Source organism: Bacillus rossius, chromosome 12 (genome assembly GCF_032445375.1).
Source record: "Bacillus rossius redtenbacheri isolate Brsri chromosome 12, Brsri_v3, whole genome shotgun sequence".
Lineage (NCBI taxonomy): Eukaryota > Metazoa > Arthropoda > Insecta > Phasmatodea > Bacillidae > Bacillus > Bacillus rossius.
In genome coordinates, this window is record NC_086339.1 from 16286920 (window position 1) to 16431098 (window position 144179).

Consider the following 144179-nt stretch of genomic DNA (forward strand, 5'->3'; position numbering starts at 1 on the left):
TATTTATGCTGAACTAATACCATAGATAGTTTCTGAAATATTACCTTCACTCAGGGTAGCAATGTGATTGCTTGTTCATTAATCAGCACAGTTGAAAAAATTTTGCAGTCACCGGCAGTCAATTTAGGAACTCTTCCAGTGTATTTCTAGGAGACTTTGCTCAAATTCTTTTTTGTATTTGTAAATGCTAGCAGTGTTTGTCAGCCTTAATTTATCTGCAGCTATAAAAGCCTCAAACACACCCATTATTGTTTATAAAATATCTTAGGTTATTATACAAAAAACTATATATAGTTAACGAAATATTTATTATAATAATTTGTACAGAATTTATGTTAAACTTGCGTTGTAGATGAGTGTAGATATGTTTTGTGTGTTTGTAGCCTGAAATATCCAGATGGTACTTCAGTTTTAACTCTTAATCATTTCATTTGCTCAAAGTTGTATCGTGAGATTGTCTGACCTTGGTTTATGTTGTGTGTGTGTTAATATCTTGAAAGACTTATTGTGCTTGCTTTATCTTCCTTTACTTGCTATCATATACATTATGTTACATATTTTGTACTTGTAAAGCTTCACCTTAGTTTTTGAAAACACAACATAATTCTTGACTCGTGTATTATAGCCACTCTGTAGGTGAAAGATTTCACCCCAAGTTTGTGGTTGCAACTGCTACCCTGCTACCAAAACATTAGTGATCTTTATTATTTCTTGCCCAATAGTTGAACCCATAAGCCAAGGCCAAGCTATTCAATACAGTGGCTGCGAAAGCGTGCAGACATATATTCAAAAACTTGACTTTCAGTTTTGATAAAGTCGCCGAGACAGGAACACACTATTATTATTTGTCAAATACCAACCTTATATTTCTAGATCATTCTCGAGTTATTTTACATAAATTTTATAAAACCCAAATTTTTTATATATATATATTTTGCCTGCATTTTTTTTATGTACTAAAAATTGTTCATCTAAGTAATTTCTTTTCTGACATTATAAAATATTAAATAAAAAAAATCTTTGGAGAATAAGTCAAAGTACGTGTTTATAGAAAAAAAATCTTGTGTGAAGTTAAAGAATATAATTAATATTTATAATGTAGTGAAAATACAAAAAAAAAACAAAAAAAAAAAACAACCATTTTCTTAAATTAAGGCCTTAATGGTCTTCAAGATTAAAAATATCCTTGATAAGTAACACGGTTTCATAAGCTAAGAGGAAACAGGTGCTTTTTATTTTCATCCATTATTGTGGTTTTCCCCGAACTCAATGCAGTCTATGTTACTAAAGCAGGTTGGTACTATCATACATACACATATACACCTGTAAGCAGATTGTTTTTGCAATAAAAATTGTTATAATTTCTGACTATTTTTGTAGGTTTAGCTTATTATCTAAACAGACAGTTATTAACAGGCCTGTTTCGCAGAACACTTGTGTAAATTAAGTATAACCTGTTTTCTCAACAAATTTGTTTCAGTTATTCCATTCTTTTTAGTTATATTTGTTAATAATTTTGATGAATTTATTTTAAAATCTGTAATAATATACCCGGTGAGTTCAATTTCAGAGAGAATTTGTTAATTAAAAATCAGCAAACAACATTATCATATGGAGGCCATTTTGCAATTGTTTGTATTGTTTTCTGTTTTTAATAAAACCATTATAATAGTACATAGTGCAGTTTTTATTTCAATTTTGAAATGTAATGTGATTCCTAATTTAACCTTAAGTGTATACACATATTAAACAGTTCTATTGAGATGTACGAGTAAGTATAAGCTAGTATTATTGCAACCACCTAAGACCATTGAATATGTATATGTTTATTTATTACATATTCATTGCTAGGATGCACCATTAGTGAGTACAAAGCTTGCAAAGAAATATTTCAGCGGCAATGAAACAATGCCTGAAACCTGTCAATACTTCAAAAACATGAAGAAATAATTACAAAAATATCTTCACAGGTTTAAGTTTTAATCATTTAACACTGTAAAAAAAGAAATGTGATAAATGTCATAATTTTGCTAAAACGTATTCAGAAGTAAAAACCCCAGCCGAGAGCATGACAGGATCTCCGAGTCAGCAGGACCGTTACGGGGGATCATCTCTTTCCCCTAGGAATCTCCAAGTTGCCTTGAGAAGACATTAATGCTCCTTCCCCACTGTTTACAATATGAGACTAATTTGACCAAGTAGAAAGTTTGGTTGAGCTAACATGCCAAGCTGCCACATTAAAAAAAATTATACACTAACCATGGTTATTGGGCTTCTTTTTTCATAATTTTGATGCTTTCAATATTTTCCTTAAGTTTGGTAATATTATTTCGAACTGAGTTTTTAACTTGTAGGGTACATGAAAAAGTAACTGCATAAAGGCTTATGAAGAAAGGTTAAAAAAAAAGATGAAAAATTTTATTTTCAAAATTACTGTAATTTTTTTTAGCACCACTATCAACCTTAGTGTGAAAAGATACGAGACAATACACTTTGAGATGTGTGCAAAAGTTTTCCTAGTTAATATTGAGAAAACTTAAGAAAAAACGTTTCAGTTCCGCAGAAGCACCACATGATGTAATGTGTCACGAGAAAGTTCAATTCTTCAAGCCTTTGAAGTCTTGCGCCAGCAGGAAGGTTTCGGCAGAGTCGGACCGACTGGCGCCCGGCTTGACCGTCCGCACCCGCGCGTAAAATGCGGCTAGGTCGCGCGCAAGGCTCCGGGTGTTGCAGCCGTCCCACATCTTCACCAGGAAGAACGCCCCTGAGCCGGACGCCTGCGCTGCGAAGCGCAGCGCAGTGTATGCCAGGTGCGTGATGTTCTCGTGGTCCATTTCCCGCACGCCCGACGCGTTGGGGGCCATGTCGCTCACAACGCCATCCGCCCCACGTCCGTTCAGCGCCTCCCGGACTCTCTCTCGAGTCTCCGGCACCGTGAAGTCCATGTTGCCGATGATCGTTGCACCCTCGATGGGGTGGATGGGTTGTCTGTCAACCGCTACAACACTACCGACTGCTTGCCGTGTGTCTGGAATAAAAAAAAGTCAAATTTCTGAACACCATGAACGAGGCACTACTATTAAATAAACATGAGACTCAGTAGTAAGAATGAATGAATGAATGAATGAATTAGTGTTCAAGGCCCCCGCCTACCCGGGCACACACACGGTGTGCAGAGCTTCAAAAGAAACTGTGTGATTTGAAAACTTCTCAGGCTATCCAAGTGGTGTCTGTTTACGAAAATATTTTTTGAATATACTAAGAGCGGATGAGTAATTCACTTTCCTTATTCAGCTTTCAAACTTTTTTTTTTAATGTGAAAATGGTTAAAATGCATGTTTTGAGAATAATTTTTTTACATGGAACACCCGGTACACATTCTTAAAACCATTCAAGGGACTTCCATTACACCTTTATCTTTATTTCTCCACCATATAAATTTATGGTTACTACTCACATCTCATAGCTGTCTATGCAGATTTTACCTGGGCCCAACTAACTAGTAGTAGTCTAGATTTAAGATAGGGGAGTTAGTCATGGCATGGCAGCAATTGATGCCATGACTAACTCCCCTATCTTAGATCTAGATTATAACTAATCAAGTTGGGCCCAGGTAAAACCTGCATAGACACAGAGAAAACCCTGAGCTCATTCATATGGGGTTAAATAGTCCAAGCTTTAAGCATGTAGGTATAATACAGGACAAAAGGAATGGTCCAGGAAGAAGAGTTACTTAGGGGCAGAAAGTTTCGACCGTGCTGGGGTTGGGAGCTTGCAACTTTCGGTCTGAATTGGTGTTTGAGCGCGTCTGGATTGGTAGCAGTGAAGCATGCATCCCTGGCAATGAGCGACTTCATTCGTCTTTCTGTTTGTTACCTCAACTATTTGTCATTCGCATAACGATAATCTGGTTTCCCTTCATTTAATTCTATGCCACCAAGATATAAACAAAATTAAATAATAAACAAAATTAAAGATAATGGTAAGGCTTCCATGGCATGGCATGGCTATGCAAAGAAAGGTTTTGAATGACACCCCAAGACAACAGTGAACTCTGTCACCATCCTGGCTACAAACTCCTTGTTCATAAGTTTGTATTAGTTAAGACTGAAAATAGGTGCAAAACTTCTCCAGGCTGGCATGGCCACTTTACACCTTAGCTTTCATGGTCACGAACATAACGTGTGTTGGTATTGGTGTGGCAAATTACATCAGGATATGAGAAGTTTCTCTGGGAAGTCCCATTTATTTCCTCAAGGTCACGTCACTAGTAATTATTCACTACTATCTTTCCATTCTTCAGTTTAAACTTGAGCACAATTCAAACAAACAAAAAAAATATTTTTTACTGTCAGTAAATACAAAATACAAATGTGTTGCAGGGTATCAATAAATAAATAAAAATGTTCATTTCCATACCACGAAGCTTAGAGCACTTACAAGAAGCACATGACCACCCTACATTGCCAATGGCTAGAGAAAAGATTTTATGGCTTTATTTTTCGACAAACATTGGTTTTTAAAACAGATAAATGTGTTATTGTTTTTATTTTTATAAATTCTGTTAATTTTTAGTAATAGTGTTCAATTCAACAAACATGACACTAAAATGTTTCACAGTATTTACAATTCACCAAAACACACAGTGTAATTCTAATTGTGATACATAATGCCTTTTTGCAATAATTTGTAGTATGCATGTCTAGGGCAGAACTATTCTGAACAATAAAAATAAATCAGCAAGCATTTCTGTATTTGAAAAATGTTCCAACGTTAGTAATTTAATACTAAATAAGTAAAACAAAATAAATTTTTTATAATAAATTATGTTACAAACTTTATGCCAAAAAAATTATGTTCATTGACATGCTGCTTTACTATGCTGTTTTGGTTTTATCACAAATAATCATAAAATCTTGTCCTTAGCAATGACAACCAAATTTTCAGCGGAGTACTAGCTACGGCATGGGTGTCGAAAGGATATATTTTTTGGGAAGGACTTCAATTGATTTAGTTGTTGAGGAATATCCATCCCCTGGAAAAAAAAAAAAAAAGCGGGTCCCCTGGGAAAATTTGGGGTTTGAAGGTGCAAAAAGGTGGTTTTTACGCATTTTTCTTTCCTAAATATTCTAATTATAGTTGGTTGCAATATATAATTTATTTTTTATAAAAAATATTTTCAGAGAACACATTTGTAAAAACACAGTTAACATATCTGCTGGTGCTGTATCCACACAAAATCATTAATTTGAACATCAGGAGAAACCTGAATGTTACACTTCAATGCCGCAGCAGTATTAAGAATATTTCGCACATGTACACAAACCTAAGTAATAAAGTGATTATATTCACTATTATTATAGGAGGGGACGAATTTGAAGACTTTTATCATTGGGGGGGACGTGGCTACGGAACACACGGCATCCCGAGGTACACACGTGACCACGCGGAGACGGGACGTCACCTCTGCCACACGCGTTTGTCCGCTGCACGAGCACTTGCGTCCAGCTGCCGGGGGCCGCCCCACAGTCCACGACACACCGGCCGGGCGCCAGCAGGTGGAACCTGTCGTCTATCTCCAGCAGCTTGAACGCACTGCGACACCTGCGCTCAACACCCACACACATCTACAACACTGCAGCTTCAAGGGTTATACCTAGAGTCCAGGAAATTTCGCGGATTCCCTTGGCCTCGGGATAGAATTCAAAGTTATAGGTGTGCTCGACCCATGTTTACTTCCCCATTGGTTGATTTCTTAGCGAGAACATTTTTATCCTTGTTATTTGGCACTACCTGATTCACTCACTTCTCTCCTAGCTGGACGTCATTGGCTCACGGTCGTAGAGGGGCGTGTCCAGATAACTGCGGTCCAACCATGAACACAGTGCGACAGTGTGGAGGTTTGCATTCTAGCTTGCGACTAAATTAATGCGCGAAAATTCCGTGGCTCTAGTTATACCACACCATCTTGGATTTTTTGTCTTTTTTGCCATATTTATAATTTTGTAATATTCAGCCCAATTTTTTTTTTGGCATTTCAAGGCATATATCACATCTCCCAGACCTTTTATATTTTGTTGCAACCACACATTTACCAACAGGCTCTAGTCTCTAAGTGCTGATTCAATATTTTAATTATATTAAATTTCATGTATTAACTTTTTTAAATAACACCGAGCATGATAAATATAAAAAATATTGTGTTTTAAACTACGTTTCTTGATGCGAATTACACATAGTTTCCTCACCACCCGCCACTAGATTTCACTGCCGGAGCAGCTACGTCGACTATAGAATCATTCCATTTGCAGTTAACTTACTGTTTGTTAATAAATATATTGCCAATCTCCCTGTGTTATTTCCAATTGCGAAGTCGCTCTTTAAATTCTGAGTCTGCTCTGTTTGAAGAGACTGTACATAAAGCCAGGCTGGGTCATATCTCAATACCACGTGTGCCAAAGAAACAAAAATGTAGAGGAAATGTACGAAGTCATGAAAGTTGGCGCAGATGGAATATTGCTAGTTGTGTGTTGTTGAGGTGGTTCCTTTCGGAGCAGAAACGAGCATGCTCAATTTGATTTGGTGTTTACAACCTGCAAATGTGCTTCAATATGGTGGTGAGCAGGAGTTAAAAGCATCTGTGGTTATGTGTGGTTGACGATGTAAGACACAGTGTTTAAAATTTGAGGTAATTTATTAGAATGAATAGTAGTAGGAAAAAAAAGGAAGCATCATTATTAAAATCTGTATTGTCAACCCAGTGATGGAATAAATGTGTCTACATACTAGAATGTTATCTTTTTTTTTTCACTGCAACAGTAGTAAATAGAGGTTTTGGATAGATTGAAGTGAAATTTTGTGTGATAAGTTGGTGTCGCAATAGGATAACAATATAGATGAAGTTGTCAACGAAGTGTGGCATAAGCAATCAATGTCCTTCAATTTTTATCGGACAGGCATGTAAATATGAGTGTTTAGGGCAGGGTACATTCACATGCCTGTCTGGCACAAAATCTATTTTTTTTTTAAGGAAATTACATTACGGTAACTTAAGTAAATAAATTTCAGTATTGTGTTCCATACTAAATTAGGTAGGGTTATATAGCATACTATATGATATCCAGGTTAATAATTTGATAAAAAAAATAAGATGTGAAAAAATAAATTTTAAATAAATGATATTGTAAAATACACTAGAATGGTTGGGATCATAGTGAATGCCACAACACCATAAGTAGACACCCGGAAATTTCGCGAGTTCAACTAGCGTCAAGCTAACCAAAGCTTTATGTTTCTTCCAACCAACGTTTGCTTCTACATTGGCTGATTTCTTAGCGAAAAAAATATAACACTTTTTTATCTTGTTAATTGGCTCTCTCTGATTCGCTTACTTCTCTCATAACTGGACGTCGTTGGCCCAAGGTCGCAGAGGGGCGTGTCCAAATAACTGCTGTCCAATCATGAATAGCGCATGAATATGAATGTTTGCATTCTAGCTTGCAACCAAATGAATCTGCGAAATTTCCGTACCTCTAACCATAAGTAAGTAAGTAAATAATGTATAGTTTGTATATGTTACACAAAATATAACATCCAGAATAAAATAATTTGGTGAAAAACAAGCATGTAGAATGTTTTGTGCCCAAAACCCCCACATTCCCGTGACTTTCGCGTAAGAACGTGGGTGTGTGGTAAGGACTAAAGCGACGCCACGTTGGTGATACTACGGAATTGTGATCCACATTGGTCTGGCCAGACCTCACCTATAGTTCAGCATCTTGGCCTTCTCGACGTACGGGTCAGTCAGCTGCCTGGCGAGCCACAACTGCGAGCTACCGCTGCGGCCTTTCAAGTCCGAGGGGACCTTCCTCCGCGAACTGCAGCACGTGCTGAAACACTTGCTGCCGGTCTTCGCAGCAGCAGTCCCGGCGCATCTCGCGAAACAGCACTGCGCCGATGAGTGCACCAACATTTTAAGCAACAGTCAACCTGCAGAGGAGAAACATCTGCTGTTTCAACATACGCAAAACCTACGTTTTGTGACACTGTTCTCAAAACTGCTACACCGTGTATGATTTCCTTAAGATCCATATAATAACGATGGGATGATGAACCTGAAGACATCATAGGATTTTCTGTTGTTACTATGGAGTGATCACCTGGTAATAGTGTTAAAATAAGTAAAAAATTACAAAATTTTTAAATTTATATTCTTTCGAAAGTGCAGCTTAACATCATTAGTTTTATATTTTATATATAATTTTTTTGTCATTAAAAATATGATAATACAGAGGGCAACTTTTATCCCTGGTTAAGTAACTGTTTAAACAGCTATAGAGCTATAATTACAACATTTAAGTTGAGAAGAGTTCTTCAGCTTAAATAGTAGTTATGTAACTCTCGTTATGACTACGCAACACAGATTAAGGGGCCCGCCCAGTCAGGGGTGTATCTATGTCAGTGAGGCAGAATGATAAGCGCGACGCTCGCTGGTGCTTCTAATGCAGTATGGCCTATAAGCGCACGGCTCTGAACTGACGTGCAGTCAGTTCAAGTTCAATACATGATGCAGTGCTTTACTATTGGTTGGAAAGAAATTAGTGGAAATGTATGACATCATGGCAGCTGGCCCATGACAACAAAATTAAATGACAGAATGAAGGAAAATATAGCATGTAATATTGGTAATGGTTAATGACTAAATGGCATCACAAAAAGAAATACGAAGGTAAATATGTAGTTGGGCGGTATTTGCGAAAAAAAAATGTTTAAAATCCGAAAATACTTTTATTTTATGCTCTTTAACTTCCTCTTTTCAATAAAAGCGGCGGAGGTAATAAATTCCAAATACTTTAGGAGATATCGAATTTTTAAATTTCATCATATGTAGTTGAGCGGTATTTGCGAAAAAAATGTTAAAAATCCGAAAATACCTTTATTAGATGCTCTTCAACTTCCTCTTTTCATTAAAAGCGGCGGTGATAAGAAATTCCAAATACTTTAGGAGATATCGAATTTTTAAATTTCATCACAATTATAGCAGTGCGTTCATGTGGCTTTCGACATTGTTTCTTGTTTACGAGCATCTATTTTTTTATTGGATAATGATGTCACGTGATTGTTCGTGATAGGCCAGAATTCAAATTAACCAATACGTGATTATTTACTTCATTTATTGTTTAAAACTGTGTTTAATTACCGCCTCCAACTTAGGCAAATTTTTAACGTTTCTAATTTTCAAGTATTTTTTTTTTATTGTTGCACAAGTAATAAGTAACAAAAAAATTTTACGTGAGTTGTTTCTGTTCATCCTTTGTCCCGGTTTGTTAGGTCAGGTCAGTTACATTATAAATACTTTAAAACTAAAGAACCATTGAAATAATTTAATATTATTTCTAATGTACGCTTAGTTTCAAAGTATTTATAATGTAACTGACCTGACCTAATCAACCATTTTCATTAATTAGGCATTCACAAACACACGGCAAAATAAAAAAAAATGGCGACGGTCGAATGATAAACACAGGTCTTGTATGCAAAATAAGAACGGCGATATCTCCTAAAGTATTTGGAATTTATTATCTCCGCCGCTTTTAATGAAAAGAGGAAGTTGAAGAGCATCTAATAAAGGTATTTTCGGATTTTAAACATTTTTTTTCGCAAATACCGCTCAACTACATATTTACCCCATAAATTCAAGAAAGGAATGTGGTTTTTTACGGTGTTTAAATGTTTGTGATTGGTAGTAGTTTTTAAGCATTTTGTTTGCTGTGTTTGGTAACCATAACATTAAGCTTAGATGGCGGAGAAATTAAGATAAAAGTGTAACACAAGGTCCTTAGGTGCTTTCAAGAATCTTCATCGAGCGTTTCATGTCTAATCATGTCTATTCTTAAAATATGCATTTTAGCCCTTTTCAGTCTCCTAATAAATACAGTTCAAAAGGTAAATAAGAAAACTGAACTACTCATCCATCCTCAGTGTAATCTAAAAAGATTTATCGTAAACAAATACCACATTTGGAAATCTCGAGTAGTTTTCAAAACGCGTGGTTTCTTCTGAAGCTCTGTACACCGTATGTGTGTCCACTCTTTGTGTGCAGAAGTAGGTGGGCCCCTTAAGGGCAAGCTCGAAAAGAAAAATAAGCTTAAATATTTTTTCGAAACCTTACCTGTTTAATCTATTGGGATTCACACAAAATGCGATACAATAACTTATATAGTATGATATTACTACAAATGCGAACCATTAATGTTTACAATGATGAACAAGTGTTGATAAACAATAAGAGAGCAATCACAACTTAACGGCCATAAATATACGTTATAAAATAGCCTAACTTTTGAGGCATTGATGTGATGACGAGCAAGAGATTATACTCAATCAAGGAAAATTAAATTTAAAAAAAAAGTGTTCCCACTACTGAAATGAATATTTCGGTTTATTTTAATAAATATTAGGCATTACGTAAAAACCATTAGCAATTCTAAAATTTATCGTGTATAAAAATTGAATACAATATACAACGTTTTTGGTACATAATTTGATAGATATTTTTACTTTATTATAGAAAAGCATATTAATAGATTTAATTCATCAGGTTAAAAGTGATTACATACAAAAGAAAAACCTTTAAGTTGTGAAAATCACGAGGAGTTTCAAAAATGACTAGAACTGTATTAAAATCGTCAATTGTAATTTTTTTAGCAAAAACATTAATTTTTTTTTCAAGTATGCTCTCTGTCTTGATGTTGAAAATCTAAAAAATAAAATATTAGCATATTAATTTTGTCTGACCCAAAAACGCATAGAACGCAAAAACGGCTGTATCCAAAACGGTGTCCAGGTTTTCCCCTTGAAATTTTAAGTACGATTTTGTAGAAATAATTGGATTGGTAAGTTTGAAAAAGTAAAACAGAAAAATGACATGTTTTTCTTTAAATATTTATTTTCACGTTTTTATTAAAAAAAATAATTGTCGCAATTTCCATTACTGAAATATTATTAGTCAATAATGCCAACTATTTTTGTTTACAGGTCAGTCACTTTTGGCTTTGGAATTTGTTGCGTTTTTGCAACTTGTCAATAAAAATGGTGTTTGTCAGTTAAAGGAAAACTCCCACTATCTTGTGTTTTAAATTTAGTAATTTGTTGGAGAAATGAATTTGGGCGAAGCAAACGTTCATGGCAATGGGCTGTTATACGCCGGTTTCAACCAGGATCAAGGTGGGTGGTGAGCAACAGCCGCATGTGTTTGGCAATTGCTGTCGGGGGACATTGTTTTTAAAATCAATAGTTTTAATTCTGATGTTAACATTGCAGGTTGTTTTGCGTGCGGCATGGAGAATGGTTTCCGAGTTTACAATTGTGATCCATTGAAGGAGAAAGAGCGGCAGGATTTTACTGAAGGAGGACTGGCTTATGTCGAGATGTTGTTTCGTTGCAACTACCTAGCGTTGGTGGGAGGTGGATCGAAACCTTTATATCCACCAAATAGAGGTCAGTTTCCCTAATAATATATTATTTTATCCTATTCATGGTTTGGGTTTATATGGAGTTAATTCCTTTTCTAAAAGAAAAAAAAACAAACGAAAATGTGGTTTCTGGGTCTTAACTAAAAATCGTAGGTACCTTTCTAAATTCGACTTTCAGCGTTTTATCCTTTATCAAACATAGTGGGAGATAAATGAGTGTTCCGTCTGTGCTGGCTCCAGTCGCATTCGGGAACATAATTGTAAAGATTTTTTTTAATCAGAACATTAAAAAAAATGTTTTGAATTTAAATTCACACTGCTGTAGTAGGGTTAAGAATTGTTAAGAAAGTACAAACATCTAATACAATATTAAGAACCCAGCTTGATAAATTGTAAGGGTTGCTGATTTTCTGTAAATGAAAATTATAAAATTCAAAATGTTGTGTTATTGATCACTCCTTGACTTACCCTGAAAACAGCATTTCAGAATTATTGGTTTTTTAAAATTATTGTTTAGAGGTTACATTAGGTAGCTTGTGCAGTGACTCAGCCGTTGCCGTAATGGTGACTTGATACTAGCCAGTGTTGCGGCTGACGCCACAGTGTGCTTTATTAGCGTAGCCAAGACTTGTTTTCCACAAGAGGTATCCCTGATCCTGTTGTCACTGCCCTACTGTGTACTTGATTTTAGCCCAACTTGATCTTTAATTCTCCAGATATCTTTAGTAATACATCCAATCAGAGATATTTTTGTAAAAGACAGGGATGTTTAATTTCAGTACGTTATGGCCAGGGCCTAGATTGTTTTCGACCCAAATTGGTTTTCCAGCCTAATTAAGCATAATTTCCACCCTATTTGTGCCTTATTACGGTGGAAAACAGTTTTGTACCCAGCTATAAAGTACTGACATTAAACATCCCTGACTTTTAGAAAACATTCTTGGCTATCTGTCGTTGAAAACAGTCTCTTCTACACTAATAAAGCACATCATGGCGTAGCATCTCACAGCTCTGCAACTCACTGTACTGCCACAGCACAAAAAAAAGCGGAACAAAATCAAACGGCATAATCACAAAGCATGTCCTCGACCTACCTGCTCGTACCCTGCCATCGCACCGTCAACCACTACCATTTGAATCCTCAATAGATTATTTTTTACTGAAAATTAGTTGAAACCGAATCCAAGCAGAGTAGATTATAGAGAAGCAACAATCAGGTTTTTTTTTATTTTAAAAATTAATTAAATAAATAAATTTAGGTATTTTATCAGTAGAGCTCTACAAATGACTACTACCATATTTTTTAGATTTACATTTTTTTCTCTCCCTAATTAGCCTTTATTTTTAATATTTATGTTTAATTTGTGAATAAAATATTTTTATTTTACTATTTTTATTTATTGCCTGAAAATTCCATGTAGTTACAGAGAAAAAATCATGTTGTGGCTCTCTATAAAATTTGGAGAATCTGTGTACTTAATATTTGGCTCATCTCACTGGAAAGTCTGTTGACCCCTGGCCTAAACAAACCTTACTAGCAGCCTTTCCTCCCTTGCAACGTTCGACTCAGCTCCGAGGGCCTGTGCGTCTCCCCTCTTGCCCTTCCCTTCTCCTCCACATACCCTGCCCTGCATCTTCTCCAGCTCTTGCTCCTCCGTCGCCACGTGTGGACCCCAGGCCCCACCGCATACTTCGTCACTGTCCGGGTCAACCTTTACCTTCCTTCCCATACCCTTCCATGTCCTGCCAGGCAGACCGACTGCCCCTCTCCCCTTCTTGTGCACTTTCTGAACCTGCTTCTCGCATCCCGGCTTGTTCTGTAGAGTTACCCCTCCCGGTACTTGTATTCATCTTCCTCCCTTATCTCCGGCCCCTTCTAGCAAAACAATTTCCTTACTACCTAAATTAAAATGGTAAATAAATGGTGAACTACTGAAGTATCACAATGCCCTCTTAGCTAGTGTCAAGAAATAATATAATAATTTTGAAATTTTTTTTCTGGAAATGAAGCTCTACAAAATAACAAAAAAAAAAAAAAAGTTAAAATTAATAATATTGCAAATACAAATAAATTTTTATGTTCGCTAATCAGTGAAGGCATACATGAGTAGTCACTTCTTGAAAATACCTAAGTGGAATTATTATTAAGTGAAAGGTTGGTTTACATATTATCAATGTAGCTGACCACCCTAACCAACCATTCACTTAGGGCGCGGTTACACGGGAGTCTGAACTACTTCAGGTGAACATGTTCAGCTATTGAGTGCGGTTACACACAGTCTGAACATGTTTCGTTGGAGGCCATTTCCCATTTAACTTAAACAGGTTGGCAAAGTAGTTCAGATCGACATATCTTCTACATTAGCCTCTGATTGGCTGGTTAGAATATAAACAGTCCTTTGCGGAAATTCTAGATGGAATGTGTTTCTGGCACAAGTTCGAGGAATATTTTACCGAATGCAACAAAAAAATTCAACAGATAATTATATATATATATATATTTTTTAATTGATCCTGAACTTAATTTTCTTAAAACTGAGATAGGTACTCTCGCTCAAAAAATAATAAAAAATAATTTTAAAGATTTACTGTGCATGTTGTTTGAATTCCCGATTTGTAAAAAAATATTGAGCAATATGTAAACACATTTCATTTCTGCTGATAATGCTATATAAACAAGTGAGAAAATCCCGCGTTTTCTGGATACAATTACAAAATAGAGATCAACAACACAGTCATTCGTTGACAGTAGACAATCGGTTTTAGAGCTAAACACACTTTTCAGCAACTACCGTGTAACCGTACACTTTCGCGTTTGCAAACATGTTTACTTAAACATGTTCACCTGAAGTTGTTCAGGGTCCCGTGTAACCGCGCCCTTAGTTACTGTTTGTCTTGTTTCCTAGAAGCAGTGAGACTATGAAGGTATAATGTATGTAGGTTCTCCAGTCATTCTCTCACCTCTCTCCCCCCACCGTCCTCTCCCGCCCGACACAGTGGGTGGTGGGTTGCACCGTGTGTGGTGGCTGCCCGCCAGTGATGGTGTGGGACGACCTGAAGAAGGCGCCGGTGATCGCGCTGGAGTTCAGCGCGCCTGTGCGCGGCGTGCGGCTGCGCAGGGACCGGATCGTGGTGGTGCTGGAGGGCGTCATCAAGGTGTACACATTCACGCAGACGCCGCAGCAGCTGCACGTCTTTGAGACCAACCCCAACCCCAAAGGTGAGCGCGCTTCGTCTGGCGGCCCTCGCTTGCGTGCCCCATGAGGCTGACTCTCTGTATGGCTGCCCTCGCTTGCGTGCCCCTGTGGCTGACTCTCTGTCTGGCGGCCCTCGCTTGCGTGCCCCTGTAGCTGACTCTCTGTCTGGCGGCCCTCGCTTGCGTGCCCCTGTAGCTGACTCTCTGTCTGGTGGCCCTCGCTTGCGTGCCCCATGTGGCTGACTCTCTGTCTGGCGGCCCTCGCTTGCGTGCCCCATGTGGCTGACTCTCTGTCTGGCGGCCTTCGCTTGCGTGCCCCTGTGGCTGACTCTGTCTGGCGGCCCTCGCTTGCGTGCCCCTGTAGCTGACTCTCTGTCTGGCGGCCTTCGCTTGCGTGCCCCATGTGGCTGACACTCTGTCTGGCGGCCTTCGCTTGCGTGCCCCTGTAGCTGACTCTCTGTCTGGCGGCCCTCGTTTGCGTGCCCCTGTAGCTGACTCTCTGTCTGGCGGCCCTCGCTTGCGTGCCCCTGTAGCTGACTCTCTGTCTGGCGGCCCTCGCTTGCGTGCCCCTGTAGCTGACTCTCTGTCTGGCGGCCCTCGCTTGCGTGCCCCATGTGGCTGACACTCTGTCTGGCGGCCCTCGCTTGCGTGCCCCTGTAGCTGACTCTCTGTCTGGCGGCCCTCGCTTGCGTGCCCCTGTAGCTGACTCTCTGTCTGGCGGCCCTCGCTTGCGTGCCCCTGTAGCTGACTCTCTGTCTGGCGGCCCTCGCTTGCGTGCCCCTGTAGCTGACTCTCTGTCTGGCGGCCCTCGCTTGCGTGCCCCTGTAGCTGACTCTCTGTCTGGCGGCCCTCGCTTGCGTGCCCCATGTGGCTGACTCTCTGTCTGGCGGCCCTCGCTTGCGTGCCCCATGTGGCTGACTCTCTGTCTGGCGGCCCTCGTTTGCGTGCCCCATGTGGCTAACTCTCTGTCTGGCGGCCCTCGCTTGCGTGCCCCATGTGGCTGACACTCTGTCTGGCGGCCTTCGCTTGCGTGCCCCATTTGGCTGACTCTCTGTCTGGCGGCCCTCGCTTGCGTGCCCCTGTAGCTGACTCTCTGTCTGGCGGCCCTCGCTTGCATGCCCCTGTAGCTGACTCTCTGTCTGGCGGCCCTCGCTTGCGTGCCCCATGTGGCTGACACTCTGTCTGGCGGCCCTCGCTTGCGTGCCCCTGTAGCTGACTCTCTGTCTGGCGGCCCTCGTTTGCGTGCCCCATGTGGCTGACTCTCTGTCTGGCGGCCTTCGCTTGCATGCCCCTGTGGCTGACTCTCTCCAGATATATTCTATTGCCACATCGACAAGTGAAATTAACATTGTCGCAAGTCTGACAGCTCGGTAAGGTTATTTTTTTATTTTTGCACTCAGACACGTGTATTTGTGCAAACATGTACACAGGTTTTGAACATGCTATCAATGCAATTAAAATACCACGGTAAATGGTCTTTTAATTCGGCATCATGCAATCCGGCACCAATGAAGTCACCCTGGATCAGATTTTTTTTCAAGTGGATTCCAGTGGTTTTACCTTTGCCCACCGCTGCTGGTGGTTTTAGTAGTTTGCTCAGAGTGAAAGTGTTTCCCTGTTTCACAGAAGGTTACATGACACATTTGTTACATGTGTTTTTTCCTGTTTAAACTAAGTTGATGTTCAATAATCTCGTAAAATTGTTAATTGAACATAGATTAAAGACCTTTTGACAGTAATATAAAAAATTCTTAAATCTAAAAATCTGTATATATGTGTGTATTGTTTTGGTTTCCTTCGATAGCCAAGCAGTATTTCCTTATTTTAGTAGTAATAACACTAATCATATTATTAGGCTATTGTTTCTACTGTTTACAGACTGTGATTGAGTAGATACTTCTCTATGTTTGAAATTTTTTTTGTTAGTTTTAACTGTTTTAATCTCTTTTTCCCATTAAATATGCATTTGTAGGTGTTACTTTAGTTATGTGAAAGCATGTCGGGCTTGCGTGTGGGAGGTATGGTACTGATTCCAGCTGCCTGCACTGGGGTTAGTTTTCTTCCAGTGTTTACCATCCACGCTCCAGGCGGGCGAAAGCCTTCAATATGTTCCTTGTCATCCACACCCTGATCCAGACTTGGCTAAGAGCTATGTGCAAGCACCTCGATAGCTAAAATATAAAAATTATGTAGGGTGGCATCATGAAGTCATTTGTGAATATTGTTGTACTTCACATTCTTGTTAAAAAAAAAAACAGTGTATTGATAAAATCCTATGATTGCTCTGTGAAACCACTTACCTAAACTTACCATTGTTGTGTATACACAGTGCCGTAATATTTCTAGACATGTTCTAGGTATGTATTTTATTTTAAGAAGGTAAAACTGTTTGTAATTTTTTTTCTTTAATTTATGTAAATAGTAACAATACATGTGTATGTACTTTACATTGTTATGACTTGACATACTCTATATCCCAAAGCCTTGACTCCCATGTGGGATCCATTGAAAAAATAAATAAATAAATAAAAGTTGGCAGTTGTAGTCTGTATGCCAGTGTTTGTATGCAATTCTTTTAAAAATGTAAAGTGTCCAAATGTATGCTTGGCAATGAGTGTAGTGTTGTTGTTGTGTGTGCGGTGACACTGCTGTGTGAAGTAAGGCGCGGTTTTTGCCCTGGTGTGACAGGGCTGTGCGTGCTTTGCCCGAACAGCAACAACTCGTTGTTGGCTTTCCCCGGCCGCAAGGCGGGGCACGTGCAGGTGGTGGACCTGGCCAACACGGAGAAGGCCCCCCTCGACATTGTGGCCCACGAGGCGGGGCTCAGCTGCATCGCTCTCAACCTGCAGGGCACCCGCCTCGCCACCGCCTCCGACAAGGTACTGTCTGCACGCCGAGTACTACCTTTGAATATATATATATACTGTATAGAAGTCGCGAGTGGATAGGATTTACTCTACGTTTTTCAGGAGCGTATGATGAGCAGCTTGGGAACTTCACCCCTGCAGTGCGCTGCCGTAACGCCCTGTATGGTTGTTATTTACACGTTAGAGCGCAGTACTGTCGCCCGCTGTCATTCCCCGCACCCCCCACCTACCATTCACTGCAGCTCAAGGTCGTTCGACGGGAGGGGGAAGGGGTGTTTGAAGAGTTCGACACTTGTCCGCTAGGGACCACCACAAGTTGATGCCCTAGAGATGGTGGCGATTGCGGCGGTGAATTAACCAACTACCTCAAAACCGTATTAGAAATTTTAACCTGGGCTGGCGACTTCTATACAGTATATATATATTCAAAGGTACTACTAGCTCGCTGTAGGAAAGGTTTCGGTGGTGCTATATGGAATAAGATTTTTAATGTTAGCAAGTCTCGTAGTGTTGGTCTTTCAACGGTGAGCACCATTGACTGTACTGCAAACTAAGAGTGACACACACTATAAAAGTGGTCAGAATACGTAGGTGTCAAACAGGGGCACAACAACTAAATTTCCAAAGGGGGGGCAATATACCTATTTATAAAGAATCATCGATCCCCCCTCTATTGAAGCAGGGGCTTGGGGGTCCTCCCCCAGGAAAATTTGTATTTCAAGGTGGAAAATGGTGCTATTTAAGCAGTTTTACTATCTAAAAATTGATTACACCGCACTTTCTTTGCCCCTGTTTGCCCCCACTTCAAGGTTTCAGAGGGGGGGAAAAATACTCTTGCCCCCCCCCCCCCCCCTCCTTTGTTGTTGCGCCCCTGGTATCAAACTTAACACCTTTCATGGCTCAAATTTGTAACCAGTTAGTCTATACTCAACTGTTATAAGGCCCACTATAATTATGAAGGTCTTTTTGTGCCAAACCGTTGTTGTTACCTTAAATTAAAGGGTTGTTTAATGGAAGGTCTTAATTCAGCACATTCAGGATGATGGTTTTGCCAGATTATCAAACAAAGTATAGTTATAATAAGAATACCCAATGTGAAAATGTGCAATATAACCCTCCATAAAAGAGGAAACACTACTGAAATGAAAACCAACAGTAACGATAAACTCGGAGAGAATTGAAATTGCTGGCAGCGCAGTATTGCAACCTGTAGGCCAAGGTTAAAGCTGGTAATCCACCCAAAAAATTACTGAGCGTGGGAGGCAGAATATGCCGAACCGTAGAACGCTGGATTAAATACCTTCATTCGTCTACCTGGTGTGTGTGCTACCTTCGTACAAGAAGTCACAATGTCTGTTGTTACTTTTTTTTTTTAGTTGAGCTTAACGTTTTGTCAAGGAGGTTGCTAGCGATGGTAACACACATCTTGGGGCAGGGATATTGGGGAAGGAATTGGCCTAGGCATGTTGTAATGAACCAACACAGCTTTTGTCCGAGTGATTTGGGAAACCTTTGAGAAATTAAATCAGGATTTTTTGACCTGTATTCAATCCGGATGCTCTGTAATTTCTTAGTAATTATTTTTGCTACATTAGATATCTTTTTTCGTATAGATTTGTCTTTCCTTGAATTTATTTTTATATAGTTTTTGGGATTGTCAGCCCATGTTATTTCATATTTAAAAATTTTTGTTTGACATTATGCTTTTTTTTTCCCTTAAGTTGATATATATTTGTGTTATAAGCATTTGAACCAAACAATTAGTCAATTGTACAGTTTGTAATTAAATTTAAAAAAAAAACTTAGAACTTAGAAGTGCCGTTTGATTTTGTTGTTTTAATACCCATATTTAAAAAAATAAAATAAAACTGATAGGTAACCTTCCATGTTATTGAATGAATAAATTATGTTTTGATGAAATGCACGAGGGATGATATTAGAATTCTTTAAAGTAATGACGGAATGCATCAAAGGGTGTGAACGGGAGTACTCTGAAAACACACCAGCCCATGGCAATTTCCCCATCATTTCCTGCTTGCCAAAAATCAGAGTTTGCCACAGCTGAGAATCAAATTCAGTTTGCCCTACTGGTGAACAGGATATTCTCGGCCTCCTACTTTTGAATGTTTTGTGTGAGCGACATGCATTCGGTGCCTAGTGAGTGTCACTTTGTTATTGTCTTGAGAACTCCCCAGGAGATGGCAATGGCTCAGGGCTGAACTAGCTGGTGAAAATTTAGATGTTTTGGTGTACAGGGGACGCTGATTCGAGTGTTTGACACTGCGACAGGATCCAAGCTGAGTGAGCTGAGACGCGGAGCTAACACGGCCAACATCTACTGGTGAGTGTCATTGGTGCTTCTGTGCTGTCTTCACCTCGTTCTCTCTGTAATAGGTCATCAATGTTATATTTAGTGATGGGTCGATTCCGATTCCGGAATCGGTCGGTTCCACCGATTCCACTATAATAGTGGGATTCAGAATACAATGGTTTTGGAATCGACCATGACCGATTCTTGCATTGTTTTTAAGTTTGCAAAATAAATATCCTACGCAACGTAAGAAAATATTAAAATGCATGCAAATATAATTTTTAAACTACATAATACAATCTTTTTTTTACGGAACTGATTTACGAATTACGGTGATTAACGTATTTATTTACTTGCACCGCCATTTTCTCGACAGTACAAATGCAATATCTATTTTCCCGCTTTAAGCGAAAGCATTTTTCGGAAATTACGTTGCAGCAGCACTGCATTTAATAGTAAACCTTCAAAAATAATTGGACAAAACCATAAATGTTTAAAGAAAATTATGTAAATGTAAACGGCAAGTAAAATAATGTAAACGTTAACTATTTGATCATTGCATCTACATTTGCCATTGTAAACAACCTAATTTTTTTTTGTGCTACCTGCCATGGTAAACCATGCGGCCATGAACCAAATATTTGGTGACGTGAACGTGAAAATATAAGATGTTTCACATCTCTGCACTTTAAAGAATTAAAATGAACTAATTTTTGAATGAGATTTTACCCAAATTCACAGTGGATTACTGCGACCATATTAAAATAAGTTTAAAAGCAACATAACCAAATTGCTGTAAATCGGCGTTCTTGTGCGTGTTCAGCGATGCTCGTTTTACATTTTAGATATATTTTGGAAAGGCAGTTGGCTAATCTGAATTTCCAAACATTGCTGCTGAAACGTTCGTAAATTTTTATTACCAAACATAAACAATCTTTTGAAAGTAGTTGTGTTAATTTAACAGAATTGTTTCCGATAAATTTCTGAAATGAATTAAATGTTAACACGCGATTATTTGAAGAGTTTAAATATTTTGTGTAAGAAAATCTCACCATAAAATGTGGAAATTTTGAGATGCTAAAACATGCACAGAATTTCTTACTCAAGAACCGAAAATTTATTTTCTCTTTACGGTTGTGAAGAACTGCAAGACTGGATGGATTTATTCTTTTCACCAAGTGAGATACGGTAATTCAGTTCTAGGTAATATATTAAAACGTAAGCATATCTGACATTTTATTTTAGTGTGGTGCATATTTGTTTCTGGTCATTTCCATCATAATGAGATAATAAAGTTTTATTTTTACATTTCCCTCTTTTTATTTTTTTTAACCCTGGTCCCTTGAAATATGTCTAAACGTGGTTATATTGTTATTTTATTTGGATCATTATTTAGTTGTGCTAGAAAATAAAATGATTAACCTAACCGTACAAACCTCTTTTTTTACAATTAATTAATTGAGTTTATAATGTAAGGTATCTAAAGTTTGTTAAGTTATAACATTACTTACAATTTATGTTATAAGACATCTTTGATTATTGGCAGTGTTTGAACACGTGTTTTGTCTAACTATATGCAAGGTTAAAAGGCCAAATTGTGCTAGAAATTCAAGGTAGCGTAACTTGATGGTAATGAACATACTTTTTAACATTATATAAGCTGTATATAATGTTAATTTCTGCACAGAAACTGAAACACAACGCAATTACATTTTTAAAATCATAAACAACCTTTTTTTCCTGAGTATATTACTCTGTTAAACATTGTCAGATAAAAATTAAGGAATCGGAATCGGATTCAAAGAATCGACCCTTTAATTTAATAATCGAAAATGGAATCTGAATCGGTATATTTTAGGAATCGGCCCAACACTAGTTATATTTAATGGCCATTTCAATTTGGCACTGTTTGTCATGGAAAAAATTTAAAAAAATAAAAAATACGAAGATAACATATTCACAGAAAACAAGACTGAATCAGCTGATGTCGGACAAACGGAACCAATGATGAAGCTAAACAAGTATTATTGACAACACGACGGCGACAGCTCCATACAGCATGTCTCATCCTTGGTTTGAAGTGTGCATTTTAATGGACTTTAATTTTTTTCTTTCCACTACACAATTTTTACCATTAGCAGTATGCTCAGTTGCCAGGTATACACATTTAAAAAAAAAAAAAACAGTTTTAGGCAGACTTTTATAATGTATTGAAAAGAATTTTCAAATATCACAAATTTGTATTATTTAAAGGTAAATTTTGAATGAGAGATTTGGAAAATTTATTTAATTTTTGTATTTCATCAAGCACATCATTTGATGATACAATTTTACTTTTAAGGAGACATAACTGAAAGATGCTATCATGGTTTCAACCATTTTTGTGAACAAATTTTTTTTTATAAAATTTAATATTAAAAATGTTGGCTCTGTTTGAGAATAGTACATATTAATGGAGTGCCTCGTCATTAGTAGTACTGACTGCTGCAAATAGTTTCTCCTGTGAACTAATGATAGGTGGGTGATTTTGAATTTTTTCTTTCTTTCAAATGACTACAAATAATATTAATATTGTCAATAGATACTATTTTATGGTGTTCGAAAAATAAACCATTTCTGATTAAAAAAATTATATATATATATATATATAAACTTATTATAACTGACGAATGTATACAAAATAATATTCGTAATGTTAACATGGCGGGTAGTATCACTCTGACAACAGTGGGTGCTGTACTCTGTCCTATAGTGTGAGACCCACCATAGCTCTGTGTGTAATGTCCTAACTCTCATGGTTGCAGCATTAATTTCAACAATGACTCGTCGTGGCTGTGCGTGTCTAGCGACCACGGAACGGTGCACGTGTTCGCGGTGGAAGACCAAAAACTTAACAAACAATCCAGGTGGCGTAATCATTGAGATTGAATGTGTATTTTGCATGTGCTATACTAAAAAAAAACAATCAGGGTGTCTAGCCTCAGGAATAAACAAGTAAAACTGATCATTGTAGGAAATAAAATTATATTTTAAAAAACTAAAAAAACATGCTTTCTGTGTTGTATGAACTAAAAAGTAAAAAAAAAAAAATCATTAAATTTAAGTAATTTGTTCAAAAGCGAAAGAATGAACTACAACTATGTAGAACTTTTTTTTTTTTTTTAGTTAGCTTAAAATAAGAATAAAGTAATAAACAAAACAATTTTAATGAAAAAAAGTATGGGGTGTTCACTTCTTTCATTTTCATAGTGACTTATTCCTAAAGAATAGCCATTTGTGGTAGAAAATTAAAGACATCTTTATTGAAGCATGCATTTCTCTCTTCTTTCATTTTCTTAATGACTATCCTAATAAATAGACATTAGTGTTAGAAAATTTAAGACAACTGATATCAAGCACAATTACGGGCGCAATGTTTTTCAAATCCCTTCCAAACTGATACATAAAATCTAGTAGTGGAAAATCTCGGTCGATTTCATTAATGGGTCATATCCGACTAAAGAAGTAGAAATGGGTAAGGTTTATTGAAAAACTTATAACTCCGATAATATAATGAATATCACATCAGTTTGAACGTATTATAACTCATAGCAGTAATTCCAAAAAAGGGGTTGAAAAAACTAGGATTGGAGAATAAAAAAAATAAAAAAATCATAACTCCCTTCGTAGGCATAACATCGATTTCGTACAAATTGTTTATTAATTTTTATTTGAATGACAAAATTTTTCGTAAAAATTATAAGATTTACAAACAATTTGGACAAATTCGATGGTGTGTCTAAGAACAGAGTTATGGTTTTTTTTGGTCCTCCGACTCTTGTTTTTTAAACTCCTTGCAGTTATGGTTTGTGTTATAAAAAACTTATTCGCTCCTGAGATTTTTGTATTACTCTTACGAGTCATAGTACTTTAAAACGGATGTGATATTTTTCACATAATGGGAGTTAGCGATTTTTCTGTTGTTTTTTTTTCCAAAAACCTTCACCATTTCTACCGTTTTAGTCGGATATTGCCCATTAAATAATTTGACCAAGATTTTACAAGTTTATATTTTATGTATCAGTCAAATGAAAAACTATATAAAAATTTTCCAGAAGTGGCACAATCTACCTAAAAATAAACTTTGAATTAAAAACTAAACCATAAAATTTGTCTCTACTTATTGAGCATTGAGGAAAGTGGATGGATATCCCACTATGGTCTGCAGTACTTATTCGTTACGTGCAGGGTATTGGTGAGGAATACCTGCTGATTGCACGTGTGTGCTTGCAGTCTGGCCTCTGCCACATTCCTGCCAAAGTACTTCAGCTCTAGTTGGAGCTTCTGCAAGTTCCAAGTGCCTGGCGGACCCCAGTGCATGTGTGCCTTTGGAGCGGATAACAACTCTGTCATTGGTGAGTCCCGTCGTTTCTCACGTGCGCACTAGGCCACATTTGTAAGTAAATTATGTAATCATGTGGAAGTGGAAAAACTAGTGAATTTTAACGTATGAACGCTTAAATGCAAAAAAAAATATTACTGTGATGATTTGCACATTATACCTGTTGTTTTCCACGAACTCGTGTTTACATTTAGTCTCCTTTGCGAAAAATTAGACTTTTAATGATTGACTATTATTTTATTGAATAGGAAAATAAAGCAACTGGATGGAATAATCAGTCTAACATTGGTGCTTGATGAAAAAGTTGCTTAGTATTGGAACATATGTAAATGAAAATGAAAATGAATCAGTATCCCAGAGGATCAAATGTATTACAGTTTGGCAAAACATACAGTGCTGGACAAAGGCTACTATTTCAAGTATATGTCGCATTGTTTAATATATAAAATAGGGATGGGACGAATCCACATTTTGGTCGAATCCGAATCCTTGTTCGAATCCTCAGTGTTTATCATCGAATCTCGAATCCCAGTCCCACACTAAACTTCACCACATGTTATTAAAAAAAATCACACATTTATTTTAAAAAATTACATAGGCCTATGTATTAAAAAAAATCAAATATGTATTTATAAAATTATAAAATAGGTGCATAGTGTATACACCTGATATAAAATAGAGACAAATAACCTCAAAAACCACACACGTAAGTTTGCATCTGTCCAATTCTCTGTTAAATTAATCCTTCCTATGTTTTCAATAAAATACGTTTGTATAACAGACACCATTTAAAAAAAGTTACATTTTTTCTGCAATGTTATATTATTGAAGGTTGGAAATGATCAAGTAGTTATACTAATTGACAAAATGCAGCGTAGTTTATCTTATGTTTGTGCTATTTCCGTTACCTTTATAATATAGTTTAGGTATACAATTTTCTAGAGCTGGACGAACCTCAGTTCTTTGGTTTCGAACCGAGCCGAACCGAACCTCATACAGAAATAATTGTTTTGAATTAAAATGAACCAATGACCAGCATTTTGGCCTTTAACTGAGTGGTGAGAAAGAAAGGTTCTCCAGCCATATGTAAAATTAAAACATTATATAGCTTAGCTTATATATATACCAACTTTTAATTCATGAAGAAGTTACATCTAAATTTCAAAGACTATCTTCCTTTTTCAGTGTACACTAACCTTCATTTAAAAAAAATATTATAAAGATGACGAACATTCAGCATAAGGCCACATAACATATTTTTGTGGTAGACATAACCTAACATTTTTAATAAGTAAAACTTTTTAATAGGACATCAAAAAAAAAGGCGAATGTGAATTAAGTTACCTATCTACATTACAAAACCCGCTGACTGCAGTTGCTGTTTTCTTGGAAGAATGTTGCTCGTCAGAAGAAACTTTAGACTTTTTTTTGGGGTGGTTCTGGGTCATCCGGGTCGTCATTATCTTTTCTCCATTTGGAAAACTTAAACGACGTTAGCCTGCTCATCGCAAATCACCTCTAGAACAATAATATTGTAAACGTAACGCAAAAAGTGTGGTTATAGAAATTTGCGTCAGAAAAGAGAAAACACGAGAAATAATGATGGCTGCCGCGACTACGCTAGTCAACTTAGTACCGTATTGTAAAATTTACTGGACCAGTACTTTTAATACACAAGATTAAATTAATACTTTCACTACCTGACTGTTATAACCAAAAAGGCCAAAGAAAATAAATACATCCCAGTAATTTAAAATACGTAATTTACGTAATCATTTCCTACCGCATTTGTCTTGTGTTAACTTGATCACGTTAGTTTTGCCGAAATACGAGAGTTCTCGTACATGCGCTTTAGTTTAACGCATGGGGTACGCAATCTTTGGTGATTTTACAACGCTTCTCGTACACGCACTATAGTTAAAGGTATAATATACAATACCTTTGGCATTTGTATGATAGTTTATTTTACGTAGTACGACAAATGCATACAAAATTCTCTAAAGTAAACAAAAAACAAAGCGCGCCTATATGAAAAAATGCTATGCGAGTTATGCGACAATTAATAAAATTTTTTTTTAAATTTTGTCTGCGCTTGAAACTGTTTTGGCGACGATTATGCGATAAAAGTCGGAATATTACAAGTAATAGAATTTTGTTGAGCTGTTTTGTGAATGGTCTCAAATGGGGGTTAGAAAATTAGAAAAACGTATTTTTTTTTTAAACGAACGTTCGGTTTTTCGAATATATTTTAAGAGGTTTTGAACTGAACCGAACTTAAGGGTTCGGTTCGGTTCGAAATTTTCAAACTTCGCCCAGCACTACAATTTTCAATTACTACCTAAAACTCTTAAAAACCCACCTCGAATCCCACCTCGAATCCCACCTCGGATCCTACGAATCCTCGAATCCATAGGATTCGGTATATTTGACGAATCCAAGATTCAAAAATCCCATCCCTAATATAAAACATTTATTTTTTAATAGGCTGTCGTGCACCTGTTAAAAATGAATTAGTCACTGAATATACAAGTAAACATAAAATCCAAATCCAAATGAAGAGAAAAAACTAGAAAAAGAGAGAGGGCACCAGCACCACGCCTAGGCCCGGAAGCGTGCGTAATGTGAAATAATTTTTTTATGTTAAAAAATGACAATTTGTTAAATGGTAAGACTTTAATTTTTTTACATGATGTGTTACACTTAAAATCAGGGCTCGATTTTAGCGCCTGTCCGCCTGCCCGGGACAGGCAAAATCTCGTCCGGGCAGGCAAAATAATAAAGGCAACTGTCCGGTGGACAGGTGCAACTTGTGATGCCGAGGTTATTCGCACGTACTAATGCAGCAGAGGTGATTAATAACATTTATGCGACCGCGACCGCAAATAAAACGTCTTTGACAATATATATAAATAAACAATAATGGCTGCTCTTTTGTGACGGACGACTCTGGCTATTGTATACCGCGGGGAAAAAAAGTAGGTTATGTACAAACCGTGCTGAAATCTTCTGAATCATAATTCTTAAAATCTTACGTTCACATCATGATTCACGTAACATAGTCGTATTCGTATGCTAGAGATGAAAAACGTCTCACACCGATGATGTTTGTTTTTGTTGCCATGTTTTAATATTAATTTCGTTGCAGTGCAGCCAACAATTACGTAATTTACCGTTGTATACTTTCAAAATATAATTTTTTAAATTTATTGTCTTTATAAATCGCGACATTACTAATTCCTTGCTCTACTTTAACATAGTTTGTTAACAGAAAAGCGTTTTCGCGTGGTTAACATTTCACGGCGTACTCCAGATGCAGCTGACAGTGGCCGCAGTAACTGCGACTGCTTGAAAATTTGCCTGTCAACTGTTGCATCAAAAAATAAACATTACTTGTTTACAGAGGACACTGTAATCTTTTACAGTTTATCTTGTCACTGCGATTGTTTAAGTATTTAATTAACTGCGTTACACAATGTAGAAATTCATTACTGGTGCTTCAAAACCACCAGAAAAGAAAAGAAAAACGGACGAGGACAAGTCAGAATATAATGTTAAATATGACAAAATCGCCCGGTCCCGTACCTTTTTAACGTCTTGGTGTTCCGAGTTTCTTTGGCTTCGTTACGACATAGAAACAAAACAAATGTTTTGCAAAGTCTGCGAAACACATTCAAAATCATCTGGATCAGTTTTTGTTACGGGCTGCTCAAGTTTTCGCAAGGAAAACCTAACGTCGCATGCTACAAGCAGTGCCCACAACAAGTCTCAAGATATGGAAGATGCAATACTGACAAAACCTGGACAATCCAAAGCAGAGATGACCTTACAAAGTATTCAAAAGGATGTTTTTACTAAACTGGAAATACTGTTTCGTACGTCTCATGCCCTGGCTAAACATGGGCGACCTTTCACAGACTTTGTTTGGCAGTGTATACTTGTCACAAAGAAAGGCCTGGATGTTGGTAATACTTACCGCACTGACAAGAAGTGCAAAGAATTTTTGGGTTCCATTGCAGAAATAGAACGCCAGGAATTGGAAAATAACTTAAGAAGTGCACCATATATTTCAGTAATGTGTGATGAGTCTACAGACAGTGCTGTACAAGAACAGGTCATTGTTTATATAAGGTTTGCTGTTAAAGGGGTAATACATTGTAAGTTTGTAGGTGTTAAACATGTAGAAAGGCCTAATGCAGCCCTTATTTATGACTGCATATTGTGTGTTTTAAATGAGTATTGTGGGTTCACCATTTCAGATTTAAAGCTGCATTTGGTAGGCTTTGCAAGTGATGGTGCAGCAGTGATGCGAGGATTGCATAATGGAGTTAGTACCAAATTGAAGCAATCAATTCAGCCCAATTTGGTTGCTATACATTGTCTAGCACACCGTCTTGAGTATGAAAATGTACTCTCTCTCATTGATCTTGTGCTATCCCTGCCAGCTCACACTGCAGATTATGAGCGAGGGTTCTCGCTCATGAAGTCTATGAAGACAGACTGGCGAAACTGTCTAAATGATGATACACTGTCTGCCGTCATGCGTGTTCAAATACAGTCACCTTCTGAAAGTGAGTTTGATCCAGCACCAGCAATAAATCTCTGGTATCATAATGTTCAGAGAAAACGTCGACCCTTTCAGCCTCCTTATCGAAGATGTTCAAGACAGAATCAGCCAAGTAATTCATGCATTGACTCAGACAGTGACTCGTCTGAAAATGATGATTAAATAAGGATGTTAAGTGTGTGATAAAAATAGGTGCAAAATATAGCAAAAATCCTTTTTTCTCACTTTTTCAGCGACTTTGAAATTTTTTTTATTTGGGTAAAACAGCGGACAGGCAAATTGGATGGCGGACAGGCAAATTTTCGATTACACCTGTCCGTTGGACAGGTTATAATAGTCCTTAAAATCTAGCCCTGCTTAAAATATAGTTTTACAAAAATGCAGACATAAGTACTCATTAGTGTAAAAATCTGTGAAAACTTGCCAAATTGAAAACACTTAGCAAGGATTTCAACGTGGTCAGAATAGACTGAGAGCACATAAATTTTCCAGGTGATTGTGTTTGAAACTTATTTTAAAATTTAAAAAAAAAAGTATGGTGGTGTTATATTCATTGATGTTAAAAGTTTTGTGAAGCAAAAAGGCATAGTGTGCTCGAGATATAATTCCAAAACTTGTGTGGTTTTTTTTTTTTTTTTACAGTGATCTGCGCAGATGGGAGCTACTACAAATTTGTGTTCAACAACAAAGGCGAGTGTTCGCGTGATGTGTACGCCCAGTTCCTGGAGGTGACAGACGACAAGGTGTAGTGGTTGTGTCGCCAGTGTGTTTCGTTACTGCTTGCTTCTTCGGAGAACTTATAGTACAAGCTGCGGCTAGGCTTGCCATCATCGTGACACGCAAGTCTAAATGCCCATGTAGCTTATTGTATACAGAATTCCCAGCATTTTGCTGCGTTTTGCAACATCTGGTGTTCTTGTTATTTGAGAGATTGCACTTCTTTGGATGTTCAGTGCTTAAGAACTTTAAAATTTAAATTATTTGTAATTATAGGTTATTCAGGGGTGCCCACAAGGGGGGGGGTAACGACGCAGACTGCGTCATCAAAATTTCAGGGGGGGGGGGGGGGGTGGTAGAAAGACGAGAAAAATGTATATATATATTATTTACATAATTATAGCTTCTAATGTGAAAATACGTTTCTGGTGCTTTGATAAATGAAAGGGATCTTGTAAATCAAATTGGCAACCCCGCACTTTTCTCAACAAAAGCAGTTTGGCATCTGTCGGTTCAGGATGGAAATATTACCTGATATGACCAAAATTATTATTAGAAAATCAGTTTCAATTAATGCAAAATGTGATAAAATATAATACTAAAAAAGTATAATATTATAAAATAATTGAGTAAATCATTGAGAAAATGGCATAAAAGATTTCGCGGGGGGGGGGAGGGGCACCTCTGGGTTGTTGCTGTCGCTCATTAGCGACACAAACATATGATGTGGTTTTTAGCATACTTAAGAAACTTGTGTATATGTGAATTATGTGAATAATGTTGTTACATAAATTATATTTATATATTTCTCAGCTTTTGGAGCCAGACCATAGAACTGGTTACTTCCCTCAAGCTACAAAGGTAAAGCCTTTCTTCTAAAAGACTGCATATAAATGTGTACTTGTTGAATTTGAACTCCTCATTTTCTTTGTAGAATATATTTTATTTGTTACATTATTTTAGTATTTTTATTTCTTGTCACGTATATGGTTTTTAAGTTACTTCTTGGTACACACTGTTATGGTGCACATTTATAAATTGATTGGATTTATTCAACCAGGAAAAAATAAATTATTAATTGATTTTACACCTACTTTTGGAAAATTATTTTATTGCAATTCTCGTTAGTTGTCTTAAGAGTGTATTTTTGTTTCCCGAATAATATTTTTTTGGAATGCATTGAAATCATTTATATTGGTGTAAATTGTGATGCTGGCTTTGTGTTTACTTAAGTTTGGCAACTTTGGAGGTAAAAACTTAAAGAAATCAATACTACGTATTTTAAGATGAGGGTGTTCGTTGACACTTCGGGTATCTCAAAGTAAACATAAGCTTCGTCACGACACAGACTCACTCACACAATGGTTCCATTATCACTCACCATGACTATTAGGTCTTTACCCTTATCTTTCAATTCACATGATGCAGCTGTTTCGTGCAACATCCTGAATTATTATAATTTCCTTAAGTTGCTTATTGAAACATGAATTTACTAATGGAGGATGGGAAATTTAATTTTTTAATACAGATGTATATAAATAAGATAATTTAATACGTAATAGGTAACTGTGAACATATGGTGTCATTGAACTTTTATGACGACTTGCTGATATTTGAACCATTGTGGCAGCCACATGTCAGAGTAAAATTAATAATAGTCGATTAAAAATTGCGACTAACTGTTCAGCTCAGAAAAAAACTTATGATCCTCAAGATTGCTTTTTCTCCCCCTTATTGATCAAGGATACAAAAAAAAAAGATAGTGGGGGTGTGCTGTCTCAGCAGCAAAATTTTGTACGATTCATCAACACAATATTTTTTCTTCTATATATCTCTTCCTTTATCAGCCTTATAGTGCTTGCCTGTAATGATAATTTTAACTTGAAGTGTTCCTTTTGTTTTTTTCTTAGCATAACACAGACATAATATAATATCATTCAAACAAAATTGTAACAATCCAAATTATAATAATACTATTTATCATAATTTATTTTAGTAAAATAATAAAAAAATTAAAATCAATGAATTAAAAAAAAATTTTAAAATCTGAAAATGTTAAACCTCTCAAGTGAAATAATATGTGAAATTATACCAAATCCAGGTAATATTAGAATTAGTGGTGCACCGATGCGGATACCGATGCATCGTAATCAGCGATTATGGGTACTTACCGATTAATCGTAATCGGCGATTATCTTAACGATTACTTTGCCGATTATCTACGTCCCGGCGTAATTAAGAAGTTTTTACCGTGTAATATTTTGTTACACATTTTAGGACGAAATACGGTAATATTTGTATATATTACAAAATTCATCTAACTCCGTCAAGATTACAGATATTTCGTTAAGTTTAATAAATCTCATTGCCTCCAACAATAAAAAATACATTTTTCCTACATGTTTATTTACGTTTTGTCTTTTGTTTAGTGGCCTTGTACATTACCTGTAGCCAGAGACATAAAATAGATGGCACGCAATCAAAATACCACAAGCAGTTGCAGTGAATTCTATGAGAATCAATCTTTTCGAGTCGTAGTAGCGGTTCAAAATCGTGGTCCCGATACCTTTCAGAGTTTATCACTGCGTTTTACAACTCGTTATGGGCGTCTTTGGTAACATTATCCGTTGTTGTGTTATTTGTATGTGACGTGAAAAGTGAAAAAAGTATTTATAATTTTATACATTCAGTCAACATTAATAAAATCACATGTGCTAGAATTGGTTTTGAGTCATTTTTATATCATTATAGTGAGATGGCGAGTAGGGAGAAAAAAAGTGAAGTGTGGAAACATTTTTCTATAAACTCAAGTGAACAAAATATAGCATGTTTACATTGTTAAACGGTGATTTCTCAATGCAACCTTATGTGATAGTCGATAATAATGCTAGTTTCCCGCAACAAAAACTTACCCACTGTAAATTACAATTATTAGACTGTAGTTCAAGTTGTTTACAATAACAAATATAAATAGAAGTTAATTTAATTTACACTTTGCAATGACTTAATAGTGTATTTTATATATTTTTTATACTGTTATTATAACTGTATTCTCAATTTTACATAATCTTGTTATTAAATTCACATGGGAATAAAAATTTTTATGTGCATTATTACACTTTAAAAAATTTGTTCATTATAATCGGTAACTGAATCGGTATCTTCCGATTATTGCTCTCATAATCGGTAATCGAATCGGTAATCGGTAAAGTCATATCGGTGCACCACTAATTAGAATATAGACTTCAGATTGTCAGTTTAGCCATTATTTCATGAAATTTATTTACTACCTTGTGTTTATGACTTTTGTTTTAATTTTAACTAATAATTTTTTAATAGTTTTGGTTGCAATGTGCTAGTTTGATGAAAATGGATGTTCCTGAAAAAGTGAAAAAGATTTTATTTTCCCTTCAATATATTGAAACTTTATTGGCTTGTCATTATTACATATATTGTGCATACATTGGAAGTATTAATTTCACAATAGTATTAACAATGAATTATAATTATAAAGCTATTCTAAAAATCTTCTATTTTAAAAATATAAAAATTTCTTAACATACATAACAGTACTGTTTAAATATTTAAGACATTCAATACTTCAATGTTAACATGTGCCCAGGCAAAATGCCCTGCAAGTATTCTTTTAAATTTTTTTGATTATTTATTACCAATAAATCAGTAAGTGGGACTTAAATGAAGCCAACAAGATTTATTGAGAAATTGGGATTTGTTTTCTACAAAACAGTACATACATGTTCTATTATGTAACGAATAATTTTTTCGTGATTAAAAAATTATATTTCAATGTGCATACTTATTTGATTGACTTAATAGTTTTCAAACCACTTAAAAATGATCTTGGTTTAAGAAAATGCATGGCCAGTTTTTATTTTAATTTTTATTGCATTTCACATCACTCCATTTTGTCTTCATATATATGTTAACTTTATTTTTGCACTCCTAGAGTGTGAAATAAAAAAAGGCCCACATATTTTTTAAATTGAATTTGTAAAATATTTGATATCCTCAAATATTTTTATATTTGATTAAAAAGAAAAATAAATGGGATTCCCAGAAGCCTAGCCAGTGGATGAAACTTGAAGTGTGCATGTTACAAACTAGATATGTAATCAAAATTATGCATACAACTGGCTGCAGTGATGGATACACATTGCTTACCTGTTTGCGACTCATTGGGGAAACACATTCGTTTGGAGTTTCAACATGAGAAGGAATGTTTTAGTGGTCCTACTTCTGCCTAGGGAGAGAAAAAAAAAATTGTTTCTACACATTAATTTCTGGTTTAACAAGAAGCATTTTGAAATTTTAAACAGTGATGAGTCAAGTAAACTTGGTTTTTCTCAAATCCGAGTCTCGAAATTCAATTTCTAAGCCTCTTTCTAATTTGAATTTAGATCTATATAGTCAGAGTTTTAAAAAATGTCAGAGTAAAACACTGAAATTAAGTTTTGAAGAAGCATTCAACCTATTATATTTTTGATTTTTTGAAATTAAAGAAAGGATATTTACAGTAGAAACCTGGTAAAATGTTTTCCTGCTTATAACATATTTTTTTTTTAAGTCCCCAACATTTTCCCCATAAAGAAAACGTATTTATTTCCTGCTTATAATGTTTGCTTTCTAAAATTCAATAAATTAAAAAAGAATAAAGGATTTAAAAACCTGACTATTCCAGCACTTATCCCATCTGTGAAGTTTAATATGTAAAAAGTTTTACTTTACACTTTGCGTAGGTTTTTGTTTACAATCACTGTTATACACACACTTCTCTTGCATTTGGTGGTTTTGTCATAAATATTTCCAACAGATTTTTGCTGTGTGTAATAAGATGGGCGTCAATACGTTAACACTTGCATGCACACTTTTTAACAGCAGTTATATTATTACATTTAGTGAATATCTGTTGAAACTATTTCTAACACAATAGCAAATGTAAATTTGGTATCGGGTTAAATTTACAGAGATAGCTCTTAACTAATTTAATGAGGAGAAATTGTGGGTGGGAAAAAGAGGGGGGGGGGGGACGATAATAGCATGTGAGACTGAGCTTTAAATAATTTTCTTCAAATCTTTTGAAAACAAAAAAAAAAACTTGGTGGTATTTGAGTATTTGATTAGCCTATACATATCTAATTTTAAAGTTTTTTTTGTTATGCTAGTGGTATACACTGAAGTGAGTTGAGACGTTAGTGTTTTCAACCAGAAGCAAATGAGAAATGTGATACTGTGTTCAATGTAAGGTGAGGCCATTTTGACGTATGCCTCGGTGAACATGTATGACGGCTATGTATTGTCACTGTAACAAAACAAAAAACACGCATTCACGTAGCATCAAATACTTATATTTAAAATAATATTGTTTTTGAAATTTACAAGATTTTTTTGAGCCTTCAAAATCTTATTGTTTCATTCAACACTTATCTCACTATAACTTGAACAGTGTGTGCCTATGTTCCCATGTGTAATGTGTAAGTTAACTCATTATAATATGCACAGTATTTGCATTTACACTTCATAAAGGGACTCTCAAAATGATATGTTATTTCCAAGTTGGGGGTCTTAACATTTTCATGTCATTATCACTATGTTAGTACTACAAATTAGGTACATACCTCTGTTCATTTTGGTGCCAGATATACTGTGCACATTATTTGCTGGATTGTAACAATTTAGGCAAACATTCAAAGTTAAATTTTTTGTCTGACTACTTGCATCATTGTCACGTACTAGAAGTTAATTATCTGTGATTCTATAACTGGTTAATGCATGTAATTTTATTTACCTAAGTTCAATTTAAAAAATATTTAAATATTTCTTCGCAAAAGTCTTGAATTAAAAAAAAAAAAACTAACATGATGGGTTAAGCCAAACCTTCAGGCTTATCAGTTTAGCCATTATTTCATGAAATTTATTCACTACATTGTGTTTATGACTTTTGTTTTAATTTTCACTGTTTTAGAGCCAACTTCATTTTTCATATATTTTTTTAATAGTTTTGTTGTAATGTACTAGTTTCATGAAAGTGGATGTTCCTGAAAAATGTTTGTGTTCTGAGACTGCACACAAAAACAATTAAAATAGTACTTTTAAATCATATTTGTTCATGTAATAGTTAAATAATTTATGTTTTAAGTATTTAAATAGGAAATTATTTAGTTTACTACCAGGGGCGTAGGAACCGGGGGGGGACAGGGGGGACGTGTCCCCCTGAACTTTTTGGGTGGAGGGTCTGTCCCACCCAACTTTCTAGACAGTGATATTTTTATTTTATAATATTATTCTGCCCAACTTTATTTGTAATTTCTTCTCTCATCAAATTTTATCTTAAGGAAACAATACTAATTTTAACATTGATGTATCCAATGGTTAGATACAAAAACTGCTTAAAAAGCGCTATTTTGCACTTTTAAAATCAAAATTTTCCGATGGAGGGGAATGGGTTTACATGACATCAAAATCATTATTTGTCCCCCCCCCCCCCCCCCCCAAATTTATGAACACAGCTACGCCAATGTTTACTACAGATATCGAACAAATGATGTGGCACTGTGTCTTGAAACACAAAGATCCTGTCATTTTTTTTTAGTTTGTAATGTTCCTTGAAGTCTAAACCTAAAAAATATATATAAATAATTTTTTTTGGAATTCACTTAGCTGTTTAAATGAAATGAAAACATTTAAAATTCTCAGGTTTTGCTCGAAAGTTCAAAAGGCCGGGGAGAATCTAAATTAATTGCTTACAAATTTTATACTTGTTAGTGAGAACATGCTGATAATATACGTAGCAGTTAATTATTTTCTGGTATAGTTCCTATGTACACAAGTAAATGATTATCAACTTCTGGTAAATACTAATGTTTATCTGAAGAATATATCACAAGACAGTTCAGTTTATTGCTAATATACCAATATCAGCATATATAAGATGTTTTCCCGCTGATTTGTAGAGAAAGTACCTATTGTGCTTACAAATTATTAATGGTGATGGGTAAATGTTGTTTAAATAAATTTAATGTTTGTAAGTGCACTTTTCAGTGAATAAAATTTTTTTTATTTTTATTGCTGCTTTAAAATTTTCATTTTTAATTTATATTTGCTTTAGCTATATGGTAAATGGATGCATGGTTCACTTGGAGATTCGGGTCGGATATACACACCAGTTTACTTGTGAAAGTAAGTGAAATAGGAATGTGTCTTGTATCTTTTCTAACAGCCATCTGAAAAGCATATTGGAAGCAAGTAGGTATCCATAGGAAAAATCATAGCTTGTACTTAAAATTGAATGTAATTTTTCATGACTACATTTTTCTGGAGAAAGGCAACTAGGGGTGTATTTTGTTAAAGTAGGTATAGCATTTAATTTCTTGCCTAACATCAATACAACTATCTTCACCACGTAATAACTGCAAGCAGTAAGATATATATGTATATATTACTATGGTGCAAGGCTTCATGAATAATTTAGGGGCGTCCACAACCCCAAAATACTTAACATCCTGTCAGTTCGACTAACTTATATGAAAATATATTACTTAAGTCTTTATGAATAACTAAAGACTCAAGTTTTTTTTTTTGACAACTGAAACCGTGCAGTTGTGCCCTGACGTACTCTTCTACGGAAATGTGGATGCATATCACTTGGGATACGACTACGGGCCGATTCCCAAGAAACGACGCAGTTGGTGGGGATGTTACTGCGTACAGCATCCCATCATCATCAGCACACTCGGTTCTTTGCGACCCCCCAGCGCTGCAACGGCAACGGCAGTCTTGGGACCTGCCGCCGACCCAGCGCCCTCCTAGACCTCGGCCGGCTTGTAGTAGTGGGGGAAGTTCATGTAGCCGTTGCCGACGGCCTTGGCGTCCTGCTGGACCATCATGGCGCACGAGGTGCTCTGGGCCTCGTACAGGTGCCGGTAGTAACTGTACACCACCAGCCACGAGAACAGCCCTGCCACAAAAATATACATACTTCTGTACGACTGCTCAGGGGTGAGGTGGTTCTTTCTCGACAGCTATTGCTGCCTGCGTGACTTGTGTCTGCCGTATTTAGTGTAGAGTGTCAAATATGTACGTAAATCCCTATTAGGTGTTCAAACCCCCCCACCCTTAGCACCAAATCTTTAATTAATTTCTTATTCATCACTCAAACAAATTTCATATTAAAATTAATAAAAAAAATTACCATAACAATATTTAAATTTAAGTACCGAAAACTGCTAAAATAGCACTATTTTACACCTTATAATCCAAATTTTCCCGGGGGAGGACCACCCCGGACCCCCCGCTTTAATACGGGATGGGGGGGGGATGCTTCTTAACACCCCCCCCCCCCATACACAAATCCTGGCTACGCCACTGGTGGGCTGGCGGTGGTAAGGGGCAGGGCCAGGGAAGGAGGGGCGGACTCACGTATCTGCATGCCGAGGGCGGTGACCAGCAGCAGGGGGACGGTGCCCCGCCGCAGCAGCATGGACACCAGGAGGCCCGTCAGCGAGAACGCCAGGCTGATGAGCACGATGCTGATCCACGGCAGCAGGAACTGCCGCACTCGCTGCGGACCAGTCACACTCGATTGAACATTTCCGAGAGCCCTGCTTTAGGCTCTACCTCACTAACACAGCTGGTAGGATTAGTCACAAGTGTAAGCAAGAAATCCTAAAAACAATATAATTTCCATCAAAAAAAAATATAATTTGAAAGAAAACATCAGGCAAATAAGTTTTATACCTCCTGCCAGCCAATGATATTTTGCATACGCTCCTGGGATTAGTAGAGTAGTGATTCATTAGAGCATAACACTTGGGAGTGAGGTGCTCAATGGAGGAGAATAAGAGGGAGTTTACAGACAAGTGCCAGCTAACAAGAAAGTCTGTTATATTTTTCACAAGTATTAAACTGCGCTGGTTCTTGGTGTGTCCTGGGGGTTCGAACCCCATCACTGTGGTGGAACGCAGACATGCTACATAATCGCACAGAGACAGCCAGGACTATTGGGAACGAGAAGGGAGGGGGGCAAAATCCCCTGAGCCCTGAGAACAAAAGGGGCACTGGTTGAGTTTCGTGATTCTTTGTAACGCCTGGATTTACCTATATAAGACAAAAATGAGCAATTCTATTTTTAATAGAATGCATAGGAAACCTTATAAGAAATACGTACGTGTCTTAATTTTTTTTTTAATTTTTGAAAAGTTGTATATTAAATATTGAGAGGCTGCGATAAATTTATTTATCCCTTTCCCCCTCCCGGGTCATTAGTTTCTCTTGACACTTATTGAAACTGTGGGCACAAATCTTTGATAATGTTGTTACAATTGTCTGCCAAATTACAGATCAGGGGCGAATATTCTACGTAAGCATTGTAAGCAGTGCTTACAGTTTGAAAATGTCCTACCTATGTGGTAATGCATTCTGAAGTGGCATCTATCAATGATAAACGCTTGAATAGCTAACACACAGTCTTTTATCATACCGCCGCATTGACGACTCGTTGTTTGTAATTGTTAGACAGTGGACACCCCTCCCTAACCGCACGTCATCCCTACAAGCTGGCTGAAGCCGGCCGAGCTGCCTACTTGCCCTCTACCCTCTGCGGCAGCGCGAAAAATGGCTAGTTTCCCCGTCGTGGACACCCCTCTGTAAGCACTTCTCCTCTTGAATACAGGCAGCTGTGAGCTCTTATTGGCCAGACCGTCACCCCCTCCTACGAATGTGCGTGCCAGAGGGAGGGCGGAGGTCCGCTCAGCTGGGCATCCCGTTACCATCCGCCTGTAAGTTGACAACCCAGCCGTGCACGCTGTAAGCAGATAGCTTCCTGCTTGCAGCCACTATCAGCCGACTGGAAATTCAGACACCACTTCGCTTATCGAAGCGGGGAAACTCTCCTCTACGACGATCTTAGTGCCATGATTGGCCTGTCAACAGCTTTCTTGTTTTAATCATGTAACGTACAGCGATTATCAATAATTGAAACGTGGTTAGTGCGAGATATTATAAACGCATAAGGAACAAGGTTTAGAATTTATTTTATTTTATGTGGTGTTAAAAATGCATTGAAAGGGTAGAACAATTTCAGCAATATCTTGAGAAACTACGTGACAGTTTCGATAATTTCTGGTGCAAAATTTAGTATAATTTGGTAGCTTGACAGAAGATAGTCAGCCCAAAAAAAGAAGGGATAGATAACATTTCGGATGACAAGAATACTTGTTACAGACGATTATATTTTGAAATCATAGACACAATTAAAGAAAAAATAAGTCAAATATATGGTGATATTGGCAGTCTCTTCTTCATTGGTTTGCTCAATTTCATTGAGTTTTCTGTTTATTCACGATCATTTCCCGAAAAACTATTCCAGTCCTTAAAATTTTCTTATGGACAATTCTTCGATTTTGCCAAACTGAGAAGTGAACTTTCCGTGGTTTATTCTTCAAAAGAATTTCACAAGAACAGCGTGGCCGAGTTACATAAATATTTGTACTTGAATGATTTGCACGAAACTCTTCCCGAAGCATAGAAACTTATTTGTTTGGTTTTGACGATTCCGACCACTAGTTCATCTGCAGGAAGATCCTTCTGTCCTGAAGAGAATAAAATATTGTTACGATTTACCTGCGGGGGTTCGTAAAGGATAGCCCAATTAATAGATTTTATTTCACACACACAGTTTTATTTATTACCACTACTTGTCACTTACAAATAATCTTCTAAATTGGCAAATAATTAACTACACTTAAAGAAATGCCAATTCCCCAGTCACTCGTTTCACACACCTCGCTGGGCCGCACTTCCGGCGCAACTCTGACCGCAGCACCCCTCGTGGGTCTCCGCCGCGGGACTCCGTCGCCGCACTCCGCCGCCGCCGTCACACCCTTCGCCGAGATCCCACACGACGCCTCACTCGGAACTTCACTCGGCTCCGCCGCGCCCGCGACTCTATCGCCCGGAAACTCCGCCGCGGGAAAACTACCGACTCCACTGAACTTACTCACTCCCTGCCCTGGAACCTTCGTCCAAGGACTTCGCCACTCTGCCGCACCTGCGGCACTATCGCCCGGAAACTCCCGACTCCACTGAACTCACTCACTCCCTGCCCTGGAACCTTCATCCAAGGACTTCGCCACTCTGCCGCACCCGCGGCACTATCGCCCGGAAACTCCGCCGCGGGAGAACTCACTCAGTCACCGACTGACTGACTCGAAGGTCGGCCCAACCTCCTTAAATAGCCCTTGGGTTCCCATCCAGAACAATCGGGCATGTCTCCGAGATATCTCGCGACCTTCGCCGTCGAAATGCCCAGAAACGCGTCGTGAGTCCTCGAAGGACGCGGTGGCTGCTCTAAGAACGCCGATAAAGGCGTCTGAGTCCTTTTATTCCGCAGTGCGGCCTCTTTTAAGTAACCCGATCTGAGGCAGGTGCGCGCTGCGACGGTCAGGATGTCGCGCGATAGTATGACACGAGATACCAGGGAGAGGATGCGGGTGGAAGGGGGCGCAGACAGGCCGAACGAGCGTGGCGACGCCAGCACTGCAGCCAAGCGCGATCGTAACATTATACAGGTATTTCCGTAACTCTCAAGGGCAATCGCGGGTCTCAGCATTGTCTTTGTTATCAATTGAAAAAAAAAAGGTATTGCAAGACCTAACAAAAAATAATACGTTTTACGACGATGTGATCAACATGTTTGCGAAGCAGGGCCGTCAAAATCAGCTTATGTATAAGTAGTGACTGAACACTTGGGTTACGTTTGGTATTTTTAGAACTAAAAACATTAGTGCATAGCTTTCCTTTCATGACACAGAGAATTAAGTTCATGATCGTCGTCCATCTTGGCGGAGCGAGTCACCACCAGTACCAGGCTCATCAAATCTGAGGGTGAGTTTACATCTACTAAGGCAGGGATTTACATCCACTCGTGATAAATTAGTAAATAAACATTATAAACATTTTACTAAAACAAAATTATCTATTCCTTAGGCATGTTAGTTTTCTGAACTGTCTCCTAGTAGTAAGTTCGTAATGATTTAGTAATTTAAGTAAATGGTTTAATGAATTGCTTACACATGCAATCAACCCACGCCTCGCCACTGTTACAGATGTATGTATTTGGGGTGTCCCTACCATGATGGCTCCGTACAGCAGAAGAACACAGCTGATGAGGTGGATGGTCACCAGCGCGATACCCGTGTACAGCCCGACGATCATTACTGAAACAAACAAAGTTTATGAGTCTCTCATGGACACAAGATGTGCTCCAATGATGTTCATTCAGAAGGTGGTGGTGGTGGTTGTGATGATAGGTTGTTCGGCCAATCACCGCGTAGAGGTGGCCATGGTATGTCTGAGGCCACATACAATGCAAGATGATTTTGCAATGGTACACCATTGCCCTTCTGCAGAGTGGAGGTGAATGGACAACGCAACACCCAATACTATTAAACCCAGGAAGGAAATTGTTCACATGTGATAAAACCTTGCCTCAGTGGAATTTAACTTGACACTTTTGGCTCACCAGCCAGAAGTTTTAGCCAAGGGCGTACGCAAAGGGAGGGGATGGGAGGTGATATATCCCCATTCCCACCCCCACCACCGGAAATCCTAAAAAAATATATATATATATCACTGCCACCAACAACTGGAAATAATTTGAAAGCAAATACTGAGCGAAGTGTTTCTATCCCCCCCTCCCTCCCACCCCAACAAAAATGAAATTCTGCATACGCTCTTGGCTTTAGCCCTTTCAGCCAACAGTACGCCAGACATTGAGATAAAAGACAGTTTTTTTTTATCTCATTCCAAAATAAAATAAAACAATATAAACATGTAATGCATTTTGAGAAGGAGCAGGCGAAGGAGAAGGTATTTGTTGGATTAGATATGAAAAATAATAAACATGAGAGGAATGATTATTTAGAGGTGTAATTTGTCTGTCAACCAACTAACCTAGTTATATATTATGAAAAAGCATGTTTATTAAAACAAAATATCATTATCTATTCTAGCAATAGAGTTAAAACTACTTGCATTTAAGACATTAAGTCATTAGGACTATCTGCTAAGTGAATCAGCCTAGTACCGTTCCAATAATTTAGATAAATAGTTCTATAATTCTAAACCGAAATTATAACATGAAAATTAAACTTCGGGATGACGGCAGTGGCGTAGCTAAAGTGACTGGCACCCCTCGCCCAGTGGCTGATTCAGAGGTTCACCTCGGAGGGGGCACTCTAGGGTTTCAGAGAAGCCAGAGAAAAAATGTCTTAAAATTACTAACATTGTATTCAATCTACTCACACTACACATAACATCCAAATACCAGATTTTATAATTCTACAAGAAATTCATTAATTATATTAAAATATTTTATTGGTTTCAGAAACAATCATTTTTGTCGGCAATATTAATGTAGCAGACAACTGGTTTTTCGAGAAGGGGGGGGGGGGGCACTTGCCCCTGGTCAGTGGCGTAGCCAGGATTTGTGTATGGGGGGTGTTAAGAAGCATGCCCCCCCCCTCCCCCGTATTAAAGCGGGGGGTCCGGGGTGGTCCTCCCCCGGGAAAATTTGGATTTTAAGGTGTAAAATAGTGCTATTTTAGCAGTTTTCGGTACTTAAATTAAAATATTGTAATGGTAAAAATTTTATTAATTTTAATATGAAATTTGTTTGAGTGATGAATAAGAAATTAACTAAAGATTTGGTGCTAGGGGGGGGGGGGTTTGAACCCTTAACCCCCCCCCCCCCTGGCTACGCCCCTGCCCCTGGTACCCGCCCTTGGATCTGCCACTGACCTGGCCAGACTTGGAAATGGCGCCCCCTCACGGATTAAAAGAGAGGGGGGAGAGGGTTCAGTAACCGCGAAACCGTCGTGGTGGCGGCCCGTTCCCTTGCTCAGGCGCAGGGGCGTAGCTAAAGGGGGGGGGGGGTTAGGGGTTCAAACCCCTCCCCCTTAGCACCAGATCTTTAATTAATTTCTTATTCATCACTCAAACAAATTTCATATTAAAATTAATAAAAAAAATTTACCATTATAATATTTAAATTTAAGAACCGAAAACTGCTAAAATAGCACTATTTTACACCTTAAAATCCAAATTTTCCCGGGGGAGGACCACCCCGGACCCCCCGCTTTAATACGGGGGAGGGGGGGGGGCATGCTTCTTAACACCCCCCATACACAAATCCTGGCTACGCCACTGAGAGACGCAGGGTGGACAGTCACCCAGGGCGAGGTGCTGCGCCTTCTGCAGACGCATCTGGTTGTTGAAGTGGTGCGGCTGCAGCCACAGCAGCGACTCGCGGCGGTCCGGCACCACGAGCATGCGCTCGTCGCGCTCGCTGTCCTCCATGTCCGCCTCCAGCATGGCCGCCACCTCCTGCGCGTGCGCAGACCCCAGCAGCAGCAGGAACAGCGCGATGGCCGACAGCAGCTGCGCACAGAGGGCCCCGTCTCCCGTCTGCTCCCCTCTGCCTTTGAACATATATACTGTATAGAAGTCGCGAGAGGATAGGATTTACTCTACGTTTTTCAGGAGCGCATGATGAGCAGCTTGGGAACTTCACCGCTGCAGTGCGCTGCCGCAACGCCCTGCATCGTCTTAGTTGTTATTTACACGTTAGAGCGCAGCTCTGTCGCCCGCTGTCATTCCTCCGCACCCCCCCACCCATCATTCACTGCAGCTCAAGGTCGTTCAACGGGAGGGGGAAGGGGTGTTTGAAGAGTTCGACACTTGTCCGCTAGGGACCACCACAAGTCGATGCCCTAGAGATGGTGGCGATTGCGGCGGTGAATTAACCAACTACCTCAAAACCGTATTAGAAATTTTAACGTGGGCTGGCGACTTCTATACAGTATATATATTCAAAGCCTCTGCTGACAGGGGATGTCATCGTCGCCAGTAGCGGACCCGGGGGGCCGAGCACCCGAACTCGGCATCGAGGAGTCCCAGGCCGCTGTATGCGGTCCCCAACCTCCTGGTTTTGCGCCTATTTAAAGGCCCGTCTACAACAGCAATGTCCTAAACTGTGTCCGAAGGACACTCGCTGATTGGTCCACGTGACCCTCTGACGTCATGCGTCAAGTGGGCGAAGGTCCGAACCTACCTGGGTCCGAAGACATTCGTCAATTTGAACTTTTTGTCCCAACCTGTGTACTTCGGACACAGAAAAAGAACATAACATTCACGATATTTGAATTTCCTGTTCCCGTTTGAAAACGTGGTGTTTGTTTTTTGTTATTGAAGGAAATTGAATATATAATATTGAACTCCCACAACTTTCATAAGTTCAATCTCAAACTACAAAGCATCAAAACAATAAACAAAACATTTTGTTTGGCACATTTACTGCGCTCTGGTGACAACTTTAGAAATCAATACATTCGGACATCGGACATCACAATTGTGGACAGGGCAGTTTTCGGTGAGACAATGTGACGTCACTCACATTCGGGTAAGGACACGGACCACGCACAGGTTCGGACTAGTGTAGACGGGCCTTAACGGGGATTGTGAAGTAACCGACTTTTGAAGATTCGCTGCGAAGCTTGGTGACTACAAATGGCATGAGTTAAATTTATGTTTAATTTCGAGGGAAATGAAATCATTTTTACGTTAAACTCGTGTGTTGTCCAACCATCCTTGGTTTGGAGGGGGGAAAAAAAAAGGGGGGGGGGTTCTCCCGTCTGCAATTGCAGTGTCCCAGATCGTGTCCGACGGACACCGATCGCTGATTGGCCCTAGTGACCCTCTGACGTCATGGGTGGCGTGGGCGATGGTTCAAATACGTTAGTCAACTTGAACGTTTTGTTCCAACATGTATCCTTTGTAAGCGTAGAAGAAGAACACGTCTCATAAAGTAAACAGAAAATAACAAACACACACGCATTAATTATTGCAGTGTGCTTAGAAATTCATTTGTTAGCATTTACTTTTGTCTTTGCAGGATAAATAAATTATACTGAACATTTAGATGCGTACTCATTTACAAATGCATGAAAACAATGAACAAAAACAATCGAGAAAAAAAAACTTTTATTTTAGCGCTTTATTTTTATTGCGCTCTTGTGACTACTTTATAAATCAGTATATATTTGAACATCGGACATCGCAATTGTAGACAGGGCCGTTTTTCCGTGTGACAATTTGACGTCATTCACATTAAGATAAGGACACGGACCCGCCCACAGATACGCAATGTTGTAGACGGGCCTTGTGTGTCTCAATAAATAAATAAGACTGGAACATTTAGCAGTTCCCGTGACCTGTAGTCTAGTCTTCGCATGCTCTAGCACACTGGTGCCGATATCATGTATTCATTGGCTGTATACCAGTGCTAATTATTAAGCTTCATTTACCAGATAGGTAACTGAAAGGTTGTCATTCAACCTGCGGTTCAATGGAGGATGAAAACAAACGTACATGCAACCATACCAAAAAAAATTTACAACAAAAACCATAACCCAACTGAAATTTCAGTAGTTAGGCCTAGTTCCTGTTGGGTGCCAGATGCCAGATAAGATTTCAGAGTAATATAATACATCTGGTTGTTTTATGAGGTATAAAACAATGACTGTATTGGGTTTCAGTTGTTTGTGTTGGGTAAAACCATTGAATATATATATATATTCAATGGTAAAACTGAACCACAAAAAAAATTCTTTTGGTTTCTGTTGTCAAAGGCCATATTGGATTCTGTTGTAAATCATATTTGAGCAAAGTGTATTGGGTTCTGTTTGTTCCTGCTGCAATAAGTGTGTTGGTTTCTGTTGTATATATTCTATTTTTCTAGTATTTCCCATTGGATTCTGTTTACTAATGGTTTTATTGGATTCTGTTTGTTTTTGTTGTTCTATTGTTTAATGGATGTATTCCTTTGTATTCTGTTGGTTATTTTTAGTTTCCATTGTATTACACTTTGTTTTCTATTAAATTATGTTGGTTTTTGTCGTTGTCTATTATAGGGCATTCTGTTAGCCCCTTAGAATTAAGAACGACTAATCTCAAAAAAGCTAAATGGTGAGAGTGAACTTAGCGGGAGATCCAGATCTCCAGAGCTAACTTGGCAGATCCGAACAATGCGTGAAGTAGCCACAATTAGATAGCTTGAACACATTAAAAAATAAAATGTTTTATTTCAGTCAAAATGCCATGTGCATCACTAGTCTTAACATTAAATATGATAGGATATCATAGCCCGCTACTTGCGATTCAAACGCAACCAAACTACAAAAGTAGCTGTGCCAGACTAGATGACTTGCTTTAGACCTAGTTAACAAATGCGAAATACGGACATACCAGTTCGATGACTGCTATCAGCATGGAACCTTGCCTCAGGTTGAAGAAGAAACAGCAGCTTCTTACAGGTACGGCCATGCTGCTAGTTTACTGCTTCACTTGGGGGTCTGGGAAAAAAAAAAGAGCGATTACAAGAACGCATTTAGAAATAAAGGTGCATTAACACGACAGTTCTCTAGGTTAACATATTTCACCTAAACCAAAGTCAAGCTTAACAAATAAAATAAAAATTCAAGATAGTAAAACTGATGTTCCTCACTATTTATGCCGGCGATTTACGTTTTTAAGATCGCGTCACAGTCTATTAGGATCCGATCAAAATCAAATCGTGAACATTTAATACCCGTGCATAAAAACCAGGGGCGCAACAACTAAATTTCCAAAGGGGGGTAATATACCTTTTTATAAAGAATCATCGATCCCCCCTATTGAAGCGGGGGGTCCGGGGGTCCTCCCCGGGGAAAATTTGTATTTCAAGGTGGAAAATGGTGCTATTTAAGCAGTTTTATTATCTAAAAATTGATTACACAGCACTTTCTTTGCCCCCGTTTGCCCCCACTTCAAGGTTTCAGAGGGGGGGAGGGGGGGCAAAATACCCTTTCCCCCCCCCCCTGTCGTTGCGCCCCTGATAAAAACCAAAACAATGTCGAAATCCTTCCCGGTTACTGCATCTCGTCCCTGGAACAGCCTAGACTAGGATGCTGGACACCAACGGCCTACCAATATGTTTAAAAATAATCCCATATTGGCTCTCTAAATTCACAGACACGTAACAAGGGAATACTGAATGAGTGTGTGTGAGTGTGCGAGGCTGACAGTATCATAATAATAATTTTTAATTATATCTTAATATTTTTTCTACAAACAATACATAATATGTTTTAGGTTAGTTTTTAATTATATTTTTGTATTTAATTAAAAAAACATTTTACATGGCTTATGTTAGTACTAAACGTGGATGTTAAATTGTTAGATAATTCATTGGTAATTGCTGTAATTTGTTAGTATTTAATTTCACGTATGATTCCTAGATGTAACTCACCATGCGTTTTTCATGTATCATGGTTCAGTGTAAGAGAAGGCGTACACGCCTTAACTGGGCAAAAACGTTAAGTCGAATTTAAGTGCTCTGATCAAGAAGTTATTTTATTTTAATTTTTTTTAATCAGACCATGGAGTTTTTGCGGGAAACTGCGTGGAGAGCGCAGAAGAGTTTCTTCCCCCGCGCACAGATCAATGCTGTTCCGACGACCCTTGCTTCGATTCGACATCGGGAGTTAACCATTAAACCAGCCGCCTGGTGTAGACGTGCGGTTCACAAACTGTTCAAGCTTTTATCACAGGTGTCTGATGTCGAATGGCGTTCAAGAGCCATTGCTAGAGACCTGCAAAATTCGCGGTTTCGATGGCCTTCAGGATAGACTGCACATACCCCTGTACACTCGGGCAAATAACGTAAGTTCATTGGCTGCCGACTTGTAAGTCGTCTCAGCTGGTTTGTCTGTGATTCGATCCTTCTTTGGTTGAGGGTTTACAACTGGTTGAGATTCGTCCAGATGAACAGTAAGCCAACAGCAAAATTATCTAAGAGTGTATGAATTCTAGCCTATCACCGAATGAATCCGCGAATTTTGCAGGTCTCTGGCCATTGCACTTTCCTGTGGCAAATTCGTTTATTATATATACACATATTTTTTTAAAAACAATGGTCGACGAGGATTTTCAAAGCGAATCACTGTTTACCCGACATATATGCCACACCAGGGGCCCGTTTCACAATGTTTACAAGTCTTGTAAATTGTAAAATTTCCTTGTAGCATCTTAATTCTGGTTTCACAAAGAAACTTGTAAACTAAAACTTTACAAGGCTTGTAAATTGTAAGGTTTTGTTGTTGCATCTAAATTTTGGTTTCACAATGAAAATAGTAAAGTAAAATGTTACAAGGGAAATTTAAACAGTTTACAAGTGATTTTAGGATGATTCACAAGTGTTTTGTTTCACAATATAGACACAGCTTTACAAATTTGTAAAATTAACTTGTAAAGTTAGTTAATTGGCTACAAGTCTTTCAGAATGGGTAAACTTTAAATAATGTTTAGCAGCAGTTCCAGTGATTCAGATGAAGAAAATTATGATATAATTCAACGCAGGCGTAAGATATTTCGGATCAGATGCAATTATACATTTTCATCAATCTATGAATATAATGAAAGATTTAGAATGACTTCTCAAGCTATGGAATCTCTTTTAGAAGATATTGGACATCAACTGCAACATCCTACAGGCAAAAGTGGAGCTCTAACAGCAAAACAGCAACTTTGTATTGCTTTGCATTGGTTTGGTAGTGGGTGTCAGTTCCATGCTGTCGGTGATATGCATGGAGTTTCAAAATCATCCGTGTTCAGGAGTGTTCATAGTGTTGTTGATGCAGTTAACTTGATTAAATTCAGGCAAATAGTAAATTGGCCGATGAATATGGTTCGAGTAGCACAAGATTTTTATGCTGTTGCTGGTTTTCCCAACGTTTGTGGAATAGTAGATGGAACATTGATATGCATTGATGCACCAATGAAAAATGAAGCAGATTTTGTTGACAGGCATGGAAAACATTCTATTAATTGCATGTTTGTGTGTGGACCAGATTACACATTTTACTATGTAAGCGCAAATTGGCCTGGCAGTGTACATGATGCCCGCGTCTTAAGAAACAGCATGTTGGCTACAAGAATGGAAAATGGATGGAGACCATTTCCTCAAGCAATCATACTGGGTGACAGTGCATATCCACTGAAAAACTGGTTGATTCCCCCTTATCGTGGAAATGCATTTGATGACGTACAGGCAGAGTTCAACAGAAGGCATAAGAGTACTAGAAGAATTATTGAAAATGCCCTTGGCATAATGAAAGAAAAATTCCCCTGTTTAAATTATCTACGGTTGAATCCAGTTTTTGCAGCAAATGTCATAAAATGCTGTGCCACTTTGTGCAATATATCTCGAAACCCTGATGACTTGCATCGTGAATTACACCATGAAGAAGAAGTGGAGCCCGAGGCTGAACATGGAGATGAGGAAGGATACATAGAAAATGATATGGTGCATGCACAACTGGAAATAATGAATTTTTTTGAGCAAAGAAGAGCTAGGCGTAACTAAACAGACACACGATTTTTTTTACTTGAAAGTGTATTTATTACTTTAATAAAAGAGAAAACTAACATTCATATTGCTCCATCCCATAATTATCTCAAATACCACAATACATTAATTACATTATTCATTGACTGCACTAAAATCATCTTCTACTACTAACATTTGTGATGGTTGTCCTACATTGTTAACAATGTATTGAATGTGTCCACTTTTCAGATTTTCTAACTCTAATCTGGTTTTTTCATTGAGAAGCTCAAGGTATTCGATTTGCAAATGTAGTTTACGTTTCTTGAGTGCGGCAATTTCAGTAGCATCTTCACACAATGGAATTTGGTTACCTGAAAATATACAATAAAGTTTTTAACTTACACTTTTTCTTGTTGAAAATATAAGCCTATATTTGTTTCATTATGTTTATATTCAGCAGATCACATTGTAATAAATAATTGTTATTTTTTGAAATTATATATAAGTTTCTAAAAATTATATAAAAGCATGAAATGTTATGTTTTGTAATAATTTCCTATGGAACAGACTACAACTGTAAACTTGTATTACAAAATCTGTCAAAATATATGTTGTTGTTGTAGTGCATTTATATGTCATAGACCAGGCCTATCATGTTTAATGTGGGAATTAGACATAAAACTATTAATAGGTACTCTTTAATAATCTGGTAGAAGTTTGGATACAAAATAAATGTCAAATTATGTGGTTATGCTATACAATTACCTTGTTTTACTTTTCGTTTTGGCATCTTTCCTTTATAACATATTGATGGTGATGGAGTATTTTCTGTGGCATTGTGATCCTGTTCATTTGACTGTGCAACATTTGGTTCATTTAACAGTGTGCCATTCGTGACTGGCTCTTCAACCGCGTCACTACAGCTACATACTTCTACTTCAGGTGCCCATGTTTCTGACACTCCTAGTCCACTAACTACTTCTGAATCACGTCCAATTATATCCAAGATCATTGCATCCACTTCGTTTTGTTTAAATTTCAATCCTCCTGCAGTACCAGTTCGTTTTGAATTGTCCACTTTTGTCTGGAACAAAATATATACAGTAAGGGTACTAGTATTGAATTCGTTGTGCAAAATAAATTAATACTATTAGGGAACTTATTCAGCGGTGTTTTCTTTACACAAATTTTGTTTCTTTTTATTAATAATAAAATTAATTATTAACTCAGTTATGCGACATCACAAACATAACCTAAACTATTCTCATAAGGTTCATTAGATTTCGAGGTACGTAATTAAAGCTAACTTCCAATACATGTTAAATGTATACTTTGTATACTTACCATTGTACCCTTTCTCATGTTGGGCCACACCACATCCCGTGTGTAGGACCATTCCTTGTCACCTTTAACTAAGCCAATAGACTGTGCCAAATTATGAATTTCCTTCCATTTCTCTATTTTCATGGTTTTATCAAGTTTCTTGGAAAAGGCACCAAATATGATTTCTTTTTCATCCCTTATTTTCTGCAATAATATGAGCTTTTTCTCATTAACTACTACAATTGGCGCCATTTACATAACAAATTAAAATAAACAGAACTTTCGACAACTTTAGCCAAAACAGCTACTAGTAAACTTTTATCAGCTTACTTGTAAAACTCCCCAAAACCTACAAGTAAATATGATTTTATTGTGAAACGAAATTTACAAGCACTTGTGAGCTTTTTCTTGTAGCTTGTGAACTTTCTCTTGTAGCTTGTAATTTGTACACATTGTGAAACGGCTACTAGTAAACTTTCATCAGCTGACTTGTAAAACTCCCCAAAACCTACAAGCAAATATGATTTTATTGTGAAACGAAATCTACAAGTACTTGTGAACTTTTTCTTGTAGCTTGTCATTTGTAAACTTGTAGATTGTAAACATTGTGAAACGGGCCCCAGGTGGTAAGGTTAAATTGGTCTTGCTTGTGTAAGCACAAACAGCGCATAGGGCTGAGCACCGAAATTTACTAAAGCACTGATCCCTATAAATGCTGTAAATACTCGTTCTCAAACAAATTCACGTAAAAAAAATATATATTTATTCTCAATCGGCCTTCTTTACATAAATATGTTGCTTTTTTTCCCTCCACGAAATGTTGTGAACTACGTATTAATCTGATTATAATCGTCATTTGCTTTCACTGTGTTATCGCTTAAAATGAAAACGCGATTCTTGTGTTAAAAAATTTTAAAAAATAAATTTATTGCCTCCAATACGCATTACGATCGGAGATTTAAAAGTTTCCGGAACAATTCACATGAATTGTAGAATGCTAGATAGAACGCAAGCCAAAACACGGGAGATTGAAAATTGGACGATCCTTGCGTAGTTTATAAACGGTTGTTTGAAAACATCGTAATTTAAATTTTTGCGACTCGCGTCTCTGCACAGTTGATAAGCCCGGCCTAAGGCAACTACTCAAAAGGCAAAACGACGCAGAAGTGCAACATGCAACCAATGCTAGGAAATCACGGTCGTTTACACAGCACCAGACGTCAACAACAGTACATAACAACTTAAATTTGTACAACAGTATAAAAAATAATTTATTCTTCGGGATTATTTTGTTAGATCGTGTTTATCACGAAAATAGTACATGAAAATGTAAATAAATACCATGCGAAAGTTTAACACGTGAAAACGTAATGCATACAATAAAAACAACAATGCGGCCTTCTATGCACGTAACGTAAACGTCGTTTAGGCCCATTCTACAATGGCACGTATACGGAGACGGATCTCAGGAAACAATTCACTGACACGTCCACTGCTTCCACAATGCACGGAAACGTATAAAAAAAAATGATACTGCATTTCAAGGTTACGAAATATTAATTAATTATAAAACATATTATGATTCGAGGTCATATCACGGGTATAATTTACGTAAATAATAAAAATAAACAACATAGTTATAATAAAAAAATTCTTATACTTTCTCTTGAAACAATTTTTAACGTATTTATAACATAAACAAACATGGCTACCAGCGCAACCAAGTACTGGGCTTCTATTGGTCGCACGGAGTAACGAGCATTGCCGAGATAATCCGTACGGGTTCCATCACCGTCTGCGCGTGACATTGTAAAAAAAATCTTTCCGTGGGATCAGTCTCCGTTTCCCGTGTTATCGTATGACGGGCATTAAAAAGTTTTCGAAACATTCCAATTCAAAATGTGGGAAGGTGTGGACGCAGGAAGTTAAAGGGGGTTGCGTAATTCTCAAAACGAATATTTGAAATGTCGTTGTTGAGATTTTTCGCGTGTGTTGCGTTGGGCGTCGCCAGGTGCAGCCGCCGGGGTCGGAGGCAGCGCCGACTGGTGACGGAGATCGATACTGACCTGAGCCCGGCGGCGCGACGTGAGACAGCTGACACCCTCCAGGCGGCGGCGACGCGGCAACTGCGCGCGACCATCCCTGCCGCAGGAGCGACGCTCGCGCCCCAGCGCGCAATCAATAACCACCCCTCCTGGCCGCTGTACTACCCGTCGCGCGAACATCCGGCCTTCTCCTCAGCTACAGCAGGGGTCGGACACTCTACAGCAGGAGGGATGCATGGCCCGAATTGTGCCTTTGAGGACAACTGTTGGTGGGGGATTTCAAACACTTAGTGTAAATAAAAAAAAAAATAAAAAAATTGGTTGTCTGTAAAGTCGGTTTACGGACGATAGTTTAACGTGACAACGTCATAACAAAACATTGATGAAATGATTGCATACTTTTATGAATAAAATTGAATCGTTTTTATTGAATTATCACTATTTTGTATGGATACAAAGGAGTGAAATTAAATCTACAATTTAATTGAAAAAAATTACTTCTATTTGCACTCATTAATTCAAATATGTTTATTACTTTAAAGAAGAGATTATTTTAACTGTAACTTTTAAACATGTTTGCTATTTAACTACTTCCAATCTGTGTTATTCTGTTAAGGACAGGACGATGATAGGAAAAGTAGGAAACGAATGGGAGTGTTTCCAGTTTAATGTGCCTCGAAAAATTCAAATCGATGGTTGTTCCAATCGAGTGTAAGAGAGATAGATGCGGCGCAAGCGTACAATGAGCGTAACGAGACACAGCGTAACGGGACTCTTTTTCGTGCGTGCAGCCGACTTTTTATCAGTTTACATTAATAATTAAGCCGAATGTGCAATATTCCGCTTCGTATTTTAGTGTCATATTTTCATTAATACAGAATTTTGATGAACTTATTTTCAAAAATTTCTGGGTTAGGACTCCTGTACCATCTGGTTGGCAACTATTAAATTCAGTGCCCTAGGTAAGTATTTTTTTTTTTTTTTCGGCACCACTCTCCCACATCACGCCGCCACACCGTCCCGAACCGTCGCTCGCTGCACCCGACTCGCAACCGTAGAGGCTCTCTCTTGGGTCTCCCTCGCTGGTATCGCTACCAGAGAGAGAGAGAGAGACTCTTCCTCGGTTACCAGTAGTTCCTTTCCACTGGCTCAGAGGCTGGCATCGCCGCTTTTGATACCCCTCAGCACCCCTTCTGGAATGGTCTCGCACCCCTTTTGACGTGTCGCGTCATCAGGTGTCGACCCGACGCCCGAAGCTCCCAGAACAATGGCGTACTAGCTACGCCACTCCGTGCTGCGGCCTCCGGGAGCCCGTAGAACCTTCCAGACGGACGGCTCAGGGTAGGCCAGACCGCTAATACTCCGAGGAATGGGCTGTGCCTTTTTTTTTAGTGTTGGTGTCACTGGTAGAAAGCCAATCACGACGAGGAAAGGAGAGTTTCTCATGTCCATTATATTGATGTTTAAAGCATGATCAACCTTTGCAACGCATTAAAAAAAAATCCTCCCCTATTCATCTCCAACTCCTTACCTCCTTGTCTGTTAATTAAAGCCCGGGTTCCAGCCCTGTCTGCAGCACGCCGCGGCAGTGTTCATGACGTCGTGACGTTCCAGTGTCTTGGTCTCCACTTACGCCTAGGCAAGACACGGTCGTGAGGCAAGCCGCCGTCTACTGTCTCTTTGTTTTTCTTATCATGGAGCTGACATGGGGCAAGCAACCATCTCAGCAGCAGCAGAGCGACCGACGCGACGTCCGTCACGTCTCCACCACCCTGTCCGATTCTCTTGTTGATGTTCGTGAAGATTGTATGCTTAAATGCATAAGTAATAAATGAAAATTAGTTGTTAAGTTGGACCTGAGAAATATAAAATTTTATTGTCTTTTACGAAGAAAAAAAAATTGTTTAATTGCAGAGAAAATGTTATCCTCTAATGCAAATGTCCAATTTGTTTCTTGTTGAAATTATTATGAAAACATTAAATTTACGATAATGTTTAGAGATTCACTTGTTTCAGTATTTAATAACACGCATCGCTTAAAAAAGAAAAAAAAACTTTTTTTTGTCTATAGATTTTGCTTATTTGGCTTCAACCCTAAACATGTTTTAATGTTTGGTAATAGGTAGTTCATTATTGCATGTTCAGTTATATACAATTTAAACTTTTCATATTTTAAATTAAATTAATTTTGGTTATGGTATGGTTTCGCATCACAAAAATATTCAACTTCTTACTTTATTTTAATATTTTACGTTAAAATATAATTGTATAAATGTTACACGGAACAATTACTCTCGGGAACAATGTACTGACGTCGTCCCAAGTGCTCCTCCGGCTCGCTGAGGCCATTATTGCCCGTTGCTGCTTCAGGCTTGCGTGTGCGCCGGCGCCCGTGCGCAAAAGTGTAACAAAGGTTTTGTTTATGTAATTATGTGAGGGTGTGAATATCTTTTGTCTTGTTGTGTTCCTGTAGATGTGTTTCCCGGGCGACTGAGTCGCGTCTCCCCGCCTGTGACCATGTGGCTCCACGCACTCGCACACGAAGAGAAGAGGGGAGATTCATGTGCACGCGGCAAGGGGGGAGGCCGCTGAGACGTCGCGGAGCGTGGGTCGAGTCAGTCGCCTAAGTGGCATGAGAGCGCGCGGTCGCGAAGGTCACGTCACCGTCGTTCGCGTCGGCAGTTACGTCATAGTCTTTCGTGTCATCGTCATTCGCGTCACTGTCAGTCGCGTCACTGTCAGTCACGTCACCGTCAGTCACGTCACAGTCGTTCGCGTCGTCAGTTACGTCAGTCTTTCGTGTCATCGTCATTCGCGCCACTGTCAGTCGCGTCACTGTCGTGTCACCGCCAGTCAGGTCACTGGTGGTGTCGTGTCGCGCTCAAGGTGCGTGGAGCCGGGCCTCGCCCTGATGGACTGTCACAGAGGGGAGCCGTGACAGCCCATGTACAGTGTGTGACGTGTGCATTAAACACACCTTAATGTCAAAAACTCTTTTATTTCACCTAAGTTAGGGTAGTTCCCTTGCCACGTGCACGTACCCTCTCTACCGGAGCAGCTGGGCAGCGACTCCGAACCACGGGAACGGCCCTAACGTCGTCAGTACCTCAAACATTATATATATATATATATATATACATGTACACATATATAATATAACTTATACACACACACACACACACACACACACACACACACATATATATATATATATATATATATATATATGACACACAAAATCAAATTATTTTGTATTTTTATAGCTTTGCATCACAGACACAATCAATTTCTTTCTTTATTTTAATATTTATTTTAAAATAAAACTGGATACACAACAAGGAACAATTGCCGATTTTAAAAATCACTACAAGTCATTACAAAAAGATAACTTTTATGGAAAATCTGTTGCCAATTATTGCGGGAGAAAATTGGCACTTAACGAATTCCTGGACTGAAGCCATACCTAATCGATAAGTGTGAAGGTACAGCATCCAGCCCAAGAAAATCCTGACCTCTCCCCCCCCCCCCCCTATCTCATACCCACTCCTTACCATCCTTTTCCCTGCCAGTGTTTACTGTGGTGTCAGAAATAACGTCATTAACATTCCCAACCACCCAAAATATGACCATTACACTTCTAAACTTTAAGGAGATTTCTATAAACTACAGACAACTCTGCAATCACTCGAGGAAAAAAAAACACACACACGTTTGACTAAAAAAATATCACTTTATACACCAAAAAGACAACAATGTATAATAACCCATGTTAAAAATATAATATTTTGTATATAGTCATTCATCTTGAGTTATGACAATTTTAATGTGTTGTTGGCTTATTCCTAGGTGCCAGGCCGAGCCAGAATCCTCCCTTAACTTGCATAGCGTCGGTGAGTTTAATAGGCAGTGGAGTCTTGTCGATAACTTGGAAGTCGAATCTGGACAGCAAGTGAACGAGGGCCACCTTCGCCTCCATCAGAGCGAACCTGTTAGCTGGAAAAAAGAACGAATATTTAAGTTAAAGAAAATCATTACATATGATTTCCACACAGAAAATATACGATACACTGCAGCTAATTTTAACCGCAATAAAAAATATAGATAAGAGATGTTTGTCTACAATGAATTTTATGCTATAATTTAATAGTATAAATCCATTTGTTGCATTATAAGATATTTGTTCATTATATTACGAAGAAATATTTCGAGAATAGATCCATGTTATATGAGTTACACTACTGTAAAAACATAGAAAATGAACTGTTATTGTGCATATCATGACCCAATCAGTCAAGCACAAAGTTCAACTATGTATGCATGTCTCACTTATACAAATAGAATATTGTATAACACTTGTCATTAATTGCATCAGTTATTTTTGCAAATAAAAAAAACATAATATTAAATGAATATAAAACAAAAATAAACAAGGTTGCAAGACCAACACGCTTAAAACTTTACGAATGAGAGAGACAGAGAGAGAGAGAGAGAGAGAGAGAGGCAACTTCCCCGGCCGACCCGACGCCCGAAACGTCCAGAAAGGCGGTGTTTATTCATGCCACTGCGCGCGGCGGCCTTGGGAAACCCGCAGAATTCCCAAGCCGCTAAAAGGGTCATTGACAACGTCCAGAGGTGGGGTGATGCGTTGGGGCTGGAAGGGGGGTGGGGGAATAGCGAGGACCCTTGTAATCCGGCCAGGCACGCGTGGCATGCCTTACGTCAGCGGATGGCGCATGACGTCAGTGACCGTGCGGGGCCGCCAGCCAGCTCCGAACCTGGCGCGCATCGCGGTCCTGCCTGCATTCGTAACACTGCCCCCTCCTTAAACCTGTTCGTCCCGAACAGGTAACGTACCCCTTCCGGCATATTTCCTCAATTGGTCCAAATAAACCACTTTCATCAGTCCCCTCTTTCCTCACTCGCTGAAGTCCCGAATGTACCGGATTAATGACCTTTCGCTGTTTGGTCCCGCTGGTCCGCTCCGAGCGACGCTTCTCCATAGAGCTATGGAGCCCGGCTCGCAAGACTTCTGGCCTGCACTATACACGGGTGGCTCCGCGCCGGTGATTTTTTTTACCCCCTTGTTTTCCCTTTTTTTTTTCTGTGAAAAATTTATGGACATCAACGGGAAAACGAAAAATTGAAAACTTATTAGCATCTAATTCAAAGTGCTGCCTTCCGATTTCAATCGAGTTTTCATGTCTTCTTATAATAAAAACATTCAAAGATTTTAATGATACAAATAACCGAAGTTTGATCTTTAATATCAAAATATCAAAGTTCTTTAAGACAATATGAAATTTATGGTTTGATTTTAAGTTCAAGGTTGGGTTAAAAACATTCTAGAGTTTATTTTAGAAAAAATTCTCAGACTTTTTCATTAGGGAGCTACCTATTCTATACACACACACCCCGGGATGGCCTCTCTACATAAAAGTAAAATGGGCCAGGTCCCAGCAAAGCCTGGAGCCCAGACACCACTGCCGCCGGTTGCCTCACCGATGCAGCTGCGAGGTCCCACGCCGAAGGGCAGGTACGTGAAGGGCTTGATGTCGTGCTTGTTCTCCTCGCTGAACCTCTCCGGCCGGAAGCTGCTAGGGTCGGGGAAGTACTCGGGGTCCATGTGCAGACCGATGACGGGGATCATGACGATCTCGCCTTTCTCTATCGTCAGCTGGGGCCTGCCCTCTGCCGCCGGGACCGTGTACCTCTTCACGCACACGCGGTCGGTCGCGACGGCCGGGGTGTACAGACGCAGCGTTTCTGTCAACACACAGTGGCATGTACAAGATTGAAAAGTCAATTGAATGGCCAACCAAATCATCTAAAATCAGTAAAAGCCTGTCCCAGACATTATATTCAGAGACACTATGAACTATAATTGTACACATCGTAAACACAAGACACAAATTTAAATGTATTATAACTCTTCAAAGAGCAGATTAAACAATATATATATAAAATATTTTTGTAAGTGTGACTAAAACACCACTTTATGTATAAATAACGTAGAATACATTATGTGGTCGGTGTGAATGAGCACCACTCTGGTGTCGAATGAGAAGAATAATTTAATGTGGAGTGTATAAATCACCCAACTAGCTGTCTAGCAGATCTCTAGCTGAGCAAACGCAGAGTTGGCCTATACATAAAAATACGCGCAAGGAGTTAAAAAAAATTTTTTTAGACAGTTGATTTAACGTCTTCGCGACCATTGTTGTTAATGTAGTCTAGGCTTGTGTGCTGGAGCCACGTATCTGTGTTTGCTGTAACCGACACATTTTCTGTTTCCGAATAGTATGTAGGCTATGTAGCCTTCACCGATGCAGACTCAACCAAGGATACTTTAATTTTTATATTGCATTCAGCGATAAACAAATCTTAAAACTGGTATCCTAATTCTTTCAACGCTAATTCAAATAAATATTTTTTCGGCAGTAATTTGCATGCATTCACATTTTTTTAAATATTTTATTTTCAAATAGTTTTAAAGATTTACATGTTCAATTTAACAATTTTACAGTACTAGATAGACGTAAAAGGGTGTAAACAAGAGTTAGCTGGCCATGCAACAAAATATTGTTACTTTTTTACTAAAAGATAGCGCCACATACTCCTCAAGGCCATCAGGATGCATGGAAGGACATAAGCTACTCGTCCTTTCACGAAAGGATACATAAGCGATTCTGTAAGGATTCTTGCAAGGATTCGAAAGGTCAAAAATATGGCTGACATCCTTTAGTATGCACTTCTCATGAATGCTTTAGGCTAAATGGTCCTCTAATATAGTATTTGAAAACAAATAATGTTGCCACTATTTAGACGCGAAGGTCAATACACCATTAAATCGTCTAGCAGTTAACAATCCACAAAAACGTTTGGTAAAATTTTTATATTCTGAATAAAAATTTACTTCATTTGAACTATATCACTTTCTGTTTTCTGTCTTTAAGGTTTCTTCACTTGCTTCCTGTATCTTGAAATAATTGTTCTAAACAATACAAATAAAAAACTTCAGCCGTGATCCACCGAAGATGCACCCGCATCATGATATTGTCCGTTCCAACATAATAATATTTTCCCATAAATGAAAATACCGAAGCATCATCAATGAGAAGATTTTTCGCAGGGCAAAAAGCTCATACAAAACTGTAGAGTCAGCATTCTCGTCATGCGCAACTGCGTGCTGGTCGCCATCTTGGTTGCAGACTTTATCAGATAAGGTTTCGACAGTCGACTGGTCAGCACAATCGATTAATCGAAACCCGACAATGTTTGTTTACATTGTGAATGTAGTTTTAACACACACACAAAACACAGTTTAACCGAAAAATCGGCCACGTCGGCACTCACCAACACTTGTGCTGGTGCCCAATAGTGTTTCGCACTGTTTCACAACGGACTGCACTGAAATAACAGGAGCGAAATCGCGACAAACCGATAGCAGTGATCGGACGAAAACCTTTTTTATTTGCTATGGAGAAACGAGTTTTTTTTTTTTTTTATTAAATACATCATTATTCTTTCCTCCATAAATTACCTATCAAGTTTTTAACATATATTAAAAAATATCTTTGTGCTTGAATTTGTATTACAACGAGTGTAGATTTTGTATTGAACTAAAATTTCGAAACAATTGAATGCGAAATCGTTATAATTTAATATTTCAAACAATGTTTATAAAAAAATTAAATTAGTTGTGTATTTTTCAGAATGTAGAACAAGTTTCCATGATGGGGACTCGGGTTTACAGAACAACTGTTACTTTACGATCTAACTTGGTCCAAGGGCACATTCTTGTACACGCGCTTTAAAATATTCGTTAATTATTTTTGTTATACTTTTAAAATGATTCTGGTGTAGGTATTTCCATTTTTTATTGGGATAGTCCTGTTTGTCTGAACAATGAAGTAGGTATTGAAATGTTTTCGACAAACAGTGCTAACGCATTATTTAGTGTGCAGGAACTTAAAAATTACGACACAGTGATGTGTAACCTACATAACTATAAGAGAACAGAAGTATAATAATATATGGTCACTCGAAGGACCAACAGTTTGTTCATTCCCAACCATTTGGGGGGGCGGGGGGGGGGGGAACGGCCATGGAGTCGGGCTGTGACACACAACTCAAGGCCGCTTGGTAAATGAACACTCATCTCAAGAGCTGTCATGGAACGAAGGCCTCGCAACATAAAAAAAGAGTAAAATAAAAGAGCTAGTCAGCCAACTAACACGCAAGCCAAAGCCAGGCTGAATTCTCGAATGTGGTGTCAACACAAGCGAAACACAACACAGGTCGTCAATTCTGAGGAACCATTCAAAGTGAAAATATCCATAAGTTAAGAATGAATTTGGTTTTGAATTTTGGTGTTGTGTTGTATCGTTCACAATAATTAGAAGAGATAAGTGTGGCGGATGTCAAGGTGGTAAAGGGGGGGGGGGGGGTTAGGATGTATATCTTTCTCACCAAAATAGTAGTGAGGCAGTCTGTTATTTTGGGTGATTCAAAATGAGCTGTTAGAACACCTGCAGTTTCACCTGTGTGAGAAGCCGCGTCGTCTACTGCTACTACTTTGGGTTCATATTGGCATGGCAGTGTTAATGTTAGTTTTTGAATGCATGTGTTCAAATTTTATTAATATTTTTATTTTATTTTTCAAGTTCTCTCTCTCCCCCAACCACCTTTTATCCCACTCGAAATATTTTGAGGCAGGATTCAAAAAAATTGATATTTCCCAATGAATTGTTTAATGAAGGTACTTAAATAATTTACCTTTTAGTTATAAGACTGTCTTTGACTCCCGTACCTTCGCAAGGCCTCTAAAAGCTAAAACAATATAGCTCTAGGCGAATAATTTTTTCACAATATGATATAACGTTCATTAATAAATTCATGTGGTGATTAACTAAACAGCGTCACTGTGTCTTTAGAGAACAAGAGCAACGTAAAAAAAAAGAAAAATTGGTTGTCTGTAAAGTCGATTTACGGACGATAGAACGTGACAACTTCAGAACAAAACATTGATGAAATGATTGCATACTTTTATGAATAAAATTGAATCATTTTTATTTTAATAAGAAAAGAATAAATACTTGAAATTATACTAGTAATCAGATTTTTTAAATGCAAGAATAATTTACATTTATTGCCGAAATTGTTGTTGTAATAAGCAATGAAAACCACATTAACTTTTCACTTCACTTTATAAACAGTCGACGAAACAGTTCACGTGTAGACGACTTGTAATTAATTTTAAAAACTGGCGTTTGGCTATAAAGTTTAAATATAATTATGAACAAGTTTTCATATAAATAAATTTTAATCAAATATCTATAATAAATTATATGAATCACCATAATTCTTTAGTCAATTGTAACATAATGTATTATTACTGCACTCGCCGTGTCTGGTTCCCGCGATTATGGATAGATATCGCGTTTCATTCGGATCGCGTCCGTCACCGTAGATAGCAGCACGGTATAGAAATAATATTATTTCGTTTTTATAACACGATTTAATAACAAATACGCATCCCAAATACACCAAACTTATTTATAATGTGTTACAATATTTTTTAAAACATTGTGCAAAAGATCCCGGGTGTAATTTGAATTATTATGTGTAACTGTAAAACACCATTGTTCGTTAAAAACGTATTTGAATATTCAACATTACTTTTAAATAACCGTACCTGAAAATCGGTGGACGATCGTTAAATTACATAATATTAATAATTCAAATGACGAAAATATGATTGAAAAGTCAAATCGATGGTTGTTCCAATCTAGTGGAAGAGAGATGCCACGCATGCGTACAATAAGCATAACAGGACATATCCGTAGTGGGACATCCGTAGTGGGACAATGTGCATTACGGGACACTTTTTCGTGCGTGAAGCCGGCGTTCATCGAAATATTAGACGTTGTCACGTCAATAAAGCGACTCACCCGAAATGACCATGTCCAGGTAGGCCAGTTCATGCAGGGCCTCATACGTGATGGTCTGCTCCTCGTCGTCGAATACTTCATCAATGTGGCCTTGAAGCTTCTTTTGCACTTCAGGGTGCATGGCTAGCAGCAGCGTTGAGAAACACAACAACGTTGAAGTTGTCTCAAATCCGGCAAAAAAGAAAATAAACGCCTGGGCAGCAATGTCGTCATTAGTGAGATCTGTGCGAAGGAAATAACATCACAAAACAACCAACAAGATAACAAAATCATCTAAAGAACTACCAACTCAAAATGCTCACTTGAATTTTCATACACTTGTATTATCTCATGATATTTAAAAAAAAATGTATAGGCCTAATTGCAAATTAAAGAGCAACGGCTGTAAAGTAGCACACGTTGTTTATGAAATATAAATACTTTTTCAATCGCTGCTTGATTATCGTAGAAAACCTTTGCAACCCAAGTTTACAATATGGTAAATCAAAATTATTAAAAGACAATTTTACACGAAAAAAGGCCGTCGTTTAAATAATGTAATTGGATGTTACCTACCAGCTATATATTATTTTCTATACTAGTAATTCATAATCTACACCATAATAGCATTGTCAATAAAATTCTACTACATTACCATACATAATATTCTCCTCTACAGTTAAAAGTGGGTTTGTCGAAACTTAAAAAAAGTAATTATTATGTACCACTTTTGAGGGATTTAAGGCTTAGCTCGACACGCTCAATTGATTATTACATTTTCTTGTTATTTCTATAAATGAAGGGATTTTCCTGCAAAAATTACTCAAACAGCTCTTCTTGAGTTTGCTTAGCAAATATTTTTTTTACGAAATATTTATTAGTTAAACGTTATGTGTGAGATGTAAACTAACACGCAAGTGAGCATAGTTATGAACTCTTGCGTGAATTTTACTGCTGTTAGATTAATATTTAGTAAATATCTGTTGAGAAAATTTGACGAAAAATGAAGAGCAAGAATGCTGGTAAAGACCTTAAATAATAGTGATGACAAGAAAATTAGACTACCAACATGTGTGCGACCGAGGCTTATGTACAAAGATTTTGGGATTGACAACGTTTAAAAATTATTAGATATAAAGACACCGTTTTATTAATTTGACGATCGCAGCAAAAAGTATTAAATTTAAATAACATGGCCAGAATAGAAACCAACAAGAAAACACTATTGTTACTGACATTTTTATATTATTACTTTTTGTTGATAGATTTATTTGAGAATCTTGGCTCCTTCAGTTGAACAGCCCTGACTTTTCTATATTTATATTTTTTATTCTCCTCCTTTAACTGGTTACTTGAACAGGTTTGTTTTTAAAATATAGGCATATACATCGTGTATTAAATACATCATTATTCTTACTTCAGTCCAAGTAATAACCTGCATAAATTAGCTATCAAGTTATTAAACACAAAAATAGCTGCTTAACAAAATACATGCCTAATTGAAAACATTTAATACTATGAGCTACCATTAGGCAATGAGAGAGGATGATGATGTGTGAGAGAGACGGATGATGGGAGAAAGGGATGAAAATAGAATCAATAAAAAGCACCTGCCTTTCTGCACTTTCTTGGCTTCCATCAATAAGTGGATCATATCCGGGCGTATTATGTTCTTATTTTCTCTGGTTTCGATCGTATCGTATATCAGATGCTTGAAGAAACTCGTGGCGTCCTTTGGGAATACTTTAATTTTGAGCAGCTGCAAATTTAGAACACCACATCATCTAAGTTGCTTGTCCTTCAATTTATGAATGTGTGTATCCCGAAATATTAAATAAAATATTACAGGATGACATACAAAATGTATATAACTCACCTTCAATAAATTGGGAAACGACATACACGCAAAGAAAAGAAATAACGTTTTTCCACTTAAGCGTGTCACTTTCCGTCCCATTTTGTAGAAAGTGTTGTCTTTTTCTTCGAGGGAGTTGCAGCTGATGCCGAACGCGGTAGTGGCGATGACGTCATTTGTGAACCGTGTGTAGAAATCCTTCATGTCCACCTTCAGAACACCACTTTCTGGAAATTACATAAACATTTACGTTAAAAATACCGAAATGTTGTTGAGTATACAATTTAATAGGTCAAAATGTGAGAATACTATAAATAACGGAATAATAGAATAATATAAATCAAAATGTGAGAATACTTGAAATGTTAATATATATTTTTTTTTGGGTGTATTGCTACAAGAAAAATTGTCAAAATAAAAATGTAAAATGTTCTTAAAAATTTCATGTTTACCGCATATAAAATGTTTGCATGGAGTCCACGCACGACAGAAATGAAACTTCTTGCTTATTAGGTATAGGTAGAGATAACTTCTTAGTATTTTTTCATCGAACAAAATATAATAATAGATGCGAGTATGATCTAAAATAATTAATTTACGAGTTGGTGAATTAACTACCATAATATCTTTAACAGAGAAGTTTTCTGATGGAGCTGTAGTTCGATTCTATCTCACCGTGAAACAAGAGGACTCTTACAATGATACCATGACAGCAGCAAATGCAAAAACACATAGAGTTTACACCATAAACGCTGTAGCGAGTCTCGTGAAATTGACACTTATGGAAAGACGCCACCAAACATTGCCTTTCCAAAAATATGTCAATAACTGCCTATATTTATTATCAACGCTGAAGTTAGCTGAAGAATTCCGGGTCATGCTAAGGCGAAGTAAACCTGTCTCAGACCGGCTTTTAAATGTAGCAATAGGGATTGTCACGATATTAAAGTGTCACGCTCTTCGGAGAGAACAAATCGAAGAAGGCGAATTACCTAAACGTGAATTAATGAAATTTGATGATGATACCATTGGAAGCAGGATGAAGATAAAGATGGCTTGAATGCGATAATTCTTGTTGTTACAACATTTCAGGCGACTAAAGGATACGGAGACGTCGAACGCCGAATGTTACCTTTGATCCTAAGCTGTGCAGTTACGGTGCACAATTTACAGGGCACTACGCTTGATCAAGCTGTTATAGGCCTAGAAAACCAAAATTTCGCTAAAGGCCAGGTGTATATAGCTCTCAGTCGTGTGAAAACCTTGGAAGAAATAGCATTGTCTGATTTAGAATCAAATAAATTATTGAATAGGCCACACGACGAAAGAGCACTGTCAGAAATGATACGATTGCTAAGTCTAAATTCGTCCTGTAATTTACATTATAAACTAACAAATTATCCTTTTTACTTTAAACATATATGTATTAAAATTGCACAATTCACACACTTATAGTGTATCATCGAAGTACACGGTCCAATGACAATGAAATTAAAATGAAACCATTTTGTAGCTATATTGAACCCAATGCAAAAAAATAATAATAATTTATATCAGTTCATAAACAAAGAAGTTATTTTCGAACATACATAAAAAAACATATACAAATGAATCGAGAACCTCCTACTTTTTTTAAAGTCTGTTCAAAATAATTGCTCACACAGCTACATTGTATGTAAACATACCTTCTTGCTGAAGCTGCTTGGCAATGTGACTCGTCAATTGTTTACCGCATTCCGATACAAGCTGGAACATGTTCTTCATCTTGCTGGAAGTGAAGGCAGGCGACAGTGTAGTTCTTGCAGTTTTCCATTTTTGGCCTGCAGAATATGGGCACTCTTTTTTAACATCGGAACAAATAATTAGATTTTTTAATGATAACAATTTTTTATCGCAGTTTCAAATAGTTGTGCCAAAATAAAATATTTGCTCTGACGAATTATTGTTTCAATTCGAAAAATAAATTAGAGCCGAACTCTGGATATTAAAAACTTATAACCATGCCCTGAAAGCTAACAACAAAATGTGAGGCCTCCTGATAATTGCTAGCTACGATCCATTTATTTACCAAGTGCTCACAATTTTTGAGCATTTATTCTATAACCTTTCTCTAAGAATAAATATCACTGGTGGAAGAATATTTATTTAGAATACATTATAGGTTGATAAAAATAGTAATTTGGGATAGACATGCATCTGAATAATATTTTATCATCAAATGTGTATGAAGAGCCATCCATAGTCTCCCTTTAAGTCTTCACAAAATTTTAATGTTTTCAAAAGTTTAAATTAATCTTTAAATACTTGCGGTAAAAGAGACTCAAAACAAAGAAAATAATGCTTGACATAGAAATGTTTAAAGTATTGGGAAGCTTAACAATTAATAACAAATTATGAACTTATTAAGGTACTTCAAAATGACAAGTGTGTGTATCTGAGTAATAAAATGTAACTATATACTAGACTTATTGTTTGCTAAAATAATTTATGAATTTATACCTTCTGAAAATCCACGATCTACATCTTTTTAGAAGCCATAGTTCAACCCTACCATCACACTTTCAAATTTTTCAAAAAAACTAAAACAAACGTGTTCAATTTTCGTACATAGGCTATGAATGATACAAGACAACAATATTTTGATAATGATTTTAATAACAAACCTTCACAAATATTTTATTAATGGCCCAGTAGGTAACTCAACATTTAATAAAATAGGTTTAATTTCGTAAAGGTACGACACTGTCTACTGTATGTAGTGTGTCTGTGTATGAAAATTTGGTACTTTATACATATGAAATAGGCATACAGATTTCAGTCTACATAAATAAAATTACTTTTATGTTTGTAATGATATACACAAACACAAAGAGAAAGAAAAGAAACAAAGACAAGAAATTAACTATGTAAATTTGATACTATACAATACTATGCAACATACAAGAGTTGTTTAAGAAATACCGGAAGAATATCTGACACATAAGATTTATTTTATATAACAAGAGAGAGAAAATAGCCTATACCCATAAGTAGAAAACATATTAAAACATAGCTAAGCAAGGCATTGTTTATTGGAACTGGTGAAAGCACATAATACAAGATCAGAGAAGGGAAAGATAACTACACAATAAATTGTTACTAGGAATTTAATTAAACCCAGTCTTTAATCTATAGCTTAACATCGCCAAAGACACTACAACATCGTGCATACACACAGGAGCATAAAAGGACCATATTGCCCAATGTTTACTATTAAATTATTTTCCTGTTTTAGTGGACATGGCATATATTTTAGGATTTTAGGGGATGGGATGGGGTATATTTCCTTCTTCCACCCCTGTCACACGTACGCTCCTAAATTCACCATACCTTTTAAACCAAACACGTTTTTGGCCATCATGGGTTCAATTTCCTCTGGGATTGCAGTTCGATGATCAGTGAAATGGTCGAAGTCCTTCACTGTGATGTTCTTGATGACTTCCGGATCTCTTATCATAACAATTCGAGAAGTAAACTCGAATACGCCGTAGTATGGGTGTCCTTTGAAATCATTGTACATTTTCAGAATCTGTTCAGGAAACGTATTCCGACGGATCAAGGTACCGAGATTGTTCCCCACCACGGGTAGTGGCCAGGAGAAAGGCAGGTTCCTCTTGGAGAACTGCCAGATGCTCCACCAGTAGTGCAACAGCAGCGGTATCAGGAGCGCAGCGATAACGAGGAGGTACATCTTGCTGCAGTAAGCGCGACTACGAAGGCCACTCTGGGAACACAAATCCAAAAGAAAAAATATATATTACCGTCAGAGGCGAAGCGTCCATGGAAGCTGTGTAAGTGGTGCTTCCCTACCCTTGATCAGTGCACAATATTTCATTTTTATATTAGCTGGAAAATGTAATCAGCAACAAAAATGGCTTCGGCAGTGTAGATGCGTGTCACACTCTAATCCTACAAGCAGTCCACCCAAACAAAGCCACTGGAAGCAGCTGCCAGCTAAGCCTCCGCCATTTACTACGCGCATGGCTGGACTGGTGTGTCTCCATCTAGGTGGAAGTAGAGGAACTACGAACAAGACTTGTGCGGTGCCGGTGGCCTGGAAGCAGTTTCGTCTGCAGCATCCAGTTGTGCAAAAACAGTGTAAGAACTGCGGTGAAATCTGGAGTGTAAAACATTATACAAATTAATGTTGGAAGGTTAAATAATAAACACTATGTGTTTTATAACGTCACAGATTTTTTGGTTAAAGTGAAAAGTGGTGTTCTATAAAATCTTAAATTTTTATTTTAATGGACAAACAATGCCTTGCATAGTGTAGCAGAAATACTGAGGGCAGGACGCTGCTGTGATGAACGCTTCCATGCCAGAATAATGGCAAGTGGACAGGTTTCTCAACATAGATCTTCAGGCAATGCTGTTTCATTGGACTCGGAGGACTCATGCGACAGTAATTGTAACTCGATTATAGAGAAACAATACAAAAAAGTGGTTGTATCACACTTTCACACAGTGGGTATATAATAGCAGAATCTTCTTTTATCAAAATAATGGAAATCAGTGGCGAAGCCAGGAGGGTTGTGAGTTAGAACTCTCTCCTTTTTCACCGAATTAGTATTAAAATAAATAGTATTAAAATAAAATTCTTCTTTTATCAAAATAATGGAAATCAATGGCGAATCCAAGGTGTTGTGGGTTAGAACTCTCTCCTTTTTCACAAAATTAGTATTAAAATTAATTAATATTTATACAAGCGGTATATTCAATGTCCAGATCTGAAAACTAATTTAAATGCACCATTAGGCAATTTTACAGCCTTATTTTCCAGGGAAGAACCCCCTCTCCCTAACTTTATTGTAGAGATCAGTGTTTTGCTTCCCTTCCTGAAAACCTCATGCCATGCCACTACCTACTGTGTATTGGCGATCGTATTATATCGAGTAGAATGTTCGTTTACATGTACGTCATGTTCGTTAAATGTACGTAGATAAGTCTGTAGTCAGGACTGAATATTTAATGGATCAAACCTCTTGATCTTGTAGTAAACGTAAAGCATTTTTCACGGATTCTTGGTGCTGTAGTAAGAATAAAACACGCTTAGTTAGTTGGTCTATTTGCTAGTAATAGATTATATCCATAATATATGCCCGACAGTTTGGAGTCTCTTGTCTTGTCTGCTTGAAATATGACAAACTTGTTGTAAATATATAACAGGTATCGTCGAAGAAAGTCTTGTGGTTCGGATACATTTGGTCTATATGCACAACATTGTACATGATCTGGTTGAAAGGTATGTCAGTATCGAAATAGACGAAAAAGACTTCTTGGTTCGGATACACTTGGCCTATATGCCTGACATTGTACATGACCTCGTTGAAATGAAATACAACTATTGAAAAGCAAGGCCTCTTGGTTCGAAGATGCTTAGCTTATATGTTTACATTTGGCACTCTAGTAGTCATAAGGAGCAGGGCCGCCACTAGGTAGGGGGGGGGGGCAAGCGGGGCATACGCCGCGGGCGCAAAGCTGTGGGGGCGCCGAAATCGCTTGCATTGTAATTCCTACTACAACTGGTACTTAGTAAAAAGTTTTTTAACTTGCATTCCAGGAATGTCTAATCTGATTTACAATACAACGTCTCAACATATTTATTTTAAAATACTAAAAGAGAAAAATGTTAAGTTCATCATTAACATAAAAAATTGTAAAGGGAAAAGTTAGAAATTTTTAATGCGTCCTCTATACGAATACAGTACAATGTTGTCAGAAAGGGTGGTACCACTGGCTGTGAGGAAGAGAATCCTCTATTTGAAGAGAATCCTCTATTTGCTATGATGATATCATCAAAATCTTTGCTGCAAAAAGGTCTCGCAAGTTGAATTTGAATCTTTAAAAAACATTTATGACGACAATTTAATGAACAAGTCTAGTGATTATACGGACTACTTTATGGACATATTGGGTTCATGCATGGAAGTTACAGTAGCACAGAAACTGTTACATGTAGGTACGGAAAATGCTTAAATTGCACCATTTTTCCGTGATTTTGGTGTGGTAGGCTATGTACATAAAAAAGGGGGGGGGGGGGGGCGCACAAATCCATTCATGCCCCGGGTGCCAGAGACTCTAGTTGCGGCCCTGATAAGGAGCACCGAATTTGTCCTTTAAGTAGGCATAGTGATAATAACATATTTATTCAGTCGAAAAGCTGCTTTGAATAGAGTCGTTGCTCGTAGTGAGGATTATTAATATGCCCATAAAAACTGAAATGAAAAAAATTATATATTTGCATAAAATTAACATGTGTTTTCGCTTAATTTTAACACCTGAGATTTTAATGTCTAATGCTGGAATCGAGATAAGTACTGTAATTTTTTTTTGTTAAATTTTTGATAACTAACTGCCATAAGGACTAACATAAAGCGACTTTTACGATAGTAGGATCCAATACTGAATATATATGTATATATGTGTATATATATAATATGCCTATCCACGACAATAGAGCGGCTCGCAGACAACGTTAGCATACTCTGATTTAGACATTTTTACATAGAGTAGCTTAAAAAAAACACAATAAAAGAAATTTTTTTATAGAAATATTGTGTGGAGTTTATTAATTGTTTATCTGAGAGATCTTATGAAAAACGGAAAGTTTTACTTCAAATGAGTACTCAGATACCTACAATTAAATAAATACTATCAAAATTTAAACAGACAAACAATTAGACAAGGATGCACTTTTATTGGAATTTATGTTGCTAAGTCCTAAGTCTTAAAGCTGTTTGGTTCTATCATTTATACATATGTGATTGATAATCTTTAATTTGTGAAATAAATATAGGTTGTGTTACATTAGTAAACATTTTGAATTAAACTATTTTTAATTATTTTCTTTGCGGACTTTTTTTTTTTTTTTTTGCTATTTTTCTGTACTGTTTATAGTCCACGTCAAAAAACATTCGCTTCCCATTTCACTAGGGAGTATTCCACACCGAGCCAAAGAACTGCCCAGAACTCGAAGCTTGTTCCGCCACTGAAACGAGGATGGTAATATGTACCCGTTGTCGCATGACGCCCGAAAGCTGGCGGCTGGAAAGACTCACCGCGCAGAAGAAGCAGCAGGATCACGTCAGCGGAGACTGGGCGGGGACGACAGACTGGCTCCGGCGCCGAAGTGCGTCTCAGACATCGCTACTCGCTCAAGGTCGTGGCGGGACGGAGCTTCCTGCGTTGCACCACCGCACGCGATCAGCGTTCAAATGCTGCCGCCCTTCTAAACCCAAAAATCGCTCTCCTCTTTGCCGTCATATCTGATAGTTTTCAACCAGATGGTCCTGGGGTCCTATCCCATGAAAAGTAGTTTATCATAATCGTGTTTGAATACAAATATAACACTAAAATATTATGCAATAAATATTTCACTTTTGTAGCAATTTTTATTTACAGTTGACATTTTTTTTGTTTTTATTTTTAGTTGTAAATTCGCCCCCCCCCCCCCCCCCCCAAATTCCATATTTTTATAAATGGCGCAACTTGTGCCATACACCCCCCACGTTGTATGCTGAGACCAGTTTAGTGAACTAGTGAGCATAACTGTAGGTGAAATCATAGGCGTGCGCACGGTAGGTGCCACAGGTGCCTTGGCACCACCATTAGGGTTAACGTTATTTTGTTTTTTACAAACAGAAATAATACATACTTACAAAAATCCGTATTATTTCCAAAAAAAAAATGTTTTCCAATCGTGTCGAGTTACAGATATGTGCTCATAACACTATCAGTATATCAATTATCAATCGAACCAACTATACACACGGAAACAAGCCAGTTGCAATTACTTGTGTTGTACACACAGGCCGCGGCTACGAAACTTCTGAAATGTAAATACTTCTCCTAGTTCTCCTCGAATTACATAGAATGCGCGCTCGGGGTCCACTGTTCACTCCACTCGGCAGGCGCACGGAATAATAGCCGCCGTCCGCCAGGGTTTATTTAAAAAAAGAGAGAGAGTTTAGATAGTTAAAAGGATAGGCTTACTCGATGACTTATATGCAGTCACCGACAAAACATTTTTGTTGTATTCCAAAAGTTAAAACTTTTGCCCACTCTTATTTGTGTATTTTTATTTTAATATTTTACATATTTTAGGTATGTTACAAAAACTCCCTTCATTTGTTGATTTTAAAACTTAACATTTGAGAATGTTTTTTCTAGCATTTATTTGGCGTCTTCAGAAAACATATAAGTACGGTTTTTCAAAGCCACCAGCATGAATTCCGTGCAAACAATTTGTGCAATTTACTTTATGGCTCAACAAAGCTTAAAACTGTAAATAGTTTAGTAGTTTTCCTGGTGATTATAACGTTCAAAGCCATAATTTGTCATAAAAAATGTTAAAATTTTTACATCTGTGTAATTAATGTTTTTGTTCAGAAACACCTTAAATAGCACCATTTTGCGCTTTCAAATACAAATTTTTCCGGGGTAGGACCCCCGGACCCCCCGCTTTTGGCTCGGGGTCCGTGAATGACAGGGCTGTTGTGTAATCTGGCACCACCAATACTGAAGTCCTGCGCACGCCTATGGGTGAAATGTCCAATTTTTGTTTATATAAGATTATAGCAGGGATTCCAAGTGCATTTATTACGGACAGCATAGCATTATTACTTGTGACTTAGAAGAATTAATTTGTAATCCATTATTTAACGACCATTTCAAGATATCATCAAACATATATGACTTCCTTATACCATTAATTAAATCATGAGGTGGAAATGACACGTGAAGTTGTAAATCATCAGCATATAAGAGGTATCGACATGCTGAATGGATTAAAGGAAGATCATTAATATGTAAATTAAAATCGGATCAAGTACGGAACACTGTGGAACACCTGAGCTGAGAAGGCGCCAGGCTGACAATGAATTGCCAGATTCAAGACACTTGTACCTGTTGGATAAGTATGATGTAAACCAAGCAACAGCATTATCAGAGAAATTGATATTATATATCTGTTTGGCACAATGAACATAATGATCAACATTGTCAAATGCCTTTTTGAAGTCTAATAAAGTGATCAGTGTCATATGCTTGTTATCAATTTCGCGTTGAATGTCATCAAGTATACTGACAAGTACAGTATTTGTACTTTAAAGTTTTCTGAACCCGGATTGGTATTTGACCAGCATGTGATTTTCAGTCAGGTAAGCTGTCATTTGACTAAGTACAGTGTTCTCTAGTAGCTTGGACGACCTGGAAGAATAGAATAGATATCGGACGATAATAATCTGAGACCGATGGTGATGACATGAGCTAATTTCCGCAACGAGGGGAACTGTGAGTTTTCCTGCAGAGTAGTTAAATGGGGAATGAGTAGACAGAGAAGCAGTAATTTCACTACTTGAATAAGCAAATTATCTACAAATACAGTATTGATTTTTTTATGTGGTAAACTACTTTATGGACATCTTTAAATTTTACATGTTGAAAAGAAGAAAAAAAAACAACATAAATTCAGGATGCTGTTGGCGGATATTTCTATTAAACAAAATAGCTGACGTGAAGTCATAATTTAAAAAAAGCTGTCGTAATATTATGATTCAAAATGCCGGACTTGACATCATTCAAAATGGCATAGGTCATGACCTGAGAGGCTTAAAATTAATTTGTAAACTTTTTTTTTAGGGATTTCAAGCCCTTTTTGGGGAATTTTCGTTCTTTTAAAGGCAACAATATTTTGAACATTAATAATTTCTCATTTTTTTATAGGCCACTGATAGATGTATGAGTGATGTTTAAACACTGGTGAGGCGGCGCGACATGCCCTTGGCAACTCCCGGCGGCCCTGCCCTTGCCGTGTGAGCATGGCGTGCTGTGTTGACCGCGGCCCCTGACGACCCGAGGTTAACAGCCTGTGAGTGCCCGCCTCGAGCTGAGAACCGGGTCCTCAAGTTGGGAAGGGGGGGGGGGGGCACTGGGGAGATCTGATCCAATCTAGTTCAAGGCCGCAGCAAAGTCTCGTGTGCCGGCGCGAACACTCGTCCAACACTCCTCCACGGCGCCAGCACTAGGTCCCAGTGGCGGATTCAGGATTTTGGTTTGGGAGGGGCTTGACCCAGCTGAGGCTAGGCTTTATCAAGGCAAACACTAAAACAATAGTGGACCCAGATGCTTTTGGAGGGGGCTTGAGCCCCTTAGCCCCCCCCCCTCTGGTAAACAAATATAAAATTAATTGCAAGGCTTTCATAAATTAATATTCTGAAATGATTTCGTAGTCATTGGTGCAGTTAAAATATAGGCCTAATTTCACAACTACTTAATCAATAAAACTTAAACAGCAAACATGAATCGCTCTCACTATTCCGTATTCACATTTGTGATTGTTTTGATCTATTCTTAATGGCAATTGTTTTTCTGTACATCTATATGTTAAAATACTTTTCTAATTTACATGCTAAAAACATAATGCTGGAATCACAATACCCTGTGACAGCCCCGAGATGACAAAAACAACACCACAGCATTAAGAAGTAAGGTCGTAGTTAAGTCAGCCCACGAAAAGTGAACCCCAACAGCCCATCAGAAACATAATGTGGGTATTATTAAAGATGTAGTAACGTAAAAAAATTGGTTGTCTGTAAAGTCGGTTTACGGACGATAGTTTAACGAGACAACGTCATAACAAAACATTGATGAAATGATTGCATACTTTTATGAATAAAATTGAATCATTTTTATTGAATTATCACTATTTTGTATGGATACAAAGAAGGGGTGAAATTAAATCTACAATTTAATTGGTAAATTTACTTTTATTTGCACTCATTAATTCAAATATGTTTATTACTTTCACGAAGAGATTATTTTAACTATAACTTTTATACATGTTTGCTATTTAACTTCTTCCAATCTGTGTTATTCTGTTAAGGATAGGACGATGATAGGAAAAGTAGGCAAGTTTAATGTGCCTCGAAAAAGTCAATTCGATGGTTGTTCGAATCGAGTGGAAGAGAGATAGATGCGGCGCAAGCGTACAATGAGCGTAACGGGACACAGCGTAACGGGACAATGTGCGTAATGGGACACTTTTTCGTGCGTGCAGCCGGCGTTCATCGATTTATTAGACGTTCTCACGTCAATTTTTTTTTGTAAAATAATTCATGCTTAAGTTTAGTTTATCGTTCTTTTGATAGACATGACGTAAAATAAACTCAATTGAATTGCCACCTCAGTACTATAGATGACTATACACCTGATGATGATAATCTGTCGTGGAATTTCAAACATATAATATAAATTATGGAATATTTTACTTACTTAACCGTCGGTTGTCAGGTAATTGTGATTTTCGGTCTCTAGATTGCATTTAATTTCAACTAGTGACCTGGAGTTAGACTTTGTATGCTACTTATTTATACAAATTATTTCTAAGATAATATACATAATTTAATCATGTCGTTCGAGTATTAGGACTGAACGGTCGCGTTTTAACTTATGATAGTTTTACATTATGGCACTTTTCCGTCGCCCCCCGACGGAATTCTTCGATTATGGTAGTCTTACAGTATGGCAGTCTTCCGTCGACCCCCATCAAAACAGGAGGTAATGTGCCATAATGGAAAACTAACATATTTTTATTTTTACAGATCGTAGTTATAAGTATACAGTGCTCTTTCCTATAACCCATTTTTGGAAAAATTTGTTTCTATTAGTAGGTACGTGATTTGTTGAGTTAATTGATGACTGGAACTACAGAAAGTCACCGTCAGAAGCGCTATCTGTAACTTTTTAAGTTAACCTAAGAAACAACTAGGGGGTTTGCAGCGCTACCTAGCGATGTATTCTTCACACTGCTTCGAGAGAAAAGCAGCTGTACTAATTCCATGGAATGTATAAGAAAATATGGCAGAATTCCGCCTCGTCCTTTAAAATTATGGCAGTTTTCAGTTATGGTACTTTTCCGCCTTTTTCGAAGAGGCCAGGTGGAATAATGCCATTATGGTAGTATTCCAGTGTGGTAGTCTTCCGTCGCCCCATCAAATAGATACTTCGTTCATGTGCAGTCCCTTTCTTTAGAGTTAGTATTGACCTTCGCGGCCCAGATATTCGAAGCGCTGACAGCTGTACTAAGGGGTTCTACGTTCAACCTCGGGTACAGACGTGGTGTTTTAATCGCAATATTGGAAGGCATGAGGGTTGGAAGTCAATTCTTGTCAAGTAGTTATGCTAGTGAAATCATAGTTTTTTTTTTCCATTATAAAACACTGCATGGCTAACATATTGCCTCACCTACACCCCTCTTTTTTTTTCCGTTGAACATCTTTAGAGTAATTTCAATGTAATACCCATTACCATCATTAAAATGATCTTTAATTCAAGAATATATCTACATGCATAAACATTATTTACATGGTATGAAGTTTCTTCACTCTTAGAGGGTTTAAAAATCAATTAGGTACGATAGTTTAGTTATATACCTAATTATTTTATTCAACTCCTGTAAAAAATCGTACTGAAAACAAAAATTTCAGCTCATTACATTAGTAACAAAATTCTAAATGTATTCCATTCATTCATTAAAATATTGGATGTAAAAATGCATAGACATACACATTGGCTGTCGAGCTACCGGTCCTTAGGGATATACGTGGGAGTAACATAGGTTAAAGGAGTGTCGGTGGTGGCAATTGTTGAAGGCGTGGTTGCCAGTCGGTGAAAATCTGGTTTATAAACTATGCAAGAACCCAAGATGCAAAATTTTCAGCAACCACATTAAAAAAAACCCGGTTTATAAACTTCGGAAGGGCGCACAAACATAACTCAAGTATTGTTGAACTTCCAACTTTCTTGCGTTTTTGGCTCGTGTCTCTGACGTCCATTTTCGATGAGAAGAGTTTTGGTGGTGTCAGAAAATAACTTCATTCCTACCCAGACAAAATATGACTTTTACACTTCTAAACTTAAAGACGATTTCTATAAATTAGATACAAATCTGCAACCACTTACTCGAGAGAAAAAAACACACGCACATATTGAACTTAGATTATAAAAGGAGATCACACAGTACAATTACCCTTGTTAAATATATATTATTTGTATAAAGTCATTCATCTTGAGTTATGACATTGTTAATGTGTTGTTGGCTTATTCCTAGGTGCTAGCCCGAGCCAAAATCCTCCTTCAACTTGCATAGTGTCGGTGAGTTTAATAGGGAGTGGAGTCTTGTCGATAACTTGGAAGTCGAATCTAGACAGCAAGTGGACCAGTGCCACCTTCGTCTCCATCAGAGCGAACCTATTACCTGGGAAAAGAACAAAAATTATTGTTAAAACCAAGTCGTTTGAGATGATGATTTTCACACAGAAAATATATGATACCATGTAGGTAATTTGAAGTACCTCAAAAAAAGATAAGTATGAGAATCGAATACAGTTGTTTACAATGAATTTTTTCTATAAATATACAGTATATGTTGTTGCACTATATGGTTTTTTTTAATTTTTATATTATGGATAAATATTTAGAAAATATGACCATGATAGTGATGTTGTGTGAGTTACACAACTGTGAGAAAAAAAGACAATGAGCTTTTATTAAGTTACATTGACCCAATCAGTCAAGCACAAGGTTTAACTATATGCCTGACTGCGCTGCCGGCGTTTTCAGTTCGCTCAGAGTTAAAAGTTACTGCCTGTTTTCGTTTCAGTTCATTGTTTCCTGTTTTCCATAGGGTTGTATATCACATTTAACATTTACCGTGTAAATATCAGTAACGATTTTTGGAAGGGGACCAACACTCATTCTAATTTTTCTTCTTCTTTCCATAGAGCAGTTTATTGCTCCGCGTGGTGACAGGATTGGAAAGGCCACGTCGTACATGAATCACGAAACTATACGAACAATAATCGAATCTGAACAACTTGACGGAATTCGATGTTTTTTTTGTCTAGATATTTTCATTCTAGAGACCTGAATAGACAGAAATAGTCAGCACAGAAATATTCAATAGAGTGTATGGTAAAAAAAAACTCACTGTATTGACTATTTCTGTACATTCATCTCTCCGTAAAGAAAATATACAGCTAACAAACAAGCTCCATAGAACTCAATCATTTAGTTAAGATTCTATTATTGTTTTTATATTCTCGTCATTCATGCACGATGCGACCTTTATACATCTTATTTAATTTTCCTTCATACTCACATTAAAAATCTAATGACATTCCAAAATCCAACAAAATCTCTGATCCAGGAACAATTGTTCCCCGAACGTACCAGATCAGGTCTCACCAATACGTTCCTGACAACACGTCTCCTCAGAGCTATGAATCCGCGCTGGCTGTTTTATTTTTTTATGAACCTAATCTGTCGAGTTTTTCTGTGAACAATATAGGCATTAATGGGAGAAACGAAAAAAAAATATATATATATATTTTTTTAAATTTTTTATTAGCATCTAATTTAAAGTGCTGGCCAATACCTTTCGATTTCAACTGGGTTTTCAAGAAATCATGTAATAAAAAAACCTTCAAGATTTTCAATGCTTCAAACAACGACGCGATTTCACCGGGATTCGATCGTTAGCATTAATAAAACTAGCCCGAGTATAATATTTCTCGACAAACTAACAAAGCTACTTGAATGAGAAAAAAATATTGATAAAATTTTAAGTTCCAGGTTGGCTTTAAAACATTGCTTTTAAGAGTTTATTTTTAAAAAAAAATTCTGTCTTTTCAATGGTTGTACCCCCTCTCACCCCTAGGCAAGGCCAGACTCCATTTTATTAGGACCCAGAAAAAGTAAAATGGGCCAAGTCCCAGCAAAGACTATAGCCGCCACTTCATGCCCAGACGCCACTGCCACCGGTTGCCTCACCGATGCAGCTGCGAGGTCCCACGCCGAAGGGAAGGTACGTGAAGGGCTTAATGTCGTGCTTGTTCTCCTCGCTGAACCTCTCCGGCCGGAAGCTGCTAGGGTCGGGGAAGTACTCGGGGTCCATGTGCAGACCGATGACGGGGATCCAGACGATCTCGCCTTCCTCTATCGTCAGCTGGGGCCTGCCCTCGGCTGCCGGGATCGTGTACTTCTTCACGCACACGCGGTCGGTCGCGATGGCCGGGGCGTAAAGACGCAGCGTTTCTGTCAACACATGGCTAATAATGCGTCTTTTTGAAAATTAATGAAACAGGAAAGGAAGAGGCAGCGAATGGATCTAGTGTGCAGCGAAAAGAGGGTTCGAAAAATTGTGTCCTAGCCAGCATTCCAGGACCAAATCATCTTTGATGAGAATCTGGAATGAATAAAACTAAATCATGATAATGTATTGCATGCCCATTATATATTCGCGGGGTTCTCGGTACTGGAGTTGTCCAAGACGTTAATGTATGATTTTCACTTGTGCCGCCAATTAGCCTTTTTTGGCACAATTTTGAATTTGAATTTTTGAACCATAAAATTTAATCAGTAATTTTGGCAGCTAAAAATTAAACATTTTCCGCTCTCTGTACACTCCCAATTAATCTTTGTCAGGTCAGTCACCCCAATCCATTCCCAGCTCTAGATATGATTTTGCCGAGTCTTTTGCAAGTCAGTCAGTGTCTCGCCTTTTCCCTGCTGCGATGCACGCTCGTCGTCTGTAATTCTCCTCCGAGACGTGATCAAGACGGCTTGTATCTGCGTTCTCCCAAAGCCTATTTTTCTCGGAGCTTTCCTGAGGCAAGCACCGAGAGGCACACCCGCGAGTTGTTTTACTCGACGTCTCGACACGCATCTGGCCTCTGCAGAGCCTAATTTCCCACCGTCGTGCAGTTTTCACCTCCTACCCTTCTCCAGCCTTTCCAGGGAACCCTGCCCAGTTCACTCACCGGCCACTTACCCCAGCTGAAGCCAAGGACAGCCATCGGTCTTCGAAATTACCACCTCTGCCATCTCGTGGCGGATTTGCGAGTTATTTGCCCTGGGTGTTTGAACGCCCGCTAAATGCCTGCCCCCCTGGCACCTCATGCCACAAGCAGTGCCCCGTAATTCATTTCCAAGTCACCAGAGCACTGCACTAGTCACCTCCATACTTTCGAAGTCGCCTCGTGCGAGAGATGCGCGAGTCGATCTCTTCTTGTTTCGGACACCTGTCAAGGCGGTCGGTCATTGAACCCACCACACACCATGCACCGGCCCCAGTGCCAGGAGCTTATTTTATATACTTCTTAAGTAGTTACATAAATTGGGGAACAAATCGAAATGGCAATATGGAAATATATATATATATATATATATATTCTGCATTTACCTGGAGTGATTATTATAAGAATGTAAATCTTAAATCAGGATGTACGAACCAGGATTGAAAAACTGAGTATTTTTGAATGATTTTTTTTTATGAAGGTACTATGCAATTCACCTTTTAGGTATATGACTTTTTGTCTTTTACTCCCGTATCCTTCGCAAGACCTGTAAAATAACATGGTTCTAGGCGAATAATTTTTTCACAATATGATACAATGTTATTTTATAAATTTATGCAGTAATTGATTAAACATCGTCACTGTGTGTTTAGCGGACAAGACAAACGCAAAAATAAAGCGGCTCACCCGAAATGAACATGTCCAGGTAGGCCAGTTCATGCAGGGCCTCGTACGTGATGGTCTGCTCCTCGTCGTCGAATACTTCATCAATGTGGCCTTGAAGCTTCTTTTGCACTTCAGGGTGCATGGCTAGCAGCAGCGTTGAGAAACACAACAACGTTGAAGTTGTCTCAAATCCGGCAAAAAAGAAAATAAATGCCTGGGCAGCAATGTCGTCATTAGTGAGATCTGTGCGAAGGAAATAACATTACAAGGTAACAACTAAAGAACTACCAACTCAAAATGCTCACTTGAATTATCTCATGATATTTTAAAAAAAATTGCAAATGAAAGTTACGACCGTAAGTAGCACATGTTGTAAATGTGCAATAAAAGTTACCTATACAAAATGTTCATACCACACTGCAATCATTATGGCTTGTTGATATTGGTAAAAATCTACACATTAGAATGCTTAATTTTATTTAAAATGTTTATATTCACTCACGAACATATGCACATATTCAGATTTGGGCATACTACCGAACTAAATAAATAAAATTACAAAATATATTGTTGTGGAAATTTAGTTTGTTAAACAACCATTTAAAGGGTATAATGTTTCAACACCAAAGTAATTTTTTTTTCATGTACATGTACAGTACTTTTTTTTGTCCCTTGACACAGATTCGGATTCAAGGGGTATATCCTATATACTCTCTGGGATTCGAATTCATGATTCGGATTCGAAAACATTGGTATTGGACTCGTCACTACAGTTAATACTGCGTGTTTACCACTAGGCAATGAGAGAGGATGATGGGAGATAGGGATGAAAAAAACAAGCGATAAAGAGCACCTGCCTTTCTGTACTTTCCTGGCTTCCATCATCAAGTGGATCATATCCGGACGGATTATGTTCTTATTTTCTCTGGTTTCGACAGTGTCATTTATCAGATGCTTGAAGAAACTCATGGCGTCCTCCGGAAACACTTTCATTTTGAGCAGCTGCAAATTTAGGACACCACATCTAAGTTGCTCGTCCTAAATATTATGATAATAATGGAGCTACCTACTTAAAATTTGTAGCTTCCGTGAGACCCTTTGGATGTAGTTCTACCAGTAGCACATCCATATCTAACAACATTTAACACTGATCCATGACTTTTCTTCGCTAAAATGCTATCAAATATGTGTTAACTTACAGTGTTTTCATAAACTAGTCTACTTGGTTTTATTTAAAAAGAAAAACTGACGAATGCTAAAAACATTAATGATCTGAGCCTATATAATCGTTGGCATTAGCATAAAATATTTCAATTCTAGCATCCATTTGAGAGTTTGCAAAGTGTGCATGTGAATGCAGGGGCGTAGCCAGGGGGGGGGGGGGTTTAGGGGTTCAAACCCCCCCCTTAGCACCAAATCATAATTAATTTCTTATTCATCACTCAAACAAATTTCATATTAAAAACTAATAAAACTTTTACCATTACAATATTTAAATTTAAGTACCGAAAACTGCTAAAATAGCACTATTTTACACCTTAAAATCCAAATTTTCCCGGGGGAGGACCCCCGGACCCCCCGCTTTAATACGGGGGGGGGCATACTTCTTAACACCCCCCATACACAAATCCTGGCTATGCCACTGTGTGTATGTGATGTATATATGTGTTTTATATATACATATATATAACAAAACACACACATGTGAACAAAAATCGCCAGGATACATCTGACCCATGTGGCGACGTCATCAAAATTGCCTTGGTGAGGAGGTTAAAAGGTTCGTTTAGTTTTCCAAACTCCATTACCTACCATAATATTGTAAAAATACATTGCACATATGGAAAGCTCTTAAAAAAGTCTCAAAAAAGGCATGTGGCTCTTTTTGTCTAAGAAAAATTGTTTAGAAGTTACTGCAACATAATAACCAAATGAAACAAAAGGTCGAAGGATACATCTGGGCTTTGAAAAATGGAAACTCCAACTTCCAAGCTCTGCTCCGCCATTAGCTGTCACATAATACAGACATTAAATATTTCAGGATGACAGAGAATAATATAAACTCACCTTCACTATTTTAGGAAATGACATACATGCAAGAAAACGTAATAACGTTTCTCTACTAAAGCGTGTTACTTTCCGCCCCATTTTGTAGAAAGTGTTGTTTTTTTCTTCGAGGGAGTTGCAGCTGATGCCGAACGCAGTAGTGGCGATGACGTCATTTGTGAACCGTGTGTAGAAATCCTTCAGGTCCACCTTCAGAACACCACCTTCTGGAAATTATATACAAATTTACGTAAAAAAATGCTGAAATAGTGTTAAGTATCTGAAACGTCAAAATGTGTGAATACTAATTTTAAATGATTAAACAAATACCGGTAATTGCGTTTAGTGCTACAAGAAAAATTGTCAAAATACAACTGCAACCACAGACATAAAATGTTCTTAAAATGACATTATTCCCGTATCTAAAATGCAGCCCATAAAAATAATTACAACTATATACCTACATTGCATACAAACATACCTTCTTGCTGAAGCTGCTTGTCAATGTGACTCGTCAGTTGTTTACCGCATACCGATACAAGCTGGAACATGTACTTCATCTTGCTGGAAGTGAAGGCAGGCGACAGTGTAGTTCTTGCAGTTTTCCATTTTTGGCCTGCAGAATATGGGCATATTTTGTACATCAGAATAACCAATTAAACTTTTTTAACACTAACTATTTTGATTGAAGTCCCTCAAATAATTGTGCCAATGTTAAACATTTGCACTGATGAAACATGATTTGGAGCCGAACTTTGGATATTAAGTCTTATAATCACGCACTGAAAGCTAACAAATGAGGGTCTGAGAACAAAAACTAGTTGACATAATACTCATTTAGAGTAAATGGCTATTATAAACCTATGTTGCAGGTGTTATTATAGTTTATTACTATAAATAGACATCATGTACACAGTTTTCAACTCCAAAAAAAATAGTTAAGCACATGGGAATAAATACATTTGGGGTTTAACCATTACCTGCTTGTCTGCTTGCGATTACTGTACAAGTTTGAGCAAAAACTAGTAAGTGACGTTCTGTAAATATAAAATTTAATACACCATTACAATTGCTTGCGAAAGGAAACTATGCTACTTACTGTCTCTGTTCAAACATATAGATATAAAAATCCACTTATTATCGGCGTTTACTGCCCATACATTCACACCTCTCCATCACTTGATATTGCACTGTCTTCGTCTTCACTACTTTCTTGTACAGGATTTTCTTCTTGTGCAGATGTACAATGAATGGGTTTCATATTTAAACTGTCAAAATATGCATACTGGACTGGAGTATCTAGAGGTTTCAGTTCTTCGAGATTTTGAGTTTCGCATATTTTATTTTCACTTCTTTTGACCATCCAATGCATCGCTTTTCATAGGTCTCTCTTCGAAATTGAATATCTTCGTGCATGGTTTCTTTTAAAAGCACAAAAATGGGTTTCATTTTTCAACACGAATTCATATAATGATTCGTAATGCATTTGCTTCACTTTTGTCATCTTTGTGTGCTGATATTTTTGTGTATTTGTTTACAGCATCGATGTCTAGAAAATTTCATTTTGCTATTGGTACAATTTAATTTTTTTTCAATGTTTACTTTACAATGTCCATCCAGTCCGAGCCCGAAGGAACATAAACTGGTTAACGAATTTCTAGTGATTCTCTATTAGCCCAGCATCCTTATCACACTCAATTTATGCATGACCTAGTTCAAAAAATTTATGATCAATTACTTACATTTGTGTATTTCAGGCTATGTAAATGAAATTACTTTTATATGTGTAATGATATACACAAAGAGATAAAAACGGAGACGAAATAAATACCGTCTATGAACCATGAACATAGATAACTGATGAAACTAAACAACATACAAGTGTCATTTAAGTAATATCATAAAAATGCCTGAAAAAAAAATTTTATTTTATATAAGAAGAGAGGGGGAATAGGCTATACCTATAAGTGAGCCATAGAAAACGCAGCTCAGCAAGGCATTGTTTTACTAATAAAAGCGCATAATCCTAGAGAAGAGAAGTAACAATAAATTGTTACTAGGAACTTAATTTGGACCATTATCAATCCACAGCTTGACAACTTCAAAGAAACTATAACATTCTGCATGACCCAGGAGCGTACAAAGTACAAAAGGCGAAGTTTACAGAAATACATATATTGCCCGCTGACTGCTTTAAAATTATTTTCATTTGTTCCTGGAAATGACAGATGTTTAAGGATTTTGAGAGGGACAAGGAATTACCCCTCTCCCCCCCAATCCTCTTCTCCCGCGTACGCCCCAGCATGCACCTACCTTTTAAACTAAACACATTTCTGGCCATCATGGGTTCAATTTCCTCTGGGATTGCAGTTCGATGATCAGTGAAATGGTCGAAGTCCTTCACTGTAATGTTCTTGATGACTTCCGGATCTCTTATCATAACCAATCGAGAAGAGAAATCGAACACACCGCAGTATGGATATCCTTTAAATTTGTTGTACAGGTCCAGAACATGATGAGGAAACGTAGTCCAACGGAACAAGGTCCTGAGATTGTTCCCCACCACGGGTAGCGGCCAGGAGAAAGGCAGGTTCCTCTTGGAGAACTGCCAGATGCTCCACCAGTAGTGCAACAGCAGCGGTATCAGGAGCGCAGCAATAACGAGGAGGTACATCTTGCTGCAGTAAGTGCGACTACGAAGGCCACTCTGGAAAACAAATACAAAAATAATATCATTGAGTTTTTAATTGTTTAACAATTGTAGAACTTTTTTGTTGAAGAACTAAGAAAATATCCTGAATATTATGCATTTTTACTGTTCACTTGATCATGAGCATTGTTATTTCTAGTATACATGAACTTTTTAAGTATTCCGAAAATTAACTCTATTCACAAGAGCTTTTTGACCTATAAAGGTACTATGATAATATATTTCCTACCCCTGCCCCCTAATCGGATTATGAGGCAATGATGTCTTTGCAATATAAGCGAAGATTCGAAACTGCTCAAGTTCCCGGATAAGTATTATTAGATTGTTTGGGACGATTGCAAACTGTCTTTTAAAAGAGGTTTAGACAGGACAATGTAGTACGTAAGGAAACTGACGTCAAGTCGCACCTGGCAGACTCGTGGGGGTTCCAGAGTCTGATGTCCTCAGCGCTCTTTCCCTCGGTCTTTTCGAAGGAGGCTTTCCCTCGGTCTTTTCGAAGGAGGCTGATGGGTTTTCATTGGTCTGCTCTCGTTCTCAAAGCCCTCTTGTAATTTCAAACAGACAGCGACGGGATAGGGAACCCGATGTACTTACTCACGATTAGATATAAAACTAATTTAGTACACTATGGATGCTCTCTTCTTCAATAAATGACAGGTGTCGCCGGGAACAGGTGGCCGAGGAAAGTGGTCGCTCACCACCAGCGGCGCCTGCGTCACTGCTTATTAAACCCAGGACCACCCAGGACCACCCAACAAAGCAAAGCAGACAGTAACGTCCAAGCTCTCAGAGTGAAGTGGAACTGTCCGCTTCGTGACGTAATGCGCGCGCCAATCGTACTTCAACTCCCTTCCCTCTCCTCCACCTCCTACCTTCTCGCAGGGCGTATGTTTCCTCCCCTCTAGTGCGCTGCGCGGGCGCAATGGCGACCCTGTAGGTCATTTAAGCAACTGCTAGCATAATTTACATCTTTTTTCCCAACCCCAGCGTGGTAACTCTTTTCTACTCTGTCCAACTCTCTTCTCCTTCTGTTTTTCCCGTAACAAACCTGCATGCATAATGCATGAATTAGCCCACTGTGTCTATGCAGTTTTAGTCCAAGACAGTCAGTGAAGGGAGTAAGTCATGGCGCCAATCGCAGCCATGGCTGGCCAATCCCCTCCTAGCACATGATGCATGCTACCTCTCCTGTATCGTTAACAACCTGCATGATTAGAGCGTATAGGCTTTAGCTATAGCTATAGCTCAAAGCTTTGAGTTAGGTTAGGAAAAAAAAAACATAATTTCAACCACTTTAAATTGCTTTCTCATAACCGAGTTCACTTCGACTATAAGCAAGTTATAAAGCCAACCAAATATAAATTTAAGATTAAAATAAGACAAAAAAGGAGGTATAAATCCAGTGGACTAGGTACTCCATTTTAAACTGCACGAGTCTCTGGGTAGTACTAAACAGATTACATACTCAGGGATTAAAACAACAAAAAAAGTCACTTCGATAGGCTGCACAGACAATTTTACATACCGTAACTCTATTTAAAAGGGGAAAAAAACTTAACAAAATTATAGTTTTTATAGGAATGTTGTGTGAAGATTATTCATCATTTGTCTGAGAGATCTTTTGAAAAACGGAAAGTAACATTTCAAGTAATCAGGGGTGCCCACAAGGGGGGGGGGGGGTAACGACGCAGACTGCATCATTAAAATTTCAGGGGGGGGGGGTTAAAAGACGAGAAAAATGTATATATTATTTACATAATTATAGCTTCTAATGTGAAAATACGTTTCTGGTGCTTTGATAATTGAAAGGGATCTTGTAAATCAAATTGGCAACCCCGCACTTTCCTCAACAAAAGCAGTTTGGCATCTGTCGGTTCAGGATGGAAATATTAACTGATATGACCAAAATTATTATTAGAAAATCAGTTTTAATTAATGCAAATGTGATAAAATATAATACTAAAAAAGTATAATATTATAAAATAATTGAGTAAATCATTGAGAAAATGGCATAAAAAATTTCGGGGGGGGGCCCCATCGTTAGGCTGGGAGGGGGGGGGGGGAGTCATAGTGTTTGGGAGGAGTGGGCACCTCTGAAGTAATTACTATTAAACAAATACTATCGAATTTTTAAAAGACAAAAATAATAGATAATAATGCATTTTTATTGGAATTTATATTGCTAAGTCTTAAGGCATGTTTTGTTTTATCATTTATTAATTATTGAAAAATCTTTAATTTGTGAAATAATTATAGGTTGTGAATACTGGTAAACATTTTCAATTAAACTATTTTAAATAATTTTCTTTGCGGACGTTTTTGTAATTTTTGTAATTTTTTGACGTCAAAAATAAGTTGAAGTAGTCTTTTAAGGCGCTGTAATTTTTCCAAGTATCTGGCTTCCCATTTCACTAGGGAGTATTCCACACCGAGCCAAAGAACTGCCCAGAACTCGAAGCTTGTTCCGCCACTGAAACGAGGATGGTAATATGTACCCGTTGTCGCATGACGCCCGAAAGCTGGCGGCTGGAAAGACTCACCGCGCAGAAGAAGCAGCAGGATCACGTCAGCGGAGACTGGGCGGGGACGACAGACTGGCTCCGGCGCCGAAGTGCGTCTCAGACATCGCTACTCGCTCAAGGTCGTGACGAAGCGTTTCCCCACAGCACGTGATCAGCGTTCAAATGTCCCAGCGGCGCCACCATTATATATATATATTATATATATATATATATATATATATGAGTGTGTGTGTATTATGTATGTATGTATGTGTGTGTATATATATATATATAACGTCACTCGATTTAACGACAAACTCCTTAGAACGTCGAAATTGCTTGACTTTGGTTGGTTTACCTTGTTTTCTATACAATAATACACTCTATATAGCGTCACGCTCACTCTATTTAACGACAACAATACGGCGTTATAAATCATTAAGCAGTACTTGCTAAGTTGCCGAAGTTGATACGAACTGCAGATGTGTACATTCTTTTGTTAGGTAGCTGTTTTGTTGTTGTATTATCTAGCACGTGTTTAATTCGACTGACGTACCGGAGATTCTTAGAAATTTTGTATTCTGTTTTTGTATGATGAACTTGCACATGTGTACCTCGGTCACTAGACTTTTGTCAAGTTGTTACACGTTATCATTATCGCAGTTGCTTACAGACTTTCGAAATGTAAACATGGCGAGTAAACTAAAATCTTTGTGTATTTACGAAAAAGTTTTATTAAGCACTTGATGCAGCGAAAATATTAGAAAAATACTTTTTATATAATCAAGGTGATCCGGCAGTATCTCAAAATATCAGTAAAATAAAAAAGAAAATACAATTAAAATATTGGAGCAGCAAAAAAAAGTCAGAAGAAGATAACAGACTATATGCAATAAGTGTTGTTATTTGTATGAATATTAATGTTCGTGTGTAAAATGTGTACTATATTAGTAAATACATATTATTATAGAATAGTGAGATGATATCTTTTATTTCTCTCCATTTAACGACCACTCTCTATAACGCCGAAAAATGCTCAGTCCGTTAAGTGTCGTTATATAGTGTTTACACTGTATATATATCCTCAAAAAGCAGCAGCAAAGTGGATAGAATCAAGAGTACCCACCCCCCATCCACTTCCTAAAACCAAAAATCCGTTCCCTTCCTTTTCCATAGAGCCAAGCCCCGATTTACAAACGCACCAGCCAGGCCTTTACCCAGAGCGCCGTTTTGAGAGGGCGGGAAAATTTTATGTAAGAAAAGAAAAAGGTCAAAAACATTTCAGGAACGAGAAATATATATATATTTTTTTAACGCACGGTATTGATTAGTTTTTCAAAAATACGTGTAAAGCCCTACAATTTGAAGCACAACAAAAATGCGTGTGATATATCCGCCATGCCATAGAGTACTGCCGTGGACAGTCTCGGAGGAAAAGGTTAGTTAATACTAACTATTGCAGTGCGCTTAAAAATATTGGGCCTTAAACAAATAACTTTGTAAATAGATTTTAAACTAGACTCATGTTTTATTGCAACCACCCTTTATAAATATAAATAAGAAACCATAGTATTTAGTAGCATAATGTGATGTTCATACTTATAATAAATAAGCTCCAATTTGTAAAATTTTACTATGTTTTGGGGTAACTGGAAATTGAAGGGTGGCGGCTAAAGAATATTCTTCCCAGAGTGCTCGCTAAGTACCGGAAATTGGGGCCAGCATACAGCTACTTACCTAAGACTTTTGAATTTGATAGTTTCCAACCAGATGGTACAGGGGTCATACTCCATGACATTTTTGAAAATGAATTTATCATAATCGCATTTTAATACAAATGCAGCACTAAAATAATTAGCAAGAAAGTTGTGGTATGTAATTAATGTCGACTCATAAAATTATTTCAATTTTTATTCATTTATTGGTCTTATTCCCCCCCCACCACCCAAAAAAGGAATGGCACAACTTCCCCATACATCAGCTTACCCACCCCCTATTTTTTCCTTTTTAGTGGCTATGATTCATACGATGGTGACCATTAGATACTGTGTTCACGTAACTGCCACCATTATATTTTTATTATTATTCTTTGGGACGACTGAAGATTAAGTCAGTTTATCTTGTTCGCATTAGGAATGATAAGATTGTGTCAAATGCTTAGTCGGTGAGTGACCGCTAATCTTAAGTTCTTACAAACACTTATCTCAAGAGCCAACAAGTAAACATAAAAACAAATTGGTGACCCTTTTTTTTTAAGTTAATAATAAATTTCTCTGTAAAAAAAATTACTGTCTCTAAAAGCTGTATGAACGGATAACATGGTCTTCAAGTCATAGTGATTTTAAAAAAAAATTTGGTACAACATAAATATGCTACTTCTGCTGGACGATATTATCGTCAGTAATTCCATAATGTGCTGGGCATAACATTTAGCAATCAGTTGAGAGAGGGTAAAAGCAAATTCAAAGATAAGTTAAATATCTGGTAAAAAAAATGTATCTTTTAATTTGAGATTTTGAAAACTCCTATTTGTAAACAGTTGTTTGAATAGCTTTTCAGTATTAGCTGCGCATATTAAGCACGGTAAAAGATAACTTTTCTGTGGTTTTAAAACCATATAAATAAAATATTTGTACAATAACTTCATGCTTGTAAACACACACATACTTTAACTAAACACACTTTACCATCAACAGTGCAAGATCTTACATATTTCTTTAATAGTCTATACTTCTGTATAGTTATTGTACAGCGGGACTGTAAGTTTGATTGCAGGAAATCCACTAAAAATTGCAAGACTAGTTATACAAATTATATTTCACTCTTATGAAATTTCATAATTCATGCTGAACGAACAACATAAGAACACATAAATTTGTTCGTTACCGAGGTTAGATGTTACTGCACGTACTGCACGTGTTAATGACACACGAAACTACAGCAAACTCGTGGAATAACATCATGTCAGTGTTAAGAAGACTGCCAGTATCCGCTCTACCACTCTGGTTCTGGGGTAGAGCGCCTGCCTTGTGACTTGTAGGACCCGGGTTCGCGCCCCGGCTCCTCCAAGGCGGATTGCCCAGACGAAATGGCGGCATTTTCTCTGGTAGGAATACAATCCCTTGTAACAAGTCAGGCTAACAAAGAAACGGTGGGTGGAACAGAAAAAAACCTTCCAGGTGGCTTCCAAATGGGGAGCCCGTTTCTTTTCTTGGGCTCCCCATGCGGTGGCCATTCCGGGGGTTTCTCCGGGGGAACGGAGTTTTGCAAAAAAATATATATATATTATATATCTATATTTTAGTTTTTAGTAACTGTAGCATTATCATTCCAACATGTTATAAATAAAGCTCAAACAAACATTAAAACAATTTTTGCATTTGTACATAAAATATCTGAATTCAGTGAGTTGTTGTATACTGATGTGTATTCAACCATTTATCGGTAAATATTTTTTTAAAAGTACTGACAGTAAAATTTTAGTCACACACTATTGACTTTTTTATGTAGTATTTATAGGCACATTAATTTTTTTTCTAAAAATATTATTTCTGAATAACCACATAGTTTTCAATCATGAAGAACGTCTTTAACACACACACACGTTATATATATAACGTGTGTGTGTGTTTTAATTATCTTACAAATAGACGCTTTTCTGTCAAATTTGCAAATGCAATTTCGTGGTATTATGTGTCCCCGCAAATTAATAGTTTATCACAACTACCTACTCTTAATATTTAATAAATGATATTCCAACTGTTATCAGAATTGATCAAGAAAAGAGGTTTATGAAAAAAAAATTGGGAAATATGTTTGTGAAACTATACAGCAAGATATTTCAGCTGTCGATATCTGATTTTCAAGTTAACATACGTCTCTGAAAAACTAATTCAATTAATAGAATTATCGCATAGTAAGTAATGACATTAAACGTGGTGTCCTCTTTTAAGAACTTCAAGTAAAATTGGATGCCATTTTTTTTTTCAAAACATGTAGATAAAGAATTGAATGTATGCAGAAAAAATTGGTGCGTGTACTTATGTACGCACATGAGAAGTTATACTTCTTTGGCATCTTAAAAAAGAGTTTTTAATTGCATGCAAATAATTAATTATAATAAAAAGGCTGGAAAAAATAGTCAACACAGTCAATAAAGTTCAGTTTAAATTTGAAAAATAAAATAAATAAAATTTTGAGAATAATAAATATATATTACATAATTTGTATTAGATATTATAAGATTCTTAATTTTAAATATTTATTTTTGATTATTTAATATTTTAGGCTCAGTGACGTGTACTCGAAAATAATACATTTTATAATAAATTCAAAAATTTAATTTAAGTTAATTAATTTTTTAAAATATTTATTATTTTCTTAATTTAATGTTCACTTTTCATTTTTATCAAAAAGTTTTCATTAAATTTGTTGATTTATTTTTACAAATATTTATTATTAATTCAATTTAATAATAAATATTACAAATTAATATTTTAATTTCATGTTCGATTTTAGTTTTTATCACAATTTTTTATTAAATTTATTTCTTTATTTTGTAAATATTAAATAACCAATAATAAATATTTAACATCAATAATTTGATAATATTTAGTATTAATTATATTAAATAATATTTTAATTTATATCAATTTATAATATTGTTACGAACGTGAGCAAAGCCACGACACGCACAGGTGCAGCGCTAGCTGGCTGACAGGCTGCCGCCGCAACATGAGATGTGCCGTGCGCACCTGGGTCGCCGCTTCCCCTCCCTCCAGCCCTCCACTCCCCGCGCGGCACTGATAGCAAGACATCTGACACCTGGCAGCTGCCGACACGTGTTTCGAGAGATTTCTGCCGTCGGGTCGGCGCGGAATGACGCGACTGGCCCCAGCCGCGCTCGTGAGTTCCAGAAACGGCGGCTGATATATAAAAAGAGGACGTTGGCCTCAGCAGGAGAGTTCAGAGAGAGAGATTGAGAGAGAGAGAGAGAGAGTTCAGGCGGGAGCCTTTACGCAGCGGAGCTTCCGGGGCGATAGTGCCGCGGGTGCGGCAGAGTGGCGAAGTCCTTGGACGAAGGTTCCAGGGCAGGGAGTGAGTGAGTTTAGAGTGAAGTCGGGAGTTTTCCCGCGGTGGGGTTACCGGGCGTTAGAGCAGCGAAGTCCCTGGACGAAGGTTCCAGGGCGAAGAGTTCAGTTCCGGGCGATAGTGTCGCGGGCGCAGCGGACTCCCGAGCGAAGTTCCGAGCGAGGCATCGAGTGGGTCCTCGGCGAAGGGGAAGTGCGGTGGCGGCGACGGAGTCCCGCGGTGGAGACCCACGAGGGGTGCCGCGGCGAGAGTTGCGCCAGAGGTGTGGCCCAGAGAGGTGTGCAGTGTGTGAAAACGAGTGACTGAGGAAGCAACATTTTTAAGTACAATTGATTAATTGGCATTTTTAGAATATTTGCTAGTAATGTAAATAGTGGCAATAAATAAAACTGTGTGTGTGATAAAATTTTTAATTGGGCTATCCCTTTACGAACCCTGTAAATCGCAACAATACATAGATAGATAACCTCAATTATATTGGAGCACTTGAAAAAGTATATAAGAACAATTTTATTTTTTTTACTAATATTTACGAATAGTAAATAATATTAATTAAAATATTCAATTTAAATCACTACTGAATATAATTTATTAGCACATATATAATTCGCACTTGTATGAAACTTAAACACGTGTTGTGAATGTTGAAACTAGAAACATGTGGTTAAACAGAGGTGCCCACCCCCCCCCCCCCCAAACACTATGACTCAACCCCCCCCCCCCTTCCTAACCTAATGATGCCCCCCCCCCCCCGAAATTTTTTATGCCATTTTCTCAATGATTTACTCAATGATTTTATAATATTATACTTTTTTAGTATTATATTTTATCACATTTTGCATTAATTAAAACTGATTTTCTAATAATAATTTTGGTCATATCAGGTAATATTTCCATCCTGAAGCGACAGATGCCAAACTGCTTTTGTTGAGGAAAGTGCGGGGTTGCCAATTTGATTTACAAGATCCCTTTCAATTATCAAAGAACCAGAAACGTATTTTCATATTAGAAGCTATAATTATGTAAATAATATATAAATTTTTCTCGTCTTTTAACCACCGCCCCAGTAGCGGATCCAGAGGGGGGGCTAAGGGGCTCAAGCCAGTGGCGTAGCGTGCCATCTCGGCGCCTGGGGCGGGAAACCCATTTTGCCGCCCCCATTCTATAGGTGCTTAGTTAAAATTAAATTTCACATACAATGAGGTACCTTTTATTGAAGTTAAAATAGGATGAGCGGTTTTACAAGCGGATTCTACGGGCCTTATGAGCAGCGAAGTCAGAAATAACTTTGTCAAAATCAATATTAGCAGCCAATTCTTGTTCAATCGACAATATAGTCAAGTTTGATAGTCTAGCAGAGTTATGTTCTTATATATTTTTAATGCCTTTTTGGTAATTATATTTAATTTTCGGAGCTCCGAAGTATATGATCAAATTATAATTTTTCGGGGGAATTGTTAAAGTATTTTTTTAGTATTATTATATAGCTATTTTTTATAAGTAGTAATAGGTTATGTATTTTATGATGGATGCACCGATTTGTGATGAAACGATTTTATGATATATATATATATATATATATTAAATGTTGTCATATAAATTTTGTGTCTTTTTAACTTGCTGCCTCCTCTCACTGTTCACAACCTTATTAGTATTTTTTAAGCCTGCTATTAGTTTGGGTTTTAATATTTTTTTGGGTTTACCTGCGCTCGCGGTACGGGGAAATATATGAGTTTTACTGTGTCCCGGTTTGCGGAAGTTGTTTGGTTTGCCCTGGGTTAAGGTCAAACTTTACAGTACAATGCGTAGTACTAAATTCAATGAGTGCGAAAGAGAGGCATCGACACGGGCCGACGCGTGAAACAAAAGATTTTGTATGAGTAATGAACATAATGAGGAGTGCCGCTCAACTCGGCTCGCGCGCGCCGGGCGGCGCGGCGCGATGCGATGTTGCCGTTCGTATGTAAACAAACAAACGTTATAAGGAGCTCTGTCAGTGATTTCGCAGTTTTTCTTTTAAATAAATATTAAAAAATAGTTGGTGCGCAAAATTTTAGATAAAAATGGAACATTATAGTGTGTCTGACACATGTAATGAATGAATCATAGATCAGATCTCAACCCGCTTCACCGGCGACCCGCCCCCGCGGGCTGCCGCCCGGGGCGGGCCGCCCCCTCCGCCCCACCCACGCTACGCCACTGGCTCAAGCCCCCTCCAAAAGCATCTGGGTCCACTATTGTTTTAGTGTTTGCCTTGATAAAGCCTAGCCTCAGCTGGGTCAAGCCCCTCCCAAACCAAAATCCTGGATCCGCCACTGCGCAGTCTGCGTCGTTACCCCCCCTTGTGGGCACCCCTGGGTTAAATATTATAAATATGAACACATTGATCAGAGGCGACGAGCGTGCCAACATGCGCGACTAATAGAGGTTCTATTTCTATTTTGTTTGGTAGCTTTTTTCGAGATTTAATGTGCGGTTTAGCGGGCAACTTCAACCTGTTAATTTTGTGTTACAGTGATGCATGCGCATCTTAAAATTTCACTCTCATCATTTTGAAGTTATAGTTATTTAGGCGCGTTATGAAAAAAAATATATGTATATTAGGAAAGCATATTTTTATACTATGTTGTGCCCTCACCCGGCCTCTGTAGATGGCCCGGGAAGTACCTGACGGGCGCTAAGGGCATCGCGGTGAAGCTTTTGTCCGGGGGGGGGGGGGGGCGCCAGGCTAGTGAAGCACTAGGCCATTGATGATGGGTCGTGGGTACTCTGCCCCGCGTGCCCCGCCAGGTACGCAGCTTGAAATCTAACCTGAACTTCCCTACTCGGTTGTGAGGCCGCTCGGCCGTTTGGGGAACGGGGCGATGCGAAATAATCGTAAGCGACACTGGTTATGTTAATTTGCGTTTAATTAACTGACTTCTCCGGTGGTACGCATGGGTACTCGGTACTCCCTATGCGTACTCTACGCGGTGGCAGAACTGCTACAAACACTATGCCAATGCGCTATGCGGCATCTGAGCCGTTGTACAGTTACATTAACACACGCTGATTACAGAACAAAACACGACACTAATATAACACAATGAATTTGCCTCGGCAGTCTCGTGGGGCGCGGTTACGAGTGCTCTGGAGATGGCCAGTATCGAAAGTTATCTGTCTTAGGGTGGCTCAGTGAGCGTGACCTTAAATTACACCTTACACTTACTTGTGGTTGCAGCCGGCAGGCGTATGCGCGGCGGTCTAATGAAAGCGTGTTGGCTGGAGTCTGCCAGTGCCATAAGTGGCGTGGTCCACGACGCAGTGCCGAACCACTAAGGAAAACGGTCGAGATAAACTCGGGTCCGCAAAATACACGCCGAGTCGATGTGAGCAGCTATGAAGTAAAAGAAAAGGTTTAGATATTAAAACGACTACAGAATGAACGATCGGTGAAACAAATTGGAAGGCTGCTCACGGACACACGTCTTGACCAGGCACGGAGTGGTTGGAGACTGCTGAACATAGCCACCTCGCAAGGGAGGGAAACTTTCACCTTTGTGAGCTGGCACCAAAATCTTACATTAACTTAATTTGCTCTATTATATGCTAAAAACACGTTCCAGGTGCCCAATTAGAAGGTAGCACCTGGTAATTGGGTGCTTAAGGCTTAACAATTGTTTTAGAGTATTTAATTATTTGAATTGTGGCATCAAGTTGGCGACTATAAATTTATTAACATATTGTCTCCCTGTGAACAGTATTAGTAGGATTTCTCCTAATCCAACTTGATAATTGTCACTGGCACTTTAATTAAGATCAATGGCCGCGGTGAATGTTAATGAGGTTCGTTGTCTGCTCCGTGCGTGCTGTGCTCGCACGGAGTGGCTACGACACACTTGTTTAATGTCTGGGTATTAATAATTGTGCCCTAGTGTCTTTTCCCTTAATTGTTTTATGGGTTTGAGCCCCCGGGTTTCCGTGCCCTTAAGTTTCTTTGATTCTATTGGGGTCATGCCAGAGGCGCTCGCCTGACTCGTTCCCGATGGGCTAGGGGTGCGCTCCAAAAATGGGATCTGGTACTAGATCGGAGCACGGGCTTAGAGGCCATGGTCGGGACGTCAGTTGTTTGCCTTAGAGCCTAAATTTAAAAAAAAAAAATATCATAAAATATGATAAAAAATCAATTTTGTTCTTCAGAGGTGCCCCCCCCCCAAACACTATGACTCACCCCCCCCCCTAACCAAATGATGGCCCCCCCCCCCCCCCGAAATTTTTTATGCCATTTTCTCAATGATTAACTCAATTATTTTATAATATTATACTTGATTAGTATTATGTTTTATCACATTTTGCATTAATTTAAACTGATTTTCTAATAATAATTTTGGTCATATCAGGTAATATTTTTATTCTGAACCGACAGATGCCAAACTGCTTTTGTTGAGGAAAGTGTGGGGTTGCCAATTTGATTTACAAGATCCCTTTCTATTATCAAAGCACCAGAAATGTATTTTCACATTAGAAGCCATAATTATGTAAATAATATATACATTTTTCTCGTCTTTTAACAAACCCCCCCCCCCTGAAATTTTAATGACGCAGTCTGCGTCGTTATCCCCCCTTGTGGGCACCCCTGTGTTCTTAAAATGCTTTTAATGTTCATCTCACATTGGTTTTATCCGAAGCAACGACCTATATGTCGTTAACTCGTAGTTACGTAATTTGCAGCCTTGCAGATTTTGTGAGTAATATATTAAAATATATAACTTGAAGCCGCCCGTCGGTGCTCCCTCTGATCGCACAGGCCGTTATGTGTCCTCAACACCTGATCAGAATAAGGTCACGAACACACCCGCGCGTGCAAGGAAGAGTGAGTTAGGGCAGTGCATCGAATGGTGTGACGCTAGTCACGGCCATGGAGGACCTCCATGGTCATGGCCGGCTGTGTTTTGCGACGCGCCCGGCCGGGTGGGGCGATGCACAATCGGAACATAGTGCACATGCAATTATAATTAAGAGAAATACTAAAACTTTTTGTGTCTTTAATATTCCTAAATAATTAATACATGTTGATTTAGATGCTTTTGTGTCACAAAACTGGCCGTCACCATCTTCCTGCGCTCCGTAACTTTCCGCGGGAAATCGAGCCCTCCCTGGCCAGGTTGCCAGGGAGAGTCTCCAGTCGCCATCCAGCACTCACCAGGGCCGGCAGCTCCGCGTACGTGGAGCCTTCACTCTTCGCGCCAAAACTAACATGTAGCTTCCATAGGTAAAATTTTCAATCTGTTTTCATCCGCTCCACGGATGGCCCTAAATCGACCGTGCGAAGTGTTGCGCGGTCCTTTAATAATTGTGTGTTGCTCAGTCATGAGCAGTTTCTTTTAATATGTAATTAATATTGTTAAGGGCAGCACGCCGATGTGCCTGCACTTCACACCATAAAACCTCCACTAGGAGTTTGAACTTTGCCCACACGGGGTGGTGTAGAGCTAAACGTGTACAGTGACATTTAATAACGAATCACTTCCTGGGATGTGCCGCAGTCGCGTGTGAATTTTCCGTGCCCTGGTACCGCCGCACCCGCGCCCAGCATTCGTGGCCTCCATGCCACTACGAGGACGAACTCTTGGTAATTATGTTAATCTAACCTGAACTGTATGTCTGTATCAGATTCATTCCGTTCTGCAGAACACTTCCATGTTAGTGTTTATCCTATGGTATTAATTCTAGTCTTAGCTTCAAATATCAGCCAAGTGTGTTCCCTACCCATGCCAAGGGCGTGCTAGGTGCGGAGATAGCCGCCACGTATATTTTTGTAACTCTAGTTTTCACATAGGTTAATTTATAATTAGTTAATCAGAGTTATTCATTTGTTTCTCCGTCCGGCGCATCTTTACTCGCAGCCTCCAGACGCGTCACACAACTTCATCTCTACTACTGCTAGTCTCAGGATAGCCTGCAACCCTCGGTGGGGTATTTCCGGGGAATTCCGCAAGCCGTGAAACAGTGCTGCCATTCGAGGGAGGGCTGTGTGTGCGGAGATTAGAAGGTAGATGATGATACGGCCAGTTACGTGATGGCGCCCTGTACCAGGTGACGTAATGTATTGTGTGACGTGCAAATAAATCCAGTTCTATTCACGTGTTCTTTTAATCGTTACGGCGTCCTGGGTGGCCTAAACAGCCTGGGGAGTCCTTGTCGACGCGTCCCTGCCTGCAGCCACGAGGCAAAGAACCCCGCCCTCGAGTAACATTTTAATTTTCACAGCTCAAATTCCTAAAACAGGCAGCGGGGACGGCGTCAAACTCTATGTTGTGAACGATAGAAATAAAGTACTCTATGACACACTCTCTAGTTGCTTTCTTGTTGTTTTTTTATTATTATATAATGGAAATAGGGTGAAACAAAATTTTGAAATTTGAGGAAATTGTTGATACTTTATTTTTCTTCTAAATAACCATGAGGTCAATTATTTCCATTTACGTAGTTTTGATGGTCTTATGTCTTTGCACATCAAATGAAATATTTGGAGTTTGTAGGTTAGTAGCATATTTGCCAAAGTATTTTAAGAAGGACGATTCATTTCCCGAATACTCCCTTTTTCATTATAATTTATCTTATCGATGTTACTTCACGGAGATAGTGTGGTAAGTTAGATCACTCCCGTTATACCAAGGCGATTTGGGTTTGATTCCAATGAATTTGTCGCCTGCTTGTGGGAGTTGTTTTGAACTTTGTAGAAGAGGTGTGATAAGGAAATTAGAAGAAAAAATTAAATGCATTTTTTACTTACTGGCATATTTTCGTATCATTCTGTAAAATGACGTGATATTACAAATAGTTTACCATGTTAATGGTTGGTTAGGTTAACTGCTTTAAAAATAATTTTTAAATATGTGTTAGTGGTTGGTTAATTTAGCTTAGCTATATTTAAAAGTACATTTATATTATACAAACAGTTGATTACTTGGGGTCAGCTACATTAATAATGTTTTAAATATTGTTAAAATCATTCACCAATAAAACATGAATGACGTACACTACATGCGAACGTCTTGTTTCAAATATTCAACATATTGGAATGATACATTGATACACTGATAATATATTGTAGTCAAGTAATACTAACTAGTCTTATTTGCAGGAGTTAAGGTAAAAACTTTTCTGATCTTACTGGCCTGACACATTGTGTAGTGCAGATACTCCCAAATAGTGAAATAATTGAAAGTGGTTGGTATTGTTGCAGGAAATTTTTGTGTTTTCAGAAATATGGAGGATGAAAGAAACTTGTCAGCAAGAAAGTGTGTTGCAGTGGACTTATTTTATAGTAGCCCAGCAAAAGGGAACGAGGAGCTGGACATAGTGGGGCTTATTCTAGCTAGAGGCGGAAGCAAAGGGATTCCAGGCAAAAATCTGGAAAAAATACAAAATCAAACACTGTTGCACAGAACACTTGAAATCATGCAGAGATTTGGAAGTAAGTGAACAAGTTCGCTTTAGTAGATAAGGAGGATAAAAATTTATTTGCATATTAAGCATTGTGTGTGGACGGTATCGCTTTGATCAAATTTAGCTTTTTTTTTTTTTTTTTTTGCCATTGGGATTTGCGAGAGTCAGAAAGACTTGCCGAGCACTTTGAAATTGAGTATTGACTTAAGGCTCTCTGATGGAGTGGGTTTGTGCAGTTGTAGTGGACTTGTCTCACATTGTGATGTAGGGCTACTCTTCAGTTCAAATCCTGGTTTGGCTATCCCAATTTTGTCCCTCAGTTGTTTACCAAAATAACTCTCGAGGCGAGTTCACAGATGGGTACTTTTTTACAAATGTTAGATTTCCGGAAAAATATTTTTGCGAAAATTTTCCAGTAACTTACCAGAAAATGTTCTTGAAAACCTGAAAATTTTCAATGAAATTTTTGGGGACAGTGAAGGTCAATATGTAGTAAATTTTAAACCTTCTAAATGCATGCCACAAAGAAAAATTTTATTAAAATACTATGCTTCTCTATGTTTATTTAATCTGAACATTTTTTTTAATTTGTGCAAAATATTGTTTATTCAAGAAGGGTTCAAAATAGGAATCAATTTGTCTGGGTAAATTGTAAAATGTAGCAAGTGTAAGACATGCTACGTTAAGTTGAATTTTGCACAGTTACTGAAAGAAATGACTACTATGGGATGGTAGCTGCAAAAACCAAGTTTTAACAGCAGTTATGTATCTAATGCATCCATTTACCCATTTTGGTTTTCGTACAGGGTTTTCGTCAGTTTGGGTGTCAACAGATGACCGGAAGATTGCAGAGGAGGCTCAGAGCCGTGGAGCGTACGTTCACTGACGTTCCGCAGCATCCGCAACTGACACTGCCCCTTCGATACTGGCAGCTCAAGAGTTCTGCTCTTTCCACTCAGGTGAAACAGCTATGAATGAGTTTTTTCACTACATCGTTCTGCTATAATTGGCAAATCTAATTTCATCATTCATGAGTTACATACGGGGCAAGGCTAAGAGCAATGGATGTTCAGCCCGGGTCCCAGTTATGACTCATATTTATTTATGAGCAGATCTGTTATCAAGTACTAATTCGAAACCCGCTGTAAACTTTATGGTCGTGTCATCACAAGCTTTTCTGCATACAGCCTTGCGATGTAAAACCCGTTAAATACTTACCTTTTTATTTATTATTTTTATTTTGTGGATTTTTGTTATGATGACAGTATCAATTTGGTTAATAGCACAAGTTTGAGTGCAAGCATTTTGAGAAAATATTTAACTATAAAAACACAAAATCTTTTCTTTTTTTTACATGGGAAAGTCCTTTCTATATATATATATTTGGGGGGGGGGGGGGGGGGAATTTTAAGGTAGCCATATTATAGCACAAGCAGTTGTGCAACATTTTTATGGCCTAAATATGTCTGGGACTTAGCCTCTCCTTATCCCAGGTATGTTCAATACGTACTGAAGCAGTCATTTCTTCGAAATTGATATAGCAAAGAAAAAAGAAGAAGAAAAAAGAACTTTTATAAAAGAACAGTAGTTTTAATAATTTACTTTGAATTAGCGTGGTTTTTATTTTATTTTATTTTTTTCTTGATTGCAGGATTTCAATTCTTGGCTCTAGTGCAGTGCACGTCGCCTTTCCTGAGAGTCAAGTTCCTTGAGCAGGCATACCAGTTGATGGTGTCTCGATGCTATGACTCTGTGTTCTCAGTCACACGAGAGTTCAAGCTACGCTGGATGGACGGTAGGCGTGGCTTTATAATTTATTTGAAAAATTGTTCTTTAATTTCAGGGTTAAGTAAAAGTACTTTTTTTTTTCTTTCAAAATTGTATTTACTATGGTAAGGAATTTTTTTTTTTTTACAAAATGCAGCAAAATGTAAAAAAAAAGGTAGTGTAGAGATAACAATTTATTTTAAATAAACCTTGAAAAAATAGATTCAAATTTAAATATAGAGTTTTGGAAAAGTTTTTCATCTCTAATGGATGTGCATGTTGTGTGTTTTTAAAATGTTAACTACAATTTACTGTTTTGGCAGTATTCTGCTTGCCTCTGATAGTTCGGCATCCAATGGTTCAGAACGCCTGATGGTCAGGCACCAGTGAGAAATGTATGGACAAGCCAACTAAGCGAACTTAAGATAAAAACTAAAATTTTCAGCTGCTGTTGAAAATGCTTCTACAGCACGCAAGTGAGTGGTTGGCTGGAACTGCTCTGCGTGGCCTAGGATTATTCTGGAGCGTTCCGCTTGCTTGTGAAGTGCTCGGAAGTGATCAGCGTGCTTCATGTTTCTTCGGCAGAACTCGGCAGTCGTTGATAGTCGGTCTAGTTTTGGCCTGTGTCTGTGTTTAAATGTTTACCCCCTATGTATGTATAGCACAAACATTATTTTTTTTCGGCCACTTTGGCCGTCGGTACCGATAGAGCTGGTACATAGGTACCTTCCTACCGGTATAGACTATCAAAGATAAAATAAATTAGCGAGCAAACTATCGTACACGTCCCAGGAGCCATGATAACAACACATTGGAGGTCTTCAGAGGCCCTGGTGCAACCTGTACAGTAGTTTGCCCGCTAATTTATTTTTTATATAATAGTCTATACCTGTAGGAAGGTACCTATGTAGCAGCTCTATTGGTACCAACGGCCAAAGTGGGCGAAAAAAAAAAAATGTTTGTAATATACTCCACGAAAACAACACGCTGGAGGCCTTCAGAGGCCCTGGTGCAAGCTTTACGATGGTTCACACTCTAAGTTTAATTTTTATTGATAGTTATGGTTTTTGCTCTACGACCTGATCACAAGCCGGTGGTTCATTTTGTTGCAGATGGTGGTGAGGTGCGCCCCGTGAACTTTGACCCCGGGAAGCGGCCCAGGCGTCAGGATTGGCGAGGGGAGCTGGTGGAGAACGGCATGTTTTACTTCGTGCGTGCGGAGCTGGTCGGCCAAGGACTCTTGCAAGGGGGAAGGTAACAGCTTGAGAGTTGCTCACAGTGTTTGATCACTTCGAAAACTCAATAGGCTTGTTTCTATAGCCTGTGCAATCTTCAAGGTGGTTGATAATGACACTGTTCTCTACTTTTTCCTCAACCTTTAACTAAATTTTACAGTTACATAATTTACTTGTTTTTGTATCTCAAATTCTATGGTTTTTTTTTTCACTTACGTTTACCTTAGCTTTACATTTCATATTTAAGTATAGTCAAGTATCGTGTAACTGAACCGGTTTTAAATTTGATGGTTTTCACAATTAATAACAGTGGTACCCATTTCCCAGTAATTAAAAATTTCCTTGCATGTTTCAACTCTTAATAGGTACAGTTTTCTTGCATTATAAAAAATTGTATTTCACAAAATTACTATGTGATCATTCTCCTATGTAAAAAGTATGTATGTGTTGGATCAGGTGATGAGTCATAGCTGTTAATGAGTGAAAAACAAAAGCTTGTGCAGAATTTAATTCCATCATTCTAATTAATTGGTATGATGTGCATAAAATTAAATTTGTATTACATCATTTATTTCATTATCTTGTATGTTAAAACCATGGGTAACTATAAAACAATTTCTAACCAAAGATATCCTTAAAAGATAGTTTCAAACCTAAGATCATCTTGAATATGAGAATTACCTGTAATTGAAAATAACTCTGATTACAATTTAAATTTATCAGATTTCAAAGGTAGGTTCTTTCAAGTTTCCTCATGGTCTAAATTTTATAAATAGTCAGTAGTTTTGTCTCTTCTTCAAAAATAATTTATAATAATAAACCATAGGAAAATTTGTTGTTCTTAAAATGTGATTGTTTGTACAGATTTCAGCAATCCACAGTATGTGCTTTTTGTTTCAGGTCTGGAATCGTCGAGGTTCCAAAGAGCCATAGTTTGGAAGTGGACACGCAGTTTGATTTGAGGCTGGCAAGGGTGCTGAGCAAAATGTTGCCACACCTGTGATATTCGCATGTGCATTAATAATACTTTATCTGTATCTCTCAGCTGAACCACATACATGTAGTTTCAGTCCATGTAAACTAAGCCATAAACATTCTATCTTTAGGGTTACTCATTCAAATCATTGCACACCATCGCCATGATAAATATATGATGAACTAAATATTTCTGTAGAACATGCATTTTCGAACGAGGACTGGGCATGCACAGAATCAGATCTAGACTTTGCCAAAGAATTTATATGCAGGATGTTTGCAGGTCATGAAAGTTGCCAAAAAAAAAAACTCAAGGACAAGTCATCAAAGTTACAAAAACGTCGTGAAGTAAACTGTAACGGTTTTGGAAAGTCATGATAACTTGAGTGTACACCAGTATTTTGCTAACTTGAATTTGGTTTCTTTGTGCCTGACTTCAGTTTATAGTTGCACATTCAATATAAATAGTTAGAGACTGTCTGCTTAAACCACGTGGAAATTATTTTATCTTTCCAACCTATAAATCAACTCGTTCCTGTGAATAGTATGTTTATTTCATTTTATGTTTAATTTTGCTTTTTATATATAAATAAATGATGCTGTGATATAACAATGTTATAAGATTTTTTTTTTAATGAATTCTAAACAAAATGCTCTAATAATTGTTTACATACATGTAATAATCCATCACCCGTGATATCTTGTGTGTGGAACCACGGTGATTGAGGGGTTAGATTGTTTGCCTTGTATCAAGGATGCTAGTTTGGTTCCTGGTGAGGCCAAAAATGGCTTTTTTCCCAAGTGAGAAACGTGACTTACGTCACTGGGAACCTGTGGGTTTTCCCTTCACCCAGTCATTTTATCTATGCTCCATTCTTAGCTCATCACGCTTTACCGTCTTCAATGACCTCAACGTCAATGAGACGTTAAGCCGTAAATCATTCTTTAGTTCATTCATTCTTGGGTAACCAAGTTGTTACATTAAGAATTATTAAAGCAGCAATATAAATAATGAAACACACATTACCTGGATCCGCTTTTGAGCCAGGATGGTGTCGGAATGGATCGAGCTCCATATCTTGTCTACACTGAGGTCCATCTCGTTTTATCTGGGAGTGACTGGCGTAAGTTAGGGGTGGCAATGGGTGGCATTGCACCGCAGAATTGTCCAACCCGGTATGTATTTAGCTACCCCATTCTGAAGTAAAACTATCAATAATTTACAAACTTGCGTGGTAAAAGATCAGGTAGAACACTCAAATCAGTTGAGTTGTGTGTAATTTATGACTACTTCACAAATGGTTTGGCTATTAACTAAAACAATTAACATTGATTATTTTAGGGTAAATAGAGAATGTTAGCAATTATTTTGTAATTTGTGTTGAAAATTGTCTGAAAAAGCTTATAAACTAACAATTTAATGTTAGTTTTTTTACAATTTCCAAGGGGAGAACCCTCGGACCTTTTCGCCACCCCAGTTAAAAATCTGAAATTATGCCTGTGCTGAGAGTCAAGCTCTGATTTCCTTGGTGGAGGCAAGCGATGTAATCACTAGACGGTCGTGGCCCCACCAGGCATGGGTTGTTATCATGAAAAAAATATTTTGTACTAATGTGGGCAGAAAACGTAGGTTCAAAATCAGAAGAAAAAGTACTAGACTGTTATTTTCTATTGTTTGACACTATTTAGACAGTTTGACAATATTGATACCCTCTTATAAATGAACTCAAAATGTAAAGCCATTGAACTAACAATAAATATATTTAAATAATAAGCCAATGTCTACTTAGGTGTTGTAAACGTCATGATTTTTAGGCCTCTACAGTCATGAAAACAACAAATGTTTGGATTGTAATTCTTACACTTGACACATTTATTTAGTTCTGTATAATGTTTAAAAATAAAATAGTACTATATATTTTTATAGAAACTAAAATAATTATACAATAAAATATCAATATTTAATGTTATATTTACTCTTCAAAGGATTCCTAACTCAGCAAGGAAAAGAAACAAAGAAATCATTCTTTTTTTTTTTTTTTTAGCACAGCTTGCTAAATTAATGAGTTCTTTGAAAACCGTAAAATCTTTTGCTAAAAAATATTTCATAATTTTTTTTTTGTTAAAATAGACCATGTAAGTAAAAGAGCTGTAGTTTTTATTTTAATATATTTTGTTTAATTTCAGTGCTGAAAATATTCTTTCAGTTGCTGCCGACGAAAAAAGGAGCGACTGAACAGCTTGGACTAATGTTGTTAAAAGAGGAAACGGTTTATCTTCTCCAGTATTTTTAATTTTTAAAAACAAACTAGGTCTCTGGTTAAGTGTGCTAAAACACTAAAAATCCATATAAGTACCAGATCTAGTACAAAAGTACTATCAGTGGAGACCCTACAGCCAGGAGGAGAGAACAGCTTGAGGTGCGACATCCGAGCATAACCCATGCATAGCTCTGAGTTTCGACACCAAATAAGCATATATTTGTCTCGACAAAGCTTAACATACATACCATGTTCACCTGAAATTATGCATTGATTTTTACCAGAACTACTAAAACTTAAAAGTGAGGGTCGAGTTATAAACGCAGACTTGTACCGTCCCATCGGGGACAGCTTAGTTTAAAAACTGCTCACCCTGCATGTAAATTGCGTCAGTAATGGCTCTTTTGACCGGGGCTTCGTGAACCTCTGCACGGGAGTGACATGTGAGAGAGGATAACACTTGGAATGCCAGATGAGACAGAAGAGGGTCCCTCGCTTCCTTCTTCTTCTCTTCACTTTGGCGGCTGGTGAAGGCATACTCTCTCTCTCTCCCCCCCTGCCCCCCCCCTTTCTCTTCTTTCACCCTCACCACATTCTTTGTTTTCTGAAATACTGTCACAAAAAAAAAAATATTTTGTAACTGTGGCTTGGTGTTTCAGTTTCATTGTTTCGAAACATGTCATGTAAAATCGCTCTACTGACAAAAGGTGGCACCAGAAAACATGTAGTAATTGAAGAATGGATGTACTTAAATTATTTTCAAATGCTATGTACTAGAATAATTACGATTTCCACTCCTCTGAGTACTTTTTTTTTATAAACTATAATCAAAATGTTTTGGGTGGCATTATATTGCCGCTTAGGAAATAACACCGCCTGTGTGACAAAAAGCAAATATTTCAGGAAAAAGTAATAACTTTATGCGCCATGCTGGAACGGAATAATAGACGGTTAAAAAAAAAAAAAAAACCATAGCATCGCATTCTGTTGGACTTTCGGCGAATTAACTTCGTGAGAAGATGTTAAATGCTTACGTTTCCATAGAGAAACAATAAACTAATTTTTTAAAAAAATATATCACTTAGGTGGTTGTGTTTCTTGAGCAATGATATTCAAGTAGCATTATCTACTTGTAAATATGGTTAATGAATGTGATTTGATTTGAAAACAGCATAATTTGTAACACCATAACTACATAACTTTTTTTTTATTTAAAATATATATTTATATATAGTATCAGACAAACTATAAAAAAACATTGAAAATGTATTGAGAGCATGATCCCTAGTGCAAGGCCTCATCCATCGTAACTAAATGAAAATGTGCAAGCAGTGTAATAAATAAAAACTACTCAAATATTACTGACAGAAATTTAAATGTTAGGAGAATACATAATGTATTTTGTGATGGTTTATTTTATTCATCATAATTTTGTTATTTAACTTGTATTTGGTTGTACACTGTGTATTAACTTATTTTTTTGTTTGGTTTGATCTCATTACACCTTAACAACTTGTCACTGACTGTGGGATGTATTCAGTACAAAGTCGCACATTGAGGAACTGTGGTAGCCACCATTGTTTATGCCTGCATTGCAGAGCTGTCAAAAGGAATCTTGCCATGAGTATGTGTCCTCTTAGGGGGAGGTTATAATATTAAACATGTGTACCATTGTCTCCAGCCAACAAATAAAATGAAAAGCGCCTATATTTAAACATGTCGCCGACATCGGAGAGTGCCGCCACCAGTTGCGAATGCAAGAATATGGCTGTGAGAGATGCTGTGACCACAAAAACTTCTTTGAATGTGTCTACAAGCAATCATACAAAGAAAGGATACAGTTGAAAAACATGACATTAAACCTACGGCCACACAGGGCGTTATGTTCGCTATGTTCGCGATGTTTGCTACGCGAGTAAATTATAGCCGGCTACATCTCGGGTGTCACTGGCCACACCAAGCTGTGTTTGCTGTTCGCTATGTTGGAGACGTCTCCAGTTGTTTGTTTCTTGGCTATTTTTTCTAAAATGACGCTGACTTTGTGCATGCGCAGATAAACAAAAACATCTGTTTTCGCATGGAATTTTGCTGTACTTCTGCGTTTGCTTTTTAAGGAGTTTAATTTTTCTGAATATTGTGCTTTAAATTTCAACGGTAAAGTTGATTAAAAGATTATGATAATATCCATGTTTATGGAATAAATCAATGGAAGAATATAAAATGCAGGATATGCAAGACAATGCCTGGGATTTGATTCCAAGGGAATACTACTTTCAAACTGAGTTGAATCTTTCTTGAAACAATCCAAAAATTTGGTTTCATCCTCACAAGCAACTGCATCATCAAATGATGAAATTATGCAAATACTTTTGTTTTTTATATTAAATCATGAACCCGTTCCTTTGTTACGTTTAAATACTGTGAGAGCCTGCAGAATATTATCATCATTGGAATCATCACTCAAATCTCATGGCATGTCTTTCTCCGACATCGCGAACTAGACTATCCTGTCTGGCCACGTGATGCAGCGAACATCACGAACATAGTGAAGCTTTCTGTGTGGCCTCGGCTTTAAGACTTCCTTGACACTGGGCCAATGCGAGCATGCCAATAGAAACACGCCACATTGTGGTAACATGATACCAAACAGAACTAACTACTCACACTGAGTGGTGCATTCACACCAGTAGTGGCAGGGGGCCGTGTACACACTGGCATGTTATTGTTCATGCCACTTCCTGCAATATGGCTGTTTCTTCGAGTGATGGCGTAATCAAGTTTCCACACCAGAAAATTTATTTTAGTAGTGCAGGAGGGAATTGCAATCTGGGACGTGTGTACAAAGAAATACATACTCGGAGAGTTAAAAAACAAGTGGTGGTTATAAATTATTTTAAGGCTCAACAAAGGATCAGATGAATCCAGTATTTCTATTTTTACTGCTTTTCTTTTGCTGTAATAACACAAGCAATGAACTTCCTTCCTGCAACACCATGCTTACACTGGCAATATTGGGAGTGTATTAGAATGGTTCATTCACAGTGGGTCAGATTGAAGGGAACCTAAATAAGTCAGATAGTTTTGGAATATGTACAAATTTATGGTAAATACTGTTATTTAATAGTTTCAAAAAACTTTTAATAAAAGAAAAGTTAGCACATGAATTACAGTATTTAAGTTAACATAAATATACCCAACAAATTAAAATAAAAAATTAAATTAAGGATCAGGAAGGGCTATCACCCCCTACACCCCCCCCCCCTCCCTATCCAATTACAGAACAGTTCTTGTGTTCCACTAGCGGGGAGTGCAAGTATATTTAATCTCAGCGTCATAAATGTCACAAAAAAGTCCTGAAATTCACAGTAGCAGAGCTGGAAAACAAGAAACTTTGCTACTTCTTGCTAACGTGCGTCTTGTTTTTTGACCCTCGCGTCAGTCTATAATCGCACAATAAATATAAATAGTTGGAGATAGTCCATGTAAATTAAAATGCTAAAGCTCTGAAAATATTTTATCTTTCTAACGCAAAAATCTGCACATTCCTGCAAATGGTAGAACTATTAAATATTATGTTTAACTTTTCTTAGTATAAATAAAAATTATCCTGTGATACAAAAAAAGTTATAAAAACTTTATTCAAAGGTTCAGAAAAAAATTAAATTGAATCGATTGGTATTTGAACCAACTATGTAACTGGAAAATAATTCATCTTTAGTAATGGTTTTTCCTGGGTATAATGCTTTTTTTTCTCACTCAAGATCATTAGTTATTACAATTATTTTAATATTTATTTTTTAAAATGACCTGGGTTTAATTGCAAAATCAGTAGTTTTCACTCGTAAACAATTCCTTTTGTGGAACCAGGATTGTGTTGTAGAGTCCTTCTCCATACTACAGAAGGCAATAATAACCCATTGCAGAATGCTACATTGGAAAGGCTTAAATTTTCATTATTTAAAAAAAAATATGCATTCAATTTATTTATTAGAACCAGAAGCAGAGATGGCTAAGGTCCAGATACCATTTTTATTGTGAGAATTGTAATTAAAATATGGGTCGGGTCTTCAAATCTCTCCCTTCCTAATTTTTCTCCCTCTTTATCCTTCAGTCCACCTTTGATTGGAACACATGGACATAAGATAATTTGTCGTATGTGATTAAAAGGCCAAGTTCTTACATAATGAGAAACTTAAAATATCTATTAGATTACATAATGATGTAATCATTGCCTTAAGATAATAAATTACGGGTTTTTAAGAATAACTTTCACTTCAGCGTCGCATGCAACGCGGAATATTTTTTTTTAAAAGTCGAGTTATCTCACTGACGAATTTTTTTTTTTGTGTTATCTGTAATGGAAAGTCCAGGCGGAAAATGGCAGTTACGATGAGCGGTTGCGGAACGACGCAGCGGCAGTCATCATTCATCACTTCAGTTCAAGGTCGGGATGAGAAAACAGGTGACGCGTGGGTCACGTGCCTGTGTTTACGCAGAAAACAGAAAGTCGGTCACGCGTGCTGATTGTCCCCAACGGTCGGGCTGGGTGGGCGTAGCGGCACGTCGGAAGGCGGGAAGTCGGACGCCCGAGTGCACGCGCACGCGATTAGCTTTTGTTTCCGTTAACGTGACGTGCGCGGAGCCGATTACAGGCAGTGTAATAAAAAAACATGGCTACGGACCTGACATTCGGTAAGTGTTGCGCGACGACATCCTCCACGAATTATCTGATTCGTCGGTGTTGCAAAACGCTTTTGTTTTCACGATATGTCGGTAGGTTAATGTGCGAATTGTGATTTCTTGGTTCGTTTTGTGTTGCGACAGGCTCGGTACCCGCTTATTACAGAGAAATTTTTGACATGTGCGCCGGCCGTTCCAGTGTTGTCAGCAAGGAAAGTTTCACCAAAGTGCTTGTCAAATCTGGACTCCCCGCTCAGACGCTCAGCACGGTAAGATAATTGCTATGATTTACATATACGTTTGAACCTTGATATTTTAATGTTTGTGATGATCAAACTAAGTGACATATGACAAAGGCTGTAGTAATTTTTAATGCTGAAAATAATACATTATAGGTTATTGCTGCAGTGAATGTTGAAGTGGTTAGACTACCACATTTGTCAGACTAACTGAAGTATGAGGCTGCTTTATGGGACACATAACTGGCTTTTTCCAAGCTAACTTAAGCAGAGTTCTTTAAAAGGCCCTTTTTTTATTGTAAAAGATCCTTAACAAGTCCATCTTAAAGGATGTCAGCTATTTTTTGTTAACCTGTTAAATGGTTGCAAGGATCTTAACAGAATAGCCGATGCAACCTTTTGTGAAATCACTAGATCTTGGATGCATCCTTGTGTACTTTAACGGATTCTAAATTATCTTCTAGAAAAATGTAACAATGTTTTGTGGCTTAGCCAGCCAACTGGTGCCTACACTATTTTGTGTTTACCTGTTATTGTCAAATAGTTAACTTGAATGTGTAAAAATTTAAAATGGCCTCGAAATAGTGTGTGTAAAGCATTTGCAAATGCAAACGAATATTACTGAAATCATTGCAACACTAGGTTGCTTTAGCATCATAAGAATAAGTACTTTCGTAGCTAGTTTCTCACTGAATACAGCCTTGAAACTAAAAGATTCTTTGGTTATGGTGCATCGACAAAGGACATATCATTACTATTCAGAAACAGCCTTGGTGACAGATGTGCGTTAGTTGGAGGAATCGCAGCAAAGGCTAGTAAGATGGGCGACTCAATATGGGTGACTTGTATGTGGCTGGTAGGTGGTTGGAAAGGCTTTTGTGGCAGCTCAGGGTGGTTAGAGGGATGGGAGGTTGGTGCAAAGATGAGAAACCAGATGGGAGTGCATAAGGGGAGGAGAGACCATGGGTCGATACTTTTATAGGGTGTGGAAGAGAACAGAAAGAGGGAGGCACTCCTTGTTTGTTAGGTCTTGAAGGGAAAAGTGGTAGAAGTGAAAGGGTTATGTTGGTTTAGGAGGACTTAAATAGAGGAGAAACCGCTTTGCTACCAAGCTGATGCCCAATCGCAATTCAATTAGGAAGTTATACAAGTAGGTTATGTTTTATTCACGACAGAAATTAATCCTGGATTCGAAGCTAACTTACCCTCAGTCAAACAAACGCTACGCATGGCCCGTCCATGCTCGAGTCTGATCATCGTCTGTCCCGTTGCTGGACCATCACCTCCCCTAGCTCGCCTGTGTCCAGGGGCGCAACAACTAATTTTCCAAGAGGAGGGGGGGGGGGCAGGCAATATACCTTTTTATAAAGAATCATCAATTTCCCCCCCCCCCCCTATTGAAGCGGGGGGGTCCGGGGGTTCTCCCCCGGGAAAATTTGTATTTCAAGGTGGAAAATGGTGCTTTTTAAGCAGTTTTATTATCTGAAAATTGATTACACAGCACTTTCTTTGCCCTCGTTTTCGCCCACTTCAAGGTTTTAGAGGGGGGGGGGGGGGGGGGCGGCAAAATACCCTTCCCCCCCCCTGTTGTTGTGCCCCTGCCTGTGTCATTCCTACCAACATAATTATATATCCATTACCGGTACATCCCAACTGATGTAACACTTCCTGAAACTGTGCTCTCAGCCAGGCAGGCTTCCCGACATGTCCAGCTGAACGGTGGCTCACTCTGGCAGGACGCGGACACTCGCGTGCTCACTTGCCCGCGGCTGTGCTGCAGGTATGGGACCTGGTGGACGCCAAGCAGGGGTCCCTGTCGCGCGGCTGCCTGTACAAGGCGCTCGCGCTGGTGGCGTGGGCCCAGCAGGGCAAGCAGCCGACGGCCAAACTGCTGGAGAACTTCTCGGGTGCAGGTGAGCTCGTTTGTTTCATCTGCCGTAAGCTGTAGTGACGACACAGCAGGATATCTTCAGATCCGGCATTCTTTGGTTCCGCTAATCCAGCTGCTCACGTTCCTAAGTTTATTCGGGTGGATTCGTGTTTTCTAGCGGGTTTCACATCATGTTACAACTGTGTACATGTAGTGTACAGCCATAAAACAGATTATTATAACCTTTTTTTTTATAATATTGTATTATTTTTTTTTAAGGGGCTCACCTAGTAAGGAGTGTATTTATGATAAGTGATGCTTGCTGGTGCTTCTAGCATGGTATCGCCTATAAGCGCAAGGCTGTGGGACTGGCACGCAGTATTTTTTTCATGCATAGGATAACAATTTTCATGTCTCTTCACCTTTGTGCTGTAGAAAGAAAATGGCGAAACACCCCGCAGTTTCTTTCGGCTTTTAAGAAACATTTAAGTAATTAAGATTAAATGTTTATGTCTCAGAAAAGTTGTTTCCTTAATGGAAAAAAAATTTACAGAATTAATTTTTTCTCTCCATAAAGTTTGAGTTTGTTAGTTTCAAATATTTTTTAATGCTGTTTTAATAAAAGAAGTAAGTTGTTTTTTGTACTTCAGTGAATACTAATGCTTAGCTCAACCTGTGCCAATCCTGTGGCACTTGTTGTCAAATTCACTGTTCTTGTAATGCTTTTCAGGCATTCTTATTTACATAGTGACTTTGGGACAAGATTTGAATCCTAGTAGGGGAGTTGCCATAAAATAATGAGGGTATTAGGTCATATCTGTTTGAAATTAAATTGGATTGATTTAAATTTGCAGGTCCAGTCATTTTACTACAGTAGGCCTAGCGTACATGTAGTTCATGGAAGTGCTTTCAATGTTAACATTTTGTTAATACTCCCATTTGAAAAGTATTGCATCAGATGCAGAGTGATTGCTGGTTCTAGTTCTGTGTTGCTAGGGTCGTCACTGAGTGTGATAAAATAGTGCTTGAAATTGAAGTTCATCACATCCTTAATAACCTGATAATATTTTCAAAATATCTTTCATTTTTATTGGAACATATTTATCATTATCTTGGTTTTAGTTATAGTACTTTAATAAAGGTAGTGCATATACAGCATAGTATGAGCGGCTTGTTGGTTGTTTGAGGCTAACTGGGAATAAATTGAATTCCAATCGAGTAGTTTTGTAACTTTCTATTGGTAGCAAAATTCAGTTTACATTACGTTGTGTCCTAACTGCGCGAGTCCTGGAAGTGAGAGAAAGGCAGAAATTATTACTTACAAATTTGTATTTAAATTAGTTTAATTTCATGCGAAACAATACTGTGATTCATACTCGGAATCAAATTTAGGTACACTAATTGCCCTGTCTGGATTTATCGTAAGTTCATTTATTAGTGGTATTGGAGAAAACTTTTATGCTGCTGCTTTTGTTAAATTAATTTTTTTTAATGTTTTAAATATGAAATTTTTTTGTTTATGGTCAAGTGAATTTGAAAGATTGCACTATCAGTGTTTACAACTTCAGCACGGCAGAGAAAGCGGCGGTAAAGGGGTAGTAGGTAGCAGGGGCGTAGCCAGGGTTTTTTTTTAGGGGTTCTAAACACCCCCCCCCCCCCCCCCCCAGCCACAATTATTTTTTCTTAACTGAAGGAAGGTTAGCTGAAAGCCTGGGTGTCTTACTGCTATCACCGGCGTTGACTGGGGTTTCAAAAGTGTAATATGATCGCTGTGTGTGTATAGAATTGAGACGGTGACATGGTGTCATGCAACTCTTCAAGCTAAAGCTGATTGTTTCCAGGAATAGATCAGTTCTGCGGAAACCCAACCCTGTTTTATTCCTTTTTTTTTTTTTTTTTGTATTGTCGAGCTTCGAGCATGATTTATGATTTTGAGTGGATGTAAACAAGGCACTTGGATAAAAATATCTTTAATTAATTTCTTACTTCATCACTCAAACAATTTTTTTTATTAAAAAATTAATAAAATTTTTACCATTACAATATTTAAAATTAAGTACCGAAAACTGCTAAAATAGCACTATTTTACACCTTAAAATCCAATTTTTTTTTTTTCGTGGGTGGACCCCTATTAGGGGTGGGGGGGATCATGTTTCTTAAACCCCCCCCCCCCCCCCATACACAAATCCTGGCTACGCCACTGGTAGGTAGCAGGGTATCGGGAAGGCTCGGGAGTGGGACGCCGTGTGCGCAGCGCTGCCGTGCCCGGAGCTCGGGGACCTGTCGGACCTGGCCCCGCCGGACGGGGACCCCGCGCACCTGGGGCTGCGCTACTCGGACATCTGCCAGGCGGACTGCATCGAGCTGGACCTGGTCCCCGAGAAGAAGGGCCTGTTCCTCAAGCACGTCGAGTACCAAGTCTGCAGCAAGGTGCCTCGCCGTCGCGTTCCTCTCCGCGGGCCTGTGCTCCTTTTAATATTTGATTTGACTTTGCCAGGAAGTTGGCTGATTGATTTTATTTGTTGCTTCACATCTGACGTGATGCTTCGCTCTTGTTGCAAAACTTTAAAGCATTCGAAACCTTAAGATTCACTCATTAAAATATTTTTAAATTAGTTTTTGTGTGGTGTATGTGTTGCTTGAACAAAGTTGGAGACTTAAAAACAATCAAAAGAAGGCACTGCATTTTCTTTTATGAATGTTAATTTTATAATTTTTATTGAGTGGTGTTATATCAAAAGTCTAATATGTTAATTACATAATCAGTTTGAACACATTACAAACATAAAACAATTTTTTTTTTACCTAAATGCTCTATTTTATAAAATAATTGTAATACTGCTTTGCCGAGAACAATATTCATAATTTAATTCAACTTCTAAAATATTTTTAACATTACGTTTATTATTCGCTTTGCATCAAAAAAATAGTATTTGCATAGGCCTAGTTAGCAGCACCTGTACCTGGGAAAATTCTCTCACCTGAAACATTTGCTTTTTCCGAATAGTAAGAATGTGTCTAATAGTGCAACCTTAACCAAAGGATCCTTTTATGTCAAGGCTGCATTCAGTGGGAATCTAGCCGTAAAAGGATAACACACTATTTTTAAGGTAATTGGCAATTTTTCTCTTGTGCATTAAGGGACATGAGCAACTTGTCCTTTCATGAAAGGCTTCTTGGGGGATTGTGTATCGATCTTAGCAACATTTCGAGAGGATAACACAAATGGCTGACATCTTTTAAATTAACTTTTCATGGATACTTTAGGCTAAAGGGTCACTGAAGGAGGTGTTAAAAATTAAATTATTTTAGTTCCTTTGATTTTTCTTGGTGAACCTTTGCTGCTATAAACGAATGGCCACCCAACATGAGGCATCTTCACTTTTTTTGTTCACAGCATATACAATTTTTAGGTAACTAAAAACTACAGCAAAGTTGTAAAAAAAAAATACTTAAGAAAAAACAATTATTGCAGTTAATTTAGGAACACCATTTTAAATAACATGTGAGTTATGAACTTTTTAGATTTCGGATTTAGGGTATCCCTGTTTCGAATTATGTTACTTGTGCTTTTTTTTTTTTTTTAAAGGTAAGTCCATAAATACACAAATTTAATATTTTCTTTTGCTGAACTGTTATTAGAAGGTAAGTTTTTGGTGTGTTATCTTAACAACGTATGTTGTCATGTAGTAACTTTTTTTTCCTTTGTTTCCAAACTCTGATTCATGCAGCTAATTTTTTTTTTCATGGTTGCAGAGGTTCAAGTGCGAGGTGCGACGGAGGTACAACGACTTTGTGGCTCTGCATGAGCTGCTGTTGGGTAGATTTCCGTACAGGCTCATCCCAAAGTTGCCTCCAAAACGTATGGTCGGGAGTAAGTACTAACTATATTTAGGTTTTACCTATATTTTACACATGGTTCCTAGTACGAACTTGTATATTGACGCGGTAGTTTTGGATCATTGTGAAGTGTAGGATTTTTGTGAATAATTATTGCATACTTATTACAAGGCATGCAAATGACACCCAACAGGGACGTAGCCAATGGGGAAGTCCGTGGCATCGGCACCCCTCCCTTCCAGAATTTAAAAGAGCATAAAAAAAGCGAAGACATAAATAAGAAAATTACAGCAACTTAGCTACTTAAGATTACGGAGACATAAATTTGGAAGGATTATTGTAATCGTTAGTGGGCTACAATAACATTTTTTTCCTTCCCATTCTAAACCTATGTATCTCACACACAGAAGCGGCAGGAATTGTGTTTCAAAGTACCCTAGTTTTGCACATTTGTTACTGTAACTTACTGTAAGCATGTCTTTCATACAATCTTCATGTGTATTTAATGTTTTTAAATATATGTTTGTGTTTGTGAGTGTGTTTGTGAGTTTATGACTGGTTTATGACTGGTTTTAACAAAATCTTTAAACTATTGACTTGAGAGCAAAGTATTAAAAATAATTATATAAAAACCAAAATATACAATGTTTATTTTCTTTTATAAAGCAAAATTATTACTGTAATTATTATGTTTAAATGTTTGAGTTCTAAAAGTCTACTGTTCCCTGAGATTTTAGTGTAACAGTCAATTATATCTTAAAAATAAATTATGAAGGAAACTTGCTTATAAAAAAATTACAATTTTTATACAAAATCCTGGCCAAAGCACTGTACCTGACTACTTGGAGCACAACAGAACACAGATCAATCTTGAACACAATGGCAATCAGTATCAAAAATTTGTCGGAACAAAGTAATAAAGGATGTTCAATGCATTCCTGGTAATCAGAACATTTTGGAATGGACTTCTTACAAGGTTCCAGCTGACAGGAGAAATTTGGGGAACAGCGAAATTCGGGGTATTGAAAAGGTGTCTTTAAAACTTAGAAATTGACAAAATGGACATATGGAAACTGACAAAATGTTAGTTACCAAGCTAGATAAGCAATTATTACTAGCACAAGTTTGTTTATTAAATTTTTTTAACCAGTTTTTTTTTTAAATCACAAATTCAGATGTAGTTGAAAACCATTCTGTTTTCATCATTAATTAAACGTGAGAGAAACAATCAGTAAATCAACTGTGTATTGATGTAATGATTTGAAGCTCAAACAAATTTTGATGTTCATTCACATGGTCACAATCTAATGATTTTTTTCAAAGTTTGATCAATTATAGTGGTTTTATATAACAGACTGATGGCTTTGTTTGCTTAGCATTGATGGAAATGCGATGTATGTTATGTGTGGTTGAAATGTGTTTCAATTTTATTTTTTAAGAGTAAAGAAGTACATATTAGGTTTTAAGTCATAAAAAGTGGTATATAAAATGGCCATAATGATGAACATTTATATTCATTAGGTATATGTTATAAATCTAGCAATTTTGTGCAAATAAATGTGTATTCAGTTTCTGTAGATATACAGTTTAATAGCATTAAAAACTGAATGATTTTTAGTCACCTAATTATTTCAAATTTTACAGTGTTTTATAAACAAGCAGCCTAGTCTTGTCCTTTTCTGTGTATGTTAACCCAAAGCTGCGGCTGACCTGATATGCTATCATAGTTAGATAAGAGTCGCGTGTGATGTATGTACAGTGTCCATCAAATGAAGTGATATTTACCCATAGCATTCTGTTTTGTGTCTTCCTGAATTCTTTGAATTATATTATCTACAGCCTATTTTTTTCTTTGGTATTTGGTGGTTGTGATACACTGTCACTATTTTGAAAATGCAAGCGGGCCCACCTCAGTGAGGGGGCTTCCTAATTCCAGGGGGGCCCAGGTCCCACTGGCACCCCCTGGATCTATGCCCATGCCTAGAATAATAAAAGATGATCAGTATTTTAAAAAATTAACATGTTGTGTGAGACTGAACTTAAGCCTTTGAAGAAAACAAACGTAAAACTTTACCTAACCAAATGTGGGTTACAACTGAATTTCTTTATGTCATTCAAGAATTTTGCTCTAGAAGTTTAACTGGGCTGTTTTTAAAATTAAAGTAAAGAAATGCTCGAGTTAAAAGTCTAGTAGAAGATTGTTTTGTTTGGGCTGAACTTCTTTCCAGTAGCAAGGTCATTAGAGATGGTGACCCTCGGCATTGGCCAGGGATGTTGGTACAGAATCGACAGTGGCCTGTATTACAGAACCGTCCCAGCATTTGCCTGAAGTGATTCTGGGAAACCATGAAAAACCAAAATCAGGACAACTGGTCAGGATTGGGCTTCTGTGAATACATATTTTTTTTTACTCGAATCAAAAATAACAAAATTGATTATTTTTCTAATCAAATTGTATCATTCAGTGGCATTTTTTTACACACTTCACATAAACTATAATAAAAAAAATTATAGAAAAATGTAAAATGAGAGAAATAAAAAAAAACCTGACAATGCATTTTCTTAAACAATAATATTGTTATATGTAATAATAATTTTGATAATTTTGTTGTAGATGCAACTGATTATGTATATACATAAAAAAGAGTACTATTTGAAATTTTCAATCTTAATCACCGATTATTCATTGCGTATAAAAACAATGTACCGCATGTATAATTTTGCAGAAAACAAATTAAAATTTCTCAATAACAGTTTCATACATGTTACATTTTTTTATCTATTAAAATTTGTGTGAATGAGTCACACTTGGTGTATCTATTGGTAATAAATCAATTTGAAATATTATTTGATTTTTAATGTTGAATATAAAATTATCCATGAATATTGAGTATCAAACAATTCATAAATATTAAAATTTTTCAAATACTTGCAGACCACTAGCCGGAATTCAAACCCAGGTCCTCTGAAATGTGAGTCTAGTTCTTACCGCCGAATGATCCGTCAGGGTGGTTCTGGAAAAAGAGTGAAGCTGGTTGGGGCGAGCTAACGCTCTCGGTCGGTGGGCGGTGGCTGCCGCAGTGACGTCGCACTTCATCGAGGAGCGCCGCAAGTCGCTGCGCCGGTGGCTGACCCTCGTGGCGCGCCACCCGCAGCTCAGCAGGGACCCCCTCCTCCAGTTCTTCTTCACCTACAACGGGCCCGACCTGCAGCACAAGATCCGCGAGGTGTTCCGCCGGGTGCCCGACGAGTTCACCACCTCGGAGCTGGCGGCCAGGGCCAAGGTGAGGGCGGGCCTTCGCTTAGATTGCAGTACAAAGCAAATGGGGTTCACTGTTACCGCTGCCATATTGATGCTTAACGGCTTGTTACATTTAAAAATTTTAATTTGTATACTATCATTAATTACAATAAGATAGAATTTTTTTTTTAATCTTACTATTTGTTGATTTTTTAAGACCCTAAATTAATGCCTTTGACGGTATTACAGTTGTAGTCATTCTGACAAAAAAAAATTCAACGCTAAACACAGATTATTATTTCATGGTAGAAAATATTTATAGCAGACACTATTAATATGCTGAAAAGATCAACATTTTTGATAAAAAAAAATATTAAAAAAAGATAAAACCAAGATGGCAACTTTCAATTATGACTCCTTTTAAAAATGTAATATCTTAAGATGTGATGCTCTTTTTGAAATACAACAGGAAAATTTAATTCAGAAGTTTTACCTTCCAAATTTTCTTCTACAAAATGCATTTTGAAAATATTTAATGTTCTCTTTGGCATATACTTGGCAACAGAATACACTGAAACAAGGACAGCGCTATGGCAAAAATCGTGCATCGTAAAGAGAGAGTATATGCCCGTTTAAATGCACACTGCAAGCTAAAGATGAAATGCGCTGTAGGATCCTTCGGTGGGATCACTCACCTCCCGCACCAAAGCAACCGTGTTCTGGTTTCTGGCTGGGTTCGAGCCGGATTTTTCCGCAGGTATAGAGAGTGGTGTACATTGTCATGAGCCAGTGGTTTTTCTTGGGGTGCTTCCATCCCTCCCAGTTAGCTTTTATTACTGTTTTTTTTATTCTTAACGTAGATGTAAAAGGTGTAGACGTGATGCATTTAAAACCAAATTAAACTTGTGAGAAATTTTTTGAATTTTATGTTGTATTATTTGAAAAATCTACAAGGGGCTTGCATTCATAAAGAATACTTTTTACATCCATTTATCAAGTATATTCAACATTAATTGTATTGAAATTTTAAAATACGTTCTGATATGTAGCATTTCATTTGTTCTGTAACTGAAGTGTATCAAAGTGGAAGAAAAAATGTATTTAGCTTCACTGTTTTAGAGGATAGAATAAGCATTTGGACATCCACAAAAATTCATTAATTTTCACCTGCACTTGGAAGTCTATTTATCTGTGATTGAAGAATTCTCACATTCAGCCACAAGTCACGAAAGTCTTGAGTGTTTTTCACAACCGTATGCAACTGTATTTCAGTGGCTTCTCCAAATGTCATTATGGGTTCTTATTTGTGGGAGTGTGTTTTAATAGTAATGTTAATATTTTGCAGGAGCTGGTGCCTGGAGACACACACATGGAGTTTGCTAACAGTCGTGATCAAATCAGGATTATACTGAATGGTGTTTCACGACTCAAACAGATAGCGGATGTCCTTGCCCAACGTTCACACGGGTAAGAATGTTGGACAGTACAGTTTTTGTATCAGGTTTTCATGTCCAGTATTTTGAATATGTTAAATTTGAATATTTATTCCCATGAATAAAAATATATCTGCATACATACACTAATTCCCTACTCTAAATGTCTAACTATTTAGTTCTTTCGATAGCATTGGTAACTGAGTAGTTAAAGTTCTGGGTTTTATTCCCGTTTAATTTTAAACTTTAAAGTTGAAAAATTTATTTCCCAAAGAAGTACAATTTTTTTTTTTTTCCCAAAACTAACCTGAAGGGAATTTAATTTTAGCACTTCTGTGAAAATGGAATTGTAATAAACTTATTCTATAGTTTATTTTACTTAGTTGGTTCTTTGTAATAATTATTATTTCATCAATATTAATAAAGGGTTTTTATAGTATTTTGTGAAAAGTTCACCTGAGTACCAGCTATGAGGTTATTTCTCCAAAGTACAGTAAACTCTCGATTATCCATAATGATTGGGACCTACTAATGCCCGAATAATTTTTACATACCTAACAAAGGAAAGTTTCCATGAATCAAAGATGGTTGCATCAATACATTAAAACCTGTAGTGATAAGATGCATGAAGATTGCCTTCACGTGTATGCCTAGTTTCTCGGTCATTTACACATTTACAACGGCCTAAGAGGAAAAGTTAACTCACCACTGCTCAGGATAAGACTGCTGGACCAACAGGCGGACAAATGGCACGTGAAAGAAGCCAGAGGGAGATTGGAAACCAGAAGCAGCAGTGAGGGCATCTGGTTTAAAGTGTAACAAATGTGATAGCCGAGGGGTGGGAAATAAGGGTGGACTAAACAGTTTCTTGACATAGTAACAGGGGTGATTAAAAATATAGAACAGCCAACGTAATAATGAAACTAAATTTAAGCACGGATAACCTGAAAACTGTATTATCCGGGCCTGGATAATTGAGAGTTTACTGTAATAGAAATTCTTATTTGTTATTGATTTTTCAATTTCTTCTTCCTCTCATATTTTGATTGTCGTTACAAAGTATATAGTAAAAATAATAAACAGTGCAATAATTTTTTTTATGCTGCAGGTATGCTGCAGATATGGCAGAGTTGGGATCGCAGTTGGCATCCCTGGCCACAGAACCACACGTGTCATCCCTCTGGGCCACGGGAGGTAATCACGTGTGGACGGATATGAAGAGAGGCTTCCATATCATCTCCAAGTATGTGAACTGCAGATTAAAAAAAAAAAGCGACTATATATTGTGGCCCTGGGGTTTTCAAAGTAAAATCACACCCAAATTTAAACTATGCTAAAAAAATAGCAAGAACAATATTCAACCATAGTAGCTGGGCGGAAAATCTTACATGATCAAAATACTCATTATATCTCAGGGCGTTAAGCTTGGCCGCACACAAATGCATAGTAGAAAAACTGAAAATTGCAAGGTAAATACCTAAGTTGTGCCCAAAAGCTAGTGAAAAAATAAAACCATAAAATCTTGTCACTAGCCATAAGTGATCACCTATGTGGAACATGTTATCACTTATTAGCAGTCACTGTTACAAATACCATGTATATTCTCATAGAAAATATGGGTTGTGGAAGGGGGTGGGGGGGGGGGGGGGGGGGGGAATTGTAATACTGAATACTGTTTCATGGCACTTTTTAGATATAACAATTTTTTTTTTATTTGTAGATACTACACTGAATTTTTCATTTTCTAATAACATGCTGCATATTGTGTTTATTGGTTTGTTGTATGGAATAACACAACATTAAAATGGAATTGTGTGGCCCTCGGGATCAGTTTGATTGTGAAGCTGGCCGCCACTGGTCCGTGGTAAGGGAAGAGGCACTGACGGGGACTGACCTCTGGGGCGGGACGCAGGGAGTTCGGCCTGCTGTCGAGCCGGGCCGGCCAGCAGGCCACTGGTCCGTGGTGAGAGAAGGGAAACTGACGGGGACTGACCTGGGGGGGCGGGGCGCAGGGAGTTCGGCCTGCTGTCGAGCCGGGCCGGCCAGCAGGCGCGGCGGGAGGAGGATGAGGTGTGCGAGAAGCTGAACCTGCTGCTGGACGTGCTGGTGGCGCACCGAGAGCTGTGCGAGCGGCACGAGAAGGGCGTGGCCCAGGACCACGCCCGGGCGCTGTCCAAGATGCTCGCGCTCAAGAAGAGGCAGATGCAGGGCGTCATCCAGGGCACCGACGTGAGTGCCCGCCCGCGCCGAGCTGGCGTCGGTTACCGTATTTGCTCGCGATAAGGTCCCGCCTGCGTATATGCCCCCCTAACTGGTTTTGTAAACATTTTTGAGAATAAATTAAAAAACGTGTTTTTCTGGCTTTATCTGAGGGCAGGGCAGTTTGGCATGCATCAAACAGCAAGCCATGTATTGTGAGCGCCGGGAGGTGATTCTGTAAGCCGCAGTGATACAGAGACTGGTATTATAGTTTGTCCACTCTCAGTAGGACTGTCGTGAGGCGTGACAGACGTACGCAGTTAGTCGTATCTCAAACGACATAAAGATAAAGAAAGCTGGACTCGCGCGCTTGTGTTAATGTGTTGTCGGAGAAGAAGTGGGTGGAGCAGGTACCTACACTCCTTTGTGTGGTTGGCTGGCTAGCTGGCAGGAGGGAGGTTAAGCCACGCCTCTGCCTCTCTCCCCCGCCGCAGCGCTGCCTCTCCCCCCTGCGGACTCGCTGCCTCTCTCTCCCTCCTGCCGCGTCGCTGCCTCCCCCACCCTCCCTCATTAGAACAAAGACGCATGACTTACCAATCGTTCTGCCAGTTGTTTCATTTAATAAAAATTTAATTGGTGTTTAAATAAGTTGTGGCAGTATTTCATTTTGCTTTTATTAAATGTTACTTTTTCATACCTGAAAAAAAAGAAAAATCTATTTTTTCCTCCAAATTCGTGTATAGGCCGCCTCCCCTTTTTTGGAGTCGAAATTTTGGAAAAAAAGGGGGGCCCTTTACGCGAGTACATACGGTTCGCACTTTCATCACTTTGCGACTTTTAACAGTGACTGTATTATTACAATACTATGTAGCAAATTTTTTTACATCTAAGTATCCAAGAAAACCTCCGTTGTAATCTTTATTCCGAAAAATACATTCAAAAACAAAGCCGTGAAACCAAATTCCTTAGAAAAATTAAATGGTTCTTAAAAAGTTTTGCGGGTTGAGCTCCGTTATTCGATGGAAGAGATTTGTTTGGAACAGACTGTGAGAGCCCAATGGTAGACGAAGCCCATGGAACCGAACAGTGGCCCTGTTACACATTAACTGCATTAAAAATGTTATCATCATATCACCGTAATGACGCTGCTGCTTGTGTCAGTGTATCAACGATAATGTGTTGTGATGAAGAAAACCATACCAGACAGATGCAAACCATTGAAGAATTTGTGGAGTTGAATATGGGAAATATAGCATATTTATCGCATTAAATCAGCTTCAATGCTCTCTCTAAGCACTACATGATAGACGTATTTTGAATGAGAACAGACCAAAAGCAGTGTTATAATAAGGTGGAAGTGGTGCATGAAGTCTGTACTAAAGCATAAAAGTGTTGCAGAAAATCTGTGTAAAAAATTTATATTCATCATCAAAATTCAGTATCAAATGTTCACGTTTGCCTTTTACTCCCGTAAAATTCCTATTCTGTACACTATTAATTGAAACTAAAATTTTTTTGGTAGTTCTGAAGTAAAAGCCTCTTTGTTCAGAAAAAAAATTAAAAATTCTAAAATACTTCTTTTCTTTTTTTTCCACTTCCTCACATTTTTTCCCCAATCATTCTGTAGATGGGAATTTTGATACTTAAGGTAATTTATTGTTTTAACAAGTGGTTAGGTTAGATACATTTAAAGTACTGTGAGATTGTATTGTTAATGTTTCAGGTTGCTACTAAAAAAATACTATAAATGGTGGGAATGTTTGTTTAGAATAGCCACATCAAAAATACTATAAAATAGTAAGGATGATTGGTTTATATAACCAATTTAAATTATATCCTAGAAAGTCTTATATTCAAGGTCATTTTGTACTATAGGCTATTTTATATTTGAAGTCATCTGATATTTTAGTTTGTCTTATATCCAAGGGCATCATTAGACCACACCTTGTATTGTAAAACATCCTATATTCGAGGCCACTTACGTGACTGGATCAATATAATGTGGACATAAAAAATTAAAATTGAGTGTTTAAAATATTTAGGTCTTTCCTCGGAGTGCCGACGTGAGTTCACACGCCGTGCGTGGTGGCTGGCATTGCAGGCGGAGAGCGTGGACCAGTTGGAGTCGAAGATGATGGAGCAGGAGAACGTGATAGCCAACGTGGAGCTGCGGAACGCCTTCTCCCTGCACTGCCTGCACGTGGAGACCCAGCTGGTGCACGCCCACCTCGAGATCCTGGCCACCGTGCTCTGCACGCTTGTCTCCGTGCAGAAGAGGGGGCACTCCGAGGTCGGTCGCCCCGCCCGCCCGCTTGGAGTTTCCTGGTCTTTGGAGACGAGATCTTATGGTTTTATCTCCAAGCCAATTTCGTTTTTAAAACGAGAGATTTCGATGTTACTGTTTTTATCTTTATGACCTCTTGTTTATTCGTAAATATAGCACAATTTTTAACAAATACAACATTTACTTCTTCAGTAATACTTACTTCACCAAAAAAAGCGTCATTTCGACTGATTTGTGATGCGCTTATAATAATTTTAATAAGCATGTCTTACTGAGAACAGTAAAAATAAATCAAGTATGTGTACATTTTAAAAATGTACCAATGGCGTAATGTAAAAATGAGTTAACTAATCACAGTTGCAATATGAAAAAAAAAGTTTTAAAAAAATTTCATATTATTTAGTGCATACATTTTGGAATTAACTCCATGCTAAATAATTTACATTAGTTGAATTTAATACATTAAAAGATTAATTTTGTGTAATCTGAGTTGAGTTATGATTAATTATGCTTATTTCGTGAATTTTTATTGCATTTTGGTTCTTAGGATGTATTAACTTGCATTCCGGTGTTACATGGTAAATTGACATGCTTTTTGGGGTTATTTCAGATTTATCACAAGTCACCATATAATCGTGCCCATACTAACCATGGAGTTTGGTAGAAAAAAGATTAAAAAATGGTATCCATAGAAATTAAGGCTCATGCTATTTTCTTGTTATGACTGTTAAATACGGGAGTTTTCTGTAATTTTATACAGACAGAGAGTTTTTTTTTTTTTTTTTTTTTTTTTGTAGCAATTTTTTCACCGGGTCATACAAAAATTTTGGTAAGTGCCATTTCTTGAAATAAAAGTTAATAATTTTATGTATTTTCATTTTATTCTGCATTGTTTGATGCAGTTAAGGCAGGTATGGCTTTTTTTTGCACTGAACTATAGTTAACATAAGACATGTAAACAACACAAAAATGATATCAATCAAACATGAAATACCATTTTGTGTAGGTTCGCCCGTGAAAGTTGTAAAATGGTATTGTAAACCCTTTGCTGTGGCACCCTTAAGTTGTGTTCTCTGATTGACGTTTTACCGCTATTATTATATCATTTTTAGTAAATATGTGTTGAATAAATATGAAATAAAACATTAACTGAAAGAGAGCTATAAGTAAAATTTACAGGGAACGCCCTCAAATAATATAAACGACAATGAAATTATGTATCCAATAGCCAACGAGATGTGTGGTAGTGTCTGCGTGTGTTCATTGCCCAGTTGCAGAAATGAAGGAAATGAACTTCCAGTGGAAAACTATAACACAGTCAGACAAAATGTTTCAAGTACAAATACAAGCCTGACTTTTTTTTCATTAATGGTATTAGATGTGTATAATAATCTGATAATAAATTTAAAATAAATAAATAAATAAATAAATAAATAAATAAAGCAAAGTGCAATGCTTGGATGGTGAAACCAATACGTGAAGCCCTAAAACCAAATTACTAATTGCGTGAAAATGAAATAACACAATATGGTAGTTTGAGGCCGAGCCATCATTCGTCAAATAATGTTGCCCGTGATGTTAGTGCAGTTTAATGAGTTGTTTTGGTTAACAAGTCTTTAAGTTTTAAAAACTCCCTTGAAAAAGTTTTTAACAAAGTTTTGCTGTTTTACAGTTTTCAAGCATATCATGTAGTGTCTACCTTTTAGAAGAGTTCAGTTCATTGCAGGCAGATCCTGCAGTCAAGATGCCATTGAATTCATTTTGTATATCTTTGAACATTTGTAGTTGGTAGCCTTGGTATGTCTGCTGTTGAAAAAAACCTTGTCACTTGTTTCATTCTCCTTCTTCCTTCTCTTAAACCACCTCGTATACCCGGTTACTGTTATCAAAACATTGTTCATGATACAGTTAAACCTCGCTTATCCAGATTAACTGGAACCAAAGGCATTCCGGAAAACCAAAATCCAGATAATCCGGGTAGCTAATAAGCGAAACAAAATCCTTCAATATGCAGACTTACCGTTTATTACGATAAAAACTAAGATTTGTAACAAAATACGTGGTATACATGCCCTATATTATTGACAAGACATTAAAAATATATATAAATTTTCCGCATAGTTTCTTAACAAAGAATTTGTCCACTTTCTTCTGTTTTAAACATTCATGGCGTTTGAATGAAGCACGGTCACGCAAATGCTTAGTCATCAATAGTTCAGCTGGAGTGGTGTTGGGCTGATGCTCCCAGTACGCCGTGATATTTGTCAGCTGGTACTTACTCAAACTCAACAAAAAGCATTTAATCACCATAATCCTGCAATCTATGAAGGAACTCTACTTTGAATCAAACTAAAAATTGAATATTTGGCGTACTTATAGTTATGTTTTTGCTAACATGGTTTAAAAATGTTTATGCAAACATTAAATAAAATGTCTAAAAATCTGATCTGGATTATCTGGAGATTTGGATCAACGAGAGCCGGATGAACGAGGTTTTTACTATACCTTCTTTTCACTACTCACTTTTTCTCTCTTGTGCACCAATTCAGTGACAGTGTCTCACCCACATCATTCTTTGAAGTTTTCTCTCCTTAATGTTTTTGTTTTATATTTCATTTTTTCCCGATTTCTCTTCATCTACAGGATTCCTCTGTTTTCACCACCTGCCTCAGCATCTCCACCTCCCCAACATTTAATATTCTCCAGTCTTAATTTTCCACGGCTTGACTTCTCTGGGTGTCCACATTCTGGAAAGTCAGGGAAGTTGGATTTGATCAGGAAAAGTCAGGGAATTTACTTGAAATCCTGGAAAAGATGTGGAAATGCTGCATTTATAGTAATTGAGGACGAAATTTCATACTCCAGTCTGCCATAACCCATATAATGAAACAATTTAATTACATATATATATGTATATAGTGCATCCATATTGCATGTGACTATGTTCAGAGTATATAGTTATATGCACTATGAAATGTTTGTATGCAAGGTTCTGTTTTTTTATTTAATTTTTGTTATATAATTTTGGACCAGCTCTGGGAACGGTGGAGGCTGTACTGTCGTTATTTCTTTCAGAAAATTGCAACATCGGTCAATAATTTTGGAACAAAGTTGGGACACTTTGACATTTATGTCGTGGAAAGACAGGGAAATTTTATTGCAGTATTGTGTGACAGCCTGTGTCTTCTCCTACCCGTCACAGGGGTTCTCTGTGACCGTGTTTGCTGAGGCGTCGTGATTACGTGGCGAGGCTAGGTGCTGACCCTGCAGCATTACTTAAATTTTAGTCCCAAGCTGAAAGTCAGTTGGTCCAGAACCACTGAAATTTTGGAGATTTCCCTTATCTCAAAGTTTCTGTGTTTAACTGTGTTCCATTAAACTCATAATTTTTTTTTTTCTCCCCTGATTTCTCCTGTGTATCATTGCCTCTTTTTATATCCTCATCTTCATGCTCTTTCTACTGCAGCCTACCTATTTTGGTCCCCTCTCTTTTACAACACCTTCATTCTTGATAACCCTGTTTCTCATCTCTCGCCACACATTTACGCTCCATCTTTTTACACGTTCATCTTTATTCCACAGTGCACTCCACTCTAAATGTCTCTTCCTTTTTTTTTTAAGATAGCCTTATAAGTTTGAGTACAAATTCTTGTTTTTTGCGGCCCCTCAGGAGTTCTCGTCAGCCAGGTTAGTTGTGTTGATTAAGTGTTAGTTTCTCTGTCTATAGATCTTTGCGAGCATGCAAGCATGAATGCCTCTGTAGTTAGTAAGTGTGTGTGAAGACTTTTTTTCCGGATCGAAGTCGGAAATGATCTAAGTCTTCATGTAATTATGTACTTCACATAAAGTCAAAGATCACTTAAATATTTTGCTACATCAAGAAAAGTCTATAGTTTGAGTGTTGACAATTTTTAATGACAAATATCTAAGTTTTAAATATTAAATTCAATGAAAGTAATCCATTTAGCATGATATTTGTACCACATTTAATCAAAAAAATCCATAAACAAAATGTCATAACTTCCATGATAATTAACAACATAGGTTACATAGCATTGCTCTGAGTAATTAAATAAATAAAATTTGTAACCTTATATTGAATTAAAATAAAATCAGGCTTTTGTGAAGCTTTACAGTTTTCAGTGGTTGCATGAAGTAGACTGAAAACCAAACTGAAAATTGTTCTATTCTCGCATGTCGATAAAAATACCCAATTTCCTAGTATGTACAGTTCATTATGCTGTACACATTTATTTTAATGGCTGTACGTATAGTTGATTGAAAACAATGGCTCAAAGCCATCTTTAATCATCGAAGAGTGATGTTTTTTCCATGTGGTTATGAAAAATGAATAAAGTAAGACTTTTTCTGCCAGAAAACCATTTTATTACTTAGGATGAATGCTATCAGAGGATTTTTGTTATAGCCCAAGCATAATCTTTAAAGCTGGGATATAGATGAAATTTGAACGTATTTAATTTATTTTGCCCACATTGTATTTGTCTTAAACTTTTACTTACTTTGAAGTAACAAATTTCTGATAGTTTTCTCACAGTTAGTGTTATGTGAATATTGATATTCTTTAACATTGGAAATGAAATGAATACAAATTTATTTGTTAAGTTCAGCTCTTAATGGAAATGTTTTTCAGTAACATTAAAAGTCTATTGTTCTTTTGGAATATATAGGGGAAAACACTTAAAAATGTATAGTAAATTTTATATAATTACACAGTATTCCCTATGTGGTAAACTCATCAAATACTTTTAATTTTTTTAACATAAAATAAAAATGTTACTCTGATGGTCTTATTTGTCATTTTCAGCACCACTGTCATGCTTGATAAGGAATTTTGCCAGATTATTGAATGTCAGTATAGTTTTGATGAGAATATTGAATGTGAAATGGTACCTGGGAACACTGTACTGGCATGAAACAGACAGTAAAAATAAACTCGAAGAAAACTTAAAATGCCAGCAGCATGATAGTATGACTTACTGGTCATAGTTACTGCTGGAATATACTGGTCTGAATGTGATTGGCCCAATTGGCACCATATTACAAAATGTGCCAAACCATAGAATGCCAGATTAAATACCTTTCACTGTACTTGTCAAATGAAATTCATGGCCTTCTGTCATCACCAAGAAAGGCATAACCCCCAATTTATGTATGTCCCAATTTATTTCAATGTGCAAACCTTTTCGACTCTTCAGAATGAAATGAATCACATTGATGTACCCCCAATTTGACATTATGCTTCAAATACTTGAAACTTAATGACTTTGTACACTGCATTCATGAATATGTTAAGGCTTTCGCGTTGCATGTGTTTACAACTACTTACACAATGCTTGTAATTTGGGTTATAAAATAGTGTTAGTGCTTCAATACAGAATTTTTTTTAGATTTTTTAAGTACACATCACAGATATTCTCATTACTCAATTTTCATATCATATGTTAATTGTTAACATTTGCAAATGTTCACAATGTTGAGAATTTGTAAATGGCTAGTGTACACAAACTGACTGCTATAAAATATCACAAAACTGCTTTTGATGGATTTTTTTTACAGAGGGTCGAAATTACACCCACCTACACTATTTCATGACTGTTTTCTTGTAGTGTGTGATTATGTCTCTTTATGAGGTAGCTTCTTTGGAATAGGTATTTGCATTTGTTCTTTTTTTTTGTGTGTTCCAGTTGGCAGCAGTGTGGGAGCAAATCCAGCCGACGGTGGAGAACTGCCTGCCGGAGAACAGCATGAAGCTCAACGGCAGCATGAACTGAGCCAGTGCCCCAGCGCGGCGTCACGCGCGAAGGCCCCCCCTCGCATCTCCTTCCGGAGGCTGAGCCGGCCGTCGCAAAAGCAGTCAACACATTGGTAGAATGTTGCAAGGTTCCTGCCTGCAGTCTGCTCTTCGTATTTGCTCACATAATTGTTATGATTTGCATCCTAATATTTAAGGCCTGGCTCCCCACCATGTTAGAATTTTAGTTTTCTTCTTTTCCTTTCCATTTTTTTACTGATTCCGGAACTCAGAAGCGACGCGCACTTTCCGGTTGTGGAAACGAATTTTGGCTAATGACCTCGATGCAACTAGTCAGGCAAAAATTTTAATTATGAATTTTTACCTTGCTTTTTACAGACAGTAAATAACATGCAGTATGTATTCCCGGTGTAAACATTAACAGTAAAGAGTAATATGTGTGACGTGACCGGGGAGTGGCTCTTAGGGCACTCACGGAACGTGTGCTCAACTCACACGGGTAACGCTGTCGCCAGTCAGTCGGCTTATGAGGGGACAGACACCCTAAAGGCACTCACTGTTGGTGGCTGTGTGTGAGGCATCCTGTGATGTTGACAGGCTTCTTTTTTCCACACGTAGCCCCGGCTGTAAAATATGATGGTCCTAAATGAAGTAATTATGTAGTTCATCCCTAAGTCAGTGTAGCACCTGGAAGCTATGGGAAAGCTAGCTTGATGGCCCTGGAACAACTACACCACGGGAGAGGCTTTCATGTGATTTACATACTGATACTATACACAAAAAAATCTTTCTTGAAAATTTTAGCTTCATGAACAGAACATCTCTGACACCAGCATCCCTTTCAATAATGGATGAATCCTCGATCATCCATTCAGAGAATAAACTCGTTTTTGTGCTGCAATTACAGTAGATCCTATTAACTTGCTATAGTGGATTAATATCCTTTCAGTGTATTAAATAAGATTTCGTTGTCATAAAAGTTTTTTCTGGTGTGATTTTAATAATTTTACAGCAAAAATCTTCTCATATTTGTTTTGGTTTCAAGTACTTATTTAATGATAAACCATTTGCAATTTTTTTTAAAAATTTTATACTGTATTGATTATCTATTTCTGTACATTCCGATCTCCGTGATAAAAATATCTAGCTGACATATGAAATCCCATCTAATTCTGTCAAGTAGTTGGATTCTATTATTGTTTTTATTTTCTCGTCATTCTTGTATGATGCAATCTTTCCAATCCTCTTAAACACAGTATTCCAACATGGCGGGTGAAGGTCGCCTTAAGGATGGGCAGTCACTTTTGAAGCACAGGGTATTGAAATCTATGCAGAGTGAACAGTTTAGTTTTATATAAATTTTTAATGTTGTGTACTAAACTTAAATGTAAATGATAGACTTAAAGTGATAGATCATTGTAGTATGCTTGCTGACATGTTTCACTTATGTTTTACTTTGACAGTGTGTACAATTTGATTCATTTTAGCAGCAGTTAAGGTACTTCTTTAGAAAGGAAAAAATTTAACATAATTACATACATCTCAGATGCAGTACGTATCCAGCTAGATACGTACTTCCACATTTTCTTGTACACCCAATTTGTTCCTACCATTCTACTGTTTTTTTATTACTCTGTTGTGGGACAGTCAATGCTGCCCACTCATGCCAACGTAATTTTGTATGTATGATAGCAGTAGTACAATCTCTAAAATAGATAGGACACTGGGGAAAAAAAAAAGACCAAAAAACCAACAGTAAACACTTAAATTTTCAACGACATGGAGACCTTGATCAGGAGTAGAGAAAGAACACAAAGAAAAACAGACACACACATACACACAGACGGACACACACAGACACAGAAAAAGACACGGGGACACACATAAAGAGACATACATACAGCCAACACAGGGTCACACAGTCACGGGTGCACAGAGCTCAGACTTAGAGACAGTAACAGACATAATCCTTGTGGTATAATGGCAGCCTAAAGAAGGCTATCATGTGGTTGGAAATCTAGGTGTTTTTTGTTCTTTTGCCTGGTATTTTCTGTGTCTCCTGTCTACTAATGTCGTCATACGTTACCTCATTTGAATTTCTCTTTCTGAAACAATAACTTCATTTCTTTTTTCAGTAACTTTGCATCAACAAAAGATATATGCTGTAGAATTGGCATTTAAACATCTATCTTAATACTTAGTAGTTGCCTGAGTTTTGCCTACGGGCGGTTCTGATAGTGCTTGTGCATTTCTTACACCACAAGCTGAACTACTTAGCAGGAATGTGCCTGATGCATAATGAGCAGTACTGGCCAATATTTTAATGAACTGGGAACATTCATTTATAAATTCTGAAGTTTTTTGTCCGTTAACATTGCTGTTCTACTGAAGCCCCTTGTTACCTCAAGATTACTCTGCAATAAATCATAATTTGTAAAATGTACTGTTGAGCTGTGATACAATATGACTCGTGGGACCATACTTGAAACTAAAGTAATTTTTAACACTTACATATACCTGTGTTGTGCATGAATTATGTTGAATGTATAATTAGGCCAGTATGTCCTTTGTATCAACTTTCCTTTGTATTTGTGTTAGCTGTATATTTTATGAACTATCTTTAACAATCGTCTAGGTTTTACTTAAGTTTTTTTTTTTTCCCTTAAAAATGTGTACAATTTTATGCTTCCATTAGGCAAAGTAGAAAGAATGTTACTATAACTTAATTGGAATTTACAACAATTTTTAGATTAGTGTACAATAAGGTTGAATGTGATTGATAATATATGTACATTATAAACTGAATTAATTATTAATGATTATCATATAGAACCTTTTTTAAGTGACAAGTGGGAAGCCTTCTTCGTAACTGCAAGATGGACATGTTGAATGGATCCTAATTTATTACGAACACCTTTATACTGTAGACTATATGTCATATATACATACGTATTTGCATTCCTGTGTATGTGTGTGTTTGTACATATTAAATAGTCAATGGGTAATCTCAGGTTTTCTGATCCCAGGCAGAAAACTGTGTTTTAAGGGGGGAGTGGGGGGAGGTAGGAACCAAGTGATGCTATCTTGGTTTGTATTGTTTAATTTGCAAAAATTGACTTCGTTAAAGTATAGTATATAATTTAGTGTGATGTCTGAAATCAATAGTTACTGGCTGCTACAAATAGTTTACTTTATGTAGTCATTGGTATTTAGTACTGAATTATTTTTTGGGAATGACTACAACTATAATAATTCTTTCAATAGCCACAATTATGTGGTCTTCGTAAATCCATTGATATGTGATGTCTGCCGTATCAAAGGCGAATTTTCTATATTAAACAATAAAAAATTTTTACAGCTTATAAACTCGTGAAACCAATATCACATCTTTTGGTTTCTATTTTTCCCTTAACACTGTTAAATAAAAACTTTTGAATTAGTAGGTACCTATTTTGTGTTGTCTCTTTTTTCCCTTCTTTTTTTTCTTATTTCTTTTCTGAACCTGTTTTTATGTGCAATTAGATTGTAGTCACATTTTGTTTTTATTTACGTGTTGTGCGTACCAGTAGCGGATCCAGAGGGGGGCTAAGGGGCTCAAGCCCCCTCCAAAAGCATCTGGGTCCACTATTGTTTTAGTGTTTGCCTTGATAAAGCCTAGCCTCAGCTGGGTCAAGCCCCTCCCAAACCAAAATCCTGGATCCGCCACTGGTGCGTACTGTATCATTATAGAGTAGTGTTCAAGGTTACTTGTCAATTCTGGGAAGATCTACTTCTTTATGTTAAGTACATCATTACATGAACTATCACCTACCCTTTTTTGTGCCCAGTTGTACAATGTAGTACATACATGCTCTTCCATAAGTGTCCCTGCTGTATTGTATACGATTTAGAATGTATCACACCTTTTCTGGATTTTTTTTGTACTTAAGCATGCACACAATTTAGATACAGTACAGTTAAGTTTATCAATAACAGTGAATTGTGATTCATCAATCACATAGTTAGCTTCTAAGTCTTTCCCATACTTCCTCTTGGATCTAATATAACATTTTTATAATATTTTAGTTGTAATTTTATTTATTTATTACCTAAATAATGTAATAAAAAATCTACTTTACAATTTTTATTTTGTTGAAACATTACAAAAATGTGAGCATTGGATGTACAGGAATTATCTTAAGTAATATATATGTTACTAAAAATATTATGTTTTTCTTATTATTAGTTTAAATTATGGAAATGTTAATTGGAATGTAAAAATTTAATAAGTGGCATTTAATATTGTTAACATTAAGGCTGATGATATTCTAATACTCTTTGTAACAAATTTTTTTGTTTTTATTTTTTTGTTAAGTACCTAATATATGTCTCATTTTCAATATAATGATTTTATAAATTTGTGACTGTTGATATTCTAGCAATATTTGCAAAGTATTATGGTATGTTACTAGGCTGTTAAGTTAGTTTTGAGATGGTTTATCTTATGTTGAATTATTGCATATTTATTTTTAGTTAGCATTTATAAAATGCTGTTAGTTTTGGGAGTGATGTGTTTATGTACTCGATTTTATTTTGTTTGTTTCAATAAATACTCATTCTTAAATTGTATTATTATTATTTATTATTAAAAAGAAGATTACTAATGTTTATAACATTATTTTTAATTGATTTTTATTTTACGAGACTGTACATTATTAAGTAGATATTTCTTTACTTACATAAGGGTTTTGTTTTTTATCTTGGGTTATTGGTTTTTCCTGCAATGAATACTCAACAAAATTTTAAAATATTTGGACCACTACCTTAACTGAAACAGGGTAACTATTAGGTTAAATTAAAATTCTGTTTATAACTAAAGATGTTTTGCTTAACAATTTAGACTTCCCTTTAAATAAAAAGTTATACTTTTGTTTAAGTACAATATTTTTTTTAATATGCTGACTTGTTCTGAGTAAAGTAATAACTATGCAGATATGCTGCACCTGACAAAGCTTTTGGTTTACAAGATAGTTTGACATTTAAAAATGAAACAATAACGTTATAAAACCGCTGTGTGTTTATTATACATATGCATGATGTGCAGGAATGAAAAAAATATTCAAATAAAAATTGTAAAAAAAATATATATCCAGGGTTTTTGCATAAAGGTGAGTTTATATCAGGCACTTGATCCCTTTATTTAAACTGGTTTATAGTAAATGACACATTGTTAAGAAATGAATGATACATTATAATTTTAATTCCTAAAGAAAATTATATTCTAGGAGTAGGTACATATAATAAATTACATAAAAATAAATGGAAAAAAACAGCAAATGGTGTACCTGCGCTCAAATACAGTGTGCCGAGTTTAATAAAAAAAAAACGCAATTTTAAAACTGCTCAAGATGAAATAGTGGTGTCTGTTTATGAAAAGCATTAAAAAATATGCTTAGGGTAGATGAGTAGTTCTGTTTCCATAATTTTTTTTAAAACTGTATTTTTAGAAGAGTGCAAATGTTTACAGCACACAGTGTCAGAACAATTTTTAGGCATGAAACATCCTGTTCAGATTCTTGAAAGCACTCAAGAAACTTACTACACATTTATCTTCATTTCTCTGCTATACAATGTCGTGGTGACCTCTTAAATCCGATAGTTGCTGTATGCACGACGAGAAGACAGTGCGCCAGTCCACAGCCTAGACACTGTGTTAAATGAACCTCACTAACAAATTACACTCGTGACTAGGTGAGCTCCTTAACAGGTCATACAGTGAAACGTTAATATTCTAACAGATGTGAATGTTTCCTGTTAAAATTATTTCTAAGAAAATAAGATATTGTGATTAATAACAAAATTGGTTCAACAAAACGACAAATGTAGGCAATGTTAGACCTAACTGGATTACAATGCAAAAATATCATGTGTTTTTTTTTCCACACAGGAATAAAACAATATTTAAACAGATGAATTTCCCAGTCATAGTGTCATAGAACACACAGAGTGATGTGTTGCAGGCAGTCCTAACACTGTCTGTCAGCGTGTCTGCAAACAATCTGTGGCACGTGAAAACGTTCGCAGAAATTCATAATCCCAATTCACCTCATTAGATCCAACACATTGCTAATGTTCATCAGCAAATTAAGATACAGACACATGTTTTCCACAGCCAAACTGTTCATATATGAGCTGGTGCCTCCCATGAGCACAGTCACCCTGTCATCTGGCTATGCCCCCTATACACATTCATCATTCACAATATCTGTCTGTATGCCGTCTATACACGTTCACCCAATTGTCAGGCCATATACCTGCAGGGCACCTGAGAAACAAATTAATTAAGGGCTTAGTGTCTATTTTATCACTGTATTAGAAATGGTGAGGGGTAGAGGAATGAGAATGGTAAGTTGAAGGAATGCATGGTTGGGAGTAATAGTAGTACCCCAAGAAAACCCACTTGCTCACAGCATCTGCCATTTCGGGTTGCTGTGAAACGAACCAGAAATGCTTCGGTGGAAAGCGAAATGTTATGACCACTTATGGCTCTGTTTCTCTGCCTCATTTTGGGTTATTGCATTTTTACATCATTATGTTTGTTTCATTGCAATTCAACTATATAAGTTTTGCTAAGTACTGTATCTTGTTAATTTCCGCATGACTGCCAACATTGTGGTCATACACTGGAAGTTGGTGGATTTTTTTTTTCATAGTTGACTAATGCATTAAACTTTACTTTTATAGTCACATTTTCCAAATATTTCATCATTTGCTCAATACAGAAAAATCCAGCGTGGCAAGTGAAGCTGGGTCTCATCATCATTGGAGAGACAGTTAATGCTGATTTGAGGTAGCATTCCAGGAGCGATGAGTCAACTGATTTGATGGGATGTCAGTTGTGCCGACAATGGTGGAGCCTGTGCCCCAGTGATTCATCAGAGATATTTGCCCTAGTGCAGCCACCCACGGCGGCTAACCTAGGCTGGACTGTAGTCGTAGATGTTGAGGTGTCAGATGGAAGATGGTGATCCAGCGAGCACTATGCAAGGGGACAGTGTTCTAACTATTCCTTGATTGGACCAGTTAGCCTTAGTTATACAGTTCAACATTATTTTTTTCAGATTTTTTTTATGGTATATTTCAAAGAAATACTTCCTATTGTAGCCGTTACTATGGTGCGACTTACGGAAAAATTTAATTGGTTTTTAGTTTCATGGTCCATGATAGACCCCAAAACCATAGATTAACTAACAAACTAGTAGTTTCAACGCTTAATTTGTTCTCAGTAGGTAGGCCTATGAATCGTTCACTTTACTTTCTATTTACCTTATTTCCCAAGAGCCGGTGCTTTAAAATAACGGTGATTACAGAGGGTACATCCCCTTATCCGTAACAATGTTGACTGTTTTTAATACATTTCCATATATAAATATAATATGTATTCCATTTTGATTAATATATTTAAAAAAAATTTAAACTATAGTAATTCCAGCTACTATCCACTTACATTTTCTACATTTTAAATGATTTCCATCCCACAATTTAGTTAGTCTTAAATATCTGCCATAGCCATAGTATCAAGTTTCTTTCAGGTCAGTCGGAATTTAAAAATGCTACTTTATAGAATAGTGAATATCTATATAACACTAAAATTATATTTTTGAATTTTTGGTTCTTATAGCTTCTATATTACCTACACGTGAGCAAGTGCCCCAACAGAAAATATATATGAAATCTGCTAAGGTAATTGGTATTGTGTATTGTCAATCGTCTATTGTGGTGCTGGCTTAGAGGACAAGGTCGTTAAAGCGACAAAGTCGCGGTGACTTGCCTTGCGACTTTCATGTCACTAGTCGCGGCTTGTCACAGGGACAAAATTTGTCGCTGCTCAACACTATTTGCATGTAATAAATAAGTGGGAATGATTAAAAATATATATATATATATATTATTATGTGTATTTGTGAATTAAAATAGCAAAACTAAGATTTTAAATTTTTTTTTATGAATATTTTTTCTTACTTTTTTATCTTGCTATTCAGCTATTCAAGTATTATTAATGTTTTCTCTATGACATGACCATCATAATTTTTTTAAAAAAGTTAAAATGATGTATGTTCTTAGACCAAAGTAGCTAATATTTTACTGCCATGATTCATCATACATTTCTCAATAATTTTTAAAAATTAAATAGTTTCTCTGGAATTTTTAAATATATTCTGCAAATTTATAATGCTTGGATGCAAAAAAATAGACTGGCCACGCTCGTGTGTTGCGTGTATTCTGGACGAGTAGCGCCAGGGCCAGGCGTGTCGCGTTTCGCGTGTCGCTGCTTAATAGATAGCGAACATGGAGTTAGGAATAGTTATAGCGAATTGCCTGCGAAAAGTCGTTATATACTGATGTCGCACTTCTCTTAGCAACACGACCACCGTAGCGTAGTTGGATGCACACGGTCTTACCAATTGTTTATTCTGTGGTCTTATGGTGCTAGGGGCTCTGGGTTCGAGTCCCGGGTAAGGCATGGGTGTACCATATATATTCTGATATTTGATAACGATTTGAAATTGAGATATCCACTGAATATAATGACCCTTTGGCCGTTGGCGAAAAGCTGTAGGCCACATAATTTAAAAAAAAAAAAAAAAAATTTTGAAATGAAATGAATAGAATCGTTACAAGGTTTTTCAGTGAAAGCACGTATTTCGAATGACCTTCATGTTACTGATTAAAGAGATGAAGTGAGTAAGTGAAATGACAATAGTTGAAATGCTAGCTCGAATAACTGGAAGCTGGGATTTCTGATTTTATTTCTACGTTCTCATTTGCGTTGAACAGAATTGTGTGACAATGTTGTTAATAGTGTTAATGTTTTTACATTTTTTGGGTAGTTGCGAACCCCAAAATTCTGCGTTTCTTCGAAATGAAAGAGTAAGTCGATTTTCTGGTGGTTGTCATGTGTTAAACTGGGAAGAATTGTTAGTAAATTTCTTTTTTCTTTCAGATGAAGCATAAGTCACGCAGTTTCAGTGATAAAGACATACTCAAATTAGCATCGCTTAGTAATGTTACTCATTTTGACTTCGTGTTGAGTAATATTCTTGTTCCAAGAGTTGTTGGCACACCAGCTCATGAGCGTGTTAAAGATGTAAGTACTTGTGTATTAAAATTATGAAATTAAAAGGTGTTACGTTCACTATATGTTGGGCCATTCCCGCACACTAGGAATTTATTGGCTACAAGTGTGTGACATATGGAGGTATGTGAGCGGGCTGGGACTTGGCCTGGCCAGCACAGCCATATGCAAAAAATAAACTTTTGGTAATATTCTCACAGAGGGGCTTTTGCGTAAAGGTTACTCAAAATTTTGACTTTTTTTTTTTCCGAACACTAGAGACAAACCTGTATTTACCCTGAAAACATTGTTTTCTGAATTCCTACTGGTTTCTGAGAAATAACAGTTTATAGCTTACATTTCATTGTGCGTATGCATTGACGCGACCTTGGCTTTTTTTTTCCCGTGTGGATCTGTGTTTGTTTTGAACAAATATATTAGACAGAGGTATTGTTTTGATAATCAAAGGAGTTAATATGATGACTACTGCAATTATAAGGAAAATTTTAATATTGATATTTTCTGTGTGTTTTTGTAAATAACTGATTGCATTACGAATTCTTTGTTTTGTGACATTTGCATTTAAAGTAGTGTTTTGAGTCACATAGTAACAAATGATTTGAATGGGAGCTAAAAATTTAAAATCATGACAATTGTCAGTTACGTTAGGTTAGCTACATTAAAAATCCTGTAAATTATTTTTAATGGTTGCTTAGGAATTACCAATTTAATATGTAGCGATCCTGACCTACTCAAGAGTCCAGTTGACTTCAAAGAAATTTTAATGTGGCTATACTAACCCAACAAACTGTCCACATTGATTTTTTTTTTTTTTTTAGTTGATTACCCAACTTAATTGACTATTTTCACAAATTAACTCAATTTCTCCAAATCATATAGGTACACACACACTGACCCACACAGGAAAAGCAATAAAAATGGCAGCGGTCACTAACAATGATTTTTCAGAAACCAGTAGGAATATATAAACACTATTCAGGATTAATATAGGAACGGCTCTAGTGTTCAAAAAAGGTATTTTTGAATTTTTAATTTTACTTCTAGTAAAAGTTCCTCTGTAAGTATATTACCAAGCTTTTCATTGAAAAGAAACTAACCAACCAAACTCCAGAACATTCTGTTCCTTAAGGTACATAGCCTCCAATTAAATTAATAATTGACTGAAATACGGCAAAAAAAAATTATGTCTCAAGTTGTTTTTATGGGTTGGCAGGTTATTTGGTACAATATTTGTTATCAAAGAATGTTTTTTTTTTCTAATGACATTAGAAAGATAATATAAAATTATGAAATGTTCATTAGGGATTAATTAGACGTTAATTAATTGTTTGGTGGATGATGTACCTAGCCGTTCGCTCAGAATCGTGTTGTATGTTTTCGAACTTCATGCGCACTCACACTTATGGTAATTGCTTCAGAAAAAGTCTCGAAAAATGCTCTTTATTTTTCAGCATAACTTCCTGAGGTATATATGTTTAGGAGATCATCTAGTTGTTTGTATGTAGGTCCATACTCTCTGTGACACAGGCCAGTCTCCACAGAAGGTGGGAAGGTGTGACTGGTGTTGCTCAGTGGTCGGTGATGTTCTGTTTGGCCCAACGCCAGCTCTCAGAGAGCAGTTTCCTTAGGGAGGCAGAGTGTGATTTGTGGGTTAGATCTTTATTCAGGGTAACTATTCAATCTCGAGACGTTTCTGATTTGCATTAATGAGGGGAACTAAAAAAATGTAAAATTGATTAAGAAAGCAGTGTTTTTTAACGATGAGTGGAGCTGTGAATACTTTTTCACAACTTTCAAATTATAAAAAGAAAAATAACTTTTCTA

The 144179-nt window shown here is 37.4% G+C and overlaps 7 protein-coding genes across 9 annotated transcripts in view; 4 read left to right on the forward strand and 3 right to left on the reverse strand.

The window, feature by feature from the left end:
• Positions 1 to 1612: 1612 nt before the first annotated feature.
• Positions 1613 to 10352, reverse strand: LOC134537595 (rRNA methyltransferase 2, mitochondrial). Of its 2 annotated transcripts, none has more exons than XM_063378188.1 (4): positions 10172 to 10352; positions 7764 to 7989; positions 5465 to 5604; positions 1613 to 3028 (listed from the first exon to the last, which is right to left on the reverse strand). In XM_063378188.1, the coding sequence occupies exons 2-4, from the start codon at positions 7970 to 7972 to the stop codon at positions 2598 to 2600; spliced, it is 780 nt and encodes a 259-aa protein (XP_063234258.1). In that variant the 5' UTR covers positions 7973 to 7989; positions 10172 to 10352; the 3' UTR covers positions 1613 to 2597. The 2 variants fall into 2 exon arrangements, with proteins under 2 accessions (XP_063234258.1, XP_063234259.1); XM_063378189.1 differs by having other exon boundaries at positions 10247 to 10278.
• A 477-nt stretch (positions 10353 to 10829) lies between these two features.
• Positions 10830 to 30603, forward strand: LOC134537596 (WD repeat domain phosphoinositide-interacting protein 3). Its single transcript, XM_063378191.1, has 9 exons — positions 10830 to 10895; positions 11038 to 11226; positions 11323 to 11499; positions 14512 to 14694; positions 17359 to 17549; positions 19793 to 19878; positions 22653 to 22754; positions 24121 to 24242; positions 29436 to 30603. The coding sequence occupies exons 2-9, from the start codon at positions 11160 to 11162 to the stop codon at positions 29540 to 29542; spliced, it is 1035 nt and encodes a 344-aa protein (XP_063234261.1). The 5' UTR covers positions 10830 to 10895; positions 11038 to 11159; the 3' UTR covers positions 29543 to 30603.
• Positions 30604 to 32913: 2310 nt separating this feature from the next.
• LOC134537597 (uncharacterized) lies at positions 32914 to 53434 on the reverse strand. The gene is made up of 6 exons (XM_063378192.1): positions 53340 to 53434; positions 46830 to 46936; positions 43757 to 43964; positions 41658 to 41743; positions 37947 to 38088; positions 32914 to 37485 (listed from the first exon to the last, which is right to left on the reverse strand). Exons 2-6 carry the CDS (start codon positions 46905 to 46907, stop codon positions 37334 to 37336), a joined length of 666 nt encoding a protein of 221 aa, XP_063234262.1. The 5' UTR covers positions 46908 to 46936; positions 53340 to 53434; the 3' UTR covers positions 32914 to 37333.
• A 3594-nt stretch (positions 53435 to 57028) lies between these two features.
• LOC134537257 (uncharacterized) lies at positions 57029 to 89048 on the reverse strand. The gene is made up of 15 exons (XM_063377527.1): positions 88961 to 89048; positions 86024 to 86417; positions 84192 to 84326; positions 83732 to 83937; positions 82522 to 82666; positions 81686 to 81907; positions 79974 to 80237; positions 78230 to 78399; positions 68472 to 68865; positions 66788 to 66922; positions 65124 to 65329; positions 64862 to 65006; positions 63269 to 63490; positions 58818 to 59081; positions 57029 to 57311 (listed from the first exon to the last, which is right to left on the reverse strand). Exons 2-15 carry the CDS (start codon positions 86382 to 86384, stop codon positions 57139 to 57141), a joined length of 3042 nt encoding a protein of 1013 aa, XP_063233597.1. The 5' UTR covers positions 86385 to 86417; positions 88961 to 89048; the 3' UTR covers positions 57029 to 57138.
• Positions 89049 to 100368: 11320 nt separating this feature from the next.
• On the forward strand, positions 100369 to 106038 carry LOC134537258 (N-acylneuraminate cytidylyltransferase A). The gene is made up of 7 exons (XM_063377528.1): positions 100369 to 100533; positions 101260 to 101471; positions 102250 to 102327; positions 102376 to 102402; positions 103095 to 103238; positions 104323 to 104464; positions 105346 to 106038. Exons 1-7 carry the CDS (start codon positions 100454 to 100456, stop codon positions 105446 to 105448), a joined length of 786 nt encoding a protein of 261 aa, XP_063233598.1. The 5' UTR covers positions 100369 to 100453; the 3' UTR covers positions 105449 to 106038.
• Positions 106039 to 112049: 6011 nt separating this feature from the next.
• On the forward strand, positions 112050 to 137843 carry LOC134537598 (sorting nexin-8-like). 2 transcript variants are annotated; one of them, XM_063378194.1, is made up of 11 exons: positions 112050 to 112373; positions 112506 to 112630; positions 114381 to 114513; positions 116725 to 116900; positions 118227 to 118344; positions 121392 to 121594; positions 122897 to 123018; positions 124093 to 124227; positions 124997 to 125213; positions 127285 to 127473; positions 133173 to 137843. In XM_063378194.1, exons 1-11 carry the CDS (start codon positions 112352 to 112354, stop codon positions 133257 to 133259), a joined length of 1527 nt encoding a protein of 508 aa, XP_063234264.1. In that variant the 5' UTR covers positions 112050 to 112351; the 3' UTR covers positions 133260 to 137843. The 2 variants fall into 2 exon arrangements, with proteins under 2 accessions (XP_063234264.1, XP_063234263.1); XM_063378193.1 differs by lacking the exon at positions 133173 to 137843 and having other exon boundaries at positions 112089 to 112373; positions 127285 to 127844.
• Positions 137844 to 141568: 3725 nt separating this feature from the next.
• The window catches only part of LOC134537605 (glutaminyl-peptide cyclotransferase-like), a 10827-nt gene continuing 8216 nt past the window's right edge, over positions 141569 to 144179 (forward strand). The window contains exons 1-2 of the mRNA XM_063378205.1: positions 141569 to 142150; positions 142224 to 142367. Coding sequence (XP_063234275.1) covers positions 142070 to 142150; positions 142224 to 142367 — 225 coding nt within the window. The 5' untranslated portion in view covers positions 141569 to 142069. The remainder of the gene's footprint in view (positions 142151 to 142223; positions 142368 to 144179) is intronic.

What these genes read in the sequence shown, in the direction of transcription:
- LOC134537595 (XM_063378188.1), bottom strand. Translation starts at nt 7,972, where the DNA reads ATGTTGGTGCACTCATCGGCGCAGTGCTGTTTCGCGAGATGCGCCGGG. An exon ending in GCCAAGATGCTGAACTATAG is followed by an intron (nt 5,605 to 7,763) that starts GTGAGGTCTGGC and finishes TGTTGAGCGCAG; the next exon opens with GTGTCGCAGTGCGTTCAAGC. An exon ending in GACAAACGCGTGTGGCAGAG is followed by an intron (nt 3,029 to 5,464) that starts GTGACGTCCCGT and finishes TTTTTATTCCAG; the next exon opens with ACACACGGCAAGCAGTCGGT.
- LOC134537596 (XM_063378191.1), top strand. Translation starts at nt 11,160, where the DNA reads ATGAATTTGGGCGAAGCAAACGTTCATGGCAATGGGCTGTTATACGCC. An exon ending in TCGCCACCGCCTCCGACAAG is followed by an intron (nt 17,550 to 19,792) that starts GTACTGTCTGCA and finishes TTTGGTGTACAG; the next exon opens with GGGACGCTGATTCGAGTGTT. An exon ending in AACACGGCCAACATCTACTG is followed by an intron (nt 19,879 to 22,652) that starts GTGAGTGTCATT and finishes TCATGGTTGCAG; the next exon opens with CATTAATTTCAACAATGACT.
- LOC134537597 (XM_063378192.1), bottom strand. Translation starts at nt 46,907, where the DNA reads ATGGCCGTACCTGTAAGAAGCTGCTGTTTCTTCTTCAACCTGAGGCAA. An exon ending in GGCGCAGCACCTCGCCCTGG is followed by an intron (nt 41,744 to 43,756) that starts GTGACTGTCCAC and finishes TGTTTGTTTCAG; the next exon opens with TAATGATCGTCGGGCTGTAC. An exon ending in TGCTGTACGGAGCCATCATG is followed by an intron (nt 38,089 to 41,657) that starts GTAGGGACACCC and finishes ACTGGTCCGCAG; the next exon opens with CGAGTGCGGCAGTTCCTGCT.
- LOC134537257 (XM_063377527.1), bottom strand. Translation starts at nt 86,384, where the DNA reads ATGTACCTCCTCGTTATTGCTGCGCTCCTGATACCGCTGCTGTTGCAC. An exon ending in GGGACCTCGCAGCTGCATCG is followed by an intron (nt 78,400 to 79,973) that starts GTGAGGCAACCG and finishes TTCTTTTCCCAG; the next exon opens with GTAATAGGTTCGCTCTGATG. An exon ending in AGCCAAGAAAGTGCAGAAAG is followed by an intron (nt 63,491 to 64,861) that starts GCAGGTGCTTTT and finishes TCCTTCGCACAG; the next exon opens with ATCTCACTAATGACGACATT.
- LOC134537258 (XM_063377528.1), top strand. Translation starts at nt 100,454, where the DNA reads ATGAGGTCAATTATTTCCATTTACGTAGTTTTGATGGTCTTATGTCTT. An exon ending in CCGTGGAGCGTACGTTCACT is followed by an intron (nt 102,328 to 102,375) that starts GACGTTCCGCAG and finishes CGATACTGGCAG; the next exon opens with CTCAAGAGTTCTGCTCTTTC. An exon ending in GTTCTGCTCTTTCCACTCAG is followed by an intron (nt 102,403 to 103,094) that starts GTGAAACAGCTA and finishes TCTTGATTGCAG; the next exon opens with GATTTCAATTCTTGGCTCTA.
- LOC134537598 (XM_063378193.1), top strand. Translation starts at nt 112,352, where the DNA reads ATGGCTACGGACCTGACATTCG. An exon ending in AGTACCAAGTCTGCAGCAAG is followed by an intron (nt 116,901 to 118,226) that starts GTGCCTCGCCGT and finishes TCATGGTTGCAG; the next exon opens with AGGTTCAAGTGCGAGGTGCG. An exon ending in CTTGCCCAACGTTCACACGG is followed by an intron (nt 123,019 to 124,092) that starts GTAAGAATGTTG and finishes TTTATGCTGCAG; the next exon opens with GTATGCTGCAGATATGGCAG.